Genomic DNA, 141,632 nt, shown 5'->3' with positions numbered 1-141,632 from the left:
GGATTGTTCATTTATATATTTGAGATGCGCCAAATCGCACAAAAGACTTAACATTACGTTGGAAGTTGTTTTTTGGGGTTTTTTATGTTATGAAAGAGACATTTTGATTTTTAACTTTTTAATTTTTGTTGTTTGATCGAGTGTGTAAGACAGATAAACTCTGGAACAGCCTATAAACACTGTTATCGTGGAAAAAAGAAGCCAGTTTCTCTTTGTTTCCCTCCCCACCATTGTGGTTTTTTTATTTAAATAAAATATTTTTGTGTTTTTCTGAACATAGGCTACTGCCTTTCTTTCTTTCTGTTGTGAGTAAATGAATCGCTGCATTTGAGCGCACTCTGAGGAGGGTGCATCTGTTCGCAGCTGCTTCTCTTAGCTTCAACCAACATTATCAGCAAACTTACCCATGTGCAAATAAATAAATCACTCTTGTAAAAACGATCAACGGAAAGCTGAGTCTATCGTCGATATATTCGTCCAATCGCCCAACCTTGTGGTTAAAAGTCCCTTCACTAAGGCATATTTAACCTTAAAAATCCCTACTAGTTGCTGAAAGCCATGTGTTAATTATTAAATGAATTATTAATTTAAAAAATACACACATCCTTCAGCAAGACAAACAAGATGTGGAACACCTTGTGTCTATGACCGTCTGCTGTGCTGTTCTCCAAACTTTATAGAGGATATGTTTTTTCCAAATTAGACATTATATAATATTATATATGTCCAATTTATCTCTTATTTCTTCATAATATTATATCTTGTCCACGCTGAAGTTTTTTGTTTTTTTTCTGTCCATCCTGTAGCTGTTCAGAGGGTTCAGTACATCACACTGTGGTTGAGGTGGTGAGGTTTGTGGAGGAGAGGATTAAGGGGGAGGACAACAAAGAGTCCCGCTCACTCAGAGGGCCTTACTTGGCTCGTCTTGAATTAATGCACAGACTGAGAGAAAGAGGCTGTCCTGAGGAAAGCCTGCTAGGTAAAACACATACACACACACACACACACACATATACTGAATAAGCATGTATTTATGTATGTCCTGTTGCCTCAGTCTGACAGTCTGTTGGTTGGCCATAAATAGGTGAGCCTTTAGAGTTAATGGTGCAATTCTTCAACAAGTTTGGAGACAAGCCCTGCTGCATCACTGACCTAAAAATATACCTACACCTGCTGTCTCCTGAGCAGCACGTTCAGGTGAGAGAAAGTTAAAGCAGAACTGTGGAACTGCCTCTTGCAGAATGAAAAGCATGGTCGTGAAACACATTTCTGTCTTTGAATTCTTTTTAGTTCATTAATCATCTTAGTGAAGCAGTTCCACTGGGCAACCAGGAAGAGGAAGGATTTGCTTTTCCAGAGGACACCAAGGCGCTGCAGAGGCATTTGTGTGTTTGTCAGCTGAGCCGTGCACTAGGGCTGCATCATTCCCTCGACGTGGATGGCAAACTTCATCTTATCACAGAGCTTAAGGCTCACTATCATCATGGGCTTAAGTTTGGTGAGAGCAACATTTTTATTCACTCTTAGACCCATAAGATTGACATTCATTCAGGATCATCAGATTTTCCACAGCCAAGAGGTGTGAAATCTTGTCGTGGAGCCAGACAGATATGTGATGTTGTCAACAGCAAAGTGTGAATGCCTTCCTTGTTTGCTGGCACATTTCTTCTGATAACAGCAGCATCCAGTTGAACATGCTGATAGTTGATTACTAATAGGGCTTCTTTCTCAGAAATTCCAGGAATAAAAAAGTGCTTTCATACATTTTTGTGTGTTCAATAAAGTTATAAAACTGCAGTTATGCATGACATAGACTGTAAAATAGAAAGACATTGGTAACGTTATGTCATCTATTGGTTTACGGACTTAAAATTTTCAAGTGTCAGATGTTTGTTTTCTTTTGTTTGTTTGTTTGGGGGTTTTTTTAAGCTGCTGTCTTGTTTTGTTACTCTACAGCCGTAAAAAGCTGAGGTGGGCGGGCAATGTGGACATTTAAGTTTATGAATGCAGTAACTTGAGAATGAAACGAGCTTCAGGAGTTTCAAATTGATACCACAGGTGCACCTGCTAATTATCTGTATTACTTACTTTACTAAAACAAGACATTTTAAGATGTTGGGGGGTTTTTTTGTTTTGGTTTGGTTTAAGCCAACCCAAAGTGGCTATTAGATGGACTGCAGATGGATGTAGCTTCTGGGTCTGAAGAGCAAAGCAAACATGTATTCTTTCTAATTAGCAAGAGGGAGCTCCTGTGATGTTTGCAATAAGACATCCAAATATATAGACACGTATGCAGCAATTGCCTAATGACTTTGTGGTCTCAGTGACCAATATTGAGTACAAACTAAAGGCCATTTTGTAAGTTATGGTCCCAATTTGAATAAAAAGGGACGATACACACAGGGTATGTTTTGCTATGATTGATAAGCTGTTAGCCAATGAGCAGATAGTGTCCCTCAGTTTACGGTTAGCTAATAAGGTGAAGGTAAAAATGCTCAGCTTGAGGTTTCAGATAGGTCTTCACTAACCGGTAGGTGACATCACAGTGGCTTTGCCTGTCTTTCATATACAACGTGTAGCACTTGGGTATTGGCTTCATTTTTTCATTTTCATTTTTACAGACAAGCATACTTTTCTTGGTCATATTTGGCATGTTTTTTAAGATATAAAGGTGACTTTGTTGGACGTTTGCAGTCAACATTCTAAGAATTGTAGGGTGACTTTACTGTACAAGAACTGAACACTTTTAAAGATTTTTCTTGTGTTCCTTGTGCATGTTTTTGTTTGTTCTGACTTCTTGGTCTCTCTGAACAGGAAAGAACGCTCTAAAGACGGAGCTGCAGTTTTCTGATATGTATTGTCTCATGGCCGCTCATGTATACATTGACTTATGGACAGAGACCGGTGAGTTTTTCTTTTTCAGTGCAGAACTTCCTGTCTCTCAGTAATGTGATGTGTCTAAATGTGTGTATCTGTATGCTTGTAGGAGATGAGGACATGATGTGGCAGTGTTTGGGTCTCCTCCAGGAGGGACTATCTCACAGTCCTTCCAACGCCCAGTTCAAGCTGCTGTTACTGCTCCTGTACTGTCGACTGGGAGCGTTTGAGCCTGTAGTGGACCTTTACTCAAGCCTGGATGCCAAGCATGTACAGCATGACACCATAGGGTCAGTACAGAACATGTTTCTGTGGTGAAACATGGAAAGAAAGCGGATTTCTCGTCACACAACACTTTGTTGCCGATGGTTGGTCGCTCCTTGGCGTTCTAGGCTCCGGTTGCTTAGTTAACTATATATCTAACATGTCTGCTACCATGTCATATGTCGGTCAACAGCATACTTCACTTTAATTGGTAGTTGCTTCAATCGTTTGCAACATAAAATCTATAGTATTCCTTAAGTTAGGAAACTGACTTCAATTCAATTTTATATAAAATAAAATTGAATCAAATGAAAAGTTGGAGTAGGGCTGCCACGATTAGTTGACTAGTCACAAGTCGACGACTAATTTAATAGTTGACGCGTTGTTTGAAGCTTTGTAAGATCCCACAAGACATAGGAATAAGTAGGATTTAAGAGTGTAATAATGGACTGAAACAGAATATGGCAGCACTGCATGTACAAGGATGCCAGCTGCCGTTAAATCCCCAAAGAAGAAGAAGCAGTGTCCGGTATCGTAGCTGTGTCCAAATTCAGGACCCGCATCCTCCTGTGCCCGCATTTGTAGGCCGATTACGTTACAGTGACACGACGAAGACTGACAAATGCGGCCGACAAATGCACCCTTCGTTTCCCCAGATTTGAAGGATGGGTCGGGTGTATACTTCGTGGCCCAACCTATCCCAGAATTCCTGCTCAGTTTCCAACAATGGTGGCATCTAGTTAGTTTTAATATTACTGTTATTATTCTTTCTGGGTCACAAAATAAATGTTTAAAATATTTTCAGGCGAGAATGTAGCTGTGTAAACTTCAAATATCTGCTCAGTTTATCAAGACACCACATATTTTCAAAAGCGCGCCGACGTTTTCAGAGACGTCTGTTACCCACCAGCTTGATAGCTAGCCGGGGTTCAAGGCTCACTTCAAGGCTCGGTGAGAACACCGGACTCCCGGCAAGTCGTTTTCAAACCCACCACCGTCTTTCGCTACTCAGGTTAAACATGATATATAAGTCACTTAGATAACTTTAAAATGTTATTGTTTGGCTTTTTTCAGTATTTTATTTGTTCCTGAGTAAATCGGTTTGGCTGAGATTAAAGTTATAGTTTTTAGACAGCTGAATAAACGTCAAGCAGACAACTGATTATCAGAAGTGTGAGATGCTCGAGAATATACTTCGGTGTCCTGTTATATTTTAGATAGCAAGGAGCAGACAGCTGAGTTTATTAAACTTCACCGAAACAATCTGCAAACTTCATTAAAATTTAATAAACTATCATCTTGTCTTTATTGTTAGTTAGCACAGACCTTAAACACTTAAAGCTGTAAGCTAATGATGGCTGTATAAGAGCAGATGCATGCTGCAATAAGTTGTACGTTTTACATCCAATGGATGTATGATCTGATTAGTCGACTAATTGCAAAAATAATTGGTGACTAGTCGACTATCAAAATAATCGTTTGTGGCAGCCCTAATTTGGAGTAAAAGAATGTTCGGACTAATTTTGTACTTCGGATGAATGTGTCCTTGCCCTCATCAGAATCAGAATACCTTATTAATCCCCAAGGAAATTATCTGAGCTTTGACTCAGATACTTTAATTAAAAACATCTTTTTAATTTTTGCAGTTTTCTGTTAACGCGCTATGCTGAGTCACTGGGTCAGTTTGCTGCAGCCTCCCAGTCCTGTAATTTCTCCCTCAGGTTTTTCCACTCGAACCAGAAAGATGTAAGTCTATCCCTCTTTGTGATTTAACTGCAGAGACTTTTACTGGATCTCCTGCTCTTACGTTACCTTCCTTATTTATCTCTCCTTTGCCTCTGTCTTCTTTCCACCAGACCTCAGAGTATATCATCCAGGCATATAAGTATGGAGCGTTTGAGAAAATCCCAGAGTTCATTGCTCTCAGAAACAGGTTAAACCAGTCGCTGCACTTTGCCCAGGTCCGCACTGAGAGGATGCTGCTCGACCTCTTCCTTGAGGCTGATATGTAAGAATATTCACACTAATTTACATAAACTTGTGGATTTCTATCTATAGTTGATTGTGATGTTGCATTTTTCTGTTTTACAGTGTCTTGAGTCTGGAAGAGAGTGTGAAGGCCATGTCTTTGTCTGCAGAAGAGGATGACATCCCCTGGGATAGTATGAGGGACAACAGAGACCTAACTGTTTTTACGTGCTGGGATCCTAAAGACAGGTATAGTCCTTTTTTGGGGGGGTTTTGGTTACAGAGACGCTGGTACTCACTCACAGTCTCCAATCCAACCCTGTGCTACTCTTTTGTTTACAGACAGCTAACAGATGAACACAGACGTCAGTCTCTAGAGGAAGAGTCCATGTGGCTCAGAATACGTTCTCTAACGCTTCGCCTCCTCGCCTCATTGGCTGCGTTGGCACATATGCCCTCACAGCAAAACTCTGAGATATCTAATGAGAACGGAGTGGGAGACAAGACCTCAATTCTCAGCAGCCTGCTCTCCCAGCTGAACCAGGCTCTACAGACAGCAGCTCAGATGGCAGAAAAACACATACAGGTGCACACAAACAAGCAAGTCTCTGTTATTGTAGCGTCTTTACCGTTTAGTATAAAGTGCCTTGAGGCGACTGTATTATTTTGTACTACACAAATACATTTGAGTTGAAGTCAACCTCACTGACTCCTTTGTCCCATATACAAAGGCTCACTTCACAGCAATACATGAAAGAGAAGGCAAAGAGTGATTATTTTTATTTATTTATTGTTTTTAAACATGAAAGGTGATGGCATATGCATTCTAATGAATTTGAAGGATTTTTCTTTTAGACACAAAAAAGTCTGAATCTCAACTGTCTATTTCTTAGTCCACACGTTTGCCCAGAAAATGCACAAAATGAATTCTGTTCTCCAGGAAGGAGCCAGTGCATTAGTCTAGAGTTGTCCGATTTGAGTTTTAAAATCGTGACTGTTGGGCAACTAACAGTTTATTTTTAGATTCAAGAATCAAACAATACGAAGGCACAATATTTCAACAAGAAATCTCCTCCAGCTGGTTAGTGTGTGTGTGGTGATGGTGTGCTCACCGTGTCCCAGTCAGCAGTGAAACGATCTTAAACAGAAACTCTTTGATCAGGAATACACCTTATGATCTTTTAATTATCATCATGTATCAATTTTAACATCCTCCCCAAATGTATTGGATCCATGTTGCACAGGGTAACTGGAATTAACCTAATTTACAGCAACCCCAAGTGGTCAGATGAGAGTTTCGACCAAATCTCTACATCATCCATATTTTCACATGACGTTTGCTGTACATTTGCGCGGACTGGAGTGCTTTGCTGTAATGGTGATGTTGTTATTCCAGTATCCATTCCTGGGACCACCCTCGACCCGTCTGGTCCTAGCTTTGTCCAGTGGAAGCTGTCAGTGTCAGGCTGCAGCCCTGCAGTTGTCTGTCCACCTACATGAGCTCGAGACGGCTGGACTTGGTAAGAAGAGACAATGGTAACATGAAGACTAACAAACTAATTGGATTTAGCCTGATAATTTTCTTCTCTCCACTCCTTATTTACCCTCCTAGATGGGTCATCCGAGCTTCAGACACAGATCTGTAACGGTTTCAAATCAATAGTAGTTCAGCTTCAAGGTGAGTCACTAGATGGTTTTCTTTATCAAAAATAAACATTATTGTACATCTGGGATGCTTCATGTTTTCCTCCTCTGTCCACAGAAATCCTGAATAAATGCAAAGGAGATTTATTGGAAATGAAAGAAGGCAAATTAAAAACCCAGCCGTCCTTATTAGAAAACCTAGTCTTCTTTGTTGAGGTGAAACATCTCAGTTTCTACACACACAGTTTACAACTTGTTTCCTACCAAATCTCATGCTGTCTATAATATGCACCACTTTATTTTGCTCAGACTGTGTGCATAGTCCTGTGGATGGCTAGTTACTGTGCCAAGATCCTTCGACCACTGAAGACTAGTTTACAGAAAAAGAAAAAGAAGAAAAAGGATGCAAACACAGCTCTGGTACAGTTTCCCCTTTCACTCCTTCCATTTTTAGGTGTACTGTATCTGCATATGGACTCATAAACAATACTCTGCTGTCCACCTACTTGCCCTGAACACTGTTGTTGTGTCTTTTCTTTTCCAGCCAGTGGTGATGTGTGGCTTCCAGGAGCTGACAGGGAATTTGCAAGACCTGCTGACACAGGCCATGGAGCATATAAAGGGCCAAGAGACTGCCATGACATCACTTAAATTGTCCACTTTAACCTTGGAAGGATACACACAGGTTAGTGCAGAGAAAAATATGTTTTTGTTCTGTTTTTGTTCTTTAAATAGAAACAAACACAGGTTTGGTATCTGACAAAATCTCCAGCCTGTCTCAGCTGCCATAGGACGAGAGGAAGGATACTCCCTGGATAGTTTGTCACAGGTCTAACACAGATAATCATTCACTCACATTCATACCTATGGGCAATTTAGAAGACCATGGGTGGAAGCCGGAATACCCGGACAGAAACGACACAGACACAGAAAGGCCCCGCCCATATGGTGGATTCAAACCCAGGACCTTCTTGCCTGAAACTAGTAATCATTAGATGGTCAAAGGAGCTTGCAAAGAAAAGCGTCTGGACTTCTTTAAGTTGCTTGAAGACGTCTTCAAGCAACTTAAAGAAGTCCAGACGCTTTTCTTTGCAAGCTCCTTTGACTACGATGACCTGGATGACTGAGAAACCTTCACAGACATAATCATTAGATATTTTCTATTAGGATTGAATTTATACCTTAATTTGCAGAAAGACATAACAGGGTTTGGATATTACAGATCTTAAATCTTTTAAGCCTCAAATCCAAAGTTTAACTGTAGTATCTCCTGCCCGACTGTGAGGTTTCACCTCCTCTTTCATGTGTTTCAGGAGGAAGTGTCGTTTACGAAAGCTGCTACGGATAAGGTGCAGTGCAGTTACCTCCGCTCCCTACAGGAGGTGGGAGATCTGCTCAAGAAGAGAACAGAAACTATAAAGAACCTCAAGATATGAACGCCATCACGCATGTCCAGAATAACTCGCCCTCGACCATCACCCCTAAATGCCCCACACCACCATCTACTGTCAGCCCACCAGCTATCCTACAAATCCTTCCCTCTTCACTGATGATGGAAGTTCCTGGGCCTCCCATGTTCTCAGTCATTTCTGACCTTGAAATTCTCACTCGGCGTTTGTGAGTTTTTGATGTCTTTTTCTTTTTCTTTCAACACACACCTCTGGAACATTTGCAACTCTTATAGCACATAAGCTTGTAATGAAATTCATGAATTTATACAACAGTTCTAAGTAAAAATGAGGAAAAGAGACATGTTCCTTTAACAGGTGCAAAAGAAGAAGAAGAAGAAGAAAAAAAAATAAAAATAAATATATAAAAATAAATAAATTAGTGAATACGCAGTTTTAGAACAGCTAATCTAATAAATTATTGTACATAATAAAGAGCAACAACCACAACTCCGTGACTAAATGAGAATATAAGACACAATAAACCACTATGTGTGTTGGTCAGTTATGTTTCCTTTTTTATTATTTTTGACTCTATTATTTTCTGGTGAGTTCCAAAAAAAGAAAAACGCAGTTGAAGGATTGCTTTTCCAGCACATTGGAGAGCAAATGGGCACAATTTTGCAATGAACTCTTTGTAACTCTTTGGACGCCTGACCGCCTGCAGGAAGCCTTCAGACTGATGTTTCCTCATACACAAATTATTGTCATCGTCATTTAAAAAAAAAAAAAAAAAAAAATCCTTTGCTTCGTGTACCCTGTGTGTTTATGTGACTTTAGCACTAAAAGTGGAACCACCTCTGTAGTTGCAGTATTACAAAGAGCAATGTTGGAATGAGTTACTTAATCAGGGTTGGGTTTTTTTTTCTTTTTTGGGGAGGTTATTGTCTGCCGCTCTTTTTTGTTTGTTTGTTTTTTAATACTAGTGGCACCATTAGTGGAAGCGGTGCTTGTAAACACGGTCTTGTGGAATCAGGTTGTTCCAGCACAAAGAAGAAATCAGGCTTCAGAACTTTTAGAGACAGGAATGATTAGAATTATTTAAGAGACCATCTATGACTATCATAACATGAATGTTCACCAAAAACATGCTTTCTGTTGAGGCTGCGAATATGCAACTGCTTGAATTTGCGTTGCTGAAGGAAAAAGAAAAAGTGACAGTTATAAAGATAAATGCAAAGGAGACTGTGACTAGACTGGATATACTGACACTCATGTTCATACTAGACCAGATTATATGTCCAGCCAATATGCAGCTTCATAGTAACTGTCCTGGGACAACTCTTCTGTCTCAGGTGTGTTTCACAGGCAGACATTGGACCTAATTGTAAATAGCTGAGGCAGCCTTTTTTTGAAGTACTGTGTGTGAGTGAGGACTTCAGTGTGTTTTTAAAAGCAGGTGCAGTAGATGCTATGAGATTTGTCCTGTGTTAATGGTTTTGTCATTCCCGCTTTATTCCCTCATCTTCCTTCCTCCCCCTACTAAAAGACTCGTGAACCAAAATGGTGTCATCAGCTGCTGCATCTTCCCAATTTGTGCAAAATTAGCATCTTGTGCTGTCATCAGTAAACAGGAGGTGGAGGAAAGAAGCAAATGGAGGCATAGTTTACAAATACCAAGGGGCACTGATGGCACTGCAGGTTGTGTGCAGTTTTATTTATACTGTTGTAAGAATTTGGCACAGCAATGTGAATATGTGAGTAAATGACAAACTCTTCCCCTTCCTGTTAGTCCTGAATATACATTCAGTGGCATACACATCTGCTAATAAATGCCTTTTTTTTTTCCTTTTTTTTTTTTTTCTTTAAAGAGTCGAGCCCATCTGTTTGAGTGGTTGGACAGAAGGTGTCTGTGATCTGATTACATGTGTTGAGAATAATGGTTGACAATCTGGAGTGTCATCTTGCCACCCTCTTTTGTTAGAAAATGGAAAACAGAAACACTGGAATGTCAAAGCTTTTTTTAAATAAAACAAGGTAAATGTGAGGATTTTGCTGTATTTTATGTTTTTGTTATTATCAACACTAGGAAAAGGAAAAGTCTGCTTTAGATTTGGACAACTTTTCTAAATTGTAGTCCTACAGATATCTCCACAGATGCTGTTTAACAGGACCAGCCAACCAGAAGAAGTTAGCTTTAAAAGGAGGGAAGCTACACCAGCTTGTTTCAGACACAATGAACTGAAACTTTGGAAATAAGCTCAAAATAAAAGTACAGAGAATTGATGTTATTTAGTTAGTCAGTTCATGGTGATTAAACCCAAATCATGAAGTTCTCCTATACACACAGGCAACAGTAAGATTGGATGAAACACTGGGAACAGAAAAGAATTTTTAAACAAATTATAAGAACCACTCATACAAAGGACCTCAAACCCAGGATGGAGAGTGTAATAGAAAAGTTGACACAAGATGATGAACAAAACTGGAGAGAAGGTAGAAAACCCACTGTGGTGACACCTTAGAGGGAGCAGCCAAAATAAGATGATGATGAACATCCGAGAGTGTGGAGACAGAGAACGTGGCATTTGAACTCCATGTCAGCTATCAGTATTTAAAATGAAGATGATGGAAATTTTGGGGGCCTTTTGGTTGGTGGAAGATATTAAGAACATTTCAAGGTAAAATTGAATATTCATATTTTGGCGGGCATATATATTATTCAGAAGTCTCTAAAGAGGTTCTGAGGCAGGTTTTATCTGAAGACCAGCATATGTGTCTACTTGTCAAAGGTTTCTTGTAAGGAAATAAAAGAGACTGCTCTATAATGAGAATGCACTTCAGTCATGAGTGAGTCAGTCATAAAAATGTCAATGTGCTACGACAAAGGGAGAAATAATGTGGGACATTTTGCCTTGCAATACAAGGAAAAACACCTTTTCCTGTTAAAGTAGTCACCATCATCTTTTTCTTCTTTTGGCTGCTCTCTTTAGGGGTCGCCTCAGCAAAATAATCTGCCTCCATCTGTTCTTAGTATCTTTTTCTGTCACACCACAGGGGAAAAGGGAACAAGAATTAAAAAAAAAAAAAAAACAGCAGAGGGCAGTAATACACCGCTGTAGCGTCTACTCTGCCTTACTCAAATTAAAGAAGAAAAAGCTGAAGAAGACGAAGAAGAAGGGGAAGTGGTTCGACACAGCTAGCTTGTATTAGTATTCAAAACAAATCTGATTTGTGTTTTTATGCGCGGAAAAGAAAGAAAAAAACTGTGCATAAAATGAAAGTTTTGAAGCTAAACTGAAAGCTCTTTGCTTCTGCTGTATTTGTCTGCTTACTGTAATTAGACACGAACTGAATATCTTGCCAGTCATCCAGCTAGCTCTACGTGCTAGCTCTTTTAGCTCAGCTGTCAGCGGCTTGTTTTGTTCTGTGTTAAGTGGCATCCCCAGTTATAACACATGAGTGTGTCGCTGGTCGTTATTCGTCTGGAGTTAGCCGACCAGTCACCTTTTCCACAAGGTTTCCAGTACTGCGCTGGTGAGTTTTATTCTCTTAATTTTCAAATATCTGCTGAAAGTTAAACAGCTAACCAACAATAGGCGTGAAGACCCAATTGTCCACTGTTAGTCGTTTTACTGTTTTCACAAGGTAATTTCAAACTAACGAATTGCTTCATTATAGTTAATGCCTGACTCTGTTCCTCTCGTGTGCAGTTGAAGGCATGTCAGAGGAGGAGCTGCAGGAGAAAGCTCTGGGTTTAGCCAAACACAGTCTGAGTGGAAAAACCGACCTGGAAAGATCAGCTGTGCTGCACCAGCACATCGGCAGCAGAGCCATGGGGGACATGGTGATAGAGACCTTTGAGCCCAGCCCAAGTAAGAATTTTCCTGATGTTTAAGTGTACCTATATATGACATAAAATATGAAAAGCATAAAAGGTCAGCTCTGAGTGCAAGACTTTAGTGTTTTTATCACACTGAACCTAATTCAGCATCTTAATAACTATTAATGTCAACGTTTGTATGGTTAGTAAATAATATTTCTGAAAAGCCAGGCAGGTGAGAAATAACAGGGAAGAAAATGAAAGTGTAAAATACTGACACCAGTAAAATACACTATCTTTTCCATATGTGGTCATCAGGTGACTGTGTATCATGTATAAAACACACAATACTTTCTGGCTATTTTGTTAGGTTTACACCTACTATGTCAGGCCCCTTTTGCATCCAGACATGCCTTAATTCTTCATTGCACAGGGCTAACAAGGTGCTGGAAATGTTACTCAGTTTTTGGTCTATAATCTATTGATTTGCTAGCTACGCATTCGTGACACATATCTCCCGTTCCACAACATCCCAAATATATTGTATTGCAGCAGTCCCCATCCTTTTTTGTGCCACGGACCGGTTTAATGTCAGAAAATATTTTTACGGACCGGCCTTTAAGGTGTCGCGGATAAATACAACAAAATAAAATGATACGACCAAGACAAAAACTGTGGTATTTTATAAATATAATAATAAATGCAGATTCACTGTGTAATTGTGTAACTTTATTAGCAGTGTCCTCCTGAAATGCGCCAACAACATTGAGAGTAACATCCTCCTCTCTGCCCCTTAATGCTCTTTGGTCACTATGGTAATGCAGAAATATTTCTTTCAAAATAAGACACACAACTACAACACGGGAAAAGACCCAGGGAAACCAAGGTAACGATAAAAACCCTGAAAACCATAAATTTCACAGCAGAGCCGCAACTCTCGCGGCCCAGTACCAAATGACTCACGGACTGGTGGCCCCGGGGTTGGGGACCGCTGTTTTATTGGATTGAGATGTGGTGTCTGTGAAGGTCATTCTCCCTGCTGGAAGCAGCCATCAGAGGATTGAAAATAGTCAGCAGCAATACTCAGATCAGCAGCTGTGGTGTTAAAACGATGATCAGTTGATACTGAGAGGCTCTTGACTCTAAATGTCCCGAGAAACTGTCCCCCACAGTATTATTCTGCCACCAGTCTGAACCATTGATGCAAGCCAGGATCCATACTTTCATGTTTTTTGCCTGAAATTCTCACCTTACCAGCCAGATTTCGCAGAAGAAAACTAGACTCATCAGAGCAGACAACATTTTTCACATCCACCTAACTGTTTGGCTTTGGTCAGTCTGTCTGAATTGTAGCCTGTGGAGATGGATGTGCTGGAAAATCCCAGTAGATTATCAGTTTCTAAAATACTCATACCAGTCCTTCTGGCACCAACAACCATGACATGTTCAAAGTAATTTAAGTCACCTTTGGCCTCCATAAATAAAATGTGCCATTTATACATATTCATCCTTTTTCTTGTCCTCTCATTTCTTAGTTTGTAGAGCCTCAGTTTCTCTTTTCGCCTCTACTCACATCTTACTTCATTCCTTCCGAGAGATGTGAGCTGAGGAAGCACGAATTTTAAAGCCATTTTAAATAATTAGAACATTTGGCGTATTTAGGCGTAGAATAGGCCTGCATGTCTATTCTACCTGTTTTTTAATTCTTGTAAGCAGGAATGAAAGTAAGTTGGTTTTGTCTGTTCATACACATTAAAAATATATATAATCTAAATTGCTGAATTTCTCTTCCAGACACAGGTGGACGTGAGGAGCGGAACAGTGAAATTCAGGATGCAAAGACTGGTGTAGACAGTCAGGAGGGTGCAGAGGATAGGTTTACGACAGGCACAGCTCCGGACTCACCCTCCAAGCAGCTCCCGGACCAGATCTCTTTCTTCAGCGGGAACCCGTCAGTGGAGATCATTCACGGTATCATGCACCTCTACAAGACCAAGTGAGTCTCATCTGGTGTGTTTATGACAGATGTGATGAGGTGAACAATAGGGATCTGTATTTGGGCACTTTTTATCAGATCATTGTCGGCTAAATTGCAGCTGATAAAAGTCTGATGCTTTCTTTATCGAACTCCAGAGTCCACCTCAAACTGCATGTAATGATACAATTTCACTTCCACCATTTCAAGCTAACATTGACGTTTTAGTCACAATTCTTGTTTTCTTGTTTTTCCCTGCTCTTTATTGCAGCAAAATGACATCACTGACTGAAGATGTCAGGCGCAGCGCTATGGTGTGCATCATCACCGTCCCAGCGACCATGACCAGCCATGACCTTATGAAGCTCATGGCTCCTTTTAATGATGTCATGGAGCACATGAAGATCATACGGGACTCTACCCCTAACCAATACATGGTTCTCATTAAATTCTGCACACAGGTATCATCTCCTTCACTTTTCCCTCCGCAAGTGAAGTTTGAAGGATGTTGGTGTATGTTTTTGTAAGCCTGCATCAAAAAATTCAATGAATAGTAATAATTGTTGGTACTTGATGTGAGGTTTAGGCAGTTCAGGGTTTTCAGCCTCTCTGTAACATAAACAAATGCTGCCATATTGCAAAATGTTTTAGTTTTGTTTCTCAACTATAGTAATATTGATTTTTACAGTTTTATTTTATTCTCGCAGTTTTTTGGCAATAGACCTTGGGATTTTGATCAATTCAGAGTTCTGAGAGCTTCATGCTTAGAGATGACAGAGTATTAACTGCTGCTTTAATACAATTAACTGTATATAACTGTTCCAAATACAATACGTTTCCGGCTCTCTTATTTGTAGGCAGACGCAGACAGTTTTTACACAGCATGCAATGGCCGCCAGTTCAACTCTATAGAGGAAGCAGTGTGCCAGCTGGTCTATGTGGAGCGAGCAGAGGTCATCAAGTCTGAAGAAGTGAGTGATTTTTGGTTTTTAGCTTTTACACATTATTCAGTCTGCAGCAGGTGGGTGGTGTTTGTGAAGTTATTAGAGGATATTTATCTGAGAATATTAGAGATACACGTTAGTTAATGTTACAAGTGCATTGGTGGGAACAAAAACAAAAAAGTTTGGTGATTTGTGGAAACAAGTCACTCTTTTTTTTTTTTTTCTTTTTTTTTTAAAATAGTCAACAGAGTCCATTAACAAAAACTTGGTTTGGTTTGCTTTGTGTTTTTTAATTAGATCCTGTGTTTTGGGAGATAGAATTGCTTTACAATTACTTACTTTTTTTGTCAGTGGTGTCTGGTATGAAACAGCTGGTTTACAGCAGGCAGTGTGCCAAAAATGTTTTAATATCACATTGACCATAACTTATACTGATTTTTTTTTTCCTCTAAACTGCAACAGTTTCTAAGAACTGCATTTAAATATAACCCCTTTTTGGCATTTTATATTACTCATTCTGCCTTAATAAAGGTGCTTTTGTCATCTTATGGTGTTATTTTTGTGCCTCTATTCTGAGCACATGTTAAAAATAAAAATTGCAAGCGCAAATGTTGCATTTTGAGGAGAAAATAATTTTGAGTGAAGAAAAGTATTTCAGTGTTTGCTCTTATCCATATACACTCACACAATAACAGTCCCTCTTGCTCAGTTGTTGGATTTGCTCAGGTCTCTGCTTTGTGTGCTGACAGACATCTGTGGACCTGCTCTCAGTGGGTCGCTTTTCCTCTCAACATATCTGCTCTGTGCATTAGCCACTGCATTCCGGAAACACGGTCCAGAATGTAGCTAAATCTAGTGGAGTGATTTAGTTTAAACTAGATTAAAACCAGCAAAAAAAATAAATAAATAAATAAAAAATTATATATTTTAAAATATAATAATTAAACATACTAACCGAAAATGGATTTAGCTACATTCTGGACCGTGTGTTCGGAATGCAGTGGCTAGAAAGCTGATTGGCTCTTTTGGTCTCCAGTCAGAATTTTTGTATCCAAGTCTGTGATTGGTTGGTTTTGTGGCACACTTGTAACGGCTTACAGAAAGAATTGAGCGTGCAGGAAGCAGGGATGTTGAGAGCGGGAACGACACACTGAGAGCAGGTCCACAGATGTCGGTCAGCACACAGAGCAGAGATCTGAGCAAGAGCAAATATCAACAACTGAGCGAGAGGGGCCGTTATTGTGTGTGTATATGGATAATGGCAAACACTGAAATACATTTCTTGCATGCAGCAATGAATTTTGTTCGCTCAAATTAAACTTTTCTTCCCTCAAAATCATTTTCTCCTCAAAATGCAACATTTGCGCTTGCAATTTTTTTTTACATGCACTCAGAATAGAGGCACAAAAATAACATTATATCATCTCACCTATTGGTGTTTGCTGTTTACACCCTTTACATTGTGTGCAGCCAGAACGAATATAAGTCCGTTTAAATCAGTCCTTCTCTGTTGTTTCAGTATTAAAACCCAGAATTTTTTTAAAGTGATTTCTTGTCTCTTATCATCAACCTCCTTTCTTCCGTTCTTTCCTTCCTGCTCCGTCTCCTCAGGGAGCCAGTCTTCCAGTGATGGAGCTGACTGAGTTGCCCAAGTGCACTGTGTGCCTGGAGAGAATGGACGAGTCTGTTAATGGCATCCTCACCACTCTGTGCAACCACAGCTTTCACAGCCAGTGTCTCCAGCGCTGGGAAGATGCCTCGTAAGTTGAATGCACATACAAGTTCCCCTGTATTTACTACATCAGTTTCAACTTGGTAGTTAGCTAATTTTTGCTTACTCAATTTAAAACACTTGATATTAGACAATAAAACCTATTTCTGACTTACTTTAACAAAGTATGTGAAAAGATCTGTTCTTATCTGCCAGCTTTAAGTCAATCATGTGTGATAGTTTCTCTGATGTAGTTTAAATGCATTCACCTGATATTCACTCCACTGGATATTTCTCCAGGCTTTGTCATTTTGTGCCATGTGTTGTTTTTGTCCTGCTCTTTACATGCATTCTCCTGATTTACAAAAGACAACTGCATGTTTGTGACAAAGCCGAATGTGTGTTGTTTTCAGGTGTCCTGTATGTAGGTACTGTCAAACACCAGAACCAGTTGAAGAGAACAAATGCTTTGAATGTGGAGTGCAGGAGGTAAGCGGTTTCACTCTCCCACAGTGGTGTAATAGAAGATAATCACTTGATCTTCTTGCTTTTTGCTTTTAACCTTCTTTTTTTTTGTCCCTCATTGAATCTTTCTTCATAGAATCTGTGGATATGCTTGATCTGCGGTCATATTGGATGTGGTCGCTACGTTAGCCGCCATGCCTACAAGCACTTTGAAGAAACACAGCATACCTACGCTATGCAGCTCACCAATCACCGAGTCTGGGACTACGCAGGAGGTACTGGATTTTGTGCATGCTGCTGTTAAAATGATGCATGTTCTGCTTTTTCTTATTTTCTGTTGTACTTATACTGTTACAGCAGTTGATGCTCATATACTGTACTGGAGTTCAATATTGGGCTCGGCCTTCAGACTGCTTTTCAGTTGCTAAATGTATGTTCTTTCTGTCTATGTTATAGAGAAAGAATAGCTCTAATATGGCCATCTCAGTCACAGAAGTCTAACCTCATGTGCTATATCTTCAAAACTTCTGTTTACAAGGGCAAACCTATCACCAGAAAGCTGGTTTTAAGGGAGAAGAGATAAAACACTTTATACAAAGTTATACAAAGATTATTTTGAACCGCAAACCAGGCAAAGTTGTTGGTAGACTCCAAAAACAAAAAGTATGAAGCTGAAAATGAGCAGAATGGTTTCTCTTTAAGGAGGGTGGCTGTAAATTACCAGAATAATTTGCTGCTATAATCAGTTTTCTCCCCATAGGGGGCAGAAGAATACCTAAATAAGTTGGAGCCAGACTCATTATCAGCTTTTATGAAGTCCTGATAGCAAACAGTTCTGCCCTGTAGTAACTAGAGGGACAGTGAAGCCAAAAACAAGAAGGCAAAGTGTAAAAATGACAGAATAGTCTGTAATGATTTTATTTGATGTCTTTTGAAATGTGTTTTGGAAAGTATAATACCTGACTAAGGCTATTGCTGGTATTGTAGATAACTATGTACATCGGCTTGTGGCCAGTAAGACTGACGGGAAGATGGTGCAGTATGAGTGTGAGGGAGACACCTGCCAGGCAGAGAAAATTGATGCACTCCAGCTAGAGGTGAGCATCTGCTGTTGTTGTTTTGTAACGGCAATCGACATCAAAATGTTCTAAATGAGTTCTCTCTGTCTGCAGTACTCATACCTGCTGACAAGTCAGCTCGAGTCTCAAAGAATTTACTGGGAGAATAAGATTGTTCATCTGGAGAAGGAGACAGCTGAAGAGGTACTTGTGGACAAATGCAACACAAGTTTTGCAATCCCTTAATGAATATTGACTTATATCAGGCTGTAAAGTTTAGAAGAACCAAACTGAGGCATAGAAGTCGAGCTCTAGATTCCACTCGATTTACTGATACACATGGATGGTATGGTAAATGGACTGATTCTTATTTAGCGCTTTTCTACTCTCCTGGAGCACTCAAAGTACTTTATACAACATCTGAACTAATAATCACAAATGAACAATTCATAGCAAACACAAAGGTAAACACTTGTAAGTTAGACTGTGTTTCATCATGTTCTCTTGCTGACAACATCTTGAACAGTATTGGCTTATATCTACTCATGGGAGAACTGTTGAGAGCAAAGGACTCACTAGCTGCCCCAAATACAATGAACAATCGCCACAGACACTAATATAACTTATCACTTACAGCTACTTATTCACTTATAAAAATGTACATTTCTTAGCAGTTTAGAGTGGATTGGTTTGCTAAGCAGCACATGTGCAGTAGTATAGGACCCCAGTCCCGGCTTAGTCCTCTTGACTAGTGCCTGTCCATCTCGATTTATCTATTGCCCTCTTGTGGAAATGCAAAACACAGGTCCTTTGTCCCAGCTGCCTTTTTCTAACCTCTATCTTTTTGTACATATTTCAGATAAACAACATGAAAGCGAAATTTAAGGAGACATTGGAGCGCTGTGATAACCTAGAGCGACGGTTAGGAGAAATGAGCAAAGACAACCAGAGCATAGAGAAAAAGTAGGTGTTCGGTTACTTTTTTATATTGTGTGTTCAGTGGTCCCAGTAGTTGTTGGTATGTGTGCTCTTTTTTTATGAACCAATTGGACAGTGTGGTTGCACTATAGACTTGAGTGTATAACGCAAACTAAAACTCTAAAAATTATTTAGTGGAGGTGATAAAGTTATATCCCCACAGCACATAAAACAATTCAACCAAGGCTCTCAATATGTAGTCTTGAGGTGGGAAAATTCCTCATTTCCTTAGCAAACGATTGTTTGACAGCTGAAAATGCCCTAACAAGCACTTACTCAGATCCCATTTTTGTGCTTTTTTTTTTTTTTTTTTTTTTTTTTTTTAAATAACTGGAACTACAGAGGAAACAGGATTAAATGCCTTATTTGAAGAGTTGTCATTGTGGCTTGCAAAATGTGCAGTGGAGCAGTAAATCTTTGTTGCTGCATGGTCAACCAGGTATTGAGTGTGTCACTTCTATGATGCAGGCTCAAATTGATAGTAACATTGCTTTTCCTGCTATAACAAGCCAAAGTTTCTGCTGTTAAAAGCTTTATTTACATTACAACTTCTTAGTTTAGTTAAACCCAATCAGACACCCAGACTTTAGACCAAATAATCTATAGGGCTTGTTTTTGTATGGAACCTGACAACATGCAGCACTGCTGCATTTCTACTTTCAGATGCACTCAGTTGAACAGTCGAGTGGTGAAGCTGAGCCAAGAGCTGACGGAGGAGCAGGAGATGAACCGCTGTCTGAGAGCCAATCAGGCACAGCTGCAGGTACAGCTGTCAGAGGAGGAACGCAAAGCAAAAGAAAGCGGTATGTAAAGAGAGACCAATAAGTCATGTAGTAGTATTGATGCTCTGTATTAACTCAGTGGGTTGAAAACTGTAGCATGCTGGTATAAACAGTTTTATCACAGTGGTGATATCAAGTTGTCGAAGCACAGCAAAAAATGGAACTTCTGAGGATGTTGATGCTTCAACTGAGAGGAAAAAACAAAAACGCTTCAAGTGCTGGACGTATTATTTTGTCAGCCTGCCAAATTCACAAATGAAAGAAGCCTCAGAGTGAACAATGCAGTGCAATATTTCCATGATTAATGTGTGATTTGTATTTTTTATTTTTAAAACCGTTGTGATACCCTATGTTCAGAGTAACATATACCAACAGGGAAGTGTAGCATGTTCAATTTGGCACAGCATGTTTACACATGCTGATAGAAGACTTTAATTTAGACTTTTTCAAGGTTTTCTTTAATTGGCATTAAATAGCACCGGCTACAAATAAATGTGAACCTGAATTCTTTGTACACTTCTTGTTAGTTTTCATTTGTATATTTTTAATTTTAGTGTGTATATGGTCCAAATGCATGAGGTAAAGGCAATTGGTACAACACTGGTGGCCAGAGTACAGAAAGGATTCTTTTAGATATTTTAACTTCAAGCCTGCTAGTTCACTATTGCATCACCTATTGCTTTAAACAGAAACTGATGAAAGTAGTTGCGAATCTAGAGCAACGGGTTGGTGGAGAAGAATGAGTAACAGGACCGTTCCCAATGATTGGCTGCTGGTTGCTTAGAATATGTAAATACTCAAAATGAAAAAAGGACCTTTGACTATGAAACAGCATGGGTTATTTTTATTTCAGGGCTGTAGTGAGAAACTAGTTCCTCTTTGCACAGAAATATTTGCAAATCATTAACAAATTGCTTAGCCTGCGGCTGAGTACAGTCATTCTGCAAGCAGACAGGAACCACATACACCAAAGAAGTGTTTTTAATATAGATGGACAGAGTCAAACACTTAGGAGATTCATAAATTTTGTAAGCAGTCTCTCTGCTTTCAAACCAGCTTCAGTCTATATTTTCAGATTATTAAAATCTTCTTTACTTATGATTAAAATCTGCAGTGTAAAGCATTTACTGACACCTACTTTGTAGTGTATTACTATCAGAGCACCATTTGCTCTGGACTCAACACAAGGCGGCTTTCATCACTGTTTTGCCTGAGGCAAGTTAAGTATCAGGTCAGAGGTTTGAATGGAAATTTTAGGTTTACAGTTTCACCATACCTGTATTTTTCCTGGCACACACAGTTGTGAGGATCAAGATTATTTAAACAAATATCCTCCTGGGCATGTGCTGTGTGTTAATGTAGAAAAAAAATATAGTAAAAATGTCAGTTTTGACTCTTTCACAGAATGTTATATTCTAAATGGACTGGACTTGCATAGCAGTTTGCTACTTCAGGCACTTTTTACTACAAGCTTCATTTACCCAATGTCACACACCCGTGTGTGTGTGTGTGTGTGTGTGTGTGTGTGTGTGTGTGTGTGTGTGTGTGCGCGCGTGTGTGCGCGTGTGTGTGTGCGTGTGTGTGTGTGTGAGTGTGTGTGTGTGCCTGGTTTGGTTGTTTGTTTGTTTTTTTCAATTCACCTAAGCATACTCATAGACACTCAGACTCCAAAGGATGTATTTGGGGGTAAGCTCAAGGTTCAGCCTCTTGCCCGGGGATGCTTTGAAATACTTTGGAATGCTGACTGGGGGGTGAACCACAAAGCTATAGTTAATAACCTGCTCTGCCTCCTGAACCACAGACATACATGTTCTTTCCTGTTAGAACTGACTGGGCTCGAATTGAGGTGATCACAGTCCTCCTGAAAAGGCTGTGCGATATGACCAAAATCTGATATCCCGATATAAGAATGTAACATTTTCTGTAAATTCTGTGAATCTCGGGCAGCTCGTCTTGCGGGAAGTGTTTCCAGCTGCGCGTCATGTAGCTGGAGTTGAGTGTTTTAACTGATGCATGAAACGATACATTTTTAGACATAAGTTGTAACGGCCGCAGTTTTCTTTGTGAGTATTTATAGATAGGTGTACTGCGGGGAAAAGCCTGTTCTAACATTTGAGTCTATGGTTAATTTTTTAGCACATGGCAGCTCTTTTTTAATCCTCATCCGTAAATAATTTGCTCTTTCACGTGATTCAGTTTATTTTGAAAAGTCTCAACAGAATCGTGAGCTTTATTGTGAAAGGTTTATGTGGAACATAAACAAGCGGACACGCGATGCTGTTACCGTCGTTGTTGCTAACCACAACGCATAAAAACAGGGGCTTGTCCGTCTGTAGTGTGTTTATATTAAATATAAGAGAAAGAGAGAACTTTAAGAAATTAATATAGCCACTACAGTGACCATCAAAACGATGAAAAAATATTGCCATGAACAGTTTATTTTGCGACACCACGAAACAAACGATAGCGTAAAATGAAACGATAGACGTTTTTATATCATCATCCGATATATATCGTTATATCGAACAGCCCTACCTCCTGCTCATATTTCACTGACATGTACTGACAGATGATGATCTGATCATACAAGTTCACCATGTTATGTTGAATTTACTTTGCAAGCTCTTTGTGTTATATGAATCGAGCTAAAGCAGCATTTTATAGACAAGCTGTTTCTGTTGCTTTGTTTTAAATTATTTTGAAAGCTAAATGAGATTTCTTTTTCTTCAGAGCTGACCCAGAAATGGCATCTTCTTATTAGGGGTGCAATGATACACAAAATTCACGGTTCGGTTCGGTTCAATGCTTTGGTGTCACGGTTCGATATTTTTTCGATACACAATAAGGTTCATGCCTTTTTAATTTGTCATTTATTAAAATTATAAATATATATTTTAACGCAAAAGTACAGTTTTTAAATTTAATGTTACTGAAACAACAAAGTAATAAAAAAAATCTCTCTTGATCGAGAAATCACTCATCTTTGGAAAAGAGAGTTTATTACAGAGAAATGGCTCTTTCCAAAATAAAAGCTATACTATAAGCTTCTTCTGGGCTATATTCTCAGCAGCATATTAAACATATCAGGTCCCCATAAGGAGAATCATGTGCTAACGGCTGTCTAAATGACTCGGGTAAAGTTTGTAGCATGCGTGCTTGTTGTTTTTGTCTGCTTCCACTTGTCTTTGCACTAGGATGTTGTCGGAGTAAATGTGCAGTCATATTCGTTGTGTTCCCACTAGTGCTGTCAGCGTTAATCTCGTTGAAATGACATTAACGCCACAACACGGCAAATCTCCGTTAACGAGCTACCGCGGATCGCCCCGTGCGTGGGGCTGGACGGCCAACACGTTAACGAGCTAACTGCGCTAACGCACTAGTTCCCACCAATGTAATTGAGCATTGCGTGGCACATCCAACATACTGTTTTACTTTAGTCCATGACTCGCTTACCTTCAGGGTCATACGTCACATGAAAACCAAAATAGTTCCAAACGCCAGATCTGAATGAGGGTGGGGGAGGTTCAATTTGCCATGTTGCAACGAGCTTAACTTCTGTCTCGCTAGCTTCCCCTGCGCTCAGTGAATCTGCGTTTGACTACTCCGCCTAGGCTGCACTGTCGAGCACAGATCCACTGAGCGCTCAACACAGACAGCATCGTCAGAAGGAAAGTTGATAAAATAAATTAAAAATTTTGTATTGTTCGATACATATGCGTACCGAACCGAAAGCACTGTATCGAACGGTTCAATATCGATACAAGTATCGTTGCACCCCTACTTCTTATGTTCTGTAAACTTTAGTAACTGAACTGCTCTTTCAGGTTTTTGCAAACAGTGCAGCCACTGATTATGTTAACACAGTGATCTGTTCTTGGCAGAGGTATAGCAGTCTTTTCTTTGTTTAGAGTAATTGTGGTGCAGCTTCATTTATTAGCAGCTGATATGTAGGTGGTGGATATGCAGAAATCAGTAATCTGGGTTAGGAACGGAAAAACTTAATCCACAGTGACATAAGTGTGACAGCATTCTAATCAAATATTAGTATCACGTCCAAGACTGGTAAAATCCAAGACTGTGGAGTTGACTTAGGACAGCTGAATGGGATCAATAATATACCAACCAGCTTGTCTGTATGAAAACACCAGAAGTCGTTTTGGGGTGGCAGTCGGCTAAGCAGGGTATTAGGAAGGAGTATCCTTTCTCCCAGTCACACTTTCACAAGTGTCACAATTTCTTGTCTGTCTTCAGAACGCCTGCGGTACAGTGCCAGCATGATATAATGATAATCACCTTTGCCAGTCTCAGCTTTCATTTGTTGTGATTAATTAGCTGACATATATGGTAACACTAATACATCAGCGATAATGTTTGCTAATAATAACAGCTGAAAGGCAGACCTCCAGTGATGTGTGGAATGTGACGTGGTTGTTGGAGGGTTGCACTTTTTTTTTTCTCCCCCATTTCTTCTATTTTGTGTGTGGCTGAGAATTTCCCTCCAAGATCTGTGACTTTACGCCCCTTGTTTCCTCGTTGTATACTGCTGATCAGCACAGGAAATAGAACACTGAACATTGTATTTCACATCAGCTCTTAGGGAAGAAATTATTTAGATTGTCAGCTTCAGACCTTATGATTATAATCTCTGTAGATTTCCATACTTTTTGTATAGCTTTTCTAATGCTTACGATTCTACATGTTTATGGAAGTTCGCAACAAGGTCAGCAATGGGGGTTGCATGTAATCAGTAGCATGTTTCAAGTCCATTTCAAGCAAAGCATTTGTTCTTTTACATTGTGTTTACGAGTTCAGCCTCGTGTAAATGCCTCAGCAGTTCCACCCCCACAATGCTTAAAAGTAGCTTTTGATGTTTTTAATGATAAGTTTGTCAGGTGAAAAATTTCAAACAGTGTTTGAGAGGACTTCAGCTGACTTTGCAACAGTGTTTAAGTTTATAGAGCTTCACAGCAAACTGTATATGTATAAATGGCTGTCTGTCCCTCAGTGACACATAACTCATTTGGTTATTTGTGTCATTTGAGGATTTAGCAAATGACTAGATGTGTAAGATCACAACTTAATACATCTAAGACCTGTAAAGCAGACTGACTGTTGAACAGGAAAAAAGTAAAGGGCACAGTGTTGGAGTAATAGTAATAACAAATCTGTATAAACACAGGGTTCCTGCAACTGACACTGCTTGGGCCTTTAAATAATATCATTACTCAATAAATGCTAGTTAGTTAAAACTGTTATCATCTGTCTGGATAAATATGAGTGAATGAATGAACACGTTTAGCTCTACTTTAACCTGTTCACTGTTTGTTCCTCGTTGGCTTCTTTTATAGACGATCGTAAAGATGGAACAATAGCAGAACTGCAGGAACAGCTGAGAGACGTGATGTTTTATCTGGAGACCCAGCAGCAGATTGAACATCTTCCACCAGAGGCTCGCAGCGAAATTCAAGAGGGACAGATCAACATCCCAGCCAGCCCATCTGACGGCGCTCTGGGTTCGGCAGGAGCAGGCCCTTCCTCTGGCAGGGGCAGAAGAGGCCGAGGCAGGAAGAGGAAGTAGGCATGGCCTAAACTCAACTGGAACATGCTAGAAACTGTGTTGCTGCTTCTCACTGTGGACATGTTTGTGACTGAGCCCAGCCCTTTATTCAATGTGTATCTGCATTATTGTAATTCTTAATAGGGTAAAGGCAGGAAGAAGGAGTAAATGTTGATAATATTTACCTGCACATTTTCCTAGCATAACTCCTAGCTCCTACAAGAAGAGCATAAGAGAGGATCGCTCAGTCACTCAAAACATCAGTGTGATCTAAATGTCCTCTTCTCTTTCCAAAACTTAAAAGTATATATTTTGATCACAATTTATATTTATTTGATCAGAAATATTTCATCTGTGCCCAGGTAGTACCATATTATAGTACTTCTTTTCAAACACTGCGTGATCTTTTTATTATCTTAAAATGCAAAGATGGTTCTTTTACAAGTGAGAGAAGAATCAAGGAAATTTATGTCCACATTTTCTGAGTTTTTCCTTCATTTCTTTGGACTCGGCTGTTTCATCTGTTATGTTCCAATGTTTTTTTTTGTTTCTCTTTTTGTTCCTCCACTTTAAGTAGAAACACTCGTCAGAGAACATGGAGGAGAAAATGCCTTTTTCAGCAGTGCATTGTATTGGGACAGGAGTCAGTGTTCACAGAATGCACAGTATTTTTGTATGAGGAGCAGGAAGCATGTTTTGCCATGTTTTCACCATCTAGGTTAGTGATTCCCAACCACTAGTACAACTTGTGTACCTCAGAGGATTCTACAGCATTACCAGGAAGTAGTTCAAAGGATTGTGTATGTTTGCTAATGATTTATTGAAACTATGTGGCTCCTTCCATCAATCTGTATTGTCCCAGTATCCCTTATTTTCCAGCTAATTTCCTGGAAATCTTTCTCAGAATTTCTCCCATAATATTCCCAAGACTGTAGTTATTGACTCTAAAACTAAAGTCTAATATGATTTTTTTAATTTACCCTTTAAAACTCTTAATATTACTGGCTGCTATTCTATTATTCCTCCATTTAAAGATGATTTTAAATTACAAATATTGTGCCATTTGATGACATTGACCTTTGGCTCTAAGACATTATGATAAGCATCTGTATTATTATGCCATATAAACATTAAGATTTTCAGAGAAATTATTAAAATAACCAGGGTACATTAGTTGTACCCTGGTTATGTGTTAAATACAATACCATACCAGAAAAAACACCAGAAGCAACTGTGACCTTTGCAGTTACAATCCTGAACATGGTGTCATAACCTAGATGATGAAATAAGTGACTCAGCTCCCTCCTTGAATACTAAGATTTTTTTCCCTTGCAAAATGTTCACAATAAAGTTTTAGATGAATCCCTAAGGCCTTAATTAAAAACTGGTGCAGAAAGCACACATTGATTTTTTTTTTTTTTTTTTTTTTTTATAAACAGCCACTCAAAAGATCATTCTATGCAAAAGATTCTTTACAGCCCTCTAAAAGGAACATAATAATTTCAGAAATATGAGATTTGCTGTCAGTTATTTGAGATGCTAACTGTGACATTGTCTGACAAGATATTTCACGCATATAGCCAGTGACGGCCAACAGGAACCAAGCTTGCTGGTTACTGTTGTTTGTAGACATGAGTATAGTATCGCTCTCGAAAGTTAAATGAAAAGATGTTTTTCCACAGTGATCATCAAGAGAAAAGCTGGAATGTACCTGTAGCGACTGCTTTGAGAGAGGAGATAAAGAGCTGGTTTTTTTCAGCCATAGAAGCTTTCATTTAAAAACAAAATACGGTAAGTCATGCTCCTGAAAACATCCGTTCATGCTGGGGTTTTGTTGTTTGTTTTATTGCCATGAAAGTGTTCAGTTTTTTGTTGTTAACACTAAAACTGTGCTGCCACTTTCAATAAAACATTTTCTGAAGTTTTTCTTGTTCTGGGGTAAAAAGTGTGTTAAGCTGAAACAGATGCATACTAGGTTGCCGTCAAGTGACGAATGATCTTTGTTGAAATGACATACTACGCAGCTGTGATGTTAAAGTGCAGACTGTCAGATCTAACTAATCCTTCTGCAGTCTACTACATTCACAGTTTATTACCAGCAGCCTGTTGAAAGTAAACTGTGTACATAGTTGGAAAACACAGACACGCTGACAGATTAAAAAGCTTGGTCTTCGTAGACACACCATCTACCTGGTAATTGGCATGCATTTCTCTCTACACTCCAAGACAAGTTTTAGGAACTTGTCATTTGTCACACTCTATACCTCCCCCCTGATGACATTTCAATCCTGTGCCTGTGTTTAGTAACAACTGTAGTCACAGGCAAATGATACTGCATGCAAACATTTTCCACACCTTTTATTTTTCTATTTATATCCCCAAGTATGGCCTCTAATGTTTCATCAGCCAGTGGAACTACAAGGGTCAGACATTTCAAGTTATTGATTAATCCTTGAGGAAAAATCAAATCAGGAGCAAGCTGGTTACAGTTTCCAGCAGCCCTAAATGTCCCCAAATATTTCCCTAAACAACATTTACAATCATATAGAGAGGAAATAAATGCAACGATTATTGGGGTTTTCTCTATGTTATTATAGGGTCTTTACCTTACACCTTGTGGCAGCTGTTGTGATTTGGCGCTATATAAATAAAATTAAATTGACTTGAATGTGTGGTCTAAATTTAAGGAAAACAAGCCTCCTGAAATCTTCCTTACATCAAGTATATGAGATCTTTTGCACCAATATACAAATAAGTCCACCGTGATAAATGCTAATGAGAAACAAAGTCTGTGGGTTCTCGTGAGATGATTGACATTTCCCGTTTCTCATTACTGGCATAGCCAAGAAGAAACCAAAACCACGTCAACAAATTCTGAACGCATTGTTTGTTGACTTGATTACCAGCAGTTAAAAAGATATGTGTGTCACCTAAGATATCATTTTAATCGTGGGAATGAAAGTACTTGGGGTACATTTGAGCTGTTTTCTAACCACGTGTGAAAGCTGATAGCTAACTGTGAAAAAGCCTGAGCTGCAGCTGGACAGAAGAATGCGAGAATAAAAGAGGAAGCCAGAGGAGGAGCCAGCATATGGCCGAGAACAGGATTTAGAGGTAAGATAGTCAGAGGGAAAGGCTCTTCCTGAGTTGAGCTGTTGACTATATGGACGTTTTCTCTGCTCTCACCGCTGTGCTGAGCTATGGATTAGTCTTGCACTAAAATTCTTTTTTTTTTTTTTAGATGCTTTAGACACGTATAAAGGTAAGTACAAAAAACCTTTTTTTGCCTAACAGCTTTGCAAGCAGAGTGTGCAGCTTGGTGAATCAACTGTTGTGTATGTAAAATACAAAGACAAAGAAAAAGGTTTTAGAAGGATACTAACTTTCTGCGTGAGGCTCATTTGTGTATATTTGCTCAACTTTCCACGGCCAAAACACACGAAACAAGAAAGAACTGCTCACTACAAAGAGATATTTTTGTAAAGTCAACTTCATGAGCAATAAAATCTCTGGCATGCCGTATCTTTCAGGTGGAAAAGACTAGAAAGATATGAAAGAGCACAGATACAGTCTTTCTACCCTCACGTGCTGTCCTGAATTCTTTTATGCTGAAGTAAAAGAGGCTTGGACACAGGGGTATTATAACTTTTCCGGAAATGACGCTGCCTCTTTGCCAAGATGAACAAGCCAACTCAGATTCCAATCATTGTTCATGTGCTCTGCTCAGTTCTCATTGACATTAATGCTGGCACCAAAAACTTTTAGCAGAAGTTATTTTCTATCCTGTAGTGCGATTGTGTTAATTTATATGTGACACTTGTCTGCTGTCTTGAGCTCTTCTGTAACTCACTTAAAGTTCCTCCTTTCCTATAGCCTGTGCGCTATAATACTGCAGACGGCCTTTGCGCTACAGTTTCTGTGTGTGCAGAATACCCAAGGGAGTACATCAAGTACACCATCAGAGGGTCAACCTGACAGCCTTTGATGACCAAAAACGGTTACAAATGCAAGCTTGTAACCACAGCCTACTTCAGAACCTCAAGCGCACGAGTTTGCAGAACTTATGAAGTTTAAGATTCCTGTGAAGGTTGCACTCACTTGTTTGCGTTTTGGTTTGCCATAGAAGGTTCTAGTAGAGGGTTCACTTCACTCTTCGTGGAACAACATTTCCAAAATGAATCTGAATATTGGTTTTGAAGAAAAACAAAACAGCTCTGTGAAAAAACCCCCAAAACAAACCCATAAATAAATGAATAAAATACAAAAAAATCAGCCTAAAATATTAAATAGATTAATTAAATTCAATAAAAATGTAGCATACTAAACATCAAAAGGAACAGTGATCTTTATCTTCTAACCCTACCGGAAATGCTGGCTACATTTTTAACAGCCACTGAGGCTGCATGTGTCATCCTTCTTTTGTTTTTCTTCACTGTTATATCTGCAGCTATTTCTCACATTTGGTCTCTCTTCCTTGCCATTTTTGCCACCCTGCTGTTCTCAGAATTCATTTCCTCACGTGCAAATTTCATGCAGCTGTGAGTTCCAGTATGCTTCAAAACATAGGAGCAGCTGTATTGTTAGTGTCTTCTGACGTCCACCACTTCAGTATCTAATATCAGCGTGGGGTTAGCGTGGGAGGATCTTAAATTGAGCAAAGATTTTTTTTTTTTTTAAGAGAAAGGAGGACTGGGTGTATAAGTTGAGCTCTTCTTATTTGGATGCTTAGAAAGTCCTTTCTTTTTCATGAACACTAAAAATAAAGATATACTGTATATATAATTAAAACATGGCAATATTTCAACACTTATGTGTTATTTACAAAAGTTACAATAGATTAGCGAGTGCCAGTAGATTATCTTGCTGTGTCTAAAAATCCACTGCTTCTACTGGTGAGATTAAAAGTGTACTGTATATGTAGCAGCCTAGCTTCCCCCTGTTTCCAGTCATTTCATGCTAAGTTTATGCTAATTGGCTCTTGGGGGGAAAGTTCCAAACCCATATGATACTGGTATCAATTTTGTCATCTATGGCTCATGCAAAACTTATACCAAGGGATACAAAACAACCATAGATATACAGAAAATGACGATAAAGCTAGAATACACTAACTTAGCAAAGAAGAAAATAATGTGTATTTCATCTAGTAAATAAGCTGACATTAATACAGTGCACATTTAGCATTGCTGTTCAATAAATTTTCAGTACACAGTTCTTATTTGACAGGGTAACATAATAGAGCATGGCTGCTTAAAGACAGATATTTCCCCAATAAATGCAAAAGTCTTAATTTCTTTATGAAAATGAGAAATAGAAGCAAACTGAAACTTTCAAACATCCATGGAAATGCAGTATATAAGGAGAAAAAAAGTTGTACAATTCTATTGAGCTTGAAAGTCGAAGTCAGTATTTTAATTGACCACCTTTATGCTTCAACACAGCTTGAATTCTCTTAAGCAAGCCTTCTCGTAATTACTTTAACCTCCTACGACCCGAACTCTTCCACAGCATGCATTTTTAATTTCTCTTTGATATTTGGGCATATTGGGGCCCGATGAATGTAAAAACAAAGAATTACCAGTTTGTTTGTTTTTTACCTTATTTTTATTTTTAAGAAAAATAAGAGCCACATATGAGGATATTCGTTTAAAAGTATTTTGGTCTAAATAACCCAAAATGTGATGTCCACATATGTGGATGCCAGGGAGGTTAAGTAGTCTTTAGGAATGGTTCTCCAGCCTTCTTGAAGGACATTCCAAAGCTCTTTGGGTTTTGGCTGGCTTTGGTTCCATTTTCTGTCAAGATTATCCTGCACTGCTTTAATAATATTAGGACTGCGCTCTTGATCAATCCAAGACTAATACTAATACTAATGGTATTCCAGCTATCAAGGTATACGTTGAATGCAATAGCAGTGTGTCTGAGATCATTATTCAGCTGAAAAACAAAACTGTTGCCAGTCAGATGCTTCCAAGATAGTATTGCATAGTGGATCAAGATCTGATGGTATTTTTCTGCATTTATAATTTCATAAATTGTGACAAGATCCCCAACACACTGGGTGAAATGTAGTCCCAAAATATGTCAGAGCCACCATCAAGTTTTATAGATGCCCGTAGATACTCACTCTTCCACCTCCACGCATACCGACGATATCTACAGAGTCAGTGTTGCCATTAATTTCCAGTTTCCAGTTCTTGTGTAATTTTATTATATCTCAGCCTGTTTTCCAGTTTCTAAGTGACAGCCACCCTTCCACTGAAAGCATTTCTAATGAGGCTTCAGCAAACAGTAGATGGATCAACTGAAAGGCCAGATGCATCTCTCAGGTCTTGTGTCAGGTCTTTGCTGGAGTTTTTCCTATTTCGTAAGGACATGACTTTCAGATACCATTCATCTGCAATCGATAGTTTTGAAGGCCTGCCACTTCTTCTTTTGTCCTCTGCTTGTTCCGTTTCCTCAAATTGTTCACGACACACTGCAAACCATGCTAACGTATGCGAGAATATCTGACAGATATAAGTTTTTGGCTGATAAAAATCACCTTGCTGGTGAAAAAAAATAGATTTATTTTTTTTTTTTTTTACATCATCTGTTTCGTTTCCTGTTCCTATGTGACCATGATGAGTAAGATATTATTAACCCTGATTCTTGGGCCAGTCTGGGGAAGCAGAAAGGCAACACTGAAAACAGAAACCCCCTTTTCAGGTAAATAAGAAGACTAAAGCCTTCAAAACCACTATTAAAGGAAACTTTGGAGGAAGTTGATGTCTTGCGTCATAGGGACTGGAATCAAAATTAAGATTAGGGAAAATGAGTTTTCCCCAAAACTGGATTTCTCATTGCTGATTCTATCATATTGAACTGGTGCATAAAAATGTAACATGTTTTTATTTTTTGTTCAAACCACAGAAAATAAGCTGAAACGTTCACATATCCTATACATAAGTTACACATTGCTAAAAAGCAATCAAAGAAAAGATTTATAACATAGCAAAGTTGAATATCTGAAAAATATGTTCCGTTATACACTCAGCACTTGGTTGTGGGCTCCTCTGCTGCAGAGTTTTTACTGGTCATGGTCAGCAAAACATTAGTAGTAGCTTTGGTACCGTGGGCACGTGCTGAGTCCTGTCAGAAAAGTAAAACTGGTTACTCCATACAGCTTTTCAGCAGCACAAAGTGCTCTCAAATCTTCTGGTAGATGGCTGCATTACATTTGGACTTGGTAAAACACAGTGGACCAAGCATCAGCAACACCAGCAGATGGATGGTTCCTCAGATTATCACAGACTGTGGAAACTTCACACTAAACTTCAAACACCTTGAATCTGTGCTTTTCCACTCTTCCTCCAGAATCTAAGTTATCCCAAAATGCAAAGTTTACTTTGACCTAAGTAGAAGACTTTGGACTACTGTGAACTTTTTAAGATGCACTGGTGTAGTTTCTTCAAAGTCCTTTATTTCCTCTCTGCAGATGAGTGACCGAGACAGCAGCATCTCTGCCTCTCAAACAGAGGGAGAATTCGAGGGAGAGATGGATGAAGAGCTTGAGGGAGACACGGAGATGGAAGAAGAGAAAAGTGAGAATGGGAGAGGCAGTCCGGCCCCCAGTCTCTCCAACATCTCCTCCACTCTGCGCGCCGTTATACGCATCAAACAGAAGTACCAAGCGATGAAGAAACGGCGTCAAGAGATGGCCCTGGGGGGCCAGTGTCCCCTCACAGGCGCCCCAGGACGAACCAGCCCCAAAATCTTCACCTTTGATGGAATCACCCCCACTGCTTTCTCCTCTCCATCATCCAGCATCCCACAGAGGAAGAAGAGGAGGAAGAAGAAACGGGTGTTGTTTCCTGAAGGAGGGAGACGAAGGGCTGCACCAAAGCAGGACCGCAGCCGAGCCAAATATTGCCTGTATCTGCTCTTTGCCATCGTCTTTCTCCAGGTAAATAAATAACAACACATTTTCCAACAAGTGGTGGAATGCTTCTCTAATGTGCTCCTCTGACCTTTTTCTGGTGCCATTAAGAATTTGATTTACAAAAACATTGAATGAATGAATGAATAGCTTCCATTATTATGACTCATCTCTTGCTAGTCTGCTTCTTTTGTCGCCAGCTACAGTATAAATAGGGAGGGCGGGAAAATTGTGCTATCTTCAGCTCATGTGTATGATTAAATATAGACCTTCTACTTGCTCAGTCATGTCCTAATTCATTCAGACGAGAAATACAACATGCCATGAATCAGTCTAAGGTGTGTTCATCTTTGAGGAACCTTGAGGCACTGTTCAGCAGAGATTGGTTAATCCAGCCGTCACCGAGCTGCTTTATTGTCACGTGTATCTTGCAGCTTTGTTTATGGTTTATTTTGCCATTTCAAATGTAAATATTTAAAACTGGTCCAAGTGTATTTCCTGTTCTAGTTTGCCAAAGTGAGAAGCTGGGCGGAAATCACTCTCAGCTGTTTGCCGTATAACTCCAAGGAGATAATCTGTATATCAGTATATTTATATATTTCTAAAGATATACAGTCATGCCAAAAAGAACATTTTCACAGAATGCCATATAGTCCTGTGAATGTAGTATTTATACAGTAGTATGCTTGCTGAAATTTGGATACTCTATAAAAAACACATATTTGGTGGAGTGAAATTGAGGTTTAAAAACTGTAAGAAATATGGTCCCTTCGAGGACATAGCCACACACCTCACTGTCTAATCACCCTGCATATTTAATACTTTACTTAGTGCAGAAATATTATTATTAACAGTTTAATTTCAAAATTAAATAATTCTGTATACTATTAATTAAATTGGATTCATGACGTTAGCAGTAGACTGGCTGCTACGCAGAACTTTTCTGCTTAAACACTCAAAATAGAACAACTGTCATTCAAACATGCATTCCTATCTAAAGATTCACACTGATGAATACATCAGGAGCAACTTTGGATTCAGTATCCTTGGGCAAGATAATCAATCTAGAACAACTATAGTCTTCTGTTAAGCAGATGATGTGCTTTGCCTCCTGAGCAACAGGCACCCCTACTTTCACTTCGTAACACTTCATAACGCATGCGTCTGTAAACGTGTCAGTTATTTCTTCCCCAACACAGCAGTGAGATTGTGTTTTACCTTTGGCAAAATTTGAATTGCTAATATATGAATTGATCTAGTACAATAAACTGTGTAACACACCAGGAAATTGGGGGTTTTCTTTTGTTTTCAATAAGAAGATGTTTTTTTTTAAACTGTATATTCTGACATATCTGGAAGTTTAATGATTGAAATTCAACAAGTTTATTAGCATTATATTCTACATTTATTTAAGTACACAATTGTTCTTCTTTTTAAAACCTTCTGAAGTTTCACTTTATATGTAATACTGTCTATATAAAGGTTCAAGGACTGCAGATGAGTCTAAAATAATTCTTTGTTTTCAGTGTTCTTGGTCCAAGGAGTGCATCCATTTTTAATGAATCCTCGAAATGCCCCTGCACTCGGCTATATTCTTAATAGCTGTGGTTTGTTTCTTTCAGGTCTACAACGCCATAGAGAACCTGGATGACCACGTTCTTAGATATGACCTGGAGGGATTAGAGAAGACACTGAGGAGGGAAGTGTTTGGGCAGCAGGGAGCTGTGGAGAGCCTGCTGTCCCACCTGAAGGACTACCTGTCTACCTACGTCCACAACAAGCCTCTGGTGGTATCCCTGCACGGCCCGACCGGGGTAGGTAAGAGCCACCTGGGACGCCTACTGGCCGGACATTTCCGCTCCGTGGTGGGTGACACGCTTGTGCTGCAGTACTATGTGCTCCACCACTGCCCCCAGGAGGCGAACGCCCTGCAGTGTGCCAGTGACCTCTCAGCTCAAATCTCGGAGATGGTGGAACGAGCCGAGGAGGAGGAGAAAATTCCGCTCTTCATCTTCGACGAGGCAGAGCACATGCACCACGAGATCCTAGACACGCTGTTGCAGCTCGTGTCCTCCAACCAGTCCAATGAATACCTGAATGCTATTTACCTGTTTCTAAGCAACCTGGGTCATGCACACATCACCAAACATATGCTGCACAACTCTTCGAGTATTTCCATGGCGATGACAGCATCAGGTCGTCATAGCAATCTGGTAAAAGAGCTGACTCCTATTTTACGTAGCATGCTGGAAGAGCTTCACCCGCTTTGGACAGAGGCTGATATCTTACCTCTCAGTCTTTTGGAGAAAGGTCACGTAATGGAGTGCTTCCTGGACGAAATTACTCGAGAGGGATTCTACCCGGATCATGCTAACATAGAGCGGCTTGCGGGGGAGATTGAATACTACCCTGCAGTAGGGGGGCACGAATATTCCCAGACAGGCTGCAAGCAAGTGGTGGCTAAAGTCAACCTGCTGTGACATGCTCTTGTTTGCATTCTTTTAAACATGGAGAAAAGGGATTGAATTTACAATTATGAAACTTGAATGACACGATTCAAAGCCAACGCTTTTAAGAGTGGTTTTGTAAGAATGTAATAAAAAAAATTCACACACAAAAAGGTGGGGATATTAAACTTTGTTGGGGGAAACAAGGAATAAATTTGGTGAACACTAAAAATGCGGCAGGCAGTCCCTGAAGGGTGGGTTCACCCAGTGTACATAAATAAAAGATGATTTAAGTTCCCTGTTGTTGTATCTCCCAAATACCTCTGAATAGCTGCATAGAAACAGGAGAACACCTAGACATCAGTACAGTGCTGGTTCACAGAGGATATTTCAGTAACTCCAGGGACAGTTCACCTAGCACTACCAGTAAGTAAAATGTAACTGTCTAATTAAACCAATCCAAACACTTAATGAACTGGCACAAAGGTATGTTCAGACATTCAGACACTGCTAAGAGTTTCTGGTTTGACCACCTTGACATTTGGAGCAGACACAAAAGAATCTGGGAGGATAAATCCCACTGACTGTTCTTCTGTATACATAAATCAGGCCTGGGCTGTGGTCGAAACCCTCAGTTATTGGACTGTGCTTTAAATCAGGCTCCAAATTCTTGGACCGTCTTGCGCCGGTCCAAGAATTTCACCTCTAGCAGCACAATACAAATGCCCCCGGCCGTCCCTCTTAATCATGGCCCCAGTTCAGAGAGAAAACCCACAAAATAGAACCGGAGTCCTATTCCATTATTCCTAGCTGTCCCTTGCCTACAGATTGAGTATCAGTCAGTGTCTGTTACACTCATGGTGAATTTTTTTTAATTGATTTTTAAATGTGGGGCATTATAAAAGCAGCTCTATCTAGTCATGAATGCTAATAAAGAAAAACAAGTGAAGGATATACACCTTACTAATGGTCTTTTGTGGTATTGAGAAATCTCCTGGATAAGGTTAATAACATGCACTGGAGCTGTGTAAAATTAATATTCACTCATTTATGAAGGAGGAAGTTCATAATGCAAAAGTTACTAATACCTATTACAGGATGTTCACAGGATGTGTGACAGATAATGCAGGACAGCGCAAGAGCACATGGTAGCAAAGTGTATTTGAAGGCAATCAATATATTTGAAGTCTGGTCTCTGGTAGGGTCATCCAAACAAAGACAGCACAGATGGGCATCACCATATATGTTAAATTGGACCCATTATATTTTTCCTTATTTTCTTTTATATATTAATATTTTATTTATTTTCATTATTTCATTATTTTTATTTTACTTATACTATATATAAATTCCCTATATATAATACACACCCAGTTACATTGGAGGATGATCATACTAAATGTATTTGCATAAAATGACATCAATGTAGTGCTCTAAATGCTCTTTCTGTTTTTTTCCTGCTCTTCTTGCTTCTGATGTTAATTAGAATTGGTATGGGAAGACAACTTTGAATGGGAAGGAGCTAAAAACCTCTTGTTCCAGACAGTGTAAGAATTGAGGGGCTCCACCAAAGCCCAGCACAAGTAAACCGTGAATCATGTAAAGGTACTAAATCAAAGTACAAGAACTTGCTAGTACCTGGGTGGAAATGACCATATTGTTTAAGGTATCTTTCAGTCCAATTGATATCAACTTTATGTGCAGAATTCACCACTTTAAACACCAACACTATTCTTCTTAATGCAAGTGCAACTTTAAAAGAATATTTTTATACTTTAAGAAATCTGTTTTCTTCTCAACAGACATGGCACGAAGGATAGCACATAACATTTGTTATGAAGCTAGTGGCACAAACTAGCTAGCTCAGTTTAGCAATAAGGTGGCTACAGATTAACAACTAGCTTAACAGCCCCATGTAAAGATAATTGCTTTAAATTATAAGGAACAATAAGCTATCACGTATAATTACATAAGATAGATTTTGTTATTAACATTCATGTCATGTGTGGTAATGGTAGTAAGGGTACATGTATTTTGGCCTGACAACTGTTACAAGCTTCTCTATTAGGGTATGTAATGGCAAAGAAAATGACTCCTACATTTAAGTTAGATCCAATCTTCACTTGTCATTTAGATCTTTAAAATCCCAAGATAGTAAAAGTCATGCTCAGCTCAGCTACAGCTACAGAAGCCTGGCCACCACTGCACTGTAAGAGCAATATAATACTAAATACTGAAGGCATTAATTGAGACAAAGAATTCAATTCATTAATAGGTGCTGTTTTCCCATTTTTTTTTATTATTAGAGTTCTCTTAGTTTACACTGGAAAAAATGAGGTACTGTGTCTATGTGACAAAGAAAAGAAAGTCTCATAATAATAATAATAATAATAATAATGACAACACAAGATGAAAAAGAAACATTCTGATGCAGGATTTCCAACCAAAGTAACAGGACAGACATCTGGGGACACAACACTCCTCAAGTGTTTCGACTGGAATTACTTGGAGGACAAGCACCTGTACTTTAATATACAGAGCTTAAGAGTGGAGATAGTTTTGAAGACACGATCACTGACAGCAACGAGTGAGGTCCCCGAGCAACATGAGGAAACAGCTGGCAGTCAAGTTAAGATAACTGGTGCCTCTGAGATACAGAAGCAAAATAGCCTCACTTTCATTGTAACCGTTGAGCTGAGACAGATAGATGAAAACAACACTGTAGAAATGTAAAAACACAAACAAACCCAAAGAGCTACCAGAAGATTCCATTATGTTGATTTCACCTACCAAAAACAGAAGTCACAAAGGGCTAAAAAAGCATTTTGAGACATGTGCAAGAATAGATCTAACATCGTTCATGTCGTCATTCCAGAAATCGGTCTTTAACTTCATCCACCACTACTTCAATATTTAATGATATGTGTTGTATGAAAACAATGACATGGATTAAATAGTCCTTGGATTGCAGCAAAAAAAGCCAAAACCGTTCAAATGGATACAAAAATAAAGCGACAACACTCTGCACCTCTTTTAACCAAGCAAATAAGCTTTAAGCTCTGCATCCAACCCTTCATTTGACATGCTTTTAGGAATGCAGTAATAACTCAGTACTGAAGCTTTAAATGAGCTACACATGTACACCAACAACTACTTCATTCAAGACCTACAGGGAAATAAATAGTTATTTCAAACGCCATAAAAACAATTCTCCACAACTATGCACCGCCAGTTTCAGGATCAGCCACACAACTTTTTAAGCATAATGCTAAGACTTGACTATTACTGTCAGAAATGCTCATCAGAAGTATGAACAAGGGAGGGGTGTGTGAGGGAGAGTCCAGAGACAAGAGAAGGAGACAAGTTATCGTGATAGGAGGGTGCCGAAAACTAAGTGCTGAAGTGGGCTTCTTCTTCTTTATTGGTAGGTTTCGTGTTTACGCTTCAACCTCGAAGCCCATGCCGACTTTGTGTCCGCCGGCGTTGAAGTTCTTGCCATCAATGAGAGCTGAGAGGGTGACCTTAACACCTGCACAGACACAGTCATAACGTTGTAGATACACTTTCAATTTTAGACCTGTTCAAAAAAGTTGACATGGGGGCACGAGTATCAGTGCGTCTATCCTATCCTAACTATCCTGTATAAGTGTGTGGTGTAAATTTCAAAGCACATGGTTTGCCCCTTCTTGCTTGATCAAGATCTTAACTCCTGAATTTCTTAGTCAAGGTTGCCCTCACAAGCTTCAAATTTTCGATCGACTGAAACGGGTTAAAATAAAAACATTTTGTACAACCAAACAAGTTGTTATGCTGTGTAACATGTAAATAAAACAAAGTGCAATGACTTGCAAACATCATAAACTCATATTTTATTCACATTAGAACATTAAAAAAACACAAACATTTCAAATGTTTACATTTTACTATTTCATGAAAACTATTAGCTTTTAATTTAGTGGCAGCCATACATTTCAAAATAGCTGGGACAAGAGCAAAAGGTCAATAACATGAGTATGGGGGTATGGGTATAAAGAGAGCATTTCAGAGAGCTAGAGTTTCTAAGAAGTAAAGACAGGGAGATATTTGAGTCTGCGGGGGAAAAAAAGTTGATATTCAGAATATTTTTAGAATAATGTACTTTAATTTTACGTTAAGATGTAATATATAATTGTGAAGACTTTGAATATCTCAGGATCTAAAATGCACCATTAATAGGGAAAGTTCTATGGTTTTAGTAAACAGACAAGATCTTTTACAGGGAAGAGCGTTCATGGTTCAGACAGTGCTAAACTCCATACTGTATATGTTACAGGAGCATGGCTTCATATTCGAAGATTCTAGCTGCTTAACTGGCCTGTCTGCAGTCTAGATCTTAAACCATAGGTGTCAAACTCTGGCCCGCGGTCCAAATTTGGCCCGCAGCCTAATTACATTTGGCCCGCGAAGCCATACCAAATTACTATTAGAGCTGGCCTACTGGTATTATACAGCTAATATATATATTGTTTAGTATTAAGCTTTGCTTGTTCCATATTCAGTTTTTCAGCAAAACTTATTTGAGTCCATAAGAAAAGATTCATTCTTATATCTGGAGGAAGATTTTTTTTTCAATAAATATTAATGTTAGCCCGTGACTTTGTTCCAGTTTTGAATTTTGGCCCACTGTGTATTTGAGTTTGACACCCCTGCCTTAAACCAACTAAAAATATTTGGTGCATCACAATCTGTTGTTTGCTTAGAATCATATATGCAACAAGAATATGAAAACATTCCCCTCGCAAATGTCCAGCAACTGGTTTCCTCATTATCTAGACATTAACGTACTACTGTGTTACTGCCATCAAATTCATTATGACCTATTTTTTTTCTTAGAATTTTTATACCAAACTTAGTTTAAACAAGTGATTTTTTTTACTTTCTATTCTGAATAAAAATTCAGTTTGTGAGATTTGCAAGTCATGGATTTACATATTATATACCATTGTATTGTATGGTCTTTACCTTACAATATAAAGCGCCTTGAGGCAACTGCTGTTGTAAATGGTGCGACATAAATAAAATTGAATTTAATTGAAAAATATCAGTTTTTTTGGAAATGGGGTTGTATTTTTAAACAACCAAGATCTTCCTGTGTAGGTTGGGAAAGTATTTTGCTGGGTGCCAATGGCACAGTTGAGGAAGGTAACTCACCTGGTCGAAGGCTCTGGGTGTAGCCTATTCCGATCAGACTGGCATTGTTCACTTTGGCCTGTAGGGGAAACATGACAAGGCGTCAGACACAACAGCACAACGGTTTGTGAGAATATGCTTCAGCAACAGTGCATGTGAATGTGAAGAGTCAGTCCTCACAGACAGAGAGGCATCTTTGTCCAGCTTGTATTTGGCAGCAATGCCGAAACGAGTGTTGTTGCTGCCAGCTGTCCAGGCCAGAGTAACCGCTGTCTCCAACTCGTCATTTACCTTTTGGTAGATGGAGCCGCCAAACTCAGTCCCGTCATTACTGAGAGAGAACAGACATTTATTTACTTAAGCAAACAGAAGTCTATCCTGCAGACCAGTCTCCAAATTATAAATTCATCCCTCTTTGTATTCCACTTATGACAACCCATAATGAAATTAGTAACTGATGCCCAAAAATGTGTTTTAGGTCACTGGGACAATTTGCCACTAAATTCAAATCAGTTCCAAGTGAACATTTCCATGAGAAAAGTCTGGTTCGAGATGGGAGGAGACACAAATCCTGTGGGGTAGTTGCTCTTGGGGTAGAAGGGTAGAGGGGTAGAAGCAAATCAAGTCCAATATGAGGATATTCTGTCTGTGGGTTTGAACAACCTTTAAAAAAAATGCTTCCACCCAGCAGGTTTTTGTGCAGAGCTTTGACTACAGCAACAGAAGTTAGATATGTGATGCCCATGATTTGAAAAAGCAACAAAGCATCTTCACAAACTGTTTATGTACGTATGTAAAATCACTCACACATTGGTGTGAAGCTGGAAGTCCCCGGCCCTGTATCCGAGTGCAAAGTTGTTCTGAGCCAGTTTGGATTTGGCCGTATCAAAGGCCATCTGATAGCCTGCCAGCCAGCCTTCATAGCCCAACACAGCAGAAGCGTGGATGATGGGACCCTCAAAGTCAACATCGCAGCCAATATTCATATAGTCACGCTTGTAGCCAGTCTTGAGCTTGCCACTCTTCTTGCTGAAAAGTTGGTTAATCACAGTGATGAGCCATTAAAATACCAAAACCAATGACAACAATAAATTCCAATTTATCTGGAAACAATATGATGTATTGAATTCCCAGATCACACAGCTCCATGCTGTTAAAAAACTATTTAAACCACATGAATGAGCCACACTTTTGCATAAGCTGACATGTTCTGTTATTACTGTAAACACAACTCTAATTAGATTCTGACACAGACAGAGTAGGAAAGTCAAAAATATATTAGTAGAGAGGGAATGCTTTGATAAGGGCATGCCAAGAGAAACAGAGTGGCCAATAAGTTAAAGGAAATATAAGACACTGAGAAATCAGCTTATTCTTTGAGACTCTGTAGCGGTACATTACTATACATCAACATGGATACAATAAGTAAGAATAACAACATTAATTATTAGAGGCATTGAAGTACGCAGAAGAACTTTCAAATTTGAATATATTCGAGGTGTAGTTGTTAGATGTTACTAATAATTATAGGAACCTCTATGTGTGTCCATCTTTTGTCAGCACACAATAACATGTAAAGAGTGAGGTCAGCTGGATGAAAACTTCTCTTATCTGTTGATCTATCAGATTTGGAAAATATTAGTAAACTAAGTGTACAGCTTTTACTATATCGGTAGTTAAAGGTTTAAAAAGGAGGACTGAATTTGAGGATACAAGAAGTTTAAAGCATGCAGCTAATTATTAACAAGGCAAGAGTGGAAAAAAGAGTCAGCACTCTGTTTATCCAGGATTGACCCAAAGTTAATACTGATTACATAACACAGTATAAGTCACACAAACCAATAAATGGAGTCTCACCCTGTGTTTGGTACAAAAGATGTATCCAAGCCAACTTTCAGTCCTTGAGCCAGCTATAGGTAAAGTAAAACTTGGAGTCAATAGTTTTTTTTAGGAACATTTAAACAATTAAATCAGTTTCTTAACCACAAACACACACCTGGTCCTCCACAGTGACTTCAGTACCCAGGGTGTTATCTGTGTTCCACTTCTGGTTGACGCTCAGGCCTAGCTCCTTCATCTTGTACTTGGTCTCCAGGCTCCCTGAGGCCTTCCCTGTATCTGTGTTACTGGAGCCAGATGTGTTGAACTCCTGGTGAAGGACCAATTAGCACAAAGCATGAGTGTGGAACGCAGGGTATTGTTGCGCAGATTGTTGAATTGTTGGATATCAAAATGGAAAAAGGAACTGAGACCAAATATAATTAGTCATGTCAAAAATACAGTGATAATCATCAGCATGTACTCTACATATTAAACAATACAGATACACTGACATAATAAGACAGTCTCACAGATGAATGCATGCAAGACACTAATGAGGCAGAAGACAAACAAAGTGAACACAAAAACAATGATAAACATGATGATTACAACAAAGTGATTATCTAAACTGCCACTGACAATAAGCACTAGAACACTTTTTCTAAACAAGAGTGCATGCTTAAAAACAAAGGAAAAAAGAGAACCTTGAAAAATATATGTAAGAATGCAATGTAATTCTCAGACAGTGGCTGTTGCCCTGACTTGCATTTATTAAAATAAGATTAGACTGCTTTTATGCATAGTGAAATGAGTAAGAACAGTGCCAAGTCATTAGAAAAACACAAATCCACCTCCCAATGTTAATAAGACATTTTTCTGTACTGGCATATCAACATCAGTCCTACCAGCAGAAATGTATTCTAGTTCCGATCACACCCATTCAAGTCAACAATGAAGATTCCACCAAATTCAACGCAGCATGGTTCAGAATTGGCTTTTAGCCTTGTGTCACTAAAATCACAATATTGTCAAAAATGTTACCGGATGCCAAGATGATTTTAGAGCCCTCTAAATGTTACCGGATGTGTATAGAATAGAGATATATATACAGCTACCACACATGAATGCTGTAGCAAATGTAAACAATATTAAATGGACTGGATCTTATACAACATGCCTCTTTAACCTATATTCATACAGGCACTTTTTTCTATACCTAAGTGCTTTCTGTGTAACATTAATCCAATTCTTTCATGTGATGGATGCGTCAAAAACCAACTTGGGATTCAGTACTTTGCCCAATGATACTTTGGCAGACTGGAGAAGGCAGGGATTGAACCACCAATAAAAAAAAAGTACTTTATAACAGAAGGTAAGGTCAGCTAATTAATCCATATCCTGAGCCTGAATTTAGCTGGCACTTTTCAATGTATTTTATAAGCTAACCCTCTCAGCTAACGATCACAGATTTATACAGCACAGCCCAATTACAGCTAGCTAGCTAACGGTATCTAGCTTGCCAACATCATTGCCAGTAAAATAATATCTGAAAGGTAATACGAGTTAGATAGTGTTCCAAATTACTTAAGGTAGCATTGTACAGAAATCTGTAATCTGTTAAAAAGTAATGCAACATGTGGCATTGTTTTTGTTTTGTTTTTTTATTTCAAATTTTATTTTCAAAGCAAATTATATTTGATTTAAATTACAATCAGGGCTTTTCTCTAAATAAATTCTTTATTACAAAGTACATTTAAAGTGGTGCCCTGCTGATGATTTTTGTATCGACAAGTCTTTCAGTGTGTGCTAACGATAACTAATTTCATTTTACATGTCAAAGCAGAAAAAAAACCTGAGGTAATGATCAGATAAGTCATCACCACACACTATGTATGCGTCGCAAAACAACATATGTATATGAATCAACAACATATCTCTGTGTGAAAATCTGTCAACGAACTGAGACAACGGCAGCACAGTTTCTGTGATTGTACTTCTGTGAGTCCAAAGAGATGGTCCTTTAGCAAATCTCAATTCAGACACAAATATAAGAAAAGTCAATGCAGCTGTATTAGAGACTGACTAATACATGCATCATGTTGTGACAAAGGCCTTCATAGCACATGATGTCCAATAGGGCTGTGCGATATGACCAAAATCTCATATCCCGATATAAGAATTCTATCGTCGATAACGATATAAATCACAAAAATGTAACATTTTCTGTAAATTCTGTGAATCTCGGGCAGCTCGACTTGCTTGAAGTGTTTCCAGCTGGGCGTCATGTAGCTGGAGTTGTAACAGTGACCATCAAAATGATGAAAAAATATTGCCGTAAACAGTTTATTTTGCGACACCACGAAACAAACGATAGCGTAAAATGAAATGATAGATGTTTTTATATCATCATCCGATATATATCGTTATATCAAACAGCCCTAATGTCCAAGTTAAACTGTTCTAAAAGCTTAGTCACCATTACTGAAGCTACCAAACAAACACAGACACTGCTTCCATCTTTAACACACTCAGGTGACATTTTATGGCATTTAAGAAAGATTGTGTGACTAAGAACCTCATCAATTACCTAGTAACTGACCAGGAACAGCCCTAGTCATTTCCCTGGTTAACTGCAAACTGATCAGTGTTAAGTCATTCGATTCATCCTATAATACAGAACACGACAATCAAAGTTACTGAGCTGTTTTGCTCTAGAGTAAAGGGGGCTGTTGACAGAATAATGAAACAATGCCATTCAGATTTTTTTTAAATAGCTATAAAAGTGTAGTGCAGCCCTGCCACCCAATGCATCTTTTTGCTTTCTTCCCGTTTTTAAATTCCTCCAAGTCTCTTCTTTTCCTTATTTTCTCTCATACATACACTGAACAAAAATATAAACGCAACACTTTTGTTTTTGCTCCCATTCCCCATGGGATGGACGTAGAGACCTAAAATTCATTCCAGATACACAATATAACCATCCCTCCCAAACAGTGGTCACAAATCAGTCCAAATGTGTGGTAGTGGGCACATCTGCTATATTGAGATAATCCATCCCACCTCACAGGTGTGCCACATCAGGATGCTGATCTGACATCATGAGTAGTGCACAGGTGTACCTCAGACTGCCCACAACAAAAGGCCACCCTGGAATGTGCAGTTTTTTGCGCTATTGGGGGTCTGGGGACCCAGAACCGGTCAGTATCTGGTGTGACCACCATTTGCCTCATGCAGTGCAACACATCGTCGCATGGAGTCTATCAGATTGTCAATTGTGGCCTGTGGAATGTTGGTCCACTCCACTTCAATGGCTGTGCGAGGTTGTTGGATATTCATGGGAACTGGTACACGCTGTCGTATACGCCGGTCAAGCACATCCCGAACATGCTCAATGGGTGACATGTCCGGTGAGTATGCTGGCCATGCAAGAACTGGGACATTCTCAGCTGCCATCTGCCCTGAACAATGTGAACCATGATTCATCCGTGAAGCGCACACCTCTCCAACGTGCCAGACGCCATCGAATGTGAGCATTTGCCCACACAAGTCTGTTACGGCGACGAGCTGGAGTCAGGTCAAGACCCCGATGAGGACAACGGGCATGCAGTTGAGCGTCCCTGAGACGGTTTCTGACAGTTTGTGCAGAAATTGTTTGGTTGTGCAAACCAATTGTTCCAGCAGCTGTCTGGGTGGCTGGTCTCAGACGATCTTGGAGGTGAACCTGCTGGATGTGGAGGTCCTGGGCTGGTGTGGTTACACGAGGTCTGCGGTTGTGAGGCCGGTTGGATGTGCTGCCATATTCTCTGAAACGCCTGTGGAGATGGCTTATGGTTGAGAAATGAACATTCAATGCACGGGCGACAGATCTGGTTGGCATTCCTGCTGTCAGCATGCCAATTGCACGCTCCCTCATTGCTTGTGGCATCTGTGGCATTTTGCTGTGAGACAAAACTGCACATTCCAGGGTGGCCTTTTGTTGTGGGCAGTCTGAGGTACACCTGTGCACTACTCATGATGTCAGATCAGCATCCTGATGTGGCACACCTGTGAGGTGGGATGGATTATCTCAATATAGCAGATGTGCCCACTACCACACATTTAATAATAATGGATACTTTATTGATCCCCATGGGGAAATTACTTGTTTTTCTCTGCATTTGACCCATTCACTCAGTGAAGCAGTGGGCAGCCCACTAAGCAGGCGCCCGGGGAGCAGTGTGTAGGGACGGTACCTTGCTCAGGGGTACCTCAGGGTAGCCGTTAAGTGGATTCGAACCGCCGACCTTCCGATCATGGGGCGACCACTTTACCTACTGAGCTATCCCTGCCCCATTTGGACTGATTTGTGACCACTGTCTGGGAGGGATGGTTATATTGTGTATCTGGAATGAATTTTAGGTCTCTACGTCCATCCCATGGGGAATGGGAGCAAAAACAAAAGTGTTGCGTTTATATTTTTGTTCAGTGTATCTTATTACAATGATGGCTGTTTGGGGTGGCTGTGACTCAGGAGGTAAAGGAAGATCGGTGCCTCGATTCCCCGCCAATTTATTCTCAATTTATTGGGAAATATACTTAACACCGAGTTGCCTCTGATGCATCCGCTGAAGTGGGAGTGTATGCGCAAATGTTAGACAAAGGGCTTGGATACAGAAAAAAGTGTGTGTGTGTGAGATTGTGTGAATGACGCTTGAGTAAAAAGACATTTACCACTGAACATGTTCAAAGTTTCAAATAATGAGGACTGGTTGTTTACAACTACCCTGACTGCTCTAAACAGTCGTTTTCAGAAGTTTTTTTTTTTTAACTCTTGGCTAAGCATGATGTCAGCAGGGAAATATCCCTCACATGGTATTCTCAGGCACACAGCACTAGTGATGAGCACCGAAGCCCCACCCACCCACTGTTCAAACCTTTTCTGTTCAAAATGTAACCAATCAGTGGCTAAAAAAGAAGAGAAGCTAAAATGTCTCGTTTCCACCAGTGAAATAAAGACCAAGTAAAACATAAATACAGGACTATTTTGAGCAGTAAAGGTAGCACAAAAAATTTAAATATTGAGCCTGAAATTAATATAATAGCTTAATAATATTCTTCTCCATTTTCTGGCATTTTATCAATCATACAACATACTGTTTGGTCAGGTATAATAATGCAAAAATAATGTAAAGGAGTACAACCCAAAGTAAAGACAATCTCCATAAAGAAATGGAAATAGTATAAATGAGTGTGAAGAGAGAGAAAATCATTTTTTCATGCTTTATGAATATTATAAAGACAAAAAAACAACTTAACCACAATAACAACTGAAAAAATGACTTGTAATTGAACAAAGGTTTAGGTAAGTTAACAGAACAGAAATCCATGGAAACTTGTTCTGAGTTACACAGACAGACAGAGCAGTCAGCCCTGACACCGATCTTACCATCTACATTAGAGAGCGAGCAGTCCAGGGCAGCAGCGTGGAGACAGAGCAGGGGTTAGGAAAGGTGACCAGAGAGACAGACAAGCCACAAATGCACACCTGCAGGCCTGTCATGTTTCTCAAGAACAGAGAGCACATTAAGCCAAGCAGGTCCACATTCGTCCACCTGAGATGTTTTTACACATGAACTCAACAGACGTGTTCTAATGGAAATAACTCTGTTTGGTTAAGGTGAGGGTCACCTGAAGGAAGCAGCACAGACAGTATATGACATTCAGTCACTTGCTATGAATTCTCTAAACAATCACCTATCAAATTGCCACACAGAGATTTAATGTCCAGTCTGTCTGGACTTCTGCCTTCGTGCAGGCAGCACAATGTCTAAAGAGTTCAGAGGTATAGTTTATGTGTGAAAACAGCTTTAAATCCCTTTCAGCTCCGAGTCACAGCAGGAGTCCAGTTACTGTAATTAAATAAGGCATTGAGCATGAGAGGGTACCTGTGCAGCAGGATTTGGAGGTTAGAGATTAGCATGAAAAGGCAAAGGAAAGGTGAAGAATAAAGAAAGAACATGAAAAGAAAAAAGTGTTCTCACCACTCCGCTTTGTGATTTGGTCTTGAGGTCCAGCTTCACAACACCAAAGCCTGATTGATTACAAAATATGAGTTAATAGTTATTATGTGCAAGACAAATCAGAGACAGGAAGGTTTAAAAAGGCATAATTTAACATTTTTAGATAGATTTCCTCCACAAAGGTGGTTTATTAATTGTAAAGACTAAGCCACGTTGTGGTCAGACTAGCTGTAACATCATTTTAAAATGTTAAACGAGCAACAGACGAGCTTGTAAACCTTCCTTCACGGTTTCCTACACAGACTTTACTTGGACAGGCTGCCCAGGTATGCTGGCGGGCACCCAATTTATTTACTAAAAGACAAGTTGATTTCTTTTGTTTTTTAAAATTCAATCACTGCTTACCAGTTACATCTGCTCATTCTCAAGTGCTTCACCACATTCGAGGTGCTGCTCTGACAGTTCTCCATTTCATTCAGCTTCCTTTAGAGACTCTTGTCTGTTGTTAGATTTATACAATTTATATACTCCATGAATTCATACATAAATTATATATTTTTTGTACATACTGGTATCTCCTTCAAAAAACAAATATGTACCTTATATGTACAAAACTGTAATTTCAGCGTTCAAAAAATGAGTATCTAATGTCTGAAATTATATCCAGACTTTTAGTTCTGTTCACATCAGTGTATTTATTAAATGTGTAGTGTGGATAAGAAGCACACAGAATAAGTTGTACTTTAGGAATTCCCCACAGTTAATAATTTACTCCTAAGCTTAAAACAGTGCTCACCATATCCCTTGCTGAATATATCTTTGGCGGCCTTGCCCAGGTCTGAGTATGCTGGAGGGACAGCCATTGTGCTGGAGAAGATAAAGGCAGATGTTTCTTTTGTCAAATTTGAAACTTCACAATATTCTACACAAGTGTTTAAAGGCTTAGCAGTAAAAACTCATCTTTAGAAACAGGGTATGACCATCCATGTTGTTCATCAATTGGTTATACTGCTCAGTTAAGTGCTCATACTGAATGAGCACTTAACAAAAGTTAAAGTCTCAGTGGTTTTTGTATATAGTCACAGGTTACTTCACTAGATATACATATTCAGCTGCTTTTTAAAAAAAATATCTAATCAGCCAATAACAAGGCCACTGCATTAAGGCATGGGTATAAAGATGGTCATGACCTGCTAAAGTTTAAACTGAGAACAGAGAATGTTTGCAGAGCATGTCTGAAACAGAGAAACTATCCAGTGAGCAGCAGTTCTCCATGAAAATGCCTTGATGCAAGAAGTCAGAGCACAATGGTCAGACTGCTTAAAGCTGACAGGAATGCAACAGTAACTCAAATAACCACTCATCACAACTAAGGTATGCAGAAGAGCATCTGTGAATTCACAACATGTTGAACCATGAAGCACATGAGTTGCAGCAGCAGAAGACCGCCTGTCAGCCAAGAACTGGAAACAGGTTCCATCAAGATCACAAGCCATTCTCAAACTGGGTTCTTGAACATGATAATGATTTTCATTGTACTTCATTCTTCACTGTCTCTACAGTCACCAGAACCTTTTTGAAAGTTGCTGACGTTTGAGATTTTTTGCTGAAGTCCCCATTTTGTTAGGATGGACTCCCGTGTACCTACTGAATGCAATAACTGCCTGTACCTGATTAAACAGTCGGGTTACCTATTGACATCCAGCAGAAGGGAACAAGCTGTTCTTTGATAGACTCCTTTTAAGCAAACAACAGTATTCAGGCAGAAACTGGTGTACTTTGGTTAAGCAAGAAGAGCCACCAAGCAATGCACTGAGTCAGGAAGGTCCAAAAAACCTCAAGCAGAAAACTGTTTCAATGCCCAATCCATTAGGTTCAACTCTATGCTGTTCTGTGTTTACTACACCACCAGTCAGCGGTTACGACCTGGAGAGCTACAGTGGTTTCACATGGGATTCACAAGCTGCACAAACACCTGGGTTAACTGCTCTGTTCTGTATCTCTTTTTCCTCGTGATCTCAAGAGCTTTGACAGACAATATAAGAATGAACCATAACCTGTACATGAACATCTACAGCGCAATACAGGACCAAATAACAAAGCTAAGCTGTGTTTTACACAGTGTCAACCTAACAGAAGCTACGCCAATGTTAAAACCACAACTAACATGTCCACTTGGATTCAAACCAGTTTCCACGAAACATAAGAATTTAAACAGTTGCCACAGTGAACATGAATCAAGTTCTGCTGCATTTTGGTTGTTGTGAGATGCATGCCATTGATGATGATGACTTTTACAAGGTGTTAAAGTGAGTAAACCTTTGATAATTAGTATGCAGGGTGCAAACAGCAAAGTGGCAGCAGTTTGTAGGTAATTCCCTCTAGCTACTGTACGCCAAGAGCTCTTTCTTGCGTATTTGTAATGGTCTTCTACTAAAGCATATACTGTGGTAAAGCGAGTTGACTTTAGTTCTGACAGCAGTACTGTAATTATCAGGCTCTGGCTCTCTCTTACTCTCATTATATTTGATGAAACATCTGCTGTTATTACTGCACTTATGGTAACCTACCCTACCTACCTACTATGTTGTTATTATATTATATTATATTATATTATATTATATTATATTATATTATATTATATTATAGGAAACCACTGCACACACGTTTGGGTGTGTGTGTGTGTGACAAGATATGCACTCACAGTAAGAGCAAGGAAATGAGAAACTAGCGGTACTGTACTGATGACTGATGTAACTCTAAATAGACTCACACGGAGCTCTAAACGAGACATGTGCAAAATAATTTGGTAAATAAGATAAAGCCACATTTCCATATATTTGTACACGCGCGCTAACTCATGAACCGGCTACGATTGCTGCATGAAGAACAAAAAACTCAATGTGGGATAGCATACAAAAGGGGGGCTCCGTGTTTCTTTCTCTACTGAATATACTGCAGTTATAATCGGACTATTACCTTATGTGTACAAGCAGCTGGTATAGATAAGTTCCCAAGTGACCAATGCTAAACAACAGCTCGTTCTGCTCATCGCAAACGTTCAGTGCTGCATCTCTTAGTTGGGACAAAGGATAGCAGATGGCCGGGAGGAAGGCGTATAGGGGGTTTGACAGTCAGTTAGCTGGTTGCTGTCTAAGTTGCACTGACACACTAACAAGCAAAAAATATGATAGTTGCGAGCATATTAGTGACACCCTACTCCTTTCCCAAGCACACACACGCATGCACACTTTTATATCCAGCTAAACAGAAACCCCACTGGTACGGCTGCTAAATCCGTGCCTAGCTTGACTGTTCTGTGTCGCTGCAATGGAGCTCTAGAAACCAATGAACCAAAGGATTTAACTGTGCACTGCAAAGCTAAACATCATTACATAACAGATACCGTTAGCTATACCGTTACAACATGCTAGCTGGACATCTAACCTTGGAGATAAACGCACAATTCTCAAAGAAGCAACAGCACATATAAATAACTACGCAGGGGTTATAAAGATCAGCGATGTGTTTAACATTTATCAGCACTGTTACCGATGCAGCAAAGGTATTTGCAAAAGGAGTCTGCACAGCCCGGAGCGTCCCTGGCGTGATGCGGTGGAGTGAATTGACAGCTAACCTAGCTTGGAAATGCTTATAACGGGGACAGGGCACAATGAAGGAGATCTATCATGGCGCATGCGCGCTATCGACTAGAAGCGAACAAAGAGGTATTATAAGAGCAAGAGATATATCTGAGACACTGTTAATGTGAGGCAGTAAACGTTTATTAGAACACAGAGGCGGACAACAACGTGCCTTATTCGTGGACGCTTAGTCTTTGGACATTAATGCAGCTTTCAGACTGTCAGTCACATTTACTGTATCTTACTGTAGATAGATATACTGTGTGTCCAGGAGACGTGGCAGAAAGGAAGCAAGTTCTTCCCTTCCACCTGGGAAGAGAAATGGAGCAGAGGTAGTTTTGAAGGAAGAGAAGGCATGAGGCATGAGTTTGAAGCTGGAAATCAAAGGGGTGATGTAAAATGTTGTCAATCCATATATCCCAGAGGTTGGAAGACAAAGAAGAGAAAGAGGAATTTAGTAAGTTAGACGAAATGGTAGAGAGTATCCCAAGGATAGATAGGTTGGTGAACAGACTTGGATGGAATGGAAATGTATGTGAACGGAAGACATGTGATGAGGATGGGTTGGGTAGGGGTGGTGTTAAAGAGAGAAATGCAGGACAGATGGTAGTGGATTTTGGAAAAAGGATGAAAATAGCTGTGGTGAACACAAAGTTAAAAAATAGGAGGGAATATAGGGTGAGGTATAAGAGTGGAGGAATGACTGATCATTTCTTCCTGACTGGCAGCTCCATCTTCAACATCCTGTTGCTAAGTATGGAAGACAATGAATGTGGAAACATCAGTCGTCATACAGTTTTTGTGCTTTTGGACATATATTCTGGTCATTTACTTTTATGTGCTGTTATCTGAAATAAAACTGAATTAGTCTGATATATCAGCTTGTAAAGAGATTGTGAGGAAAGAACCACTGTGAGTTTTGGTGTTGAAGAAATGCCAGTTGAAATTGAACTCATGTAATACCACTTTTTAATGGATTTTAAATGCTATTTCTATAGAACCCTTGTGCTTAAACTGAGCACTCAAAGCACATTTTCCTATAAGCCTCAGTCACCCAAGCAGACATCAGACATTCATTCAAGGATTTTTCTCTATACCTAAGCACTTTGTCTAATCTTCATGCACATTCCGATAGATGGCAACTTGGGATTTAGTGGTTTCCTTAAGGACACTTCGACATATAGACTGGAGTAGCCGGGGAACTGATCCATCAACCTTCAGTTTGATAGATGACCCATTCTACTGGTATAGTGAGTCAATGCAACTTTTATTTAAACACTCAAAAGAACATTTGTCTATTTCTGGGACCAGCACTCCAATACAGGAAGTCTGGATCCGCTCTCTAACTAATCCTAATCTCTGATCCTATGAGTATTACCCAGTTGGCAATACAGAGCTTAAATGGGGCAGATGGTTGAGGGGACTCGCCCAGTTCTAATTGCCTCAAAAGTCATCCATGTGTCTACCCTGCCTCCACAGATAAAAACCAGACTCTGAGTAGTTTTACATGCCCGGTCAGTATCTTACCAGCCACACCAATTCCGACAACTGCCCTGTAGATTAGTGCACTTGGTAACAAACTGTGTTAAATATAACAGGTTGGAAAACTAAGCCCCAAGGGTCAGTTACTTTTAAAGGGCTGGAGTAACCTGTACGAGTTATTTATACTAATGCAGATTAATACTCAGGTTTTAACCTTTACTGTTTCACAAAGGGTTAAAAAGGGAATGTCCACTCCTTAGATTTTTTTTTATTAGAACAATTTAGCAAGAACAAAGCAAAGGGGGAATCAAATCATCTGAATTATACTTATCTAATGAACCTACTCTGAGCTAATGCTAACTTTTGTCTGATCTTTGTGAGGAGAAAAGTTGGAGAGAACAGGCACATCCAGATCTGAAGTTGTGCTTATCTCTGTGCTCTGTGAAGTCCTCTTGATTCTATAATATAACACGGCAAAAATGAGCAGAGGAAAAGGCAAAAAATACAAGACCGATTTGCAGGTTAATAGTTTGGGCAGCTGTTAAATCCTCTGGCATCTCTGCAGCACTTTTCGGCCGTGAACATCTTACAAAGGGCAGAAATCTTTATCTCATCTGCACAAGATTTTTATACCCAGTCATCCCTTCTCTTTCTGGACATTACATTTTCTGAGATGACATCTGGCCTCACCCACTCTGACATCCATAGACTGTTGTTGACTACTAATCACCCGGTGTCCAGTCACACCTTATCATCCTCTCTCTGACTTTTCCACATGCATGATTTAAAGCAAAGTTTAAACTTTAAAATCACTTAATTACATTTTCTTCTTTGCTGTGTTATTCTTTGTGTTGAAAATTCTATTACATATGAACATTCAATCAAATATAAATACAATTCAGTTCATGTTTCATTCAGTTTATGCAATTTTATTTCAATTAGCTTATTCTCATATGTACATCCATTTTAGTAAATCCCTTTTTAATTCAAATACAAAGGAATACTTTCTCTCACTTCAAACTCAGTGTTTATTGATCACACTATACTCAGTACAATTTCTTTTATCGAATCAGTCATGTTAAAATCAGATATTCTTTTAGATCCGTGGCTCTTCAGCTTTGCTCCCTCCCTCCCTCCCTCCCTCCCTCCCTCCCTCACCCACTCACTCCAAAGTCAGACTCTCAGTGTGACAGAGGCCTGTCATTAGAACCATTATTTTCCAAGGTCCAAACTGGATCATGTCTACATAATCCAGACATTAGAACAGTTTTAATTACTCAAACTTCATTTCTCATGCAGCACATTAATCAGACTTATGCTTTTATTATATCTTTGATTAAGAATAAGGATGATTTACTATATTTTTCAAAAGCACATATAGAAAAAAAGTCTGTTGCAGCACTCTGCATCACTTTTAACATATAAGGCTGGATGTTAAAGACCTTTTACCCTCAGATGTGATGAGAAGCTGGGAGGACTTCAATCTCTCTCTGTCCCCAAATGGCATCTGGGAAAAGGCAAAGCCTCTTGAAGAAATGGGTACAGGGTTAAACATTAATACAAATCAAAGTTTAACTTCATCCAACTTCAGTTAATGTGATGTTAGATAAGCTATAGGAAAATTAATGGTTAAGCTAGAGCTCTGTGCGGAGGTCTTGAGCCACTGCACAGTTCATCATATTTTACTTCCAAGAAGTTACCTTATTGTAATTTTTAAAGTGGTCCTGTGAAATAGTTTTCCATCATTTAGAGTGTTTCACTGGACACTGGCTGCTTGTCATTTTCAGTCAAGTCCTTGTACCTTACAGTTTTCAGACACATGTTTTGTTTGTTTGTTTGTTTGTTAAGTCACTTAGGACCATTAAAAAAAAATCAACAGCAGATTTTCAAAGTAATCTGAAAAAGGAAAAAGATTTGCACAGGAACTAAGAGGTGAATCTAACCCTATAGTTTATCCATATGCTGTTACTGACTCCTCATCAGAAATGGTCTCAGTGGCAAGGTGACTGTCTTGACGAAGGGAAACAAGGAATAAGAAAGTTCAGTCCGTGTTAAGAATAAAGGTAGTCATATGAAATATTGACTTTAAAGTTCATTAGAACTTGTACAAACTCTGTTTTTGCAATATTGCAGAATAAAGTCCTGTACTGTACACTCACTCCAGCCCAGCAGGTGGCGGAAATAAGTCCAATTATACGAGGTTAATCGCCGCACAGAAGAATGAAAAGAAGAGAAACGGCGCCCTCTAAAGGCGTGTCAAGTATGTCGCTTAATGAGGCCGGTCCTCCTTAAATGTTTGTGACAAACATGGCGTTGTGCGGTATTGGGGGGGAAAGTGACACGTCCTGCCTCGCCCTGAATAAATACTGAGTCGATGCTGCCAACCTCTATATGGCACGGAGGGAAGTTCCCTGTCAAAAGTACACAGACATGCACTCTTAGCCAGCATCAAAAGTCCAATGTTCAGCACCGCCTGCTCGCCTTTTTATTTTTCCGCCGCCGCTGCACTGAACACCCAGACTGCACCAGGACTCACAGCTGGCTGAGTTTGCGGCGATAGAGGAGGTCCGGATTGACTTCAAAAAGAAAGTTAGGCCGGGGTACCGCAGTCATGTCTGGACAAAACACATTTGTCAGCCCGTTTCACAGACCCCAGTGTTTGGCTGCTGCAGCTCCCGCGGGGAAAGCCAAACTTACCCATCCCGGCAAGGCCATTTTAGCAGGTAAGAAAGTTGATGTGGGACTGAGCAGAGGCCGCCCTGCAACTTGTTTCGAAGTTTCAACAGTGAGCCTTTAATTGCAGGTGGGATCAGAGCATAGCAGTAATCACTTCCTAGTGTCTCCGGCAAACATCTGCTGCTCAGCCTCTGTGTTATCACTATTATTATCTTCTTTTTATCTTTTCAGGCTAAAGTGTTTGCTTGTTTCTCTTTTTGTTGTAGAAAACCTGACATTTGGTAGATTTGGTCTGTTCAGCCAAAACATTTAGCAATTTGGTAAATGATAAACTTAAAATAAGTCTGCCTCTTTATGACCCAGGATCCAGGAAAGGGGGTTTTGCACACGTCTTACTATTTTGCTAAGTATTATACTGTTGTACAAGTACAGCATGGTTATTTTGAGAAGTTAGCAGTCCACCCTTTATAGTCGACTGCAGCAGGCTTATCTGTGAACACCATAATCAGGAAATAGCGGGTAGATAAACATATCTGAAGTTTTCAAGTGTCTTAAAAAATAATGTCAGAGTTCAACATTAAACCAGGATTCAGTCTGAATAGGAGCAATAATTACAGCAAGCAAACTCTGATGTGGTAAGAACAAAATTTAAAGTATTTCTAAACAGAGGAATAATTATGGCCTCTAAGACATGAACAGAAGGTCCATGTGAGTCTGCTGTGGTACAAAACACTTACCTGCCTGCACAGAGCACCTGCTGTGACAAACCCTGCTCCTCAGCTTGGGGCCAGAGGAGCTGGTATGATCTGGGACTTGTAGACTCTAGCATTCAGACAGCTGAGTGAAATGAACTCTGGTGTCCTGCAGGTTTCACGGGTCAGTCAGTGACATACACATATTTTGCACAGCTCAGTGTGTACTAACTAGAGGACAGTCAACATTGCAACATTGTTAGCATGCACACACATGCTCCAGTTTTACTAAGCTTATTTTTTAACATTAGGATCTGGTTGTATGCCAGATATCAATTAAGCTTGGTCCTAGATTATAAATGTCAAGTGGAGCTTTCTGTTGAACTTTGCTTTTAGGTCCAGCTTTAATCCATTTTTGTGAAACTTGTTATAAAAGTTCAAAGATAAAGCCGCACATGTCCGTGTGATTTTTCTCTGTGTCACAGTCAGCAGTTCAGTGGGTGTTTTCTGCTGATGTGCTGGCTGTGTATGGTGTCCTCAAAGGCCCAGCTCTCCATGTTCCCTATAATGAGCCACAGTGACAAAGCACATTGCTCTCTCACCCTTTGCATGCATTCTCCAACATGCCAGCCACAAATATGGTTCTCCTGCTCTCTCTCATTGAATCCTGGCAGAAATGACCACTTGTTGACTAGAAGCACACTAGAAGAGGACTTTATATATCCAACTTTGTGTATAATGGGAATAATCTGGCTGTATCAAAAGTACTGTAAAACACACTATTAATAACCCAGTATATATGTGATGTACATAGATGGAGCTATTGTTGAGGCATTTTTGCCAAGAAATCCCATTTTTCTGTTGGCACTGAAATGCCATCTTCTACTTTTTTTTCTTTTCTTTTTTTTTTTTAAGGTGTAGTTTGACAGTTTGACTCACTGCATTTTTCCAAACATACAGCTTTCATATAGCTTTCATGTGAAAGTTGAAGTTCTTATTCACTTGGATAGTGTTTGGCAAGTGTGAATGGGAGATTATCCACACACCATGTGATGTCACAGACTATGTAAAAGATGTACATGGCCACTTTTATGTCACTCACTGGTTAACACAGCATTAAGATGAAGCAATTAGCCTGGCTTGTTCAAAGATATTAGAATTACTATATGTTGCTATTACCTCATAAGCTTACTGGCACAATATGCGCTCTTATCCTGCTAGTATGAAGTAAAAAAAAAAAAAAAAGTAAATGTAAATTAAATACTTATGTATGATTTTTTTTTTTTTTTTTTTTTTCTGAAAAAGTACAGGTCATGTTAATAACCTTTTACACCAGTAATATCTTGGGTCTGTTTTACATTCCTTCCTACTGTAACATTTCCAAAAGATACTACTAAATATTGCTGTTCTAATGTTTCCTAAGGAACCACGTGCCTTCTCTTTATAGAAATAATTTTTGTTATTGTTGCAAGTAATTTTAAAAAGGAAAAAGTAGTTTCAGAATTCCTGCTCGGCATGTCTGTACATGCTGGACTTAATAAACCAGTTCTGTATCTTTTTCCAGCTTCAATATGGGGAACGAGCTGCAGGTACTACTCAGCTGCGTCTTGATGCAGACTGTTTTTTTTTGTTTTGTTTTGTTTTTTTCTATTTAGACAGAATTATGCCTGGGTGTGTCATAAATGGCACCGTTTATGTAATGGGCTGGTAGCCAAAATGCTACCATGTTTGATGTTGTTGTGAAGACAGTGGTTAGTCAGACTGTAATTAAGGGTTTTTTTTTTTTTTTCACAAACAGCCCCACTTGCTTGTTTGCGTGTGAGCTAGAATCATTGTTGTGTTGGATTTTTCTGCATGACATTTGTTTGAAAGAATGCATGTTACACAACAACACAGAACTGAACTTGTGAATGAATCCAAAAGTAAACATGAGTGAAAAAGCACATTAAAGCCTTTATTTTCATCCACTGAGTTCTTAGTTTTCCCCATTATTGCCAGATACTCTCAACACATTGAACCCAGAAGCACACTGGCCAAAACAACCTATATTTTGTCTAGCTTTTCCCCTTTTTACCCCACTTTTTACAGTTCTTAATGCTTTGACAGTTTACTACTTGTAATTTAAACTTGTCCCTTCTGGGTAGTCGAGGAACTGGTCCGCTGTCACCTTGCTGAATCCATCCTGCTGCACATTAATGTGTATGGAGAGTACACACCCCCTTGAGTTGGAGATGGGCCAAGGGGAGTATCTGTAGTCAGAAAACAACTGAAAAAACAGCTGAGCCAATCAGCTGCAGGATGCTTGTTAGCTGTTCAACTGCAGATCTGTAGCAACCAGGCTTTTAAGGTGGAGCTAGTCTGCACTTGTACATGAATAACTATAGCAGGCATCCGTGAATGCTAATGTGCACCTCACTAACATTTTTGAAAAGCGACTTTTCTTTTCACACTTGCTTTTATTCTACAAGCCGTATCAGATATCCTTCACACCTAACCACACCAAGGTTTTTATCTGTATTCCTTTGAGCTTCTTTTAAATGGTCACATGGCTTGCATCTTGTGTGTATTTTATTTAATTGATTTTGTTTTTTAAATTTATTGCATTTTATTTTGTGTGAGCTGCAAAAATAAATCTTTTAGTCTTTTAAATAGCTCGTTTTGACTCTTTTGAAACCAGCATTTTCTTTTTCCCCCCTCCTCCTTGCCCGTTCTTTAGGTGGGATTGCAGGAGGCATAGAGATCTGCATCACCTTCCCAACAGAATATGTTAAAACACAACTGCAGCTAGATGAAAAGGCCAATCCTCCTAAATACAAAGGCATTGGTGAGTCCTTGTTTAATGTTGTCTTTTTCTTTTTTTTATTTAGTTCTAGCACTTTTGATGATATCACAATTCAAAAAAAAACAAAACACATTTAACATACCTTATAATTAGGGGTGCAACGATACACAAAATTCACGGTTCGGTTCGGTTTGATTCTTTGGTGTCACAGTTCGATATTTTTTCGATACAAAAAAAATGTTCATGCCTTTTTAATTTGTCATTTATTAAAATTATAAATATTAATTTTAACTCAAAAGTACAGTTTTTAAATTTAATGTTGCTGAAACAAAAAAGTAATAAAAAAATAAAAATATCTGATTGAGGAATCACTCATCTTTGGAAAAGAGAGTTTATTACAGAGAAATGGCTCTTTCCAAAATAAAAGCTATACTATAAGCTTCTTCTGGGCTATATTCTCAGCAGCATATTAAACATATCAGGTCCCCATAAGGAGAATCATGTGCTAACGGCTGTCTAAATGACTCGGGTAAAGTTTGTAGCATGCGTGCTTGTTGTTTTTGTCTGCTTCCACTTGTCTTTGCACTAGGATGCTGTCGGAGTAAATGTGCAGTCATATTCGTTGTGTTCCCACTAGTGCTGTCAGCATTAATCTCGTTGAAATTATGTTAACGCCACAACACTGCAAATCTCCGTTAACGAGCTACCGCCGATCGCCCCGTGTGTGGGGCTAGACGGCCAACACGTTAACGAGCTAACTGCGCTAACACACTAGTTCCCACCCATGTAATTGAGCATTGCGTGGCACATCCAACATACTGTTTTACTTTAGTCCATGACGCGCTTACCTTCAGGGTCATACGTCACATGAAAACCAAAATAGTTCCAAACGCCAGATCTGAATGAGGGTGGGGGAGGTTCAATTTGCCATGTTGCAAGGAGAGCTTCTGTCTCGCTAGCTTCCCCTGCGCTCAGTGAATCTGCGTTCGACTACTCCGCCTAGGCTGCACTGTCGAGCGCAGATCCACTGAGCGCTCAACACAGACAGCATCGTCAGAAGAAAAGTTGATAAAATAAATTAAAAATTTTGTATTGTTCGATACATATGCGTACCGAACCGAAAGCACTGTATCGAACGGTTATCAATACGAGTGTCGTTGCACCCCTACTTATGATGCTTCAGTACTTTATATTACATAAAGTACAGTGCTGATGTAGAGTTAACATTTTTAATAGAACTTATGTGTTGTTATAGTGGCTTCAGAGCATCGGTAATATGGATATCAGTTTAGCAGAGTATCTGTAACTTCACAGAGATAAAACTGGTATCAGTCTTCTTATCTAACTACCATAGAAATCTTTCTGAATCTCTCAATCTATCTCAAAGATTAATTATTTAAACAGAAATCATAGATATTGTTGAAGGAAAAAATCTGAATGAATAATACTTTCAGGATTTCTTTACTTATTAAAATACAAAATTGCAATTCTCAGGTCAGGTAAGGACCTATGTATACGCAGGTATTGACGTTAGGTGGCTAATCTAGATCTGAATGACTGTGGGCGACCCTTACAAGCAGACAACGTGGAGGAGGTGGGCCAAGTTACCATTTCTGTCCTTTGAACTTTGCTCTGCCAGTTTCACAAGACAGTTGATCCCTTAGTAATCAGGCTTTGTACTTATGGCAGTTGACTCCTGTTGGATCTGGGGAAGAATCAAAGCTGCACATGCTGATCTAAATAGCTGAAAAGGATGTTAAACATGGCATAATAATAGATAAAAGTTCAACTCATTGACAAAACAATGATAATGGGCATTCTGGACTGGGCCTTATAATGGCTCAGATGGGTGAGAAAAAACACAACAAAACATCATCTTTAAATTATTGCTCGAGACATACAGTAGACAATACAGAAAATGCGTTTGAAAATGAAAAACCAGAACAAGCAAATAACACCAACACTGTAATAAACACATTTAAAGTTGTTTGCATGAAGATACCGCGACTTGGCTCAATGCAGAATTTCCAATGATGTAAAAACGTATTTGTTTAATGGCTACTTGAAACGGTTAAGGATCAGCTGTACTGGGTGTTAATCATTAATTGTTTAATCATTTATGTTGATTTGAAGTTGTCGCAATCTTTTGGGCTGTTTGCACAGCTCTCCTGACTTACACACCTGGAATAACAAGCATTGTGAGTGCGCAGACATTAGCAAATAGTGTTTGTGTAGTAAATTGATCTTTGCTCATGAACTTTGGCACAAATCGTGCTTGCGTACTGAAACTGAGTACACAGTACAAACCTCGGTACAAAGGACTGTTTGTTGTTTCCATCAAATTCAGTCTTATCTGTTAACAGTTTATTAGAGGTTTTTTTGTTTTGTTTTTTTTTGTTTTTTTTTTAAATAACTGTGCATATGCACAACTGATCTTTGATACCAGTGGATCAAAGTAAATTTCTTTTTAAAAGCTGCTTCCTTTTGCTTTTTCTCTTGTCATTTATCCTGTTTCCTTCCCTCTGCAGTTGACTGTGTGAAGCAGACAGTGAAAGGTCATGGTGTGAGGGGTCTTTATAGAGGTCTAAGCTCGCTGGTCTATGGCTCTATACCTAAAGCAGCTGTCAGGTACTGCAGCGCCACAAACAAAAAGCAAATGAGCACACTAAACACGTTTTGGAATGTGCATAGTCATCTATTAACTTTACAGCAACTTTTTTCCAACTTAACTTCAGGATTTTTTTCAGGGTTTTTCACTTTGTTTTACAGTGTAGGAATAACATCATGCCATCAAAACTCAAAATAAAAATGTTTCTAATTTTGAAGCAAACTGTAGCTATCACACGATATCATCAAAAGATTTGTCATTGATTTGTATTTGCTTTATGATTAACTGAATATTTGATCAGTTGATTTAAAATTTATAGCCATATGAGTAAATAAAGGTAATTGCTTATTTTTTTATTTGTTCTTAGTTTTGATTGTCACTTGTGAATAATAATTGATGATTTGCCAGGATTTTTTCTCATCCAGACCTAATCTATATTCTCCTCAAGCTTCTTCAGGAGTTTCCTAGTACAGGCCATGGTTGTAGTAAGAAAGGCCAAATGTTAATTCATTAGTTAGTGCAATTCACAATAGGAAAGCCCAAAAGTTGTTACTATTAATGGCTTCTAAGTGAGATGAAATGTATCTCTGAGTTTGTTTAAAAAAATTCTCTCACTTCTACAGATTTGGGATGTTTGAGTTCCTCGGTAATAAGATGCGTGATGAGAGTGGCAAACTAGACAGCAAGCAAGGATTTTTCTGTGGCCTTGGAGCTGGAGTGGCAGAGGCTGTGGTTGTAGTCTGTCCTATGGAAACAATTAAGGTAAAAAAATAAGTTGAACACATCATGTTGTGTGTTTCAATTCAAATATTTTTTATTACGTGTGGTGGAGATACAAATCTCTCTGGGCTTACATCAGGAAGGATATCTGGTGTTTCTATCAAATCAAATCAAATAAATGGAACAACCCATTGGTGCAGTCCCTTGTGAATAAGGAAGGAGCCAAATGTAGCTTTTAGTGGAGTAAGTAAACTTACTTGTGTGGTATATGAATCTTGGCATGGTATTACAGTAACATAAAATAACAATATAGAGGAAATGTTGTTAGTTTTAGCCTTTGCCTGGGTAGGTACATTTGTCAGCCTAACCTTGATAAAGTTTCTTTAGACAGGTTCCAAACTAAGTGAAATGACCCAGAAATACCTGTGTGGCAGCCACAAGAAAGGCTAGCTGATTTCTCTAAATGCTGAGAAAAAGTGCTTCAGTGCTCCCTTAATTAGCTCTATTAGGAATAAATACACTTGACCAAGGGATCAGAGTGATGCATTCACAAAGAACATCGACAAAACTGACAGTGGTGCATAATGGTAATGTTAATTATAGGTGCATTTTCCATTTCGTACCATAACTTGCTACATGTATTAAATTTTCAGTAAACAGGCTGTCGAACCCACAGCTGAACTCTAAATTGGATCATTTTTCTCTGGTTAAGATTCCACTGAAAGCATTAACAGGTAGAATGAAAGCTTTCACACTGAATCATCTCCCCAGAGAGTAAACATAAAATGCAATAAATTTGATTTTATAGGTTATATGTTAAATCTTTGGAATGACACAATTATTTTTTTCATGGTTCTCATTTATATTGATCTGAAGTACAGCACAACGAAATACAGTAAGAAGGAGTCAGGGTGAAGTAAGATGTGCATGTATTGTTGTATTATAGCACTTCTAGTCAATCTAACATCTAATTCATATACTAAAATGGAAACTAATAAACTAAAACGGAATCAAACATAAACCTTTTATACGGTTAAAAACTTCAGGCATCAAAATAGAAAATATAAACACAATAAAAACACAAAACTAATATCCCTGGTGCGAACACAATTGGAAAATTAAAGTTATGGGATACTGCAGTCATTTAACAGTTCAGCTTTGTCCTTGCAGGTCAAATTCATCCATGATCAGACATCAGCAAATCCAAAGTACAGGGGATTTTTCCATGGGGTGAGGGAGATTATTAGATCCCAAGGTAAGAAGGGCTTCAGTTGCATTATACTGCCACCTGTTGTTCCTACCATTTATACACATGTGTTATTTAGATAATTATCCTCCTTATGACTTCTGAGAAGTTCATGAATTCATTTTAGGTGATAAATATGAAAGCTGTAATGAAGGTTGTCATGAAAAAGTGATTATTTTACTGTTGCACTTTTAGGACTAAAGGGGACTTATCAAGGGTTAACAGCCACTGTCCTAAAACAAGGCTCAAACCAGGCCATCCGCTTCTATGTCATGACTTCACTAAGAAACTGGTACAAAGGTAAGGGAGTCAATACATTTGCAACCACTTGATGCAAATAAAAATGCAGTAAAAAAAAAAAAAAAAAAAACTCTTTTTGTTTCTTTTTTTTTTTTCTGACACCTAGGTGATGACCCCAACAAAGCCATTAACCCTTTGATAACTGGACTGTTTGGAGCTATTGCCGGGGCTGCCAGTGTCTTCGGAAACACTCCCCTGGATGTCATTAAGACCAGAATGCAGGTTAGTACCTTAACATATTTCCAGTTTTCCTAGTTTATCCCTTAGCTTTCCAACTAACATGTATATATGCATATTTTCCAACAGGGCCTTGAAGCGCACAAGTACAAAAGCACAGTAGACTGTGCGGTCAAGATCCTGAAGCATGAGGGACCACTGGCGTAAGTTCATGTGCCTGGTTGATATAGTATCTGGGGAAAAATGATTTAAAGGTTTTAAATATATATCTATTTATTCTCACTGTTGGATCTGGCCTTGTTTGAACTGTTAAACTGTCAGTTACCACATTTATATTGGTGAGAACATCATGTAATTTAGTTAGTGACTGCATAGTGTAGTGGTTTACACATCTGCCTAACATACCTGGTTCAAGCCTGGTAGGACACATACATCCTTTGGAGGATGTTTCAGGAAGGGAATCCTATGTGTGTGGTGACTTATCCATCTATCCATTAACCCACTTTATACTATAGACTGAGATTAAGCCTGTTCATTGTAGGAATGATAAAAACAAAGGTGTATTTAAACTCAGAACACATCTGCAGACAATTCAGAATCAAAATGATGTAAGATTTGGATAACCAGAGGAACACAAACTGAAAACTCATCTGTTTATCTTCATTTTGACCATTTTTTTCAAGGTGTTGTGTTATCGTTAATGTCAAAGTTGCTTTAGTTTGATTCACAGGGAAACTTTGTATGGCTCGTCTGTATAGCTTTATAGGTGCTCTGTTTCAGACTAGGTCTACAGCTGCTAATTGATATTTTATCCTCCACTTCATAACTGTTCTTTAAAAAAGTAGTCAGCAGCACAGTAGTGGAGTTGTTAGCACTGTAACGTCACGGGACCGGTTCAAACACTGGTTGGGCTCTTTCTGGGTCGAGTCTGCATGTTCACTCTGTTGTGCCTGCGGGGGTTTCTCCTCTGTACTCCGGCCTTCCCCGTAGTGGCTCAATAATGTAGCAGTTTACACATTTGTCTAACAAGCAAAAGATCCCCAGGAGAGACTAATTCATTTAGGGTCACATCATCAGGTGTAAAAAAAAAAAACAAAAAAACAAAAAAAAAAAAACAACTATAATAATAATAATAAAAATATAGCTCTGGCTTCCTCCCACAGTTTAACAGCGCCCATGTTAGGTCAACTTGTGGCTGGACATTGGGTGTGAGGTAGATGAAGTGTGCAAAGTATATTGAATAAACTGTTGTATGGTTAAATGTGACTTATAGTCTGATGTGCTTTGAGTGGTTAGTAGGACTAGAAAAGCACTGTATAATTGCAAGTGCCTTACATTGTCATTACTTCATTAATTTCATTAACTTCTGTAATTTCATAAATATAACAAAAACTAGGGAATGAATAAATGAATATACAAAGCACAAAAATAAAAATAATTTACTGCAGAGTAGCAACATATTATACATTTAAATATTTAAAACTTTAGTTAAGCTGAATTTCTACTTATAGGCTCTGTCACCTATGATCTACGGCTTCATATAGATATTTTTGGTCAGAAATGACTAAATTTGGCTTACAGAGTTATTGCCACTAACTTTTTAAAATAATTTTTTATTGACCCTGTAGTATTGTGAAACTCTGATATCATGGTTGCCTAATGTAACATTCACTGTCTGTTACTTCATTAGGTTCTACAAAGGTACTGTGCCTCGGCTGGGTCGGGTGTGTATGGATGTCGCAATAGTCTTCATTATCTACGAGGAAGTTGTGAAGCTCCTGAATTTGGTTTGGAAGACGGACTAAAATCAAGTTGTGCTAAATAAGCAGGACTGTCATGACAGGCCAATCTCCTTAAATCCTGTTTCTAGGTTCAAATATCTACCTCCAAGTGATTTTTCAGAAAGAAAGAAAGAAAGGGATTGGTATGTTCTTGATTTATTTATAGCCCAGCAAACAGTAGTTGGAACTATTATCTAGCAGAATCACTGCTTACAGATGCTCTTTTTTTTTTTTTTAAATTCCACAGAACATTTTTTCACCCTGCTCAATCAGAGAACTGAGAGTGCTCTCAACACAAACAAGGAACTAAAGTTTGTACGTACTGAATCAAAGACAAACCAGTTACTTACCTAATGTAATATATAAACTATAGGTTAAAAAATTATGGGGAGTTGACTCAAATTTATTGAATCAAAAATTTAAACCCCTTTTATATGCAAGTTGTCAGAGAGGTTAGAAACCATTCTGAGGATGTGAAATGCTCCAAAAGCTGCAGGTACATTAAGAACTGCATGGCCGAAGTCAAGATTACAGAGTAATCTGCTTTGTGATTTCTTTTATCCTCTCCATGCACCTTGGAAGCAGGTGAAGTTGTGCCAGAAAATTATTTTTTGCTAAGATTACAGAGTAACCAGTTGTGGAAGATGCAGCATTTCTTTAAATGATAATACACATGTTCACATTATTTAGAAATTCACATTTCCATAAAGAAAGTGTTTGTGGGTAAAGAGGGTTCACTATTAAGTTGCAGAGATGTTTTAAATCAGTTAACTTACTAATGTCACTAAAAGTGCCTACGTGCTGTATAATGAATTTTGTGGTGTTTTGCGAATAAGAATGATTATTTAATGTTGTCACTAAAGACTAGAATAATTTACACATACTACTCTGTTCCAGTCAGTGTCTAATAAGTTCATGTCTTCTATTATCCTTCGAACTGTTAGTTTTTTGTTGTTTTTTTCATTCATTGAGAAATGGTGTTATTAGTGCCTTCCATCTCGTTCCTTTCTCATTAACTTTTATTTGCAGTTTATTTTTATTCTTAACTGTGTAATATTAGTTGCCTTTTCTTTTTTTTAATCAACTGATGACCCAATGTGCCAACTGCTGCTTGAAAATATAATGCCATGCTATTAACTGGAGTTCTAGACACGGAGTCTGGTTGTTTACATGCAATGCCTTTTAAATTAGTTTGCTTATCTTATCTCTTTGTGGAGGAGACACAATGTTTACCACATGTTGCCTTTTTCAGCCTCCCGTTTAACCAGACCCTACAGGAGCATCACACTTTGCCACAGATTTTTAAATATTTCTGGAGTTTTCTTGTTAACAGGTGAATATTCTATGAAAAATATACCAGGAGTTAAAAGCTGGTATTGTGCCTTCGATCTTCTTAATTCTAATATCAATGCTCAGAAATAAACATGGATCAGACTGTTGGTATGGTCTTTTTTCTTTCAAGCCATCATCCAAATTTCTCCTAACTTTTTGTCAGAATAAGCATTGTATTCTTTGAATGTGTAGGATTAATAATAATAATAGTGCTATTTGTGTTGTACTATATTAATTTTTTGTGATTACTTACTGTTGTGTGTAGTACTGGTGGTTATTTGTGGTTTTCTGTGCACAAATGTTATCTTCTTTGCTAACAGTCACCAAACAGACATTAGCTATCATTGACAGAATGTGATAAAATGCTGTTATATTGTTATATACATTATGGCCACTTGCCCTGTGACTGCTGAGATAAGCTCCAAAATCCTACGGAACCCATGGATGGATTATTTGTTGGCATATTGTCGATTTGCCCTTCTTGGACCTTACGCCTGCCGTAGCTGTCAGTACAGCCCAATGACAGTCATTGGTATTCACTAGCTACTCGTTGAGAGACGCTTGAAAGAAGATGCTTGTGTGTTTGTAGTTCTTCCAAGGGTAGTTAACATGTCTCTCAATGGAGGCGGAAGCAGAGGATTTTATTTCAACACCGTCCTGTCTTTGGCAAGGTCGCTGGCAGCTCACCGGCAGGCACCTATAGACAAGGTAACGCTTCAGTTAGACTAGCGACCTACCGGTGACCAGCTAATAGCCCAAATAGTCTCTGACAGTAAGGCCCGTCACAGACCGCTTTTCTACCAGTGTGGTCTGTGTTATGAATCAGAATAGACTCTAAACATGACTGTTTTGTCAATATATAAATTATAGAGTTATTTCAGGATTAAGGGGCGCCACATAGCATCACTGGTACCTTGCTAATGTCGGCTAACGTTAGCTGTTTTTAGCCTGTAGTTTTCCTTTTAAAAAAACCCAACTTTTCCCCTCATGTGAACAATTAGATCCTTACTCTTCATCCGTACATGTTGGCACAGGAAAGCAAACCCTTTTTGTGTCCTGATTCATTCGAACACCCGCTGTATGTACAGTTATACATTTACACAGTATTCTAAACTTTTAGTTTGAGGGTCATTACCAAATATGGTGGCACCAGATCTTTAATCATTGTGGTCCGAACATTCTTTGAATGGACCAACATGTGTAGTCAATGTTGTCAGGAGAGGTGCGGGATAAATACAAGTGTTATGAAAATATGTTAAAAAGCGTTACTTATCTGTAATTTATACGATGTATAAAGAAATAAAATATGTATGACGTAATCAAGATTTGTCCAGTCACCTAAATATTTTGGAGCTGTTCCAATGAGCTGTTTATTTGGCTGACTTCAAAATGAATTTGTTTTTAAATGTATTTATGTATTTGTTTGTGTAGCGTGTATTTTTATTTATTTGTGGCAGGAAAACACAACGATAGTTATGTAAAAATGACTGCTTTTAAACTCTTTACCTTCAAAATAGACACACAGATCAAGATATAAATTATATATTAGCCACTGTTGGTCAGCAACATCTTTTTTGCTGTTGTATAGTGTGTGTGTCTGTGTGTGTTTAGTACAGTAAGCATATTGTAAATAATTAAGTAAACTAAGACCAAGACAAAATTGTACTTTAGCTCAAATCATTATCAGTTTTTTGTTTTCTCGTATTTAATGGGAAAGGTTAATAAGTTCATAATTGGTAATCATAGCTTTAGCCTTGTGGTTTTCAAAGTTTTGTGAAAGCCAAAATTTATAGTGACAGTTGTATTCATATCTGCTTAAAACTGTTGACGTGTCATGAGTTATTTTTTCAATTGCACTTTCAGAAAGAGTTTTATTGCATATTTTCAGCATCTGTACCTAGAATGACATCTTTAGTCTTTCCAATAAGCTCCAATAGTGTATTTTATATCGTGCCATCATGACCTTATCACCCAAAGTGGTCGTCCAGAGGCTGAGGGTGTAAAAAAATTAAACTCTTTAACTGCTTACAGTCAGTTAACAAAAGCATATGTATCCAGCATTTGACTTTGACAGAATGATTTAGATGAATGATGTAGTATTTACCTCCTTGTTGTTGTACACTACAGTGATAATGAATGGTTGACAAAAAATCAAGACACACTCTGACTTGGCTATGCCTAGGGCATATCAGTTGCTCTAATACAGTGTCAGCATACTTTAAGTTCATTGTCCAATGTTGTGTAATGTTACCAAATCCAACATGGCTCACACAACAAGTGTATTCAGTTTTTCTCACTTCTGCTTGTATTCAATGTGTCCAGGTCTTATGTCAGGGAAAGAAACTGTGAGACCAATAAATTCTGATCCTGTTCCCAAACATTTCAGTGATGAGGGCTGAAGTAATATTTTAATCCATAGTCACATGCAGAAGTTTTAGCTGACAAATATAGCGTTAATATTGCTGGCAGAAGGTAGCAGAATATATGGTAAGGTGGAGTTTCACTATAGGAGTACTAGCTCGATTCTGAGTCCCCTTTTGGAGTAGGATAAAGCTGTCATCTGTGGTGATATTTTTAGTGTAGTTGATGGGTAACAAGGTCCTCAAACAGGTTAATCTGTTCATGACAGGAAAGAGGGGCAACTTCCCTGTTCTCTCAAATTAAGAGGAACAAGGCAAGAGGTACACAAAGAGGGAACAAATTATGACCTTAAGGTTGTCAATTTCACACGAGTCCATCTAGTTCCAAAACCTACTGCAGATGCCAACTAGCAAAAAGTGGTTTTGTTTGAATGGCATGATTTTAACAAACACTGATTTGAAATTGTTTTATTACAGTGGATCAGTCTTGAAAATGTGACACTGAATGTTGTTGAGAAACCTAAATTGTACAGCCAATTCTCTTCTGGATGAGCCAGTGTTACTCAGTTGAATCGTTAGGATATGTGTTCAGAGATTAAGCAGCTGAGTGTATTGTAAAATTCTACAAGAATGCAGAGGTTGAACTGATTAGAAAATACATTTACTGAGAATCAGAAGGGGGAAACGCTAAACAGGAAGTACACTCCTTGATAAAGAGCCGTGGCTGCAGTAATATAATGACCCGTCAGCCCATTGTGTTATTGTTTAAGAAGTGTGTGCCAGTTTGTGGACTTTATTTTGCTGTTTTTCTGTCTGCAGTAACCTGCTCTATAAATCTGTATGTGATCGTATTGATTATCTTTAGAGATGTAGGATGTTTAAGGGGTTGTCTGATAAACAAAAATTATTTATTAGTCATTGTTCTGAATTTTAGCCAAGAACTACATCTGGTATTGGAGACCGTGTCTGTAGAGGAGGGACTCTACTTAAAAGCCATCTTTGAGTGGGGATTTTTAACTCTTTCTGAAGATTAAAAATATTAATGAATACTAAATTATTATTATACTTCTTGCTTGTTGTCTGAGTTACGGAGTTACTTTCAGTGGATGTTAGAATGTCCTGTGGTTTTTTTGTTTAATTTCAGAATCAGTTTGTAAAATGGAAATGTCCTATTAATCTAATTTCTGCTTATCTTTTCTTTGACATTTTTCAAAAGTCAGATTTAATGAAAAATTTCAATGGTGTCTAAGCCAAAAAGACAGCAGCAGTTTGTAATAACCTGCTGAATACTCATTTCCCTCTCTTTCATTTATTAGTGTTTTGTCTCAAGCTTATTGAGATATTATTTAGTCTTAATAAGCAAATCAGTCATCTTACCTGGATGATTGATTTGGTCTTTGGCTTTGAAATCAAATAGTTTTTAGTGGAATGTTTTATGTGAAGTCTCCACAACATCCCCTTTGTGGGCTTTAATCATTTAAAATATCCTCTCTCTCCTCTCATGGAAAACAAACAGGAAGTAGTGGCCCTGCTCTCTGTTTAAATGGTGGTTAATCCCTCACTGAACTCTCAATCATGGGGCTAATTAATGCCACAGGCAGGTTTTCAACTGGACTTTTAATTGGATTCAAATCCTGAGGCCCATTTAGATAGTCAAAATCATTAACATTAATGGGACAACAAAGTGCCTGTTTTAAACCCACCCATATGGAAAAGATATATATAAATCTTATAAAGTTTGTATCTGTCTTGTGTGAAACTTGTATGAAAAGCATATAAGTGTGAAAACAGATATAAGATCCCTTGAAAAATTATATAATGAATCTTGTATGTTTTGGATACTTACTAAAACAATGTATGAAAGTAATGCCAAAGTGGCCACTTTCATGAGTAAATCATGTAAGCCTTATATGATTTACTCATGAAAGTGGCCACTTTCATGAGTAATCACATATAAGTTTTTACTATTTCTTTTCCGTATGGGCAGTAGGCAAGAAATTTCTCTATATTTAAAATATTGTTATATTTAATAGCTTCCTAAAGTTGAGAAATGTTTACAACTCCTCTTCATCCACCCACATTGTCCTCCCACAGGTTCAGAAGCTACAATGCATGTGTCCAGTGGACTTCAGAGGAATCTTCCAGCTAGATGAAAGAAGGCGAGATGCTGTGATTGCAGTTGGCATTTTTCTAGTCGAGTCAAACCTGCAGGTAAATAGCGTACCTCGTTTCCTCTCCTCATTGTCGTACTTTTGTGCTTGTATTAATTTAAGGATGTTCATTTTCTTATACTCTGGAATACATGTATTTCAGCACAAAGATGCTATTGTTCCCTACCTTCTTGGGCTGCTTAAAGGACTCCCTAAAGTTCAGTGGATTGAAGAAAGCTCGGAACGCAAAGGAAGGGGTGGGTAACAGTCTTACATGTACTTTATCCTGTCATTTCTTTTCATTTTAGAGGTGCTGTTTAGTCATTTTTTATTTTTGTTGCAGATACCCTTCCTGTGGCAGAGAATTTCAGCTTTTGTCTTGTGACATTGTTGTCAGATGTCGCCCAATGTGATGAAACCTTACGAGGGCAGGTGTGTGGTAATGACTCTATATATACATGGGTATAGATGCTGTTTATCTCATGTGTACTCAGATTTTTAAATACATTAAGCTCTCATTCACACAGGCCTAGAGCCTGGTCAGCAACCATTTGACAACCACCGGTCGCTAGGGAAGAAAACAAATATTCCCCAATTGGTTAACATGTGTGCTGGCAATTCCTGGAAGTTATTTGTTGCTTCAGAAGAGTAAAAATCAAAATGGTTTAAATATTAATAAATATTATTTAAATGATTATGTTATCAGATCCTGGAAGCAGTTATGGACATCATGCAGGTCCTGCAAGATATCTGCAAAAATCCAGAAGCTCATGACAAAGGTACCAACAGAGACCTCGTTCTTCCGTTAAGTGCTGCTATAGATCATTCCAGTGCTAAATAACATCCACAATATTCTTGTACGTATTCTTGTATTATTCTTTTTCTTGTACAGAATACCTATGTAGGTACACTGTGCCCACCTTGCTTGGTGTTGCAAGAGCATTTGGCCGATACAGCAACACTGACGAGCCGTTACTATCCAAGCTGTTTCCTCGACCAGTTGTTCCCTTACTGTCCACAAATGATGATAGCGATACTGTCCGGCGACGGTCCTTCAATGACTTTCGTTCAATCCTACCAAGCTCCTTGCTCACAGTTTGTCAGGGAGACTCTCTGAAACGCAAAGGCTCCTCTGTGTCCAGTGTGTCACAGCAGGTAATAAAATGAAACGGGCAAGAAGGCAAAACTAACAACATGTGTTTATTTAAAAAAAAAAAAAAAAAAAAATGAAATCCTGATTTTGTTTTCAGGCCAGTCCAGAGAGAGCAGGTCTGACACCCAACTCGCCCGCTGATCCCTCTGCACAGTACTTTGAAGGTAATTTCAGATCAGGTTGACACCTCTTTTTGGGTGCAGTATTTCATGCTTTCAGAAGTTGTTTTGTTTTTTACCGCAAACAGAATAGACATTTTTACGGTACATAATTTATTCTTCCCTCTATGTTAAGGTTCTTACCTCCCCGATGGCAGTGCAGTGGACCCTGACTACTACTTCTCCACCATAAGCTCCAGCTTCTCTGTGTCCCCTCTTTTCACTGGAAGCAGCACTGGAGAGTTTCACGTCCCTCTAGATATGCTCAGACAACTCCTTCACATGGTCAGCAGTAACCACACTCAGAGTTTGGTTTTGTACATGCATGCAAGGTGAACATTGTATTACTTCTTTTGAACAGGTTCAACAGATTGTCTCTGAGTCGTTTTTAAAATCACTGGATGACACCTTGGCAGAACTTCAAGTGGTATGCCTCTCAAGTCCACTCAGATTTCTCTTCACTTTACTTTTCATGTTACGCTTTATTTGTAAATTTCTGTTGCTTTCTTTGCAGGTGAATCCTGGTCTTCATCTCTACTACAAAACCTTCAGTGATCCTCTTTATGTAGCCATATTTAAAATGCTGAGAGACACTCTTTATAATATGAAAGGTAAGGAAATCTGTAATAGATCCTTTAATTAAAGGTAGTTTTACCCTTAACAAAATCTAACTAATATTTTCAACACCTTCAGGCAGTGGTAAATTAACAAGGTGATTCTGCTATTTGTATCTAAAAAGTGCTGTGTTTCTCGTAAAGTCCTTATTTGATGAAGAGAAAAGTTAACCAGAAACTACAGAAACAGTGGTGGTCTGCATTCTCAATTGCACACTTTGATCAGGAATAAAAATATGGTGCCAGAATTACAGGTGATAAACAGTGCTGTAACTGATTGCAAAAATGAGAACCAGTAATATTCTAACTTTTTATTTTTAAAATTGTCTTTTAATTTTGTGATGTTTTTGTTTTTTGTTTTTTTTAAATCTACTGTGATCTTGAAAATGGTATTGAGTATATTACTGGTTATTAGTATAGTGTTTGAAATTTTAGTGTCATGAAAACCCTACCTATTAATTGCAGAAAATGTGCAGAAAAGTAGATGGATCTGAGATCCCTCAGATAACAGAGTAATAAACAGCTAACTGAGCTAAAATTAGGTCAGTTGCATATATAGATTTTGTTTTTCTGAAATTTGTATTACAAAGCTAACTTACCAATCTAATTTGGAGTTTTTGATTAAAATACTCTAAAAGCTGCCTGAATCATACACACAAAGTGAAGAGGTCCAGTTTAAGACTCTTAGTACATAGGGCCAATGTGGGCCTCATAAACTACAGCCTTAAGTGCAACCTAGAGGAACTGCAGTTATTACAACTTACACATTAGCTTCCTTGTAAAGCTCTCAAGAATGCCCATCGATTCTTTCACATTAGTATCTGTATTTTGTCTCCCTTCCATGTTTGGTGAAGAAAAAGTGGATGCAAGTTGCATTGACTCACCACATCATCTTGTGGTTTGTTACGCCCCACTTAAAAACGAAGTGTTGACAGTGCATCAGCCACCACATTGTCCATACCTCTCTGATGTTGGATGTCTATGTTGTACTCCTGAGCAAGCAACGCCCATCTCATCAATCTTTGGTTGTGATTGTACATGTGTTTTAGGAATACCAGAGGGTTATGGTCAGTATAAACCATAACAGGAGTGGTGGTTGACCCCACGTACACGTTGAAATGCTGCAAAGCAAGCAACATGGCCAGGGTTTCCTTCTCAATGGTGGAATAGTTGAGTTGATGAGGCTTGAACTTAGCTGAGAAGTAGGAAACCGGGTGACTGATGTCATCAACTCCATCCTGTAGCAGTCCTGCCCCAGTGCCACTTCTAGCTCGAAGACCTTGCTGAAGTCCAGAGCAGCCAGTACAGGGGCACTGCAAAGGAGAGACTTGGCACAGTCAAATGCATGTTGGCACTCAGCAGTCCATACGAAGGGTTCCTTTGGACTGCACAGATGAGTCAGAGGAGCCACTACTGTCGAAAAATTCCGGCAGAAACATTGTAGTAGCCCACTAGACCCAAGAAGCGCCTGAGCTCCCGTCTTGTGGTGGGCACCGGGTAGCTCAGTACGGCCTCCACCTTTGCATTCACAGGGCGCACCTGGCCATGTCCTACTTGTTTTCAGAGGTATGTCACTACCGCCTTGGCAAATTCACACTTTGCCAGGTTCAGGGTTAGGGAAGCCTGGGTTAAACGAGCAAAAACATCCCTCAAAGTACTCACATGATCAGTCCAGCAAGAAGAATATACCACAATGTCATCCAAATACACATTACAATTGTTAATGTCCGTTAACACAGAGTTCATAAGTCGTTGGAAAGTGGCTGGTGCATTTCGCGTACCAAACGCCATCACTGTGTACTGCAAGAAATGGTCTGGAGTAACAAATGCTGAAATATCAGAGGCTCTGCTAGTTAGAGGAACCTGCCAGTAACAGATCTAGCTTTGTTATGTAGGTGGTGGCTCCAATGCTGTCTATGCAGTCTTCCATGCGAGGCAATGGGTATGAGTCAGGGACTGTGACTGCATTTACCCTCCTAAAATCAGTACAAAAACGAGGAGAACCTTTCTCCTCGTTTCAAAAACGAGGAGAACCTTTCTCCTCGTTTTTGGTGTCAGCAGACATGAAGAGCTCCAAGAGCTATGGCTAGGTATCGCCAAACCATTTTCAAGCAGGTACTGTACCTCTTTTTTCATTAACTCCCTCTTGAGTATGTGTGTTGCTTAATAGGGCACGCATCACCCACGTCAATGTTGTGCTTTAACACTGGGGTTCTAGATGGTACATCCCCAAACAGACTAGGGTGCGCTTGGATCAGGTTTTTCACGTCATCTTTCTCGTCATGGGGAAGATAGGAGAGGTACGTGTCTAAGGCATCAAGAACCTCTGAGTTCACACTCTGCTGACCTTCACTGCCCTTTACCAAACCATCATCATGGTTTATGGGCACAGAAATGAGTGAGATGGAGCCCTCTTTATCGTCTTCCCTAGAGTGAAACAGTTTCGGCATATTTATATGGCAGAGCCGTGTTTTGCGCCTTCTATCCGGAGTGCGAACAATGTAGTTTGTGCCATTGACTTTGCTCTCTACCACATATGGACCTGCAAATTGGGCTGACAGAGATGGACCAGAGGTGGGCACCAACATGAGTACCTGATCACCAGGTTTAAAAGAACGCTGCACTGCCTTCGTGTCATACTGCTGCTTCATTTTCCCTTGGGCTGCTGACAGAGACTTCTTGGCTATTGCACAAGCATGGTACAAACATTCCCGACACTGCGTGACAAACTCAAGCACATTTGATTGCGGCTGCACATCAGATAAAAACTGCAGCAGGGCTGAAACCAAGGGACTCCTGGTTTGCTTCACGAGCTGCAAACAGTAGGAATGGCAGTCCGTCATCCCAGTTCTTGTCAGTCTCCAGACAATATTTTCGCATCATCAACTTTATGGTCTGGTGCCATCTTTCTAGTGCGCCTTATGACTGGGGATGGTAAGGGCTGGAAGGGATGTGTTTGATACCAAGTGATTGCAAAGTCTGCTTGAACAGTTTTGACTGAAAATTGCTACCTTGGTCGGTTTGAACAACTCTGGGCAGACCAAATGTTGAAAATAATTTAAGTAGAGCCTTAACTACGGTGGGAGCGGTGATTTTTCGAAGTGGTATGGCTTCAGAAAAACGGGTTGTGGCACACATGATTGTCAAGAGGAACTGATTACCCGCTTTTGTTCTGGGTAGAGGACCCACACAGTCCACTAAAACACGCTCAAAAGGCTCCCCAACTACCGGGATGGGTTTAAGAGGAACAGGTGGCACCGTCTGATTAGGTTTACCCACAATTTGGCAAACCTTGCATGTTTTGCAGAACTTGGCAACGTCTTTCTTCAGACCTGGCCAGAAAAAGTGCTGAAGAACGCGGTCATAGGTTAAAGTGATTCCTAAATGACCTGACCGCGGGTGTTCATGCGCAAGCTGCAATATGCCGCCCCGGTTGTCCCCTAGGAATGGCTATTTGGCGTACCACCCCCCAACCCTCATCACCTCCTTCCTGCTGTAAAGCAGGTCTTGAGACCCATTTCCTCACCAGTAACCCATCCTCAAGATAAAACCTGTGTGCCTTTTTATTGTTTATTATCTCACTTACCTCTTTAAAACACTTAGGAAAAGTGAAAAAGAAAAAGCCAAAGCCAAAGTTACACAGAGTTTAAGTTCTCTCTCTCTCTCTCTCTCTCTCTCACTCACTCACTCACTCACTCACTCACTCACTCACTCACACACACACACACACACACACACACACACACACACACACACACACACACACACACACACTAAAGCCTGCTGCCCAAACCACTCTAGCTCACAGCACAACCTGGATGATTTGCTCACTGGCAGACCTGTAACATAGGAAAAGGAGAAAAAAAACTCTCACAGAGGGAGAGCCACTAGAGGTCAGCAACCATAACATGGTTCAAAATGGAGTTAGATGAAAGTACTGCTGCCTTCGAAAATAGGAGACTTTTCTTTATGTTCTGTTGATAGCTTTAGCTGATTTTGGAGTTGTTAAAATTAAGTATTTTTTTAACACTGGATTTTACAATAAGTGCTTTTTATATTATTCAATAACAAAATCACAATTTCTCCTTCCCTAATGTCTCTATAATAATAATAATAATAATAATAATAATAATAATAATAATAATAATAATACAAACATAATTTGTTTTCTGTCAGAACTTCAGACAGACTATGTGAAGGAGGTTCATGACTTTGTACTGGAGCAGTTTAGCAGCAGCCAGTCAGAGCTGCAAAGGATTCTTCATGATGTCGAGTACCTCCAGAGTGAACTGAGCCCACTCAAACTGCGCTGTCAGGCTAATGCCGCCTGTGTGGACCTCATGGTGTGGGCTGTTACTGAGGAGCAGGGTAAGTCTTGCTTCCTGTATCTTAGTCCAACAGTGAGTAATCAGTCTCGATAATCTTGATTGTAAACCTTTTTTTGTTTGTTTGCCAGGAGCTGAGAATCTTTGCACCAAGCTCTCAGAGAAACTGCAATCAAAGACATCCAGTAAAGTCATCATTGCTCACATGCCCCTCCTGATTTGCTGCTTACAGGTAAAGAACTACCAGAGAGGGAAGAAAATGATGTGGGAGCAGGAGTAGAAAAGTGTTGTGTCCTGTTAAGATTTTGTTTCTCTTTGACAGATTAGTGCTTTCTTTCTTTTCTTTTCTTTTCTTTTTTTTCAAGCCAATCAGTATGGTTTATACTTCTGAGGTATAGCAGGAGAATTTTGACAATGCTGAAATCGGGCTAAGATGCTCACATTAGAGCTATAACGATCAGTAGTTTGGTGTTGATGACAAATTTCTGAAACCTAGTGGTACTTGATTTTCTGGGTTATCACTGATGCTTTAGGTAATCACAGACTGTATCAAATCAGAAATTAAAAGCTTTAAAGTAACATCTATTGTGGCTGTCCTGTTGGAATGTTTCTCCTGCTTTCTTCACAGTAAATAGCTGTAAACCTGGGAGGAATGCAAATATTATTATTACAAATGCACATTTAGAAATACTTTTTGTGTTCAGGGGTTGGGTCGTCTGTGTGAACGCTTTCCAGTGGTGGCCCACTCTGTTACCACATCCCTGAGAGACTTCTTGGTGGTGCCCTCTCCTGTTTTGGTGAAGTTGTACAAATATCACAGCCAATACACCCCAGGTAACTCATGCTCCACCACTACCAGCCAGCCAACCGTGTTCCTTCCAGTTTAATGTGTTCTTACAAGATTATGATTTTGTTTAAGGTGGTAGTGAAATAAAGATTCATGTGACCAATGAACATTCCCAGTCAACACTCAGCACCCATTCGAGCAAGAAGAGCCAGCCCTCCATGTATGAGCAGCTTCGGGACATCTCCATTGATAACATCTGCAGGTGAGTTCCCCCACAGGTACATTAGGCACTGGAGCTTTCCATTTTCCAGTTTGCAAGAAAACAGTATAAATAACAGGTTCACAGAAGTCTTCATAAATAGAACCGTTTAAGATCCAATTTACTCCCACAGAGTTTTTATGAAGGAGAAATAATGGTTCAGCAGTTGTAGTGCATCGGCATACCACAGAACCTGCAGACTGCTTGTCTATCTGCAGAGAGCATCTGTTTTGTTAAATGTGGGTAGTGCTAAAAATATGTGTTATAACCAGTATGTGTGCTCTCCAAAAGTTGATTCTGGATGATTGAGCATGCATCAAGACCAGTATGTGGGCTATTTTTGCTTGTGCTGTTGTTGGTCTGTCAGCAAGCTGTGGAAAACTCTGAAGTTATAACATACAAAGAGATGAAAGTGTGTTTAAAAACAATGATAAATGTCCACTGTGAATCCACACAGGTGTACAACGTGCTTCCCCTTAATATAAGGCATTGCTGAACGAAACCCATCCCACTTGCGTGTACATGTCATTGTCAACAAAGCCTTCACTCCCAGTCTTTCCTTCTGCTCTCAGGTGCCTTAAAGCTGGCCTGACTATGGATAATGTCATTGTTGAAGCTTTTCTCGCCAGTCTGTCTAATCGTCTTTATATCTATCAGGAAAATGACAAGTAAGCCTCTCACCGAAATTATACTCTGCTCTTGACTTGTGAAGTTAAAATAACCAAGATATTGCCCCACAGGGATGCTCACTTGATTCCAGACCACACAATCAGGGCTTTGGGTCACATTGCTGTGGCCTTACGGGACACCCCCCGAGTAATGGAGCCCATCCTTCAGATTCTGCAGCAGAAGTTCTGCCAGCCTCCCTCCCAGCTTGATGTCCTCATCATAGACCAACTTGGCTGCATGGTCATCACAGGGAATGTGAGTGTTTATCTTCAAACTTCATGTGTCTTAGAACTTCAAGCTTCTAGAGTAATTCAATTGAATGCAATTTTATTTATGAAGTGCCAATTCATAACAGCAGTTGCTTCAAGGCACTTTATATTGTAGGGTAAGACATGGCTAAACAAAACTAGGGTATCATCTGCATAGCAGTGTCTTACAATAATAATGCCCAAGGGAAGCATGTATGATGTTAACAGATTTGGTTCCCAGCACAGAACCCTGTGGAACTCCATTACTAACTTTTGCATGTGAAGAAGGCTTCCTAATTATATTAAGAAATTGGAATCATAGGAATCTCTGTGATTTAAACCACTGCAGTGCAGTTCCTTTTAATACTTACGCACAATTGTGAGTTATACAAGGGAATCAAGCTTCTGTGGTATGCTTTCTTTTTCAGAGGAAGGACAGTATATGACATCATATGCAGTGATATTAGACCCAAATCTAACCTTTTTAAAGTGTAATTTTTATTTTTGAAGGGGAACTTTGTGTTTTTTTTTCTCTTTTTCCTTCCACTTTAGCAATACATCTACCAGGAAGTTTGGAATTTATTCCAGCAGATCAGTGTCAAGGCAAGCTCCATGGTTTACTCTACTAAAGATTACAAAGATCACGGATACAGGTAAGAATCACCTTATAGGGCAGATGAGGAATTTTAGTCTTAAAAGAGCATTTTTCCCCCCCCTGGTGTTATGGTTTTGCTTGTTCACATTGGCGTCATGTTTTTTTCTTTACTATTGTCATTTCAGTGCAAGTGTTGGCCACTTGCTCTACAGTCCTGTGTTAGCATTCAAATGTTTATTTCAAGCTTCAATGCAGCTGAGTTTTCTTTTGGTTTTTTTTCTCCATCTTGAGCATCAGCAAGCAAAAACTGTATCAATTCTCTTATGGGAGCCTGAATGTGAACCATACCCCCGCTGTTACAGAAACGCATGTGCTACTGCTTATCTCGTACATAAATGTTCCTTCCTCTTTCTGCAGACACTGTTCCTTGGCTGTTATAAATGCACTGGGTAACATAGCAGCAAACCTTCAGGCTGAGCATATGGTTGACGAGCTGCTAGTCAACCTGCTAGAACTCTTTGTTCAGCTGGGCTTAGAAGGCAAGCGAGCCAGTGAAAGGGCCTCAGACAAGGGCCCAACTCTGAAGGTATGGCACACACTCACATTGCACATTCCAGTATAAGATAAGATAAGATAAGATAACCTTTATTAGTCCCACACGTGGGAAATTTGTTATAATGGGAAGGAAAAACAACACAAGTGGAACTAAAAACAACATAGGGTAGTTAGGTATAAGGTCAAACAAGTCAAGTGAAGTCAACACATGCAAGAGGAAGTTTTTACCTTAAATGGCTTTGCTTCATTTTCTTGGCAATCTGCTTTCATAAGATAACAGCATACTATAATTGGGAAATGATTCCGATTATAAAAAGTTTTCCTGCAGCTAGAGCCAGGAAACATAGGTGATGCATATAGTAGCTGTTAAGTCACACTGTATTTAGTTTCCTTCAGATCCCAACCCCCCTGACTTTATAGTTTTTACAGTGCTCCATAAATTAAATTTTTCAAATTTTAATATTTTTATTAGCATGGGAATTTACAGGTTTCTTGTTTGTTTTTTTTTATGCTAGGGTGTTTAATAAATTTGTTAAACACTGAAACTTTTGCTTGTGTAGAAAATATTTAATGTAGTTAACTCATTAATTAAATAAAGTGGTAGTCTATTTTCAAGTGGCTAATTCAGCTCTGTACCTTCAGGCATCAAGCAGTGCCGGAAATCTTGGAGTCCTTATTCCAGTCATTGCAGTGGTAAGTGATTTGTGTATTTTCATCATATAATCTTTGATAATTCAGAGTTAGTGTAAACCTAGCACTTTTAAAAGGTCTGTTATCCCTCCTCTTCTTCTGTTTTTAGCTGACAAAGAGGCTACCACCAATCAAGGAGGCAAAGCCACGCCTGCAGAAGCTCTTTAGAGACTTCTGGCTCTACTCCGTAGTCATGGGATTTGCTGTGGAGGGTTCAGGTAGAAGGAGTTGTTTATTTCTGTTGTGTTGTGTACAAAAATATCAGAAATATCAAAATTTTGTTTGTTTTATCACAGTAAAGCAAACTGAAATTTTTGTAGCTCTATTTCTGTTTTGCATCCTTAGTCCTGTAAAATGTCAGTTTTACTATTTTGTCTCCCATTTATTTTAGTAGTCCCATCATATCAGTCTGTTTTAAATTAGGAAATGCAGTGGGAATTTGTGGGAAAGTTTTCAAGCAAACATTTTTTTATTCCTGGAATCACCATTATCTTTAATTTATTATAAAAGCCTTAATGAATTCATATATCTGTAGCTTCTTTTTAGGATTAAATGTAGTACTGTGCAAAAGTCTTAATCCACCCCTTATTCTTTATATATTTAATTTAATTTTTATTTATCCATTCATCCATTTTCTTCCATTTATCCTTGTCAGGGGCATTCACATTCATATCTATGGGAAATTTAGAATTACCAGTTAACCTAACCCCACTTACTGCATGTCTTTGGACTGTGGGAGGAAGCAGAAGTACCTGGAGAGAACTCACACAAATACAGGGAACATGCACACTCCACACAGAAGGGCCCCGGCCAGGATAGGTGGAATCAAACAGGACCTTCTTGCTGTGAAGCAACAGTGCTAGTGGTGCGGTGATTGTCCCATCTCAAGGCACTTTATATTGTAAAGGAAAGAGCCTGCAATAATGGAGAGAAAGCCGGAACAATCGGACAACCCTCTATGAGCAAGCACTTGGTAACAGTGGGATGGAAAACTCCCTTTTAACAGGAAGAAACCTCCAGCAGAACCAGGCTCAGGGATTGGCAGCCATCTGCTGTGAACAGTTGGGGATGAGGGGAAAGAAATAGGACAAAGGACACACTGGATTTAATCATTAGTTACTATTGAACTCTGGCTCTCTTCCACAAAGTGGTTTATATACACATAGACAATGAAAAGCTGTGAGTGAAGAAGAAACACTTGGTGCATAATGGGAACCCGCTAGTAGCCTAGGCATTTTGTAGCATAACTAAGGGAATGTTCAGACTCACCTAACTATAAGCTTAAAACTTTCCCTTTTTTTAAAGCATATACAGTACTTAAAACTAGAGAAGATTTCTGTCTGCTATATCTAAACTGTAAGCTGGTTCCATAGAGAGCTGAGGTCTCTGCCTCTTATTTTACTTTTAAATACCCTAGGATACCCTAGTGCTCTATTGCGGTGAAAAGGTAGTATATCAAGGCCTGTATATGAGGAGGAGGATTTTTAATTTCATTCTGGATTAACAAGGAGCCAGCAAAGATAACAAATGGGATAAATAGGCTCTCTCTTTCTTGTCCCTTTCACTACTCTCGCTGCAGCAGTCTGGATCCATTAAAGCCTTTTCAGGGAGCCTTTAAAACAAACTGATAATAATGAATTACAATAGTCCATCCTAGAAATAGTAAATACATAAACTAGTCAATCACCATCACTCTGTGACAGGATGTTTTGAATTTTAGAGATACAATGCAAATGCCAGGAAGCAGTCCAAAATATTTATTATTTATTTATTAAGAATTATCCTAATCAAAAATTATGTGAAGATTCCTCACAGTATTACTGGAGGCCAAGTTAATATTATCCGAAGTAAGTATCTGGAGAGACACCATTTTTCAAAGGTTTTTAGGGCCAAGTACAGCAACCTTTTTTGTTTCATCTGAATTTCAGGTTTATGTCTTTAAGACATTTCTGCAGTTAAACTAATTTTGTGTGTGTCATTTTTGCTTTGGATAGATGAAATATATTAGATAGATAAAGCCAGAAAAGGGTGGAGTGCCCACTCCGGGTCAGGGACAAGACCCTGCCCCAAGTGGAGGAGTTTAAGTCTCTCGCGGTCTTGTTCATGAGTGATGGGAGAAGGGAGCGGGAGATCGACAGACGGATTGGTGCAGCGGCTACAGTGATGTGGACGCTGTACCGGTCTGTTGTGGTGAAGATAGAGCTGAGTGTAAAAGCGAAGCTCTCAATTTACTGGTCGATCTACGTCCCTACCCTCACCTATGGTCACGAGCTGTGGGTAGTGACCGAAAGAACGAGATCGCGGATACAAGCGGCGGAAATGGGCTTCCTCCGAAGGGTGGCTGGCCTCTCCCTTAGAGATGGGGTGAGACGTTCGGCCATTCGGGAGGGGCTCAGAGTAGAGCTGGTGCTCCTCCACATCGAAAGGAGCCAGCTGAGGTGGTTCGGGCATTTGACAAGGATTTCCTCTGGGCGCCTCCTGGGTGAGGTTTTCCAGGCATGTCCCACCGGGAGGAGGCCCCGGGGCAAACCCAGGACACACTGGAGAGATTATATCTCTCGGCTGGCCTGGGAACGCCTTGGTGTTCCCCCGGATAAGCTGGAGGAGGTGGCTGGGGAGAGGGAGGTCTGGGCTTCTCTGCTTGGGCTGCTGCCCCCGTGACCCAGCCTCGGATAAGTGGAAGGAAATGGATGGATGGATAAAGCTGAGTTTCATCTGCATAGTAATGAAAATATATGCTATGCCTTCTAAAAATACAGCTTTAGGGAAGAATATATAACGTATATAGAACGGGTCCCAGCATAGCACCCTGGGGAACTCCATAATGAAGAAGACACCCTATTTACATGAACAAATTTAACCGTGCTAGCTAGATATGATTCAAACCACATTTTCCTTCCAAGGAGTCAAAGTTTTTATTTTTCTAATTTTTTTTTTTTCTAACAGACATTGGGTGATATATTTGTTAGTGAGTTAGTAAGGAAGCTTTGAAAAATACAGTAATATGTGGATGAGATTAACCATTTGGACATTTACTCACATGACACCATTCATTTTAAAGATGTAAATCCTAAATTTGCTGCTGTTGAAATGTTTAGGTTTGTGGCCAGAGGAGTGGTATGAAGGGGTTTGTGAGATAGCGACCAAATCACCGTTGCTCACGTTTCCCAGTGGAGAACCTTTACGCTCAGAGCTGCAGTACAACTCTGCCCTGAAGAATGATACTGTCACTCCGGTATGAGAATGCCCACATGCAGACAAACACCCAGATATTTTGTAGTTTACCTGCTGGCACTAGTTTTTGATTGATTGTTGAATTCCAGGCAGAGCTGAATGATCTACGCAGTACCATCATCAACCTGCTGGATCCTCCTCCAGAGGTGGCTGCTCTCATCAACAAGCTGGACTTTGCCATGTCCACATATTTGCTGTCTGTTTACAGATTGGAGTATATGAGGTAAGCCAGCATGAGATTTATTTATTTATTTTTTAATATAAAATCTCATGCACATCTTCTCCAGTTTGTACTAGACAAATAAAACTTGACTAGTATATATATCTAACCTTTATTCTGGTTTGTTTTTCTCACATCTGTTAGGATGCTGCATTCTCTGGACTTGGACCGCTTTCAGGTTATGTTTCGATACTTTGAGGACAGAGCAATACAGAAGGATAAATCTGGTAAGAACAACTAAAAAAAAAAACATTGAAAAATACCAATTTACTGGCAATCATTTATTCTGCACATTCAAATGTTTTCAGGTATGATGCAGTGTGTGATTGCTGTTAGCGACAAGGTTTTTGAGGTCTTCCTGCAAATGATGGCTGAAAAAGTAAGTAAGATGTTAGAAGTCAAAGTATATCTTAAGTGCATTTATATCTTTACTTTATTATTCAATGTGTTCTTTGGTTAAATACATATTATTTGTCATGACCTGACTCAAAAGAATGTATCAAAAAAGGGCGATCATACATAGCATTAGGTTGCTGTTAAATGATTTATTTAAATAAAAAAACAAATACTGGTTTTCAGTATATATGCAGTGTCTGATTGCAGGGAAAATGTATGAGTGAGTTTGTGCATGCAAAAACAAAAGAGAGTGCTCTACCAGTCAGCAAACAAGGGGATAGGATATGAGTAGAGAAGAGTCAGCCCAAGGGACTGATTTTCCTCAGCACCATCTGCTCAGGTGTGCTGCGTCCTAAACTGGGTCAGCGCCACCCACCAATTACCTGGAATAGATAGACACAGAAAACCAACACCAGCCATGCAGCCGTCACACTCTCCCCCATAAGACAGGGTTCTTACCCTTAACCAAAACAGAAGATAAACTGCACAGATTTAACAATTTGGGTGTTTTAGGTGTGCTATTCATAACCCCTCACATACACTAAAGGTCCATCTCGAGACTCAGTTGTAAATCAAATGTTTTGTAACAGTTAGATAACATTAAGCAAAGCTGAAGTCATACGCATCAGATCCAAAAACTACTGCAGGAGCGCTGGAAGATTATCATATAACATTTAAAAACATGTTGGTTGTGGAACAAAAGTAGACAGGACCCAATTAAATCAATATTAGTCACTCATCTCAAATAGAACACACAGTTAATAGAAAAACACTGCAGTTAAAAGACAAGCACCCAACCAGATTGTGTATAGACTGCAGTCAAACTGATTCAGTTTTTCCTTTCTGACTTTGCTCTCCAGGGAGAAACAAATCAAAAATAAATGACCTACTGTACACATAAACTACACTTAGAAAGGTTCCCAATTGTAGTCTTAAAGGACTCCTGATATACTGATTTTAGATTTAGATTTTATTTTTGGACTCCAATAGAGTTGCTTTACATGATTTACAGAAGCAATTCGGTGAAAGTGAATTTCCAGCTCTCAAATGTGAGGATTTACTGCTTTTCTCAGTTTCATGTCATGTATATCACTGTAAACTATTTTAATGACATAATCTTGAAAATATTCTACAATAAAATTACATAATGTCACACTTTTAGCCAAAAACCAAAGCCCATGAGGAGGAGCTTGAACGCCACGCTCAGTTCCTCCTGGTGAACTTCAACCACATCCACAAAAGGATCCGTAGAGTGGCTGACAAATACTTGTCTGGCTTGGCTGAAACGTGAGCAAGACTTGATGCACATGTTAATTTACTTAAAATATCACCCAGAGTCACATTAACTGTACAAAAGCAGGTTCCTAATTGACTGTATTTTCTCTCTACTTAGTTTCCCCCACTTGTTGTGGAGTGGCCGTGTGCTGAAGACTATGTTGGACATTCTGCAGACTCTTTCCCTCTCACTCAGTGCAGTATGTGATGATCATTAAGACTGTTATACTGCATTTGTATACCATGACTTATGCTGTATAATTTGGATCTATTGCAGGACATTCATAAAGACCAGCCTTATTATGACATCCCAGATACACCATACAGAATCACTGTCCCAGACACGTATGAAGCCAGAGAGGTAATGTTGCTTTACTTATGATTTGTGTTTTTCAGTTCTTTCCCCTATATATGTATTAATTCAATTCAATTTTATTTATATAGCGCCAAATCACAACAACAGTCGCCTCAAGGCGCTTTATATTGTACAGTAGATCCTACAATAATAGATACAGAGAAAAACCCAACAATCATATGACCCCCTATGAGCAAGCACTATTAGATAATAGATTTTTGTAATGTATTGTCTATGTAGTAGATTTTTTTTTCTCATATATAAAATACCTATTGTCTCTTTGGTTCTAGAGCATAGTGAAGGATTTTGCAGCACGCTGTGGAGAAATTCTTAAAGAGGCTATGAAGTGGGCTCCATCTGTGACCAAATCCCACCTACAGGTAACATTTATTTTGAAACATTCTAGTCTGTAACATGCAAAACTCCACATGTTGCCTTAAACATGCTTTAAACCACTGTGCTTTACCTGGTCTTTTCAGGAGTATCTAAACAAACATCAGAACTGGGTATCAGGCCTCTCCCAGCACACAGGCCTAGCCATGGCCACAGAAAGCATCCTGCACTTTGCTGGTTACAACAGGCAGAGCACCACACTTGGGGTGGGTGATACACTCATCATTTTTACAAATTCAAGTGTTGGGGTTGCTACAAAAAAAAAAAGTTACATGTTTTGTTATTTTAGTAGTAATTTCTCTACTTGTTTTGGAGGAAGGTTCAGAGGAGGTTGGAGATTGTTACCATCATGGGCTCATCCGGTCAGAATGAGAATGAACAGTCAGTAATCACTTGCAGGGTTTTTCGTTTTATTGAATGAATTGAAGGAAAGACACACGGACTGCTATCTCTGAAAGGAAATAAAGTGTGATTTAAGTAACTTAGTAACTCAAAATAATACATAAACTCAGGAGACTCAAACAGAAACTCACCTCAGCTGCCACCTCATGTGAAGAAAGAGTGAGCTGTAGGTGAGTGCAGTCCTTATATAACGAGTGACAGGCGAGTGCAATTAAGGGAAAGCACCACACCCAATCAAAGGTGAGGAAAAGAAACAAGGCGCATCTGGTGAAGTGAGTGTTCTGAAAGGTGAGCTTTTACAACACTACTACTACACTACTCTACACTACTTATTACATTACCTTTGAGTTACTCCATAACATCACCTGAAATAAATAACTATCAGTCAGCCATGTAAACCTGAGATAATCCTATCATAAGGAGGGCATACATACAGTGCTCCAAAAATATTTTCCCCCAGCCTGATTTTATTTGTGCATCATTTTCATACTAACATGTTTCAGATAAAACAAATTTTAGTTTTGGACAGAAATACAGAACACAGTTTTTATGAAGTCATGAAGTCATTATTTAAAAACTCAATTTTTTTTATTTATTCTGGTTATCTTTTAATATTAAAATGCATTTACAATGATTTTTCTCCAGAAACATGTACAGATAGAAATGAAGGCTGCAATACTGCAAGCCTGACTCCTTATATCAGCTTTTGTTATCTGTTGCAGATAACACAATCAGGTTCTGGTTGTGTTTTTTTGGCTGGCATGTACTCAACTTTTACATCACCCTGGGTTGTTTGATAGCTTTGTGATAGCATGTTGTCTGTGCAGATGTTTACACTCAAAGTTGCCCTAGCATTAGTGGCAGTGCAGTCAGTCACATGAATTTTTTCTTTGTTTTCTTAGATATTTTAATATATTAATTATCAGAGTACATTATTAGTGATTTTGGGAGAGTTTTGCCATTTAAGTTTTCTTTATGGACTGATCCTAGTGCAGAAATGTGATTTAAAAACCTTCATCAAATAAACCTTCTGTCATTGTAAAGGTAACATGTGTGTAATAACTCTGTTGCTTTTGTTTGTCTTCAACTGAACAACTATGCATGTGAATCGTTAAATCTGTTTTATTACATTAAAATGTCAGTAGTGCATAAAATATGACCTAAAATATAAAGTGCTCTGGTTTACACAATAGGGTTAGCAAATCTGCAACAAGTTATTCAGTACTCTATTCACACTTGACAGATAAACTTTTGTTCTGGTAACTGTCATGTCACGTTGAGCACAAATGAGTTATGACTGTTTTTTATTAGTAACAGTTTATGCTTATAGTAACAGCGTGGTTTATTAGGCTCTTCTTTGTCACTTTCTCCTTTAGTCCACTCAACTAACTGAGAGGCCAGCCTGTGTGAAAAAGGACTACTCAAACTTCATGGCCTCCCTCAATCTCAGGAACAGATACGCTGGAGAGGTAAAGTCACAATAAATATTACAACCCATATTCACTAAAAGACTGGGGGATGGAGAAAAAAAAAAGAAAGAGAAGTTGGGGAGAAAGTTAACAGAGGGAGAGGAAGAGAAACCTGAACCTCAGTGATGCACCCCAAGGCCCCGCATGTGTGTTGGTGTGATGAAGTGGGAGGAGAGAAGCCATTAGGGATGGGGAGGAAAGGATCGGGGTGGCCAAAGTACTCCCCCCCCTGAAGCCAGAGAGGAGGTACTTTGGGGTACCAACCGCTAACCCCCATAGGCACCCCTGTTCCCCGAAATATACCAAGGACAGGCAGGTTTAGGCCCATCAGACGGGGGTCCATGGCAGCAGCAGCACCAAGCTCCACGCAGCCCATGGTGGCCCACCTGACTCCACAGCAAAGGAAAAACTACACCTACTCCAACAATCAGTCCCAAACTACATAAGACAATAGAAGTCACCCAGATTGAGTCCATCCTCCACCTGTGGTAGATTCCCCCCCCCCCCAAAAGTGTGAAGGGGTGATATTGTCATGAAAAGGGTGGCCTGAGAAAGGATCAGCTAATGCTAACAGCCTTAGTTAAGAGTGCACAACACAGGAACATGTACTTGCTAGAGTAACTACAACAAAGTAACATGCCAGTAAAATACTGGAGTTTAATTCATTGGGTAAGTTGTTAGTATAATTAACATCACAAGCAATACTACTAGACAGATCTGGAGGCTGTTTTTTGGCATTTATGTGTTGGCTTAATTTTTGATCCTGGAGGTTCCAAAATCTAGTTGAGTTGTCGGTGGCCATTGTTGATCACACTGTGGATAATGGCCACTTCTAATGGACCAGTACCTGATCTAATGGTCCAGAGATCTCTGTAATGTAATCAAAGGGGGAAAAGTTGGACTGCGTTAGCTATTGCGTTAGTGATCATGGCCACATTATTTTGGTTGAAAAAAACACAGATCCTTCTGAAATTTTGTTTGGTGAATGCTGAAATCTTGAAGGGCTCATAACGGTGCCAGAGTGAAACCAGAATACGATGCAGGCAGATTTTGGAAACATAACATCTGTTTATTAGATACATTTTTCATACTCATAAATGTTCTCTTTCATTTGTAGGTATCAGGCATGATCCACTTTGCCCAGGCAGTCCGGGGAGAGTCTGATTTGGGCCGACTGATGATTAAACAGTTGGGAGAAGCATTAGACTCTGCACAGCCTGAGGCTTTTACTGAGGCCATGTTCAAACTGACTGCCTTGCTCATTAGCACCAAAGGTTATTTTCCTTTATGATTTACTTTGGTATTTTGGTATTATAAGTGATGATGTTGGTATCAAATTCATGTCTCTCTCTTTTTTTGGGGGGTGGGGTGGCATTTTCTCTCCTGAATTGCCTGTAGATTGTGATCCTCAGCTCCTGCACCACCTGTGCTGGTCTCCACTCAAGATGTTTACAGAACATGGTATGGAAACAGCAATTGCCTGTTGGGAGTGGCTGCTGGCGGCACGTATAGGAGTGGAAGTACCGGTACATATACTCAAACAAACAAAAACCTCTCTCTCTCTTGTCGGCATACTTGAATTGCATACATAGTGTCAGTATCCTGTATGCCCGCTTAGTTCATGCGAGAGATGGCAGGAGCATGGCAGATGACTGTGGAGCTGAAGATGGGCTTGTTCTCGGATGCTCAGGTGGAGGCTGATCCTCTCGCTGCCTCAGAGGAAAGCCAGCCCATCCCCTGCCCTCCAAATGTCACCCCTCACCATGTCTGGATAGAGGTTGGATAACTGCCAATCTGCTTGAGTTGTTTATGTGTTATCTTGTTAGTCAATTCTTTTTAAATTCTCGCCTTGTTCTGTGTCTCCCTGTTCAACTAGTTTCTGGTCCAGAGATTTGAGATCGCAAAATACTCCAGTGCAGATCAAGTGGAAATCTTTGGCAGTTTGATGCAGCGCTCTCTGTCTCTAGATGTTGGTGGGGCTAAGAGTAGCCTCAACCGCCATGTAGCTGCCATTGGACCTCGCTTCAGGTATATACCAGTCACAGTGTTTACATAGTATTTATGGTGTGCTTATACAAAATCTCTTTCCTCTATGAAAACCATCTTTCTCTGTGCTCTAGGCTGCTCACTCTTGGTCTGGCTTTGCTCCACTCTGACGTCGTCACCAATGCAACTGTAAGAAATGTGCTCCGGGAGAAGATCTACTCTACTGCCTTTGATTACTTCAGGTAGTCAGACTCAGATGCTTGCTCTTCTTCAATCAAATCTAGGCTTACAACAAGTTAACATTTTTCAGTGCTAGCTGATTAGCATGCTAACTTCAGCATGTCTGTCTTCAATCTTTCACCCAACCTCCTAGCTTTTGTTTATTTGTATTCTGTTATTGTTTGTAATTAAATTTACATTGAAACTTTTTAAACCATCCTATATATTATTACTTTGTAAAGTAAAAACTTATAAATAAACTATAAACTAGTGACAATTCATCAATTCATCCAACAACTGGCAAGGCAGTTAATCAATCACAAAAAATGTAAAACTTGAAAAAGTGCTGCATGAAAAGGGGAAAAAATTGAACCATTTTGGAACGAAAGTCAGGTCTCTGTCATTCTCGCTGTCTTTAACGTGTTGAGCTCTTTTAATCTGGACCAAAGAAGTAAGTTAACCAGCATTCCAACCTTTAGAGCCAAGATAGCCTTAGGGTTAGCCCTAACCCTAATTCAGGATTTAGGTAGTATTAGCCCTAATCTAACCCTAGTGAGACATTTAATGTTTTTGTCTTTCTAGTGTGGCTCCAAAGTTCCCCACCCAGGGTGACAAGCGTCTCCGTGAGGACATCAGCATCATAATCCGTTTTTACGCCAGCATCCTGTCTGACAAGAAGTACCTGGCAGCATCTCATTTGGTCCCACCTGGTGAGCTTGGTACTACCCCAGCCCCGAGCACGCTCTCTGCTGGGATATTTGGATCGCTTATCGTGTCCAGCACTTCTCCAATATCTATCTTAAGTAAGCCTAAAGCAGTGGAGCTTCGACTGCATTGCAGCAGGGGCATGCTTTTACGTGGGTCAAATTTGAGATTGCTTTTCCTCACAGTCCTCCTGATATATGCATCTTTGATATTGATTTAATTTACTTTTCTTTTCTCTTTTCCCTAAACGTTCTTATTTTGGTTCCTCTCATATGCTCAGTTTTTCTACTCTTTCTTTACTCATTTCCTCTACTTTGTGATCCATAAAATTTAAGTCAGTTTTTGTCTTAAATATTTAGAAGCTGTGAGGAAAAGCACAAATTTGTCAGCTGCGTCAACATGCATGACTACTCATCATATCAGCCCACCAGTCCCCCAAGTGATCATTTTTAAAGAAACCATAAATTGAAAAAATATTTTTTCTTCCAACCAAGAAATTTCCTTCCTCTTCATACCCAAAGACCTTGACAAAAGGCAAGGCAAGGCAAGGCAAGGCAAATTTATTTGTATAGCACAATTCAGAGACAGAGACATTAGAAACAAAAACAAATAAAAAGCACGATTTAAAATTGATTAAAACAAACAAACTAACTAAACACACACATTTCACACCTGTTCGCGCGATCTGAACCCTTATCGTAAGGGGAGCTACCAGTCCTTCTGTGGACGAGCTACTTTCTATTTTAAATTCCCTGAATTTAAAATACTCTCTAGACCCAGTCTAGACCCAGTTGGGGAGCTACCCAGAGCTCTAATCCCACACCTGTTCGCGCGATCTGAACCCTTATCGTAAGGGGAGCTACCAGTCCTTCTGTGGACGAGCTACTTTCTATTTTAATTTTAAATTCCCTGAATTTAAAATACTCTCTAGACATTGTCTCATACTCATACAGAGCATACCTCTTCAGGTCCTCAGTGCAAATTCTGGCTCAGATTACTTGCATCCGATCCAGTATCAGTGCACCGGCTACCTACATTTATTCCGGAGTCCCTCGATTTCAAATACATGATCATGACATCAGCAGAGGGCTAAGTGACATGGTTCATCTCGCTCTTCAACAACTCCCTCATTATCGCTCATATTGTTTGTGACTGTTTTATGTGTAAGGAACGCTCTTGTATAAGTTTAATAAAGCACAGATGTAGATGTGCTGAGAGTAACCCACTGCGTTCATGGCCACACTGATTCTGTTTGCATTTGAACAGATAATCAGGATGCATCTTTGAACAGCCTGTCAGTGATGAACGCTGCTGATCTAAGGGGCAACATGGATTCCAGCTCCCGCACCCAACAGACTGGCCAGGGATGGATCAATACGTACCCGCTGTCGAGTGGCATGTCCACCACATCCAAAAAATCAGGTAGAACCTAGGTTCAGTGTTTCGGACAGTACAAAGAATGAATATTTTATTCAAGAGCCTTTCGAAACTGATAATAGCACTTCCTTCAATAATCAAATATAGTTTAAATGTTGCTAAAGTGTGTCATATCACAATGTCATATCATTTGTTTTAAGAGTGTGACTGACATTTCCTTTCAGTCTGGGTGGCATCATAAAATGTAAAATGAAAATATGGACATTAAAAGCATCTTTGATATAGCAAAAACTCTTGCAGTCATTTGGACTGCACTGCTCTAGACTTTGAACTGGTGAAATATCCAAGCCATCACCTTTTCCAAATCAAAGAGACGAACACAGATGGGAAATGTCTGTGAGACATTAAGGTACAAAAAGTCAGTCCATAAAGGACTTATGGACTGACTTTTTGTACCTTTTCTTTTTCTAGGCACATCCAAAAAAAGTAACAGAGGAACGCAGCTTCACAAATACTACATGAAACGCAGGACTCTGTTGCTGGCATTACTGGTGAGTAATATGAGTGTTTTGACTGCACTTAAGATGCCTGTTCATGATAAAACCTTCTTAATGCTCTTGACCTCTGGTTTGTGTACCCAGGCTAGTGAGATCGAACGGTTGACAACGTGGTACAACCCCCTCTCCACACAAGAGCTGGCCATTGCCACAGAGCAGTCAGTGGAGACAAGCATCGCCAACTGGAGGTCCAAATACATCAGCCTGACAGAGAAACAGTGGAAGGACCACGTCAACCTGGCCTGGAGTATCGCTCCATACCTGGCTATGCAATTACCAACAAGGTGGCCAATCTCTAAGAACAATCTCTAATAACTCATTTGTTTAAATGAGTATTAAACCGCTTTTGCCATTTAATTTCCCATTAACTAAATCCATGAGAGCACTGTTCTGAGTCATCAGGGCCAACTGTCCATTTTGTGCATAAGATAGATCAAATCATCTTAAAAGCCTTTGTCAGAGTTTTACCCCTGATACTGCTGGATAAACTCACTCAGGAACCAGGTCACATAGAGCTCAAGTTTTCACTCGCGAGAGGGAAGCAGTTGTCTCCAACCCACTTCAACTTGCTTTCCCCCTGCAGGTTGTTTTTATTGGTTACACACATGGATATTCATAAAGCTGTATTACCTATGAGAAATTACTATAACTGGTTACAAAGGGTGATTGTGCTGTGCAAGCATGATTATACATTGTGTGTGGTTATATGATGGGAGTGCAGCTCTCCCAGATTGTCGTTGGTAGAATCTGTTCTTCTCAAGGCTGCTTGTTCCCCTTATCAATGTCATGCATGTAGTCATATGCGTAGGTTACCTAGATAGCAAACAGAAGCATTCTAGCTTTCTAAATGGCATTATGTAGCTTTTTAAATGGCAACCTACAACACATACATTAAACCTAACAGCCTATCACTTGACTCACCCTACATAATGTTACACCCCGGCCTAGGCAACCGGCGTGCAACGCAGGAAAATAAAAATAAGGAAAAAACACACGACAAAAAAAACCACTAAGGCTCTCCACCAAATTCCCAAAACGGAAGTGTCTCAAAACGAAAGTATTGACAAAACCCATTTACAGCTATTTACAACAAACTATTTATTTACAACACGGGGGGAGATCGCGACCATGACATACTGAAACACAAGGCTTAAATACATAGAAGGAGCAATCAGGGAATGGACCACAGGAGGGAAACACAGCTGGGGCAAATTAGACCTGACGAGACAAGGAAACGTAAACTGAACACACTAAGATAACACAGACTTTCAAAGTAAAGCAGGAAATACATGACAGTCACGCAAAAAAACAAAAAACTGACAACACCGAAACATAACAATAAGCTTTGAAAACAATGTTGCCACTAAAAAAGGTCAAGACACAACATCCCTCCTTGTGGTCTGCTGCTTGTAATAGTCGAAATTCTGACTAAGAAGAAACCAGTGCTTAATGTAAAGGTGTGACTATCCTTCTTGTACTAGAGTGTAGATTTTCATTTTAAATGTCTTATTTTCCAGATTTAAGAATGACGCCATTGTTGCTGAAGTGACCAGACTTGTGAGACTGGACCCCGGTGCAGTCAGTGATGTGCCTGAGGCTGTCAAGGTGAGATCAGGTGTTCTTGTAAAGCTTGATTTTGGAAATCTTATATGTTTAATGTGACTGAATGTTATATAATTATCCTTCTTTAGTTCCTGGTGACATGGCACACTATTGATGCTGACTCCCCTGAGTTGAGCCACATCTTGTGTTGGGCTCCGGCTGACCCGCCCACTGGTCTGTCCTACTTCAGCAGCATGTACCCTCCTCATCCCCTTACTGCTCAGTATGGGGTTAAAGTGCTACGCTCTTTTCCTCCAGTAGGTCAAGATTTGTTTTTGGGTTTTTTGGGCTCAGCATGGCATTGACTCAAGCTGCTTTCATTAATGTGCTGAACTTTTTAAAAGGATTAGACATTAAAATGTCTTCTTTAAACTGCCAGCTCTCCTGTACAAAGCAATGTGGATTTGCACCAAGAATTGCTTAGTAATTATCGGTTACACTATATTGCCAAAAGTATTTGCTCGTCTGCTTTCACATTCATAGGAGTTTTAGTGATGTCCCATTCTTAATCCATAGGTTTTAATATGATGTTGGCCCTCTGCAGCTATAACAAATTCATCTCTTTTGGTAAGGCTTTCCACAAGATTTCAGTGTGTTTATGGGAATATTTGACCATTCTTCCAGAAGCACGTTTGTTAGGTCAAACACTGATGTTGGACAAGAAGGCCTGGCTCACAGTCTCCGCTCTAATTCATCTCAAAGGTGTTCAGGTTGAGGTCAGGACTCTGTGCAGGCCAGTCAAGTTCTGCCACATCAAATTTGCTCATAAAAGTCTTTCTGGACCTTGCTTTTTGCAGTGGTCATGTTGGAACAGGAAGGGGTCATCCCCAAACTGTTTCCACAAAATTGGGAGCGTGAAATTGTCCACAATGTCTTGGTATGCTGAAGCATTAACAGTTCCTTTCATATTAACTAAGGGGCCGAGCCCAGCTCCTGAAAAGCAACCCCAGACCATGATCCCGCTTCCACCAAACTTTACACTTGGCACAGTGCAATCAGACAAATACCGATACTGTTCTCTTGGCAGACTCGTCAATCATATTGCCAGAAAGAGAAGCATGATTCGTCACTCCAGAAAACACATCCTCACTGCTCTAGATTCTAGTCGTGGCATTCTTTGCATTGGCTCGCATTCTCCCAATCTCTCTGTGCACTGTTCTTGAGCTAATCTGAAAGTCATGGGAAGTTTGGACGTCTGTAGTGATTGACTCAGCAGAAAGCCGACTTCTCCGCGCTATGGGCCTCACCATCTGCTGACCCTAATCTGTGATTTTACGTGGCTGACCAATTTGTAGCTGAATTGTTGTCATTCCCAATCACTTCCACAAGCGGTTGACGGTGGAATATTTAGTAGAGAGGAAATTTCACAACTGGACTTAATGCACAGGTGGCATCCTATCACGGTACAACGCTGGACTTAAGTGAGCTCCGGAGAACAACCTATTCTTTCCCAAATGTTTGTAGAAGACGTCTGAATGCATAGGTGCTTGTTTTGGCCATGGAACACCTGAATTCAATTATTTGAGTGAATACTTTTGGCAGTATAGGGTATAGTGTTCCCGGCATAAAACAAGCTTCCGATGGGCCACATGAGAGAGAATCATGAGGCAGTGTCTTGACCTGAGTTCATGTATGACAGCAACTTCAGAGGAGAACTTACTTTGTTCCTCCTTTAACACTGTCACAGCACCAAGATGGAGGATACAACTTCATAAAAACAAATCTTTCTTAATAGTTCTTCATTGTTCTTCCTAGGATGCCATCTTATTCTACATTCCTCAGATTGTTCAGGCTCTGCGTTATGACAAGGTAATATTAACAATTCCACCTTTGCTGATTTCATGACGAAAAATTCCATGCTCTACTCTGTGATAACTTGGGAGATTTTTTTTCCTTCTACAAGAAGTTCATCATATTCCCTTCCAAAAAAAAGAGAGATATTTGTGTTTTTGCTAAAGGCAAAGGAGAGATATATAATTAACTATAATAATAATACCAATATAAGCTTTGTCTACTCTCTATCTCGCTTAGATGGGTTACGTGAGAGAATATATCCTGTGGGCAGCCCAGAAGTCTCAGCTTCTTGCCCACCAGTTCATCTGGAACATGAAGACCAACATCTTTATGGATGAAGAGGGCCACCAAAAGGACCGTGAGTAGAGACTTATCAAATTGTGTTAGTTAGTCTGAGTAACAAAGAAAGAAAAGAATGAAAAACATTTAGTTTCACCCTAACTTCCCGTTATATTAAAACCTACATGAACACACTCAGTAAAAATACTTTTTCAGAGTAAAACATGAAACTGTTTCTATTCAGCTCTTCAAGCTCCTTCAACTGTCTCGTACAAAGTTAACCTAGTTAAGTCCAATTTAAGCTTTTTGAGAAATAAGTAATAGATAAAAGGTGACCATAAAAAAGTAAAGGCAGAATAAGTTTAATAAGAAATAAGTGACATATTCTATTATCATGAATTGACTCAAAGTGGGTAACCAAGAAAGAGTTCACACAAAAAGTTTACTTAAATAAAAGATAATCTATTCAACATAACCTAACCAAAAAAACAAAGATAACCAATGTATTGATGCAAGATGGATTGGAAGAGACAGACTTAACAGTTCTTCGGGGCCAACTTTTATAGCCTGAGGTGAGCTGCATTAGCTGACGATCCTCCCATGCCAGTCATCAGTAACAGCAGACCAGGAATTTCTTGAGAGTGAGAGGGGCTTTACACCCCCATTCTTAAAAAAATCAGTGTTCCACCTTGACATTGGAAATTAATCTAAAAGAAATCATAATTTATTAACAATAACGCAACATTAAAACATATCCCATTTAATAAAATGGCCAGCTGATCCATCAAGCCAGCTGATACCAACACCCTTACCAAATCCAATTCCTCTAGCCAGCAACATGAGTAACCTGGATCAAATTCAAAGAGGACAAAAGAAAACGCTAGTAAAAATGCTAGATATAGCTGGAGATTTCTAATAGTGTAACTGGCATATAGAAGAGTGCAAGTGGTATCTCCCCCAGGTTGCAAATCTGTTCTTGCAAATAGGTTTTATAAGGAAAAATTCTTAAACCTCATAATAGCGGGGGGGGGGGGGGAAGAAATCAAAGGGTTGCTCCAGATCTGAAGAACTAGAATCACAAGCCACACTAACCATAATGTCCAAGACATTACCAAATAGGGAACCAAACTACAATAATGTTCGCACCTATTAAAAGTACATTTAAGGAGCTCTACACCAAAGCTACTAGACCAAGCTACCAAGTTAATTCTTTACCGCACTATTCAAGATCAGCTCTGCAGTTCTTACCAGTTATGTCTATCGACATAAGTACCAGAGGTGGGACCAAGTCATTGTTTTGCAAGTCTCAAGTAAGTCTCAAGTCTTTATCCTCAAGTCTCAAGTCAAGTCTCAAGTAATGTCAGGCAAGTCAGAGTCGAGTCTCAAGTCACTGGTGTAAAAGTCCGAGTAAAGTCACAAGTCTGAAACTTTGAATTTCAAGTCCTTTCGAGTCTTTAAAAAAAAAAAGAAAAAATAATGTTGCAGTTATGCTAAATGTAAATATTAGACCATGTAATTTTTAAATCTGTGTTTTTCTCAACACATGACGAAATAGTGAACGTAGAAAATATACACAAATTGTGAAATTGCACCTCTATAAAATGCAGCTCAATTAAACCTAGCTCCTAGAATAATTTTCACCGAGAGTTCTGAGATAAGCTGCATGTTATTCTTGGATGCGGTTGTAGGACCGGCTTTAAAATCGCATGACAAAAATATCATATACATTAAAAAAACTGCATTACCAACGTAGCCTGGACAACATTTGCTAGTTAGATGAAGTCAGCTATCTCATCGTAGCATATTTATATGCATATTTATAATCATACGGTTCTTGGAGTGAGTGCATACACTCATGAAGTTTAGTAACTTCAGGTCACTGCAACAAGCCCAGGTACAGTTTACCGCCGGATGGGTACAGGACCTTGAAATGCACCGTGTAGAACGAAAGACCATCGTACGTATCATAAGTTTACCAGTCTCACAAATTGTCTTCATAAATACACATTCGTTAACCGTTTATTAATAGGACCTTTGAGTTCAATGGTAATTAATTAGCAGTGGAAATAATTTCTGGTAGCATCACAGAAATGTAGCAGTGACAATAATATTGTATGCTGTAATCGCACTGGGCAATTGGTGATACAAAAACCTGTTTTACCCTGTGAATAAAAGTATATGTTTTTGTCAATGTACCATAATAACAGAAGCGAAACACAATATTGTGTCAGGACAATTCACTATTTATGCACAATAAACAAAGGAGCATAGCGCAACAATTTCTGTTCAGCGCCAGACTTGCTTGTAACCTATATCACCAATTATGTTAAGAAAAATGACGTATTAACTACTACAAAACACTGACCTTCGTGTAAATGCTTGGAGCAGACTAACCTGTGAGCTGGAGGGTTCTGGGACGTTATATTTGGTCTTTGGATGGCTGCAATCCAGGCCACCCGTCGCCTGTTTGTTACTTCGGAAACATGGCTTGAACAATTTCTCTTCAAGACGTAATCCGATAACAACCGATCTCTTTACCCGTCGGCTTCCCGTGGCTGTCATGCGACCGGCTATTGCAGTTAATAATACAACAGCTTCTTGCCATTTTTGTGTTTCTTTTTATCGCTGTGTGACTGATTTCAATTGAAAGCCTGCGTGCGCTAGTACCTCTTGCCACGAGTTCCCAGAATTCTTTGCGGTTTTACCCCTGAATGATGTCACATTTCAATCTCTATATAATATGTATGTTAAATTATATATTTGGGGTGAAATATCAAGTCTTTTCAAGTAAACCGGTTCAAGTCCAATTCAAGTCCCAGGTCATCAGTGTAAAAGTCCAAGTCAAGTCACAAGTCTTAGAACATTTTTTCAAGTCAAGTCTAAAGTCATAAAATTAATGACTCGAGTCTGACTCGAGTCCAAGTCATGTGACTCGAGTCCACACCTCTGATAAGTACTGTACACCATGCCCACTATTGAAAAGTCCAGTCATGTGTTCTGTAAGGCCACAACCCATGAGACAAATGAAGTGGTGAAGCACCAGCAATAGAGCCCACGCTCCCCAGCTCTAGTTCATCAGTTCAAATTATAGACAGATACTGGTGGTGAAAATATTCACCACCAGTATGATCAACTTTTGCTGGTACAATAGACTTTCTGGAAACCAGAGAAATGCTCTCGCGATATTGTCTTCAACCACATTCCCTGCTGCACTAAAGAGAAACCATAGTTGATCTCCTATTGACATCAGACATTTAAGCGTACTAAAGAGTAATTCACCCTTCAGATGAAACCAAGCCAAGCAAAGTGGAGGCTATTTGTGCTCTCTTCCGAAATCAACCACATCAACCATGTATATTAGTCTGCATATTAAAGTATACTTGGGCATGATACATGAGTTGCCCCTACTGTGTTTCTCAAAATGTGAATCTGTGTGAAATATATATATAGAGAGAGCTTAGACATAGAAAAAAGTGTGTGTGTGTGTGTGTGTGTGTGTGTGTGTGTGTGTGTGTGTGTGTGTGTGTGTGTGTGTGTGTGTGTGTGTGAATAAGACACGCTGTATAAAGAGCGTTCTCAAGTAGAATAGAAAAACTTAAAATTAAAATGAATGTTTCTGCATAGCTGACATTGGGGAGCTGTTGGAGCAGATGGTTGAGGAGATCATAGGTTCACTGTCAGGTCCTGCCAAAGATTTCTACCAGAGAGAGTTTGACTTCTTCAACAAAATCACCAACGTTTCTGCTATTATCAAGTAAGTCTGTTAGCTAGTATTCTGCTATTCGTCAGGGTCATGTATGTGCCACAACCACAGAGAAGTTTAAATTCTGCTGTGTTTGCTGCTTGCGTTTTTCCCCAGGCCAGTTCCAAAGGGCGAGGAGAGAAAGAGAGCTTGCCTCAAAGCTCTGTCCGATATCAAAGTGCAGCCAGGTAAGGAACTGTCTGAGAGTAAATATGGGTGACTCTGTAAACTGTAAACTTCAGTTAAATCTTCTGTGAAAACAGTTTTAATCTAAATATTTTAACATCACATTGTATAAACAGGGTGGGGTGCTCAAAATGACATCATATAGAGAGTAGAAAAAATGACTTTGGTCATGTTTATTATGAGCATCCACCAGTACTTTACATTCATTATAATACATTATAACGTAAAACTCTGTACCGAGCTTGTACCGAGCACAAAAAAAGAAAAAATATCAATATGAAGATGAATAAATATATTTGCTTGCTCTTAGTCATATTGTATGGGTCTGAATAAGGATCCTGCAGCTATTTATTTACAGCTATTTATTTACAGACTGTCCCTTAAAGACTTACATAATGTTCTTTCATTGTGTCAAATGATATTGATAAAATATCTTCACTTCACAGAATCAGTTTGTTTTGTTTCCAACCACTTGGCCAATATATAATACCTTTTGTCCATACAGACAAACACATGCCTGTGTTGTGATACTAAAACATTGCATAAGCCCTTTGTGTTGTAAAATAAAGGTGTATTCTTATAAGGTCAGGCATTTCTTCCTGCCTGTATAGTGTGCTTCTTAGGAGAGCAAGCTTTGAAGGGACAGATTAAAGTGTTTAATTTACACCCTTTAATTTTGCAAACAGATTTAAGGTTACAACACTGCTCTGTTTACTCTGACAAAGACACAGCAGTGCTGAAATGTTAGTCTGCTTGCAAAGGCAGAAGCTGTGAATTAGTCATTGTGCTTCAGGCCCTTCTGTCCTTTCAGAGTTTGAGTCTTATGTTTGTATCTTGTCTTGCTGTTTTCTAGGTTGTTACCTGCCTAGTAATCCTGAAGCCATAGTACTGGACATTGATTATAAGTCTGGAACACCTATGCAGAGGTAATGTTGGGTCTTTATTTGTGTTTCATAGAGTAGTTTCAATGATAAGTATGACTGTAACTTATGGGAGTGTGTGTTTGTGTGTGTTTTCTGTGTTTGCAGTGCTGCCAAGGCTCCCTATCTGGCCAAGTTCAAGGTGAAGCGCTGCGGAGTGAGTGAACTAGAGAGGGAGGGTCTCCGCTGCCCATCAGACTCTCTGGAAGATGGAGAGGAGAATCCAGATGGGTCAAAGAAGGTTTGCTGGCAGGCAGCCATCTTCAAAGTGGGAGATGACTGCAGACAGGTACAACATTTTTCTTTGACTGATCAATGTCTGACACTTCATACTTCATACTCAGACTAATTTCCCTTTGTGTTTTTCTCATTTCTCCAGGATATGCTTGCACTGCAGATCATAGGGCTTTTTAAGAATATCTTCCAGCTGGTCGGCCTGGATCTGTTCGTCTTCCCTTACAGAGTGGTGGCTACTGCACCAGGGGTATGGTTCTTTTCTCTATTATCTCTTCTGCTTTCATCTCCTTTCCCCATTTACTTCAGTACTAAGTATAAAAAATTTAATGTTTGTTTTTTTTTTAAAGATTTTTCATCATTTTATTTATAAAAATAATAAAACAATCCAAATAGAACACTATAGGAATGGAATACAGCTCTATGTAGCTCTAATTCAAATTGCATTGTCCCCAAAATGTTTTATTTTATTTACAGCTTAAAATACTATGTAAAATTCATTCTGACACATCTACATCCCCCTATTGTTTCAGTGTTTGTGCAGGTCAGCAGCATCTTGACAAACTGGAACATGCTAGAGCAACTCTTCTAGTTACTCAGTAAAAATAAATATAATGCTACAATGCAAAGCAACTGCCAGCTTGGCTCTGTTCCAGCTGTGCGTACCTGTCCTGGTTTGACATCACTGTAAACCAGTACAGTGTTCAGATACACAGAAAGAAAAAACAATGGTATCGTCATATTACATACTTTGTAATTGTACTCTAAAACAATGAAAACATTAATTTTGTATAAAATATCATCTTTAAATGTAAAACAAATGCCAGTAAGCTTCCACATTATTTTTTTAATACTGTAAATGAGCATATCCAGTTTTGTTGTTGTTGTTGTTGTTATTCTAAAGACAGACCATGTTGGAAAGTGACCCTAAACATGGTGTATGTTTTACAAACTAATGTACATCAGAGAAAATTGTCGACTTGACATTTTGTGCATCTGCCACAAAGTTACTTTTCCTGTAAGCTTCTGTAGCTGATTTGGGATAATAATGGAGGATATTCTGATAAACGTCACACATCATCGCATCTTCTCTTTCTCAGTGTGGTGTGATTGAGTGCATCCCAGATTGTAAATCCAGGGACCAGCTCGGTAGACAGACTGACTTTGGGATGTATGATTACTTCCGGAATCAGTATGGTGATGAATCCACCCTCGCCTTCCAGAAGGTATGGAGCTTAAATTATGGGACTGTTCAAATCAGTTTTGCATATTTCATAATGAGGATTTATTAATAGTTCAGAAGGATTCATAGATGGTTCTAGTATGACAGGCTAGCCTAGTAGGATAGCCTGCCAAAAAGTCTTTTCAAAGTAAAAGTGGAATAGCCATATGGCTACAGACATGTGTCATGAGTGTCTTAATCTGAAATTTAGTAATCACAGGGACACGTTGTGGTTGGTGGTTTGCTGTCTGCCATTTTAAGCAAGGTGTATATTGCTAGCTTAGTCTGCTAAGACTCCTAAACATCAGTTCAGTAACAGTGACCAGCATGTGTGGACCAATAGTAGCACAAAGCGGTTTTCAACACACAACGTTGTGGTTTAAGCGAGAGAAATCACATACATTGTTTGTGTGGTCACAGCAGAGATATATGACTCTCTTATCTCTTAGCGTGACACAGGAGCCATCTTATGAGACAAACTAAACTAACTATTTATCAAGCTATAGTTGAGTGTAACCAGCCATACAAAAGACCTAACTGAAAAACAATTTTGTTGTGAAGCTTTCTTAACAGTCACTTCTCTTAATAGACGAACTTAACCTGCTTATCTAAAACTGTACTGAAACACTAGTAAAATCTGACACCTGTCACTCTTTATGATGTTCCTTGTGAGAATGGATAAGATGTGTATAAAATTAATAATGAGTTCCTGACATGAAAAGAAAAAGGCATATCCATGATCCTTGTGTGAATGCTTTGGGGAACATGGACTGAACTGTCATCTGAGAGATTTTTGAATGTGGTGGGAAATGGGCATAATTATACCTCATTATCACGTGTATGTTCTTTCTGCAGGCTCGTTACAACTTCATCCGCAGTATGGCCGCTTACAGCCTTTTGCTGTTCCTGCTGCAAATCAAAGACAGACACAATGGCAACATCATGCTGGACAGCAAGGGCCACCTCATTCACATAGGTGGGGTGTATGGGTTTGATCTGGATGTTTCCTTTTTTAACTATTATTATTTTATGATTTTTTTTAACTGTAAGCTTCTTGAATGTCCACACTTGATGGACAGTAGTTATTATTGTTTCAGTAATTATGATCATTATTAACTTGTATTAATTATTGCTCAAATCTGGGCACAATGTTTTAAAACAAGATTGTACACACCAGAGAGTAGTTTCATCAATTTTACAGAGTAATGGTGAAGGTTTGGCATATTTTGTTTGCAGATTTTGGCTTCATGTTTGAGAGCTCTCCTGGAGGTAACCTGGGCTGGGAGCCAGACATCAAGCTGACAGATGAGATGGTGATGATCATGGGAGGCAAGATGGAGGCCACACCTTTTAAATGGTTCATGGAGATGTGTGTCAGAGGATATCTGGCTGTACGGTATGAAGCTGAAAAAACAAACAAACAAGTGTCTCGCGTACTTTTTTAGAAAACAAAAAGGCTTTCATGGTTGTTTAAAGGTTTCTGTCAATTAATTTTTGTGCTACATGGGATTCATCTGTGAAGAAAGTAGTGGCGAAGAAGTTGTTGGTATTGTAAGTTTATGTTTTGTTTTCTCTGGTCAAACAGCCCATACATGGATGCAGTAGTTTCTCTAGTGACCCTTATGCTGGACACTGGACTCCCATGTTTCAGAGGACAAACCATAAAACTTCTCAAGTAAGTTCAACAGTGTGACATCTGAGTGTTTTTGCTTCTATGGTGAGTTATATTGTATGTAGTCAATATTATGTCAAAAATCTCCCATGTAGTAAAATCCTGCCAATTTATCTGAGACTAGAGCACTATAAAAACTAGTATAGAAATAAATATTTGGTAATACAGGGAGTGCAGAATTATTAGGCAAGTTGTATTTTTGAGGAATAATTTTATTATTGAACAACAACCATGTTCTCAATGAACCCAAAAAACTCATTAATATCAAAGCTGAATGTTTTTGGAAGTAGTTTTAGTTTGTTTTTAGTTTTAGCTATTTTAGGGGGATATCTGTGTGTGCAGGTGACTATTACTGTGCATAATTATTAGGCAACTGAACAAAAAACAAATATATACCCATTTCAATTATTTATTTTTACCAGTGACACCAATATAACATCTCCACATTCACAAATATACATTTCTGACATTCAAAAACAAAACAAAAACAAATCAGCGACCAATATAGCCACCTTTCTTTGCAAGGACACTCAAAAGCCTGCCATCCATGGATTCTGTCAGTGTTTTGATCTGTTCACCATCAACATTGCGTGCAGCAGCAACCACAGCCTCCCAGACACTGTTCAGAGAGGTGTACTGTTTTCCCTCCTTGTAAATCTCACATTTGATGATGGACCACAGGTTCTCAATGGGGTTCAGATCAGGTGAACAAGGAGGCCATGTCATTAGTTTTTCTTCTTTTATACCCTTTCTTGCCAGCCACGCTGTGGAGTACGTGGACGCGTGTGATGGAGCATTGGTCCTGCATGAAAATCAAGTTTTTCTTGAAGGATGCAGACTTCTTCCTGTACCACTGCTTGAAGAAGGTGTCTTCCAGAAACTGGCAGTAGGACTGGGAGTTGAACTTGACTCCATCCTCAACCCGAAAAAGCCCCACAAGCTCATCTTTGATGATACCAGCCCAAACCAGTACTCCACCTCCACCTTGCTGGCGTCTGAGTCGGACTGGAGCTCTCTGCCCTTTACCAATCCAGCCATGGGCCCATCCATCTGGCCCATCAAGACTCACTCTCATTTCATCAGTCCATAAAACCTTAGAAAAACCAGTCTCGAGATATTTCTTGGCCCAGTCTTGACGTTTCAGCTTGTGTGTCTTGTTCAGTGGTGGTCGTCTTTCAGCCTTTCTTACCTTGGCCATGTCTCTGAGTATTGCACACCTTGTGCTTTTGGGCACTCCAGTGATGTTGCAGCTCTGAAATATGGCCAAACTGGTGGCAAGTGGCATCTTGGCAGCTGCACGCTTGACTTTTCTCAGTTCATGGGCAGTTATTTTGCGCCTTGGTTTTTCCACACGCTTCTTGCGACCCTGTTGACTATTTTGAATGAAACGCTTGATTGTTCGATGATCACGCTTCAGAAGCTTTGCAATTTTGAGACTGCTGCATCCCTCTGCAAGATATCTCACTATTTTTGACTTTTCTGAGCCTGTCAAGTCCTTCTTTTGACCCATTTTGCCAAAGGAAAGGAAGTTGCCTAATAATTATGCACACCTGATATAGGTTGTCGATGTCATTAGACCACACCCCTTCTCATTACAGAGATGCACATCACCTAATATGCTTAATTGGTAGTAGGCTTTCGAGCCTATACAGCTTGGAGTAAGACAACATGCATGAAGAGGATGATGTGGACAAAATACTCATTTGCCTAATAATTCTGCACTCCCTGTATGTGTTTTGACAGCTATTCTGTAGGTGTCAAAAAAGGAAGACAAACAAAACGCAGCCACCTGGAGTTAAAAAAAAAAACAATGAGTGCAGCATGTAAAGCACACTTCCAGTGCCACTGGACTGTGAAACTGTTATTTCCACCCAAAATGTGTTCACATTGATTGTTTTTTTCTTTTGTTTTTTGTCAGAGGACGTTTTAATCCACAAATGAGTGAAAAAGAAGCGGCAGCATTCATCATCAAAGTCATCCAAAGCTGTTTCCTCAGTAGCAGGTGACAAAATACTTGCATTACTTAATTTGTGCTGCAGTTGTTACAGAAGACAAATGTATAAGCCCATTGCCAAAATTGGTCAAATATTGTATAGTGTCATTTTGGGATATTAAATAACTTTATTAACACACCCATAGTTAATAATAAAAATATAGAAACACCTTTTTGCTTTAACATTGTTCCTTCTAATAAATATTTGTTAACTTCATTTTAACAGGAGCAAGACATACGACATGCTGCAGTACTACCAAAACCAGATTCCATACTGAAGATCGTCTGTCAGCCTTCCACTGTGCATCCAGAACAAACGAGCAATGCTGTGTTTTTATAAAACTGAATGAGGTGGTGGTCCCGAACACTACTCTGCTCCTCAGATTTTGGCAAAAATGATGCACTTTAACGCTAAATCATCTCATTCTCATGTAATTACTTACACAAGACTGAAAAATGATGTGTGTCGTTTACTAAACAGGTATCTGAAACGCCCTTTAAGTATTTTCTTGATGCTGTTACTTGTTACTGTGCAAACACTAACTTAAGGGTCACATTAGAGGAACTTGGCCTAAAAGGGAGCCATCTTTACAGTGTTTGTAAAAAGCAGCTGTTATCATTTTGTTCCTATGCTGTTACCCATTTCGATGCACTTTATTGAGTACAGTATTTCTGCAGCTTCACCTGCCTACAGTCGAGAGATTAAAGCTCAAATGTAAGACATTAAAATACTCTGAAAAAAATGTAGATGTTTTTAAATTCATCCAAAATGAACGCAGCAGTCAATCAACATTTAACCTAACAGTAGTCTTTAGAAATGTAAAGGTGTTTAGAGAATCAGACATACTCATGCTGTAGCTTGTACTGTAGATTATTTGCTGTAGAATCACATCAGCACAGGCGGTTTCTGTGATATATGTGTAGAGTTATGTGTGACAAACTTTTAACTGTGCTAATTTAATGGTTACACCTTTTCATGCAAGTCTTTATATGTCATATCTGTTGTATGGAGGCATTTTTACACTAAACTTTGGTTCTGGTTGAGCCTTTTGTTTCCACTAATTTACCAATAGTTGTCATTGTATCTCTATTTGTCTAGAGCAGATGCACACAGTAGAAAGTTCTGCGAAGTTATACATTTAAGTAGCACTTACTTAATCTGCAAAACAGCTCACGTTAGTACAATTACTGTTAAATAACACATAAAGAGAGCAAGTGTTGCAGCTGGAATGTGCATGGCATATGTTACTCACAATCAAAATACAAAACTTATTTTGTATGAACAAAATAGTTACATTAACATACGCGAATATGAGCAATATTAAAAGACTTTCATGCAGCGTTTATTGTGCAGGACTGTGCGTCTTTTCTTGCTACTGCCTGTCTTTAGATTAGAAAATAGAGGCACAACTCAGACAAAAAAAAGAAAAGTGAACCTTATCTTATCTTGACTTACAGTGTTAATGAGCAAAAAAAACAAGATTTTACTTTATAGTGGTTATAGGTTGTCGTTACTTGAGGGGCCATGGTGCTAGTACATTAAATGCAATGAATAAGAGTCCGAACAATTTGGTGGCAGCAATATTTTTCCAAGAGGAAAAGAGCAAATAATGTATCTTTGATTTCACTGAAATTTTTATAAACTCTTGGAATGGATCCAAAAAGGTGGCAAAACCAGGTAGTCCAAATGTGAAATTCCATGTACACTGAAACACAGTGCTTAACATCTGTGGCCTACTTTATTACTCGAGAGGAGCCAAATTTGAATCAGCTGCTACACCAGAAAGGAGTTCCAGGTTAGAGAACACTGGAAATAAAAGCACAAGGTGTTGTAGTGAATAGACCTAAAATAGGCCCACAAACTTAACCAAGAAATTCATTTTTCCTACTTTTTCAGTTTCTTTTTACTACTTCCTTATTTCTTTTCACTTTTTACTTTGCTCTTTACCCTTCTTCCAGATTTTTCCATGTTTCTCTCCATTTTTAATTTTTCATTCCGATCCCTTTTTCTTTCATTTTTCTTTCCTACTTAGCTTTACGCCACTCTATCATTTCTTATTACTTTAATTCTTTATTTCTCCATCTCTTGTTTTCTTTTTCTTGTCTTTTTCTTTATTTCTCCTGCACTATTTGTTTGTTTTTACATTTTTTCCCCCACGTGTAGTATTAAATGCTTAAATACAGCACACAGGCTGGACCATGACCCATTGGTTACTACTATTCTGTCTGTCTGATAGCATGTGTCAGAATACATGTGTGCAACATGTCTGCAAAACCCTGTTTGGAAGCATTCCTCATATTAACATTATTATTAATCTTTGTATCAAAACAATCCTCTTGGCTTACTGATGCAGATGATGATTATACCTAAAAAGCCATTTCTCCTTCCCATAGAATCACAACTGTAGTAATACTTGACATAAAAATAACTTTATGCAATATATATTTATGTGTATTAATCTTGTATCTGTGTGTTGTGTTCTGCAAATGAAATTGCAATGATTCCCTCTGTCCTAGTCCTTGTGTGAAAAGTTTAATGCTGCAGCCATGTTTTCTTATTGTATTTCTCAAAGCGTTTGAGTATATGGAAATTAAATGGGAGAATGTCCCTGCTGAGGTCAGTAGTAGGTTTTACTGAAATTCTGTTATTTTAAACATGTAAGTCATCCCTTATGTTAACCAATATCTCTCTGAAGCTTTGGTCATCTTGCATGCTTTACCCATATATGATTGTCTTTGTGAGGTACAGTCTGGGTTTTAGCTGGGAGTGAAGTCAGGGAATTTTTTCTGGTCATCATTTTGTGACAGACCTTCATTGAGCTGTTCTAGGGTTCAGAACAGAATTAAGTATGGGTCAGGATTAAGGGCCTGGGAGTGCATTCATTAATGCCCTCATAGAAATAGCCATATGGTGTGTGTGTGTGTGTGGGGGGGGGGGGGGGGACAGTTGTTTAGTGCATTGTTTAGATGAGCATCCGTTTTTTTTTTTTCTGCTAATGTGTGGAAACTTGTTATTGTCAGAATAAATGTTAACATTTCACCAGAATCAGACTGTCAGTGTATCATTAATTCTTTTTTTTTGTGTTCCTCTAAGTCTTATTTCATTGACATGTTTCCTTTCTCCTTACATTGGCTCTTTTTTTTTTTTTAGCTGTTCCTTGTTTTGTTTTTTTGTTTTTTCCTTGTTTTCTTTTTCATTTCATTCTTTTACATACGTTTTGTACTTTTCTTTGTTAATGTTTATTTCTTTTACCCCTTTCTTTTATTTTTTCTCTACTCCTTTTTTTCATTTCTTTCTGAGGTGAAAAAAAAAGAGAAGAAAAGTAAAAAAAAAAAAAAAAGTAAAAAAAAAAATCATAGCAGACAAAACAAACCGTAAAAAAATCAAACTTTCCTTAAAATAATAGTGTTTGAAGGTATCAGATAACATTAGTTTTATAGGTTATGTGAGCCTGGCAACCACTGAATGAAGACAAGCAAGAAGGAAGAGTTGGAAGACCATAAAGCCAACGGCACTGACCTTTGACCTATCTGAAGAAACTTAAGCAGACTCCTTACAACAGTTGGAACAATAAGAAGCACAAAGTGCAGTTGTTTAATTTTAGTAGGTTTTTTTTCCATACTTAAACAATGTGATTTTTTAAATTTCTGTAATTATGTTCTAAATGTGGTCATCTGATATCCATAAAAATAACCAAAAATTTGTAAAATAACAAACCTTTATTTAACACTGGGCATCACAGAGACTGGTGGTTTATACCAGTAGCACAAAGAACATGATGATTGTGGGATGAATTGTCATTCACAAAGAAGCCCCAAGACAAATAGCTGGCAGAACTGAACTCTTCTTGTTCAAGCTGGTCTTTCTGAAACTCTGAAAACTGGACTTAGTGCTAGCTAGTAGCAAGATACAAAAATCAATATATTGAAATCAATAATGCATAATATTTTTGTGCAGTAACTGTTAATAGTTCCATGAACCATTGAGCCAGGCATGTTGTTATATGGATTTCATTAATATTGCTCCAAAGGTTATCAACAGTAGATATTTATTTCTAGTGTTAAGTTAAGGTGGTTAGCACTGTTGCCTCACAGCAAGAAGGTCTTCAGTTCAATTCCACCATCAGGCTAGGGTCTTTCTGTTTGGAGTTCCCATGTTCTTCCTGTGTTTTGTTAGGTTAATTGGAAACACTAAATTGCCCATAGGTGTGAAAGTGGGTCTATGTGTTGATCTGGTGTCCAGGGTGTACCCTGCCTCTCGCCCTAAGACAGCTGGGATAGGCTCCAGTGCCCCCTGCGACCCTGAAAAGGATAAGCGGAAGTTAATCAATTCAGCAGAATTTTCATACAACTGAATTAAAGATAAAAAACAACAATCCCTTGTGAGCAAGCACTTGGCGACAGTGGAAATGAAAACATCCCAAAGTACCAGGCTGGGGAACGGGTGGGCATCTGCTGTGGTTTGGGGGGAGGGGGTTATATATGTCAGAAAATTAAAGCAAATATGCCTTAAAATTGACCTTTAGGCACTGGAAGTAACTCTCTGGCTAACACAGTTATTTGCTATTAATATTTAGTGGTGTATAATTGATTATTTTATAGGAAATGGAGTTGAAGTCAGTTAAGTGAATAGTCTAAGCAGCCAGCAGAGCTTCTTGTTCTTTTTCTTTTTGCACATGTTTTCATCTTTGGCCTCTGGATTTTCTTGTTTGGTATTGCTGGCCTCCTTTATGTGTTTTTCTTGCACAGTCTCGTCGAGTGTCTCATTTTGGGCCTGAGAATGATCTAGTTTAGTAATGCCACTGCCCATCATTGGGTATAAAGTGGGCACTGTGCTCTGGTTGCCACAACCCATCATTAGGTATAAAGTTTGGATTGGGTTCTGTTTGTGACAACTCATCATTGGATACATTGTTTGAATTGGGATGATGTTGCCAATTATCTGGTTTGGTAACGTTGGACTCTTCTTGGTTTTTCATTGTCTCTTCCAGAGACTGCACAGTCTGCTGCAGTATTATCTTTTCTTCTTCTGCTTCCTGGAGTTTGTTTTTTATGTTTGTGTTCTCCTGGTTTTGCTACAGTTTCCATTAGGAAGCTTCGGTCTTTTCCAGTTCTTGTTAAAAGTTTTGCACCTTCAATTGATTTTTTTTCCACAAAGGGCTTTACTGGTGCAGAGTTTGATTTTGAGGTCTGTGAACTCACAGTGGGCTTGTTGTTCTTATTCTTGCATTCTGCAACTTCCTCTTCTATATCTTTTTTTACTTTGAGGAGTTGCTCACGGAGCTGTTCAATCTCCTGCTGCTGTTTCTTACATTGGATTCCAATTCAGCTTCTCCCTCCAGTTATTTTCAGCTCTGGAGTCTCTGTGGTTTGTGTTGAAGCCTTCACACTCAGCTCCACAGCAGTGTTAGCTGTGTTGCTCTCTTCAACAGGAGCATCACTCTCCTCAGAGAGTTCTCCTCTGTGCTGGACTCAGGCCTGTTTCTGTGAGCCTCTTCCAGCTGTTCTTGGAGCTCGAGAATGTATTTTTCTGCATTTTCTCTGCAGCACTTTAACTGCAAGCGAAGCCAATCATTATGGGTTTTACACTTGGCAGCTTTGTGATTTGCAGCTACCATTTTGTAATGACTTGTTGGCTGAATGTGCTGAGATTCCTGCAGTTGGAATCTTAGTGCAGCAACCTATCTCTCATATTAAATGGAGGTCTGCTATCACTGGGTATAAATTAGGCATTGGGCTACTGCTGCCAAGGCCCTTCACTGGGTATAAAGTGTGGATTGGGCCAACATTGTTGCCAAGGCCCCCAATTGGGGTCCCACGCTTCTTCCTCTGGTGTTTGGGTTTCCATTTTGCTGAATATATTCTGTTTATTTTTACCTCTTTAGTTTGGCTGCGCCAGATGAAGTCCCCTCATTTGGTGCCTTTAACAATATCATGCACTCTTCAAACTCTCAAGCAGCTTTAAGCAGTCTGCACAGTTCTTCCATTAAAAAACAAACAAGACAAAACAGAATATAAAATGTTTTTATTACTTAGTTTTTAATATAAAGGTTTTAAATATTTTTATAACAGAAAAGGAAAACAACAAACAAACAACAAATAACAAAACAAGCAGTCGACTGAAAAACACAGCTTTTCCCCTACAAAGCAATTCTGGCAATGAGAACATGACATTATTTTCATGAATTGACAACACATATACAGATGTATGAACAGCCTAGGAGAGGCCTGCAGAAGTTTATATAGCTGTGAGTAGGCGCAAACAGGAAAGAAAAAAAAAGGTGTGTGTGTGTGTGTGAGGGAGGGGGAGAGAGAGAGAGACCCATACTCATTTCGGATAGATTACACCATCTTGTGGTATAAATATTAGCTTGCAACCTTAACCCTTGGAGGCTTTAAGTCAAAAAAGGGACCCTTTTTTGACTTAAAGCCTCCAAGGGTTAATCAAAAGGTAAGTTTTTCCATTTTATGAATCTCCTCAACAACGCTCAACCAGTCATCCAGAACAGTAGGGTCAGTATATTAATTAATTAATTCTTCGGGTAAGTCTCCTAAATAAAATGTTATGACGGACCGTTGTTTTGATTTAAAGCCTATAGTCTATTCTATCTTTGACATCTCCCCAAAATTTAGAGAGTTTTCGACAAGACCAGAATATGTTGGTATGATTTGCAACAGTTTCCCACAGCTCCCCCAGCATGAGGAATTTCCCCCTGTTTGTTGTTTTGGTGTTATGAAAAATCATACCAAGTTTTTCCAACTAAATTTTTGCCAGTTGGCAGAAGATGAGGTTGAAGTAGCAGTCTCACACATATTGTCCCATTGTTCAGAAGATATAACAGTGGACAACTCTTTCTCCCATCTTTTTTTAATATAATCTGTTGATGTTCCCCTACTTTTTAATATACTCTGGTAGAGTTTAGAGATTATTGACTTACATCCCTTAAAGTATGTTTGCAAAATCAGATTCATTATTTCATTAGGTTGAGTATTAATTTCTTTAGTCACTTTTGAGGACAAATATTGCTGTAATTGCAGGAATCTGAAAAAGTCACTTTTTCCTAACTCATATATATTTTTTAATATTTGAAAACTTTGAAGGCCATTCTTATCCATAATTTCACAATATACATTAATCCCTTTATGTGACCAGTTTTTAAATTTTAAATCCATTTGGTTTGGTTTAAACTCACAGTCATAAGCCACCCACTTAAGTACTTGAAAATGTGGTTCCTTAGGTTTAGTTCTTTTACTCAATCAAACCAAATAAGCAATGTAAAAGATGCCAAGGGGTTCAGTTCTTTCTGACAAGCTGTTGTCAGTTTCTGATCTCCTATCAGGGCTTGTATTGGAATGACCCCACACATATTATATATTTCTTTTCCATTGGGCCTCACAAGTATCATCACACCATTGTATAACTATTTTGAGTTGAGCAGCAAAGTAGCAATCTCGGAGACTTGTGTGAGAGAAGCCACCTTTATCTTTACGAATTAATAATATGCTATATTTAATTCTAGGTTTGCACCCCCTCGACAAAATATTAATTTTACAGTACAAAATAAATAAAATAAAATAATAATTTAAGTGTGTATTATTGTGTCGTTGTTTTGTCACTGACGTGTTCTATTAACCATTCTGTCTCGTTGTGAAAATTATGTCTCTGTGTAGGTATACTGGATCTCTCTGTTGTCATACGTGTCTTTTTAGCTGTCTTTGAGAACTTTGTCATACTTTGTCCTTGATCATTTACTTTTCTTTGTACATCTAAGGAGAAATGTCAACAGTTCAAATTCCGCGCAGTTCAAAAAGCTGCCAGCTAGGACCAGTTCTCTCTGTTATTGTTGTGTTATTAGCGTGGTATTCGAAAGCACAGTATGTCTTATATTTGATTACTGTCCTGACAGCAGCAGCAGTGACACTTTATTATTATATTGCAGATTAAAGTGGTAGCGTCTACATGGATGAAGATCTAAACGAGCCAGCGTCAGTTTGTGGTGGCGTCAGGTGAGCTGCTGCTGAACTTCTCTTTTTTCCAACCAGGTAAACTGCTCCTCTGTGTAGTGACGTCAAAGGGATGGGCGAGTCACGTGCTTGCCTTCGAGTGAAACCTGCGGTTAACGTTACTGAAATGGGAGAGAGAAGAACGGGAAAAGGAAGGAAAGCGAATAAGGTAAGCGACCTCCAACGCGATGGTTCCACTACACAGAGCGCGGAGTTATGTGTTTCGCAGAATAATAGAAGGAGTCGGTTGGCGTGTCGGAATAAAAGTTTTTATGTCGAAAAGTAGGCGGTAAACAGAAGGCTGAGTCAAATTGTTGAGTGCTCGAGTGAAGTTTACCTCCTGTTCACTCAGCCAAACATGTGAAAACAGCTGTGTTCGGAAGAAAAACTCATATCGCGGTCTCCAAACTACGTTGAAAACGATATTAGCTTAACATAGAGTCAGACCAGAATATTGGGCTGACCTGTTCTCTTGCCCGAACCCTCATGCTGTGTGCCAGCTCAAACTATGAAGTCCACAGGTCCAGGCCTCCTTCCTTGCGCGCAGTGATATCATTTGATACGGACTACAAAGTGATCCTATTTTCTCGTTACCTGTTTATTATTAAAGCAAGTAGAGCTTGGGAACAGCTTCGTGATAACAGTAGCAGGCGTCTGTCTGACTTGAACTGGTGATAAAGTCAAAAGTGAACTAACAGTCCTCGTCGTGAGCCGCTACTCTACAGTTTAGTCACAGCTCAAGAATTCAGGTCCTTTACTCCAGCTATGAATACCATACTAGAATTTAAAATACTACTCTACGGCTGATGATAATAATCTGTTAAATAAATTAATAAGACGGTTATTTTCATTATTGACCCTTTATGTGATATTAAAAGAATATTTTTCTCCTTGCATTGACCAGTTGTGATAAGCCTGAACCAAAGGAGACGTTTGATTGGTCAATACTCTGAGAAAGCTTAAAGTGAACCTGTTACACTTTTTATTTTACATCTTTTTCACAATGGTGAAATTAGTTGAACATTAACTAGTTAATGTGACTTCTTCCTCATTACTTATGTTGTTGCAGGGCAGAGTCAACATCTTCCCAGTGATATTGAAAATGGTATCGAATAGCAAGTCATTTCCTGGGTATGGGTATAGAGTTTGAAATTCTAGTGATGTGACAACTCTGGAGCTATGTCCACCCCAGTGTACTTTAAGGTCCTGTACCTTGGATAGTTCTCATAGTACAACAGTAAAATTTTGATTGTTTAATAGCTTCATTAAGCATAATTAGGTCATACAAAAAACAGCCGATTCTGAGATGGTCAGGTGAAAGGCACTCACTGACTGGCAACTCAATTTATGTTAGTTTTGGCTGGAGTGGCGAGAGGGAACAGAAGTAGCTGGTTAGCAGAGACTGAACTTTCAAACTAAGGTAAGGTTAATGTGCTTGTGTGAGAAACATTGCCAGCTTTCGCCAGTTTAGCTTCAGCCTAAGTACAGTGCATTAAATGATAAGACAGTTGATCAAAGCATGGAGTTTACAACTCATCTTCATATCTTCCCTTGTCTGTCTCTACAGGTGATTCATCTGTACACTGTATAGTCATACAAGGTTTGCATTCTGACCTGCAAGCCAATGTAAGTCGTGTTGAGTGACTGCGTGTAAACGAGGTATTCAAGCATACTTTTTTTAACCTCTCAAGATCAAATCTGCCACAAGAAACTGTCTTTCAAAGGCTCATTAGTTAGTAAGAATGTATTTTTGTGCTGTCTGCAGTAGCAGCTTGCAGTAAGTAAAGCATTCCTGAATAGCTTATTGAGGCAACAGGGGAATTCATGCTCCATACTTGTTTGCAGCACAAAAATACAGTCTTTATTCAGCTTGCATGGAGGAGGCTTGGATAACATCATAAATCACAAGGGCTTTTTGTATGAAGAGGGTTTTTGCTGGTGGCTTCTGGTACTCTGGGGCTTATCTTTTTTAGTTTGGTGTACTTTTTTCTCCTCGTGAATGTTGGGCTTGAGTATCATTTATGAGATCATCATCAATCTGAGACTTAATTTGATTTTTTTCTTCCTTTTTTCTTTCTCCTTTTTTTCTTTCTTCTGTTATTTAAGTTGATAATAAGAATGAAGCTAAAACAAATGCACACTTCATAATTACTTGATGGATCACACTTCATTGAATACTTAATTAGGGAGTGTTTATTCAACCAGTCAACTATGTTTCAAGTCTCAAAAATTAATGGACTTGCTCAGTGATGAATTGTTAAGAGAAGTTACAATTAACAGGATCAGAAGGCACTGTCTGTTAGGGACCATGTATGTTTAAATAGTACGTGTGTGTGTGTGTGTGTGTGTGTGTGTGTGTGTGTGTGTGTGTGTGTGTGTGTGTGTGTGTGTGTGTGTGTGTATATATCTCTATATATATATCTCTATATATATCTCTCTCTATATATATATATCAATCACAGTACACCAAATATTTACTTATAAACATGTCTGTGCATTTAGGGACCATCACCATCCTCATGTCCTATGGAGGAGGCTCTTACGGACGCACTGAGCGTGTCCGCCATGCGCCCCACTATGACCAGGTACCCAGCTCTTTACCCCGATCAGACTCCTATGATCAACAGCCCCTGAGAGAGCAGAGAGCTCCTCATCTTGCTCAGAGCACCGACCCTCTTCCACCTCCGCCTTTGCCTGCTCAGCCTCCTGTTGGCCTTGAGTTTGACCCCAGTGGAAGTGAAGACAACACTGATCTAGAGCCTGATCCTGCCATTGACATCAAACCAGTCCACCGCTTTATCCCCAACTCATGGAAGAACTTCTTCAGAGGAAGCAATCGCAGTAGTAAAAAGACGTGGTCCATGCCTACGTCTTCAAGCAATAACAACAGCACAACAGACGGAGTTCGCTGCTCCCCCCCACACTCCCCCTCTCTTCCTGCGTCATTCCAAGATAAATATGGCGGATCAGGCGGCAGCTACAATTCACGCAAAGAGCTTCTGGAAGCAAGGGATGGGCACGACTCTGTGTCTGGGCACACCTACCATACAGGTCTGACCTACAGTGAGCGAGTGCAGGAGTACCATCAGCGCTATGCCTACATGAAGTCCTGGGCAGGACTGCTGAGGATTCTGGGCTGTGTGGAGCTGCTGCTGGGAGCAGGTGTATTTGCCTGTGTCTGTGCTTATATCCACAAAGACAATGAGTGGTTCAACATGTTTGGATATTCGTCTCCTGGTGGAGCTTATGGAGCAGGTTACTATGGTGGCAGCATAGACGGGACCTCCTACTACACAGGCCCCAAAACCCCTTTTGTGTTGGTAGTGGCAGGGCTGGCATGGGTGGTAACTGTGATCATGTTAGTGCTCGGGATGACCATGTACTACCGCACCATCCTGCTGGACTCCTCCTGGTGGCCTTTGACTGAGTTTATCATAAACTTGGCCTTGGCATTGCTGTACATGGCAGCAGGTAGGAAACATAGCTGCATCTTGTCATTGAAGACAGTTCAGTGGATTATTCAGAGAATCTGTTGTTTAAAAGAATATTTTTAAATAGTTTTTTTCAGCGTGGTAGACACCATCAATGTAATTTCATTGAAGACTTTACAGCAAGGGTTATAGAAAGTACCCCGACATCACCATAGACTGCCGTGCTAAAATCTTGGAATTTTACTGTTTTGTTTGTTTTTACTCAACCTGATAAATTTTGTTAAAGCAATTCTAGGTCTAGTTACTTGGATTTTTACCCAGACAGCTGTATGTTCTTGAAATTAGAAGAAAGTTGAACTCTTTACAGTGTGTTCTGTGGCTTGCTAACCAAGTTTGCCAAGACTCCTTTGACAACTAAGGACTTAAAAATTATGCATTAATTTCAAAATGCATAGTCCAGAAGTCAGTGGGTCACTTTTCAATGCCTACATTCATCTTTTATATACAGTGAAAGTTGTTCCGGGGACCTAAAAACATCTTGTTTTGTGCAGACAGTGAACTGAGGAATGCACCATGGCCCAGTATGAATGATTATTTTAAACTGTGAATCATAGAAATCTTCTTTAATAGAGTCCAGAAATAAATAATATCAAGCAAGAAATTGGCACAGTACTCCCTCTTAATTAAAGCTTAAGCGGTTATGATGCATGATAGGCATGATAGACTCATTAATAGGCAAGTCCTGTATTTCAAACCCAGTTATTGGTGGAATGCAGTTAAAAATGTAAAAGAGAAAACAATTTTCAGTTCAACAATTTTGCCATTGTAGCAAGGTTGAAGTGAAGCTATTAGGTATACTTAGGTTAATGACAACTTGGTTCTCAATATATATGTGGAGCCAGTCTGAGTTAATCAGTAACCCAAGGGTGTGTGAAAATTGACAAAGGAAAGACAAAGATAAAGGCTGTGATTTGGGGTTCTGGGTCATGTCATGTACTTCTCATACTCTCTATAGAACCAAACACTGAATTGCAAATATAAAGAAGTCAGATATGTTAATATTAACTACAACTCTGATTAATTTGCTGTGCTTAGAAATACAGTATTGCAGAGATTGAAGCATCAAGTAAAAAAAAAATAGATTCAGGTAAAACTGAGGTAATTCCAGTGCATAACTTTGTCTGGTGGTATAATGTAATGATTTTAAAATTAAAATGAATTAAATATTCAGTCTCTTTTTAAATCAGTTTTTGATCTGCATATATAATAGAATATTTTTATTCTCCAGGCATTGTCTATGTTCGAGACACAACTCGTGGAGGTCTCTGCTCCTACCCAATGTTCAACAATGGCATTAACGGAGCGTTCTGCAGAACGGAAGCAGGCCAGATTGCTGCCATTATCTTCCTCTTTGTCACAATGCTCGTGTATCTGATTGGAGCCATTGTGTGCCTCAAGCTGTGGAGACACGAAGCTGCACGTAAATACCGGGAGAGGTACGGCCAGGAGGTAAGCTTGCTTTGTTTAGGTTTGCTCTGTTTATGAAATTGGGTCTAGGGATTCCTTACATTCAGTCAAGAGTTCTTCACTTTGATAACTTAAAAACAGCCTCAAACATGTCCACACATGCAGACGCAGACTGCACTGCAACAACAAACCACATAATTTGCACACAAGCTCCAGGGGAGTGAGTGAGTGGGTGGGGTCTGCCAGTCCTGCCCATGTGTTGCCAAAAGGGGTACACATAGTTCACTCTAGTTTTGCCTTGTATTCTTTCTCTTTTATTAATTGTGCAACATGCAAGTGACCGTTTTTAATTCGGAGATTTAAAGGAGATGATTTATGCCACTGGTCATAACTACACTAGTCATTTTGCCTAGTTATGCACTAAAATTGGAAGCACTGTTAACCTACTGAAATTGTAATTGTGAGGGACAGTTTGTGTAGGTACTCTGTGCGCACATAGTGGGTGAAAAGAGAGAGGGAGACACCAGGGAGTTTATTTCTTAAGTCATTTGCAAGTAAGCGCCTAATCACAGTTAACATTGTTCACATGTAGCAAAGAACAATTAAGCCTTCCATAATTATTGTTTACAAGTGGAAGGTTATCAGACAAATGGGTATTAATGTAGTTTAATTGGTCATTAATTATTTTTTAAATTTCTTTATGGTATTTTTGTAATGGCTAATGGCAACAGTTGGTTAATAGTACAGATTAGCTAGCTTATAGTTGTAGCTTTAGTATCCTTGCTTGCAAAACCCTGAATGAAGGTTAAATACATGTGTGCTGGATGTATAGTCCTGCTTTTCACACTAAGCCAGTGGGCTTGTGGTCCATTTGAGGGGTTTATATAAAAAATAAAATAAACATATTTGCCGTCAATTCAAGACATATGAGCTCAGTAGGCACACAAGACAACATTTTAAAAATAACAGAGCAAAAACAAAATTTACAAACTCCTATTGTTATTGTAGGGTTTAATGGCAGCTCAAAAGTAAAACATAGAGATGTAAAAAATATAAATCACATGTTAATGAATTATATTTTTATATATCTTACATGTGCAGATGCAGCCATCAAACATACGAGCTGTGCAGTCATTGGTAAGGATTCTGTAAGAAAAGACTTCACACATTAAAGATGGAATGCAGAAAGAATAAATGCTTGTTTGATGATTTCTCTGTAAGTATTACAGTAATGCAGTAAACATGTTGCTGTGTCTCTGCAGATGGTAACAGATTCTGCTCCTGCTCCCAGAATTCCAGAAAAGGTCCAGGGCTCTTCAGTGGTTCCCATCCATACTGCACCAAAAGCAGTTCCTGCAAAGGTTTTGCAGGGAGCTATACCTTCGGGGCACATTCCTAAACCTGTTATAGTGCCAGACTACATTGCGTAAGTGTTACCTAGAAAATAGAAAAAAAAAGTCAAGAGAGTCAGACAAAAGTAGATACAGTACACAGTCAATCTGCAGTTGTTTCTTTCAAATGTTAAATAAAAAGGCTCAGACATCACAGAAGACGAGGGAAAATCACACCTGCACACACTTAAACATATCTATTCAATTCAATTTTATTTATATAGCGCCAAATCACAACAAAAATCGCCTCAAGTAGATACAGATCATATGACTCCCTATGAGCAAGCACTTTGGCGACAGTGGGAAGGAAAAACTCCCTTTTAACAGGAAGAAACCTCCGGCAGAACCAGGCTCAGGGAGGGGCGGCCATCTGCTGCGACCGGTTGGGGTGAGAGAAGGAAGACAGGATAAAGACATGCTGTGGAAGAGAGACAGAGATTAATAACAGATATGATTCAATGCAGAGAGGTCTATTAATACATAGCGAGTGAGAAAGGTGACTGGAAAGGAAAAACTCAATGCATCATGGGAATCCCCGGCAGCCTACGTCTATTGCAGCAGAACTAAGGGAGGATTCAGGGTCACCTGGTCCAGCCCTAACTATATGCTTTACCAAAAAGGAAAGTTTTAAGCCTAATCTTGAAAGTAGAGATAGTGTCTGTCTCCCGAATCCAAACTGGAAGCTGGTTCCACAGAAGAGTGGCCTGAAAACTGAAGGCTCTCCCTCCCATTCTACTTTTAAATACCCTAGGAATAACAAGTAGGCCTGCAGAGCAAGAGCGAAGTGCTCTAATAGGGTGATATGGTACAACAAGGTCATTAAGATAAGATGGGGCCTGATTATTTAAGACCTTGTATGTGAGGAGCAGGATTTTGAATTCAATTCTGGATTTAACAGGAAGCCAATGAAGGGAAGCCAAAACAGGAGAAATATGCTCTCTCTTTCTAGTCCCTGTCAGTACTCTTGCTGCAGCATTTTGGATTAGCTGAAGGCTTTTCAGTGAGTTTTTTGGACATCCTGATAATAGTGAATTACAGTCGTCCAGCCTGGAAGTAATAAATGCGTGAACTAGTTTTCCAGCATCACTCTGAGACAGGATATTTCTAACTTTAGAGATGTTGCACAAATGGAAGAAAGCAGTCTGACTCCAAGGTTCCTCACAGTGTTACTGGAGGCCAAGGTAATGCCATCTAGAGTAAGAATCTGGTTAGATACCGTATTTCTAAGATTTTCAGGGCCGAGTACAATAACCTCAGTTTTATCTGAATTAAGAAGCAGAAAGTTAGCGGCCATCCAGGTCTTTATGTCTTTAAGACATTCCTGCAGTTTAACTAATTGGTGTGTGTTATCTGGCTTCATGGATAGATAGAGCTGGGTGTCATCAGCATAGTAGTGAAAATGTATGCTATGTCTTCTGATGATACTGCCTAGGGGAAGCATGTATAATGCTTTTCTAATAGGAAATGTTTTCTGTGAGTTTTCTATTTTGTTTGCACTGATTTTGTTTTTACAAAGTCAAACACACTGAAACTCAACTAGCTAATGGTTTTAATATAAACTGGCAATCATTTTGTCAGTTACCATGAAGTGTATTATTTGTAATATAGGTGTTTCAGTAGTAGATGAATAGCAGTTTGTCCACCACATCTTGTCCTCCAGCAACCAAACAGCAATTTTTGATTAACACTGAAGTTTTTCCTTTCACAGCGTGCATTAAATACAGCTGTTTACTCGGAACACATTTGTAAATACAAAGAAAACTGATAAACCAATATACACACATAGATGTACAAGGCAATTAAAACTCCATGAAAATAAATCGCATATTAAAAGCTTTTCTAATTTGTCTAACTATTTACCATTTTTTAAACACTTATGAAACTTTAAATCTTTCTCATATTTCAGACAAAAAAAATACTTTCATACAATAACACTTTAATGAAATAAATGAATAGTAAAACACTATAAATAGAAAACACAACCATGATAGCATATTGGATCTTTATCTCCACTATCGCCATGTATAACTTAAATATGGTTAGGAAAAGATGTGACATTAAAACTGTGCTCTTCGTATTCCTGTTTCCTACAGTAAGTACCCAGTGATCCGGTCAGATGAGGAGCGGGACCAGTACCGGGCCGTGTTCAACGACCAGTACGCAGAGTACAAAGAGCTCCACTCAGAGGTGCAGGCAACCCTCAAGAAGTTTAATGAGATGGACGCTATGATGGGCAGTTTACCTCAGCACCCTACCAACCAGATGGTGATTGCTTATATACACCTCTTAAATTTAATTTAACAAGAACTGATGTTGATTTGCTTAGCACAGCTTCACATTAAGCTTAAACTACCCATTGAGGCCTTTTTGGATGTGTATAGATGTCTACAAGACTGAGTTAGCCACCGTCAAAAAGTTCTGTTTGTACTGTTATATCTACATTGACTCCCTTAAATTTTGCTTGTTGCATTTGGCATAAATACAGTAATTATTTTAAAAATAAAAGGCACTAATAGGTTACACTGAAACTAATAAAATGAAACTAAAATTAAACATTTTAAACTATAAAAGCTAAACTAAAACAAGCAAACCCACTCAGGAATCAAATGAAACTAAATGGAATAAGGATGCATTTTGATTGCATGTTTGGAATATTACACTCTGTCTTTTTGTTTTGAAATTGTACCTCATTTCCTCATCCCGTAACTTCCCCTGTTTGGACTTCCTGTCCCCTCTGCATTTCCCCTCCACCCTGAAATTCCTCACTCTCATCAGAAAGCTGCTGGTACTGCGTCACTGCAACTCATTTTCATACTGAGTTTCAGTGTTTGAGTTAACTATGCCTCTCTTTCTGTTCTTGTAGGAGGTGGATCGCATTAACAGAATCCTCCAGGAGTACCAGAGGAAGAAAAATGTGAGCTTATTGTCTTGTTACTGTTTTATAAAATGGGGGGAAGTAATTATTTCCCTACCAAATTTGTGATTTTCTTCACTTACAAAAGTATAAACAGTCTCTACTTCTTCTTAGTTTCATTTTAATGCAGAAGAGACAGATTGTCGACCACAAAATTCCATAAAAACACATTACAGAAGTTACAAATTGATTTCCTTGTTACTGAGTGAACTAAATATTGAAACCCCTACAACCCAGCCAAAATTTTGGCGCTCACATATTAATAGTGTCCCTCTTTCGCATTGATTACAGTCAGTCAGTCATTTAAAGATATTCCTGATCTGAACTCATCATGTGTAGAAAGAAAACCTGTCCACTTTCTGCTAATGGTGATGGCTTAACTTACATGGGGAGCAGCTATGTGCTTTAAAATGGATGAGAACCATAGTCATAGATGGGTCTTTTAGCAGAATAGTGACCCGAAACTTTCCATAAAAATTTAATTACCATAAAACGCTTTTCCTTTCTTTGAAACTGTGCAACAGCAACATTAACCATAAACAAGGGAGGAGCAAAAAAAAAACCCCAAAGAAAAGATCAGATCATCAACAAGGATTGCATGACAAAGACTGTTTGTGACACTGCCCCCTGGTGACAGTAAACAGTTGCAACATGTAGACAATCTTTCCTTCCCACTGCTGCTATGTGCTTTTTTTTTGTTTTCTCAAGGGTTTTCACTCTTACATTGTTGGGTTTTTATGAAACACCTTAGGGGGACTTTTCTTGATTAGGTGCTATATAAATAAAGTTTAATTAAACTGAATGGAAATGTTCTCAGGTCCACAGCCCTCTGATACTTTTTTTTATACCTTTATAAAGTCTTTATTGATTAAACATGGTGTAATTTTTACAGACATATCTTTTATTGCTCTTACATATTTTTTTATTGCTCCATAAATGATCAGGTTTAACGGAGCTTTGAAGGGCTAAAGGTCGACAAAGGTCCTATGCGTATACCTCGGAAAAAAACTGGAAGCTCTTTCTATGTCAAATACAGCTGGAAAAATGTCCAGAGAAACAAAAGTGAGCCAAAAGCTGTAGACAGAAGAACTTTTTTAAGAGTTTGCAGGAAAAGTACAGGATTCTTATTATTCCTTCAAAAAGTGACCCTCTGCAACAAATTTTTTTTGTTCAGTTATTTTGAAGCTAAATTAACTTTAGTTTCAGTGGTCACTGGGATATAATAACCTGTCAAATTTATAATCAAAATCAAAAAGATTTGCTGTCTCTGCTGTAATGTATCAGGTGTTAATGCTGGCCTGATTCCTTTTGGGAGAGGATCCACTGACATAGTATATTGTAACTTCAGCCATCATTAATTCTACATGTGCTTTTTTTGCATTTGCAAGTCAAGAGGTCTGTTATGAAAAGGTCTACTAATCTCCACGGATATTGTGTAATTTTAGAATGTAGTTATTGTTGTGTTGAGTATTTGGGATAGCAGGACTATCTATGGAGTCATCGAAAACCACAGTGTTGTAATGAAGCAACATGTTGCCTATTGCAACAGCGTTGCACATTGTTTTTGATGGACAGCAATGTCAGATTTAGGAGTTTATTTAGGCTTTGTCTTTTGGTGGTTAAAGAACAGTAGACTATAATCTGATCACTGTTTCTGCCTTACCTTTACAGGATCCCACTTTCCTAGAAAAGAAAGAGCGTTGTGAGTATCTGAAGAACAAGCTATCACACATCAAACAGAAGATCCAAGAATATGATAAAGTCATGGAATGGAATGATGGCTACAGCTGAAAACCTCTGAGAAATTCCTGTACTGCAGCACAAATACTGAACTGCTGTCGCCATCTCTACATCACCAGTGCTGAAAATGAACACTTGATGTTGCAAGTTGATGCTGAATGCAGTCAAAACCATGAGCTTATCAAGCTTTCCCTGCCTTTTGAAATCTGTTCAGCGACAATAACTGGAAGAAAACACATCTGTCAACAATTTCTCTTTTGAATGTGTGGTTTCTTAAAGCTTTAAAGTCCAAAGCAAATGACCACAATGTTTCATCTTTAATAGGAATACCTTATATATATGTATAGCTTGTTTTTTTGGGGGGGGGGGGGGGGTTGCGTGGATGATACAAACTTGCAATTTGCTGAGCTATAGTAAATCTTAAAAAAATGTGATGCAAACTGGAAATGGAGAATGTTTGCTTTCAGAGTGAAAGTTGTCCCTGACTTCTACAACCAACACATTTCAAAATCTGCAATTTATACTTTGAAGGTGAATTGTCTACATTTCTGGTTTGCTACTGCTTAGTGAGTAGTTTTGTGAGTGATTGCAGACAAGTTAGCGTCTTCAATGTAAACTACTAGCACACTTAGATCAATGCTAGCAACTGAAGCAATTGCAAGTTTTCCGGTGCTGCACCATATACCCTTATGCAACCAATGTCATGCTAACAATTGTCAGCAATTTCTAGCAACTACTTTCCAACCAGTTAAGAGTGTACACTTTTCCCTAGTGAATAGAGGTTGACAGTGTGTCATTAACATGTCTTTAGGCCTTAGTGAATAATTCTTTAGCAGTTGATTTCACAGTGACTGCCAGCAATCTTCATCACCCATGCCAGTTAGTCTCACATTGCTATATGAGTGCTCACCACTCCCTAGGCTACACTCTTAACCCTGGAGAACCCATGGGGTCAAATTTGACCCCATGGTTTCCCTAGAAAACCAATGGGGTCGACTCTGACCCCATTGGTTCTCCAGGGTTAAATTTGGGTGATTAGCTTAGCTGGATATTAAGGAACTAGGATAAATAGCACGGCTAACTTTAATAAATCCCTAACTTGAATAAAAAACCCAAATACCCCTCTCCCCAGCCAGACCACAGTTCTGTCTATGTACCACCCTTTAAGCTTGCTGTCACTTTGTAGCTTTATAATTTGATTGAATGCAAACCAAAAAATTCTATGTGTGTGATGCTGTGACTAAAAAATGTAGCTGAGGTTGTCCATTTAATTTCATATCTGACAATAGTTTCAAGTGAATGTCTGTATAATTATTGATAATGCTGCATTATTTCTGTCAGGGTTTAATCCGTTGTTTGTTTGTTTTTGTCAGTTGTCTGCGTAATTTGTTTTTTCTTACTTTTAACCTCATGAAAACCACTGTTTATATACTCTTTTAAGTGCACGTTTTCAGAATCAGAGTCTTTATTTATCCCCAAGGGGAAATTAGGATACATTACATTAGGATACATTTTTATGTTGCGGTGTCTGAATCTGAAAGTAAGGAATTGTAGAATTGTAGCTGTTTGCTATGTGTACTTTGGACGCAACTTGCACAGACTTTGAGTGAAAAAAACATTTTGTACATTATAGTCACGTAACTGCCTAAAAATCTCAATTTATTTGCTTTATAACACTGTGAACCTTTTCACTGAACAGAAAATATTTTCCAAGGTTTTTTTCTCTTTAAATGTGTATAATTTTTTCATAATTTCATGCTTTCTGTCCTCCAAATACAGTTCTGCTTATTGGACAATGGTGTAGTTATATTCTTTGTTAATCAGCAGCCAGCCATTTTGCTTTGTGGCAAAAAGTAATAAAATATTGATGGGCAAGAACACCAAAGAAAACAAAAGGCTGGATGGGAGATGAAAGAAGTGACTGAGTAATCAACTGATTAAACAAATTTTATCTTTTGAGTTGCTTTCCCAGTAATACTTTTTCTGGCTTTTGGACTTTATAGTGCAAATGAGCCCATTGAAATACTTTTTTAAAAAAAAATATAATATTAAAGAAGCTCTTGCTTTAGATGTAGTGTTAACTTAAAAAACATTTTGTAGACAAAAATAGGACAATTCTTTAATTAATAGTAAAAATATTAGTTGATGCAAATCTGGACTTAATCATAACATGAAAATCCTGACTCTAAAGTTAAATGTTTAACCAATTAGGTAGATCAACATCTGGTCACCTACCAAATTGAAGGTAAGTGGTTCGATCGCATCTCCTCCTCTCTGCATGCCAAAAATCCATAGACAAGGTGCATCCATGTGTGTAACTGTCAGAATGATAAAAGCTCTGATATGAATGAGAAAAGTTGTGTTAAGTGTTTTTGAGTAGAAAAGCGCTATATAAGAACCAGTCCATTTACCATTATTAAAAACATTTTGCACTGGGTTATGTGCGAACATTAACAGAAAATCAAAGCTCAGAATACATTCAAACTTGTTTCTTGTCATTTTATTCAGTTCGTGTTAATTAGTCTTCTCTTGCTTACTTGTGTACGAGGGATACGTTTGTTGGAGTGACACTCAAAGATTGGCGAACTTCTTTATAATGTCACTCATATTAGTTTCCTTCTTTGCCAGGCGAAATAGGTTTGCACGTAAGTTGTTGGACACGTTTGTTAAAATACATTGGTTTAACATTTGTAAGAGACATGCACAACCAACTTAAAGTATTTATAAAAACGTTTTGTTTTTTAATTCAGAGGGAAAAGGCTGACTTCCGCTCATGTTCTGTAATGTGACCTCTGTGAGGCGGGGCGTGCTGTTACCGAGCGAGAGACGAACCTGTCTAGGTGTGGTCAGGATGTTTTTATTGGAAGTCGCAGTTTCACTTGAGCTGTTTCAGCTGAGGACTCTTACAAAGTAGCAGGTTAGTGTATCGATTTGAAATTGTGGGACTATCAGCAGAGGCTTCTTTCATTTTAAAATAACGATCTAAAGATAAGTGTGTCGTTGGATACTCAAATCAATTATCCTATTAACCCTATTATCTCTTCTATGAAGCAAAATTGCTAGGAGGTTTGTCATGCTAGCAATTGTAATCTTGGGTTTTTAATCGCTGCATACTAGCACGGTTATGCTGTGGGGAATAAGTCTCTGAAAATGTCTTACAAATATCTTACTATGTAGGTCTGATGTTTGCAGCAGAGTAATTAATAGAGTCAATCATTGTAAATAAAAGAAATGTTCTGTTCCACTTTTTAGTTGAAATGCTGCCTTTTTTTTTCTTGGTGAATGTCATAATAAAGTCAGCAGATCCATGGACCTTAGGAAGACTTCAGTTATCACCATTTAACAATGATGATACTTAATAGCTATGACAACACTTATGAACCCTAAACGAGATCTGCTTTAACCATAAATATTCTTGTTTTTTACAGATCAGCACCAAGTGGATCAGAAGTTATGTCTTCCAGTCCCGTAGGAAGCCCTCCTCCTTACGAGGCAGATGATGACCAGTGAGTGTTTTTCGATTAATATTTCTACTGCTGATCATTTTGTATTGTAAGTGTTCATCAGAATGTTCAAGATGATAATATAGAGTATTTACGTTTTTCTTTCTGACTTTGTCATTTTTTTTAGTTTGTCTTTATTTTGGGTTGAAATCAGTTTTGTTAAGATTTTTGTTGTAGCTTTCATTTACCTTACATGCAAATAAAAAAGGTATATAATTAAAAATATTTACAAACTAATTAACTTTGACAAATCTTGGTAGAAATGTTGTTTATCTTATTAAATAATCACTATCACTTTATATATATATGTGTATATATAATATATATATCTCACCATAAACACTGTCTCTTTTGTCTCTCCCCCCTACACAGTAAAATCGTTCCGCAGCCTGCCTATTCTTACTACCCAGATGATGAGTTCCAGCATTTCTACCGCTTGACGTCTCCACCAGGCATCCTCAAAATCATGGCTGTCATTTGCACTTTTTTGTGCTTGCTTATATTTGCTTGCGTTGCCTCCACACTGGCTTATGACTCTCAGGGAGCATTGTCTGGTTTTGGAGGCATTGGTGGCTATGGTGGCGGCTATGGTGGCGGCTATGGTGGCAGCTATGGTGGTGGCTACGGTGGCAGCTATGGCGGCGGCTTTGGCGGCGGCTATGGCGGTGGCTATGGATATGGAGGATATGGTTACAGTTATGTTGAACCACGTTCAGGCAAAGGGTTTATGATCGCCATGTCAGCCATTGTGTTCATCTTCGTACTCACGGTCTTCATCGTCATTGTATCCCGTCAAAGCCTATCAGAGAGCAGGAGGTTCTACCTGGCTGTGGTGATCATCTCTGCCATCCTAGCCCTGTTTATGCTTATAGCCACCATAGTATACTTGGTGGCAGTGAACCCATCGGCACAGTCATATGGAACGCTTCAAGGCAACACCCTTACTGCATTGTGTGCTCCCTACCAACAACCGCAGTCCTCAGCACTATTTGTTAATGAATACCTTTACCGTTACTGTGTATTTGAGCCACAAGAGGTGAGAGCACAGATTTGATTTATGTCCATTTCTGTCTTTAACTTTTTTCTGTTTCTAATGTGGTGGTTTATTTCCCATTCCAGGCCATTGCCGTTGTGTTTGGCTTCCTGGTGACAGCAGCTCTGCTTATCATGCTGGTTTTTGCACTGAAGACGCGGCAGAAAATCCAAAATTTTGGCAAAAGCAACATTTTGTGGAAGAAAGTGAAAGTCATTGATGACTTGGCACCACCTCAGGATGTAGAGGCATGGGTGAGTGACAGCTTTATATAGGCTTTTGTAAAGATACATTTTCGCAAAAACATTTGTTATTGCAATGACATAAAAAAACAAAACAATTCGTTTCCAATGACGTAAAAACAGCTATTTTTTGACAAGGACAGCGCATTTGAAGCCTTTATTTCATTATTTTTCATTGAGTGATCAGTTCAATTTCTTAAGATCCATTGTTAGGCCTTTATGTTTAGTGTTAATTCCACCCAGCAGTCCAAAGCATTTAGTTTACAATGATTTTGTTTTGTGGTATCACATATGAACACATATGATAAATATGATAAAGGATTGGAGCATTTTTGCCACTTTCTGAGAAGAGAAGTTATAGCCCAGAACTGTCTTTGTGATCTGATGTCATGCAGCAGTAGAGGACTGGTAAAACCAGTTTGATGGTAGTCACTTGTTTATCAGCAGAGAAGGTGAAATGTGGACCAATGAGCGCTTTCTGTCTAGCACTGTATTTTTGGTTTCAAGGTGTGGCGTGCTCTCAGATAACAGTTTCAGTCTCACTCTGGCATGTCTTTAGTCACATGCTGGCATGTCATGAAGTAAGGAAGGAATTTACACAGCATGAACCAGAGCTTATTATTGTTAATATGTTCAAGCATTAAAACAAAGGTATTTACATTTCACAATGAATGATGTAAAACAAGTTTCATTGGGGTTTAGCAATATATCCTAGTGAGTAGCAACGAGACAGTGAGTCATTTTGAAAGTCGTGATGATATTCACCACAGCCAAGTCCTTGCTGTACACTTCACTTTACAGTAGTGAACAGGAAAAGCAGGTTCTACTGGTACTTTGAATTGTATTTATTAAAAAAAAGAACGAAAGAAAGGAAAAAGTCATCAGTTAGCCCATGCGTAACTCCACATAAACAAGTTGATTCTTAGAAAGTATTTACTTTACTGGAGCTTATGGGAACCTGCCTGAAAGTGCTGAGGCAGTGTGAATGCAGCACACACAGTACATGTAGACAGTTAAAGTGTATCTCATTTGTGATATATAGTTTGATTTAGCTAACTAAAATGCATATCAAATGGTGAGAGAAAGTATCTGAAAGAAGAAAATGAATAGTTGGCTAAACTAAAGCTAGCTGGTGAATGGAAAAAGTGATGAGGTTTAATAGTTAATGATTTTGCTCAAACTTGCAAATGACCAGTGAGTTTTGGCTAGATGTTGGCACTGTAACCTTTACACATTCACTTGACAAATGAAAGGTTGCTGCTTTCCTGCCAGAGACACTAGTCCCCTTTGGGGTCACATGAGGAAAAGCATCTGGCGTAAATGTGCCAAAGCATGAAAGTAGCTACTTGCTGATGTGCAGTAAAAGTTTTGGATATGGGTTTTATATATTATTTAAAAATATGTTGCTAATTTGTTTACATTTTTGTGAAGGTGAACCATGTGTCTGCTGTGCCTGGAGAAGTTCCAATTTCAGACTACCCAGAAAAACTAAGGAGCTCGAGGAGTCATCTGGATGATGAAAGCACAAACTACGACAAACCACCATACAGCTACAGCCCTCAGTGAGTATGCGCCCCAATACAAGTGCAGGTGTTTACTTCTCAATCCTAATTCAACACTGAATCTCATTTTGTAAGACTGAGGACAGCACCCTAAGACCACTGAGATGTCACAGATACGCATCACAGTTTTCCTCCCAGAATCAGTACTGAAGTCTTGATTCTGGGAGTCTAATTATCCATGTGTTTGCAGCCATGCTAGCAGTCACTGCGGTTACCGCATATAACCGTAGAGTATATAAAAAATGGACATAATGTCTGGGTTTGAAAAGTGAAGCCAGTGAGGAAGAAAGCAGGAAACCTGCTTTCTTCATAACGGCCTGCGATTATGATTCCTCTGGTTCCAAAAGATTTCCAGTTGTGTAGACGTCTGTGGGGAAACCGGCCCTGCTCCTAGGTCACAGTGCTATCAGTACAATCTGTATGATATTGGTCTGCTGCAGTGTATTGCAGACTCAGCTTGAGCCTTGTTTATGCAACCTTGTTTTGCTCCTCGAAACTGATTGAAATTTTTTCTCATGACCCAGACCTAAGCAGAATGAGCTGATTATTATATTATTATACAGAATATGAAGAAAACATGTCAGTGCTGGCCTGGTATTGATGAGGTAACACACCAAGCTATAAGGAATTAGGAGGTTATTAAAGGTTGTCTCATACAGTATGAATTTGCAGGTTATTTATGGCGGTGTTTTACTTCCTCCTACATTAGTAGAAGTTTCCTGACACTCGTCTTACATAAAATCTTCCATTGTCAAAATCTTCTATTAATGTACTAACCTTTGACATCGATTTTCTAAAGTAATTATTGTTATTATTGTCACACAGGCCTGTTGTCCAGGAACTGCCACTGCAAAGCAGGCCTCCCTACAGCAGTATCTCAGAAGTGGCAAGTTCAGCCGGATATTCCAGAACGAGACGACCAGGTCGGCCTCGCCACGTAGACGGACAGGACTACGACACAGATTACAACTCATCTGGAGACGAGCTGGATGACAACGACTTTGACAGGTAAGACATAAGTTTTAATCCTCATAACCAGACCGCTGAAACTGATCATCTTTGAAACATTATTACCCGTCAAGTCTATCATATATCGGTCTTTTTTTCTTTTTTCTTTTAATTTTTTAAGAATGTTTTCACATATGAACTTCTAATATTATTATAATTATTTTCATTCTTTTCTCTTCTCTTTCTTCCCATTTCCTTCCTCCAGTGAATTTCCTCCAATAGCAAATGAGCAAGAGCGCAATGACTACAAGCGTGAATTTGACCACGACCATCAGGAGTACAAAGATCTGCAGGCAGAGCTTGATGCAATTAACCAGAGCCTTTCAGCAGTGGACAGAGAGCTGGATGAACTGGAGGAGGGAAGCCCACAGTACCTGGTGAGATTTTAAAATATTTCTAGTATTTCTGACATTGATAATCTGAAAACCGAAGTTGCTGATGGATAAATGTTGGATATTGGATGTGTGATGATGAAAAAGTGCTTTTTCACTAAATTAAAGCTTTTCTAAACAAAAACAGAAAGAAAGTAATAAATCAGTAATAAATTGACTGCTACTTATGTAGCACCATTTTTCTCGGTTTTTAGCACTCAAAGCATTTTCTACTGCAAGTTTCATTTATCCATGATGTCCATGGTGTTACACACACACACACACACACACACACACAGTCATGCAGTACTTTTATCTAACATTCACACACTCGCACTCCGATAAATGCATCGGGTACACGTATTTTGTATCAGTATCAAGGATGCTTCAACACATGGAAGGAGAGACAAGAGGCCGAGCCTTCCAGTTGGTAGACGCCCGCTCTACCACCTGTCACCCAATCAATGAAAGTTAAACGTGAGACTTTAGTAATCTGACTAAACTTGAAATGTTTGTCTGCCCTTTCAACAGGATGCTTTGGATGAGTACAACAAGATAAAGAATATGAAAAAGGTATGTGGGGAATATTTAATCTATACTTGTCAGTTTTCATTTATTTTTTATCTATGTCCTGTCACTGTGATACATGTGACTGGACACTAATTTATCATGCTGGTGTCTTGTTAGAATCCATATCAGCTGTAGACACATTCTTGTAATAACTCAGCGCTGATGCATAGTAGGGCTGCCATGATTAGTCGACTAGTCATGATTACGTCGACTATCAAAATCGCGTCGTTTGAAGCTTTATAAGATCCCTAAAGACGCAGGAAGAAGTAGTAGGATTTAAGAGTGTAATAATGGACTGAAACAGAAGATGGCAGCACTGCGTGTACAAGGATGCCAGCTGTCGTTAAACTCCGAAGAAGCAGTGTCCAGTATCGTACCTGTGTCCAAATTCAGGAACCGCATCCTCCTGTGCCCACATTAGTAGGCCAATTACGTTACAGCGACACGATGAAGACTGTCCAAATTCGAAGACTCTGACAAATGCCGCTGACAAATGGGTCCTTTATTTCCCTAGATTTGAAGGATGGGTCGGGCATATACTTCGTGGCCCAACCTATCCCAGAATTCATAGCGCGGCCCAGCTCAGTTTCCAACAATGGCAGCAGCTAGTTAGTTTTAATATTACTGTTATTATTCTTTCTGGGTCACAACATAAACTTTTAACGTATCTTCAGGCGAGAATGTAGCTGTGTAAACTTCAAATATCTGCTCAGTTTATCAAGACACCACATATTTTCAAAAGCGCTCCGACGTTTTCGGAGACGTCTGTTACCCACCAGCTCGATAGCTAGCCGGGGGCAAGGCTCACTAGAGCCGGTGAGAACACCGGACTCGCGGAAAATCGTTTTCAAACCCACCGCCGTCTTTCGCTACTCAGGTTAAACATGATATATAAGTCACTTAGATAACTTAAAAATGTTATTGTTTGGCTTTTTTCAGTATTTTATTTGTTCCTGAGTAAATCGGTTTGGCTGAGATTAAAGTTATAGTTTTTTGACAGTTGAATAAACGTCAAGCAGATGACTGATTATCAGAAGTGTGAGATGCTTGTGAATATACTCAGGTGTCCTATTATATTTTAGATAGCAAGGAGCAGACGGCTGAGTTTATTAAACTCCACCAAAACAATCTGAAATTTCATTAAAATGTAATAAACCATCATCTTGTCTTTATTTTTAGTTAGCACATACCTTAAACACTTAAAGCTGTAAGCTAATGATAGTTATATAATTGCAGATGCATGCTGGTGCAATAAGCTGTAAGTTTTATGTCCAATGGATGCATGATCTGATTAGTAGACTATTCACAAAAATAATCAGCGACTAGTTGACTATCAAAATAATCATTTGTGGCAGCCCTAATGGATAGCAGAAACGTTATAGACAAAATGGTGACTCTCTAAACTGACCATACGTGTGACTGTAAAAAGTTTTCTCTGGACAGATTGGTCATCTGTCCAGGGTGAACACTGCCTCTACCCTATGACAGCTGGAATAGGCCCCACCCCCACCTGCCCATACCCATCCTGAATTGGAAAAGAAAATAGTTGGATAGACGTAAGATATATAGGTGCCTTCTGCTGTATGTATAATTTACAAGCTTCACCTTTTTTATCCACAGTCTTCAGATTATCAGGTGAAGAAGCGCAGGTGTAAATATCTGAAGTCCAAACTGAACCATATCAAGAAGATGGTCAGTGATTACGACCGCAGGACCTGAAATAAAAATGTGTGAGGACTGTACGCCTGTCTGAGACTGGATCGAGTCACTCTGGGATTAACGGCTGGATAAATCTACTGTGACTTACACTGAAAGAGATAAAACTGCCTAGCTGTTCATATTTTAGCAGAAAAAAACAACAACAACAAAAACCCCAAATTGTATTTCTGTCTTGTATTTTGTGCTACTCTTTGTATTGGTATAAGTAAGGACTTTCATAGATTATATTGTATGTGTTTATTTAGCCCCATTTGATCAGTCCTACTACGTGGCTATAGACTGTTGAGCACAAAATCACACACAATTCCAAGTTTGAATGTTTTTTGCTCACAGTAACTTGCTTTTACTGTCTCTGAAGTTTTAAGTCCATTCTACTTTTACACGATAAACAAAAACATGTAAAGATGTAGCAAACAATGTTTTTAGCAGTTTGTGGTAATAAGTGACCTTATGTGTTAAAGTCTGTTAATTGAAGACAGAATAGACATTTTGACTAAGCATGTTTAATGCAAAATGATGTGTTTTTAACAGTGGTTTGTGGTACATTTTTAATATAATAAAATCATTTTTTCCTTCCAATTCAGTGTCCTTTCCAGCTGACAGTTTTTTAACTGATGTATAATTGAAACAAGCGTAACATTCAAAGTGGTTGATTTACCTGCAGGGAGCTATCAGCTAATTTGGCCTGTCACAGATACCTTACATAAACATATGTTACCTTACATTTGCCAATAAATATGTTTTGCATAATAAACAAAGCATAATATAAATAATGCTTAGTGCTGTTAGAAAATTGTAACATCACACAACCTATAGTGTGTCTCCAATTCTAATCTACAGGGTGGGCCATTTATATGGATACACCGTAATAAAATGGGAATGGTTGGTGATATTAAAGTCCTGTTTGTGGCACATTAGTATATGTGAGGGGGCAAACTCCTCAAGATGGGTGGTGACCATGGTGGCCATTTAGAAGTCAGCCATCTTGGATACAACTTTTGTTTTTTCAATAGGAAGAGGGCCATGTGACACATCAAACTTATTGGTAATGTCACAAGAAAAACAATGGTGTGCTTGGTTTCAACATAACTTTATTCTTTCATGAGTTATTTACAAGTTTCTTTGTGTTCACAGCCATTGACATGTCGAAGAGGTTAACACGTGAGGAGCGGATCGAAATTGTGTTAATATCTGGTGAACGCAGTAACCGGGTCATTGCAGCAGATTTCAATGCAAGACACCCTACGAGACCACCCATCTCCCATGCTACAGTTAGCAAACTGCTTGCTAAGTTTCGTGAAACTGGTTCAGTGTTGGATGTGCCAAAATGTGGACGCAAGAAAACTGTCACTAATGAAGAAACATCAGTGGCTGTCCTAGCTTCATTCAGCAAGAGCCCACAGCGTAGCACTCACCGCATGTCACTGGAGAGTGGCATAAGTTGAACATATTAGCAAAGATAGTGGGTCCATTCTTCATCAATGGAAACCTCAAGGCCACTTGATATTTGAAATTGCTACATGATGATGTGTTTCCCTCTTTATGCACTGAAGCTGGCACGTTCTCTGAGTTTTTCCAGCAAGATAGTGCACCACCACATTATGGGTGCCAGGTCCGAGCATTCCTAGATGAACAGTTTCCTGGAAAGTGGATTGGTCGCCGTGGGCCAGTTGAATGGCCCCCAAGGTCTCCCAATCTGACCCCCTTAGACTTTTATCTTTGGGGTCATCTGAAGGCAATTGTCTATGGTGTGAAGATACGAGATGTGCAGCACCTAAAACTATGGATGCTGGATGCCTGTGCTGGGATTTCTCCTGCGGTGTTGCTATCAGTGTGTGAAGAGTGGGAGAAGAGGGTTGCATTGACAATCCAACACAATGGGCAGCATTGAACACATTTTATAAGTGGTGAGAAACTTGAAATATGAGTAAATAACTCATGAAAGAATAAAGTTACGTTGAAACCAAGCACACCATTGTTTTTCTTGTGACATTACCAATAAGTTTGATGTGTCACATGGCCCTCTTCCTATTGAAAAAACAAAAGTTGTATCCAAGATCCAAGATGGCTGACTTCTAAATGGCCACCACCAGAGATGGGCAGTAACGCTGTAATCTGATGACTTTTTTAAAGTAACGAGTAAAGTAAGGGATTACTATCGCAAAAACGGTAGATTACCGTTACTTTCCTGTAGGAATGCTGCGTTGCTTAGTTACTAAAACCGTGATTTTTTTTTGCGAGAATGTCTCATGACAGTGACGTAAGCGAGTGCGATGTTCGTGACAACAGCTGTGTGCAGATCAACAATGGATAATATATCGAGTACGGGAGAGAGTATGAGCGTGCAGCGTTTAAAGCGTGGAAGTACTGACCTTACTTACTGAGTTTGATTCCATAAAAAGTGACAAAAACATTAGTGTCCGTTGTGCGTGGGAAGAAAACTTCTTTTTACAGCGAAAAAAACCCCCTAAACTTCCAAGCAAGCACCGAGTGCGCAACGACGTAATGGGAAATTCACAGAGAAACTCGTGGATTCTTCAACTGACCGCTGCGGCACACCTGCACCAGGGTAAACCTCCATATACCCCACTCCTGCTTTACAGGTGAAAACAGAGCAAAAGGACTGCTAGTCTTTGACTTTATTTATTTTCTGCTGTGTTTTACTTGCATCTATTTGAAAAACTGAGTGTAAACACAAAAAATATTTTATTTTATGTGCTGTAATGTGCAGAAAATAGGTTTAAATGTTAAACTAATTTATTCAAGTCAGAGAATGGTGCATATAATTTAATATTTACTTGATGCATAAAGTTAAAAGATTAAAACTGATAAAATTAAAAGTTAAAAAAAAGAGACTTTTCCATTTGATTACATTTTGTATGATGGATTATGCAGAAAAAGTAGAACTGGGCTGAGAGATCTATCGCTTTATCACCTATTCAGGTTGTAAATCGTTTTTAAAAAGTAACTAAGTAACTAAGTAATTAAGTAATTAATTAATTTCGAAAATAAGTAATCAGTAAAGTAACGGGATTACTTTTTTGGGAAGTAATCAGTAATTAGTTACTGATTACTTTTTTCAAGTAACTTGACCAACACTGGTCACCACCCATCTTGAGGAGTTTGCCCCCTCACATATACTAATGTGCCACAAACAGGACTTTAATATCACCAACCATTCCCATTTTATTACGGTGTATCCATATAAATGGCTCAACCTGTATATAATGCACCATCTGCAGCACATGAACACATTGCAGCTGAGAAGAATGTTGGATCATTTCATTGGACTTTTTTGTGAAATGTAATGAAATAAAAATGAAACTATAATCCTATCATTACCTGATTTAATTCGTACATAGATCTGGAATTATTTGAACAGTGACAGTTTTGATTCTGTACTTAACAACAAATATAAACTGAAACGATCCAGATTTTAGCTTTAAGAGGACGATCGAGGAGATTGTATTAACTGTTTGTTACAGCCATTTTTATACACAATACCCTAATTTCAAGAGTACAAATTAACTGCAACACTTTTTTAAAAGCCATTGGTGGACAATTGCAGGGTATTGTTTCGTTATTCTAATCAATTACACAGTTGAACTCCAGAGTGTTTATTCTGGAGTTCAGTTTGCATTTTGAATCCATTTC

At 39.0% G+C, this 141,632-nt stretch overlaps 8 protein-coding genes across 19 annotated transcripts in view; 7 read left to right on the top strand and 1 right to left on the bottom strand.

Annotated features, from left to right (window-relative positions):
* The window catches only part of naa25 (N-alpha-acetyltransferase 25, NatB auxiliary subunit), an 18,654-nt gene extending 9,949 nt beyond the window's left edge, over window positions 1-8,705 (top strand). Inside the window, exons 10-24 of the mRNA XM_026173043.1 lie at window positions 807-979; window positions 1,085-1,197; window positions 1,291-1,498; window positions 2,815-2,904; window positions 2,987-3,167; window positions 4,788-4,887; window positions 4,998-5,149; window positions 5,233-5,358; window positions 5,452-5,695; window positions 6,506-6,629; window positions 6,722-6,787; window positions 6,872-6,969; window positions 7,063-7,173; window positions 7,298-7,438; window positions 8,067-8,705. Coding sequence (XP_026028828.1) covers window positions 807-979; window positions 1,085-1,197; window positions 1,291-1,498; window positions 2,815-2,904; window positions 2,987-3,167; window positions 4,788-4,887; window positions 4,998-5,149; window positions 5,233-5,358; window positions 5,452-5,695; window positions 6,506-6,629; window positions 6,722-6,787; window positions 6,872-6,969; window positions 7,063-7,173; window positions 7,298-7,438; window positions 8,067-8,189 — 2,050 coding nt within the window. The 3' untranslated portion in view covers window positions 8,190-8,705. The remainder of the gene's footprint in view (window positions 1-806; window positions 980-1,084; window positions 1,198-1,290; window positions 1,499-2,814; window positions 2,905-2,986; window positions 3,168-4,787; window positions 4,888-4,997; window positions 5,150-5,232; window positions 5,359-5,451; window positions 5,696-6,505; window positions 6,630-6,721; window positions 6,788-6,871; window positions 6,970-7,062; window positions 7,174-7,297; window positions 7,439-8,066) is intronic.
* Window positions 8,706-11,281: 2,576 nt separating this feature from the next.
* On the top strand, window positions 11,282-27,360 carry brap (BRCA1 associated protein). The gene is made up of 13 exons (XM_026173042.1): window positions 11,282-11,678; window positions 11,855-12,016; window positions 13,759-13,960; window positions 14,211-14,400; window positions 14,797-14,910; window positions 16,495-16,643; window positions 17,008-17,083; window positions 17,196-17,334; window positions 18,047-18,156; window positions 18,232-18,321; window positions 18,977-19,080; window positions 19,759-19,898; window positions 25,226-27,360. The coding sequence occupies exons 1-13, from the start codon at window positions 11,600-11,602 to the stop codon at window positions 25,453-25,455; spliced, it is 1,785 nt and encodes a 594-aa protein (XP_026028827.1). The 5' UTR covers window positions 11,282-11,599; the 3' UTR covers window positions 25,456-27,360.
* Window positions 27,361-28,241: 881 nt separating this feature from the next.
* tor4aa (torsin family 4, member Aa) lies at window positions 28,242-36,270 on the top strand. 2 transcript variants are annotated; one of them, XM_026173040.1, is made up of 4 exons: window positions 28,242-28,548; window positions 28,676-28,696; window positions 32,912-33,379; window positions 34,975-36,270. In XM_026173040.1, the coding sequence occupies exons 3-4, from the start codon at window positions 32,912-32,914 to the stop codon at window positions 35,830-35,832; spliced, it is 1,326 nt and encodes a 441-aa protein (XP_026028825.1). In that variant the 5' UTR covers window positions 28,242-28,548; window positions 28,676-28,696; the 3' UTR covers window positions 35,833-36,270. The 2 variants fall into 2 exon arrangements, with proteins under 2 accessions (XP_026028825.1, XP_026028826.1); XM_026173041.1 differs by having other exon boundaries at window positions 28,242-28,696.
* A 1,797-nt stretch (window positions 36,271-38,067) lies between these two features.
* Window positions 38,068-55,751, bottom strand: LOC113025376 (voltage-dependent anion-selective channel protein 2). 4 transcript variants are annotated; one of them, XM_026173037.1, is made up of 11 exons: window positions 52,341-52,474; window positions 51,768-51,863; window positions 49,585-49,655; window positions 48,810-48,859; window positions 48,215-48,217; window positions 42,965-43,117; window positions 42,826-42,878; window positions 41,776-41,997; window positions 41,149-41,299; window positions 40,990-41,047; window positions 38,068-39,328 (listed from the first exon to the last, which is right to left on the bottom strand). In XM_026173037.1, exons 3-11 carry the CDS (start codon window positions 49,649-49,651, stop codon window positions 39,237-39,239), a joined length of 849 nt encoding a protein of 282 aa, XP_026028822.1. In that variant the 5' UTR covers window positions 49,652-49,655; window positions 51,768-51,863; window positions 52,341-52,474; the 3' UTR covers window positions 38,068-39,236. The 4 variants fall into 4 exon arrangements, with proteins under 4 accessions (XP_026028822.1, XP_026028823.1, XP_026028821.1 ...); XM_026173038.1 differs by lacking the exons at window positions 51,768-51,863; window positions 52,341-52,474 and adding an exon at window positions 55,364-55,751; XM_026173036.1 differs by lacking the exon at window positions 51,768-51,863.
* Window positions 55,752-55,833: 82 nt separating this feature from the next.
* On the top strand, window positions 55,834-68,335 carry slc25a1b (slc25a1 solute carrier family 25 member 1b). The gene is made up of 9 exons (XM_026173035.1): window positions 55,834-56,637; window positions 59,999-60,106; window positions 62,593-62,692; window positions 63,296-63,434; window positions 64,563-64,647; window positions 64,834-64,938; window positions 65,045-65,160; window positions 65,245-65,318; window positions 66,806-68,335. The coding sequence occupies exons 1-9, from the start codon at window positions 56,526-56,528 to the stop codon at window positions 66,918-66,920; spliced, it is 954 nt and encodes a 317-aa protein (XP_026028820.1). The 5' UTR covers window positions 55,834-56,525; the 3' UTR covers window positions 66,921-68,335.
* A 55-nt stretch (window positions 68,336-68,390) lies between these two features.
* Window positions 68,391-110,365, top strand: pi4kaa (phosphatidylinositol 4-kinase, catalytic, alpha a). Of its 2 annotated transcripts, none has more exons than XM_026173034.1 (54): window positions 68,391-68,936; window positions 72,683-72,799; window positions 72,902-72,995; window positions 73,082-73,170; window positions 73,445-73,517; window positions 73,631-73,893; window positions 73,989-74,055; window positions 74,186-74,334; window positions 74,411-74,476; window positions 74,564-74,660; window positions 78,840-79,031; window positions 79,120-79,220; window positions 79,693-79,822; window positions 79,908-80,037; window positions 80,607-80,702; window positions 80,775-80,958; window positions 81,504-81,604; window positions 81,964-82,132; window positions 82,744-82,794; window positions 82,901-83,009; window positions 85,890-86,026; window positions 86,115-86,248; window positions 86,390-86,472; window positions 86,554-86,624; window positions 87,804-87,928; window positions 88,035-88,116; window positions 88,194-88,277; window positions 88,562-88,651; window positions 88,751-88,870; window positions 90,443-90,535; window positions 91,653-91,809; window positions 91,934-92,061; window positions 92,154-92,312; window positions 92,412-92,563; window positions 92,656-92,763; window positions 93,323-93,450; window positions 94,712-94,867; window positions 95,294-95,373; window positions 95,464-95,663; window positions 96,897-96,984; window positions 97,071-97,238; window positions 98,737-98,790; window positions 99,013-99,133; window positions 102,679-102,808; window positions 102,914-102,984; window positions 103,836-103,908; window positions 104,011-104,191; window positions 104,282-104,386; window positions 105,237-105,362; window positions 106,214-106,334; window positions 106,595-106,754; window positions 106,944-107,033; window positions 108,949-109,032; window positions 109,250-110,365. In XM_026173034.1, exons 1-54 carry the CDS (start codon window positions 68,838-68,840, stop codon window positions 109,299-109,301), a joined length of 6,288 nt encoding a protein of 2,095 aa, XP_026028819.1. In that variant the 5' UTR covers window positions 68,391-68,837; the 3' UTR covers window positions 109,302-110,365. The 2 variants fall into 2 exon arrangements, with proteins under 2 accessions (XP_026028819.1, XP_026028818.1); XM_026173033.1 differs by having other exon boundaries at window positions 93,323-93,543.
* A 6,709-nt stretch (window positions 110,366-117,074) lies between these two features.
* marveld2a (MARVEL domain containing 2a) lies at window positions 117,075-129,763 on the top strand. 6 transcript variants are annotated; one of them, XM_026173026.1, is made up of 11 exons: window positions 117,075-117,196; window positions 118,097-118,158; window positions 118,382-118,447; window positions 118,595-118,686; window positions 119,530-120,498; window positions 121,747-121,967; window positions 123,027-123,062; window positions 123,188-123,351; window positions 125,410-125,581; window positions 126,180-126,230; window positions 127,902-129,763. In XM_026173026.1, the coding sequence occupies exons 5-11, from the start codon at window positions 119,547-119,549 to the stop codon at window positions 128,019-128,021; spliced, it is 1,716 nt and encodes a 571-aa protein (XP_026028811.1). In that variant the 5' UTR covers window positions 117,075-117,196; window positions 118,097-118,158; window positions 118,382-118,447; window positions 118,595-118,686; window positions 119,530-119,546; the 3' UTR covers window positions 128,022-129,763. The 6 variants fall into 6 exon arrangements, with proteins under 6 accessions (XP_026028811.1, XP_026028812.1, XP_026028813.1 ...); XM_026173027.1 differs by lacking the exon at window positions 118,382-118,447; XM_026173028.1 differs by lacking the exons at window positions 118,097-118,158; window positions 118,382-118,447 and having other exon boundaries at window positions 118,595-118,653.
* Window positions 129,764-130,769: 1,006 nt separating this feature from the next.
* Window positions 130,770-138,791, top strand: oclna (occludin a). 2 transcript variants are annotated; one of them, XM_026173031.1, is made up of 9 exons: window positions 130,770-130,887; window positions 131,399-131,476; window positions 131,846-132,509; window positions 132,593-132,760; window positions 134,180-134,310; window positions 135,136-135,318; window positions 135,524-135,695; window positions 136,221-136,262; window positions 137,880-138,791. In XM_026173031.1, the coding sequence occupies exons 2-9, from the start codon at window positions 131,424-131,426 to the stop codon at window positions 137,976-137,978; spliced, it is 1,512 nt and encodes a 503-aa protein (XP_026028816.1). In that variant the 5' UTR covers window positions 130,770-130,887; window positions 131,399-131,423; the 3' UTR covers window positions 137,979-138,791. The 2 variants fall into 2 exon arrangements, with proteins under 2 accessions (XP_026028816.1, XP_026028817.1); XM_026173032.1 differs by lacking the exon at window positions 130,770-130,887 and adding an exon at window positions 130,925-131,036.
* Window positions 138,792-141,632: the final 2,841 nt, after the last annotated feature.

Source organism: Astatotilapia calliptera, chromosome 7 (assembly GCF_900246225.1).
Source record: "Astatotilapia calliptera chromosome 7, fAstCal1.2, whole genome shotgun sequence".
In the NCBI taxonomy this organism is placed as follows: domain Eukaryota; kingdom Metazoa; phylum Chordata; class Actinopteri; order Cichliformes; family Cichlidae; genus Astatotilapia; species Astatotilapia calliptera.
This window is presented reverse-complemented; position numbering and strand designations above follow the sequence as displayed.

Coding starts and splice junctions, on each gene's coding strand:
- brap (XM_026173042.1), top strand. CDS start 11,600: ATGAGTGTGTCGCTGGTCGTTATTCGTCTGGAGTTAGCCGACCAGTCA. Junction 12,017..13,758: donor GACCTTTGAGCCCAGCCCAA/GTAAGAATTTTC, acceptor TTTCTCTTCCAG/ACACAGGTGGACGTGAGGAG. Junction 19,899..25,225: donor ACGCAAAGCAAAAGAAAGCG/GTATGTAAAGAG, acceptor CTTCTTTTATAG/ACGATCGTAAAGATGGAACA.
- tor4aa (XM_026173040.1), top strand. CDS start 32,912: ATGAGTGACCGAGACAGCAGCATCTCTGCCTCTCAAACAGAGGGAGAA. Junction 33,380..34,974: donor TTGCCATCGTCTTTCTCCAG/GTAAATAAATAA, acceptor TGTTTCTTTCAG/GTCTACAACGCCATAGAGAA.
- LOC113025376 (XM_026173038.1), bottom strand. CDS start 49,651: ATGGCTGTCCCTCCAGCATACTCAGACCTGGGCAAGGCCGCCAAAGAT. Junction 48,860..49,584: donor TATATTCAGCAAGGGATATG/GTGAGCACTGTT, acceptor GTAATCAATCAG/GCTTTGGTGTTGTGAAGCTG. Junction 42,879..42,964: donor AAGTCACTGTGGAGGACCAG/GTGTGTGTTTGT, acceptor CTTTACCTATAG/CTGGCTCAAGGACTGAAAGT.
- slc25a1b (XM_026173035.1), top strand. CDS start 56,526: ATGTCTGGACAAAACACATTTGTCAGCCCGTTTCACAGACCCCAGTGT. Junction 56,638..59,998: donor CGGCAAGGCCATTTTAGCAG/GTAAGAAAGTTG, acceptor CCCGTTCTTTAG/GTGGGATTGCAGGAGGCATA. Junction 63,435..64,562: donor GTCCTATGGAAACAATTAAG/GTAAAAAAATAA, acceptor TTGTCCTTGCAG/GTCAAATTCATCCATGATCA.
- pi4kaa (XM_026173033.1), top strand. CDS start 68,838: ATGTCTCTCAATGGAGGCGGAAGCAGAGGATTTTATTTCAACACCGTC. Junction 79,032..79,119: donor GGCTGTTACTGAGGAGCAGG/GTAAGTCTTGCT, acceptor TTTGTTTGCCAG/GAGCTGAGAATCTTTGCACC. Junction 82,795..82,900: donor TTATTCCAGTCATTGCAGTG/GTAAGTGATTTG, acceptor TTCTGTTTTTAG/CTGACAAAGAGGCTACCACC.
- marveld2a (XM_026173030.1), top strand. CDS start 119,547: ATGTCCTATGGAGGAGGCTCTTACGGACGCACTGAGCGTGTCCGCCAT. Junction 120,499..121,746: donor ATTGCTGTACATGGCAGCAG/GTAGGAAACATA, acceptor TTTATTCTCCAG/GCATTGTCTATGTTCGAGAC. Junction 121,968..123,026: donor GGGAGAGGTACGGCCAGGAG/GTAAGCTTGCTT, acceptor TTACATGTGCAG/ATGCAGCCATCAAACATACG.
- oclna (XM_026173031.1), top strand. CDS start 131,424: ATGTCTTCCAGTCCCGTAGGAAGCCCTCCTCCTTACGAGGCAGATGAT. Junction 131,477..131,845: donor TACGAGGCAGATGATGACCA/GTGAGTGTTTTT, acceptor CCCCCTACACAG/TAAAATCGTTCCGCAGCCTG. Junction 132,761..134,179: donor CTCAGGATGTAGAGGCATGG/GTGAGTGACAGC, acceptor ATTTTTGTGAAG/GTGAACCATGTGTCTGCTGT.